The following is a 139663-nucleotide window of genomic DNA, read 5'->3' as shown; positions in this document are numbered from 1 at the left end:
GCAAAGGGGGGAGAGGAGGGGATACTTCAAAGGGCAGTGCCACACAGCTGAGCCTGGCTGAAATGGCTCCATGATGTCGTTTCCACTTTGAGGTACAGAAGAGCTCCTGCTGGGGACTCGCGTACATTTCAAAGCTGGCACCCACATGCAGCCTGTAGTCAATGGGGCTTCCCACTGGTCCCAGGCTGTAAGCAGAGTTCCCAGTGGGGGTTCTTGTTCATTTCAAAGGAGGAATGCCAACGTGCCTATCGAGTAGTCGCTGGAAATTCCATCAACTACTCGACTAGTAAATTAACCGCAACTTAACATCCTTAGGTGGGAGCCCCAGGCTGGGTTGCTTTAAGGCAGGGCTCTCCAACCACTTTAAAATCACAGTTTCAATTGAAGTGCAATGTGAGATCTACGTCAAACCCAAATACCCTGGCCTGACTTTCTTCCCCCGCTTCCTTGAGGCCCTGCTCCTGCACCAACCCTTCCCCAAGGCCTCATCCTGTAAAATCCATCCCCCTTCATCCCTGAATCTCATTCACTTTCACTAGGCTGGGGTAGGGGTTGGCGTGTAGGCTCTGGTCTTGGGCCAAGGGGTTCAGAGTGTGGGAGGGGACACCCTGAAGGGAGGAACATGGGGAGGGCTCTCTGGAGTGCCCTAGGGGATCGGTCATTTGGTTGGGGCTGGTTTAGGGTGATGGGTCCAAGGCTCACCCACCCTGGGAGGGACAAGATAGCTAGGGACAAAGCTAGCTCCTGCATTTGGAAAGCAGGGTTAGAGACTCTCTGAAGAGAAGTAGGTGGGTTGGGTTCTGGAGTGGCCTGGGGTATCTGGCATTTCCCTGGGGAACACAGGGTTGGGGGCTTGAGTCCCACCCCTGCAAACGCCCACCCTGAGAGTGACCAGATGGCTGATATAGGACCCTCTGAAAGTAGGCAGCCAGGGTAGGTTTGGGAGTGGCTTGGAGTACAGGGCATTTGCCTGGTCAGCACAGGGTGGTGGGGTCAGGTCCTGTCCAGCCGGGGAGTAGCTGGGGAGCCAACACAAGCTGCTCCAAGGATTGAGCTGTCCCCTGCATTAGGAAGACAGGATAAGGGATCCCTTGAAATTGGGGTGGTGGGGTGAGCTTGGCTCTGGTATGGGCTAGAGCATTCACCTGGGGAGCATAAGACTGGTTGCCTGATCTCCACCCACTCTGGGGCTCTGTCTACACTGCTGGGTTCTTCTGCAGTGTGTCCACACTGCCTGCCTGCTCTTGCACCAAGAACATTTACAGTAAAGTGTGGTAGGAGAGGGCTTCCTGCACAAGAGAGCATGTAGACATAGCCTGAGAGTGTCTGTGGACAGCTGCCCCAGGGATGGAGCAGCAGAGCCAAGGCAGACTCATTCCTGCCCTAGTCCCACAGCCCTCTTCAAAACCTCCGCCACGGTTTGAGGTGCTGCCCCTCATCTACAGACTCTGATGCCACAGCTCCCGGATATTGATCAATGGGAGCTGCAGGAGCCGTGTATGCAGGCGACGGCAAGGACAAGGACAGCGTGTGGGGACTCCCTGCTCCGCCTCTCGGGCATGCTGACCACATCCATGAGCAGCAGTTTCCACAGGGATAACGACTCCAGACATGCCAGGTTTGGCATTTTAGAACTCACTCCTCACTCAGTTAACTCAGTTAATGTACAGCAGAAATGAAAGTCATGTCATGCACAGACCAGTCAAAACCCAAAACTAACCCACTTTGCAAGCAGTAAACGTGGTAACCCCCCCCTCCTGTACATGATGGGACAGGAGATGCGAGATGAGAGGAAAGCACTGTGTGTGTGTGTGTGTGTGTGTGTGTGTGAGAGAGAGAGAGAGAGAGAGAGAGAGAGAGAGGATGACAGACACACACACACTGTGTGAATGTGGCAGAGATTTGCATTGCCAAGCCCTCCATCCCCTTCTCCTGTACCCACAAGGAGGGGGGGGGAGGGACACTCTCACATCAGCTCCTCTCCTCTTCCCCCTCCCACACCCTGCCCAGCAAGCAGGAAGCTCCCAGGGGCAGCTCCAAGGCAGAGGGCAGGAGCAGCATGACAGTGGATGGTGAAGCAATTTCAGCACCATCACTGGATAGGATCCCAGCCAAACCAGTCAGGATCCCTGTCACAGGCTCCAAGATCTACTGGCAGATCCTGATCTGCTGACTGGTGACCACTGATATAAGGGAACTGTGTTTCTGGCTTCTGGGCACCAGCAAAGTCCTGCAGAAGCTTTTTGCTCCCCAGTTTGAACAATCCAAATATCAGACTGACAGTTTGGGGGACTGTCTGCCCCCTTCTTTGCCATTTGCCCCAGCAGAGCAATCCCAGCCTGGCCCACTGGGACCCCACTCAGCGTGTCCTGAAGTTTGTATCCTCTGATGTCTTTACACTTTTCATGACTGCCCAGCACCAGCCTTTCCCCCACTGACTGGTTTTGTCTCCAGAGCTTTGGAGCTAACAATGCCCAGTGGGACTTGCACAGAGGCACTTGCCTTCCATGTGCCTTGGCTAATTGTCTCTTTCGCTTCCCCCCATGCGGAAAATAGTTCAGTTCCTAATTAAACGCCAGTTTGCATGTTGGGAGAGTCTTGTCCCAGGCTGCTCCACTGTCCTCGCACCAACCCCTTCTTCATAGAACTCTAGCACTGGAAGGGACCTCCAGAGGTCATCTGAGTCCAGTCCCCGGCCCTCACAGCAGGACCCAGTACTGTCTAGACAGTCCCTGACACGTGTCTATCTAACCTGCTCTTAAATATCTCCAGTGATGGGGATTCCACAACCTCTCTAGGCAACTTATTCTAGTGTTTAACCATCCTGACAGTTAGGAAATTTTTCCTAATCTCCAACTTAAACCTCCCTTGCTGCAGCTTCAGCCCATTGCTTCTTGTCCTATCCTCAGAGGCCAAGGAGAACAATTTTTCTCCTTCCTCCTTGTGACGCCCTTCTAGATACCTGAAAACTGCCATCATGTTCCCCCTCAGTCTTCTCCTTTCCAAACTAAATAAGCCCAATTCTTTCAGTCTTCCCTCATAGCTCATGTTCTCTAGAAGACCTTTCATCATTCTTATTGCTCTTCTCTGGACCATCTCCAATTTCTCCACATCTTTTCTGAAATGTGGTGCCCAGAACTGGACACAATACTCTAATTGAGGCCTAATCAATGCAGAGAAGAGCAGAAGAATGACTTCTCATGTCTTGCTCACAACACTCTTCTTAATGCATCCCGGAATCATGTTTGCCATGTCACATTGCTGGCTCATATTTGGCTTGTGGTCCTTTACTTGTGAGTCATTTCCCATTCAGTGTGTGTGAATCTGATTGTTTCTTCTCAAGTGGAGTACCTAGAAACATTCTAAAATAGTATAATTTGAAGCAATGTATTTCAGGGGTTAATTTGATCCAAGAAGAGTTTGGGGAGTTTTCTTTGTTTGTTTTTACTTTTTCTTTCACAAAAGTAAATTGTTTGTTTCAACATCAAATATTTTTTCAGTTGCAAGGTCACTGAACACCTTCACTCACACAGCTACCCGCACACACACTCATTTGCTACAACTCCTACGGTCTCTTTGTTTAAAAATGCATTGTGCTTGCACAATGGATAAAGAATAGGTGACTGTTAAAGGGAAGTATGGTCCAGTGTGTTTTCAGAGCACCCTTCCAAACTTTCATCCGGGGAGGGAGAAGTGGGGGGGGGGGGGGGTAATAAAAAATCAAAATGTGGGAAATTCAAAAAAGCTGAATGAATCACCCACATCTGTTTTAAAATGACAGAGTAGGATTTTTCAAAGTTTCCTATGGGATTTGAGCACCTGAATTCCATGGGAGGTTTGCACCTAACTTCTTTAGTTTTTTTTGAAAATGTGATCCATAAAGAAGATGACCATTTTTCTACTGAATTTGTTTACAAAGGTCAACAGGTCCTAGGAGACCTTTTGCATTTGTAATTTCCCACTGGTATTAGCAGAGCTCAGATGAAATCATACCACTTTCAAAACCATATTTATAGAATGGATGCAGGCAAAGTTTATTTACGAGATGGGCAGAGGCAACATGCTAGATAGAGCAACGGAGACTGACAATAATTCAGAGAATGAGATAGAGGTCTTTATTTAATTTCTAATTACCGCATCTCTACTGCAGCCAGTTTGAAAAGGTGAGATCTGTATGACTGCATACCTATTTCTAATCTTTGATGTTCCATGGCTCACAATTTCATGGACAAGATGTGACCATTTTGATCTTCTACGCTGAAACTTCACAGAAAAAACTGGCCAAACACTGGCCAAAAACTTCACAGAAAAAACTCCTACAGCAGAACTTTTAGAAAAAAATCCAATTTTAATTTAAAAGTAGTCCGTTATGAAGAATCTATCACAACCCCTGGTAAAATGTTGATTAGCTTCAATGTTAAAGGTGCTCCTTATGAGCAGTGTGAATTCATCTTGTTTCAACCACCATTCAGTGGGGCATGTTTGAATCTATCTGTTAGATAGAAGAGTCCATTTGCTACTCATATAGGTATTACTGACATGCAACCAAGTTATCTCTAAAACATCTCTGTGTTACACTGAATGGATTGTGTTCCTTGAGTCTATCACTAGAAGGCACACATAAGTGTCACTTTGGCTGCTGTGTTGATGTTGTTGCTCAATGAAAGAGACATAGAAGAAGAATTTAGTAAGGAATATGGAAAGGTGGAGCAAAAAATATATCAGTGAAGTTCAATCCAAATAGATAATTGAAGAACAGGTGGAGAGAAGACTTTGCAGGGAACAGATTTCTGATAGTTGAAAACTGCTTCTTCTGGCAGAAGAAAAACCTCGGATTGGAAACTGAAGTTAGACACATTGAAACAAGAAGTAAGGTACATGTTTTAAATGGTGAGAGGTGTTAACAGTTGGGTTATGGTTAGGGTTGGGATTAGGGAGGTGATAGATATAATGTCACATGAAGTCTTTAAATTGAGTCTGGATGTCTTTCCTGAAGATATCCTCTATTTCAAATCCAAATTGTTAGTTGACTGGTGACATTACAGTACAATCGTGCAGTTTATGTGTTGCTGAGAGCACACTGGATCTTTGTTTGGCAACTAATTTTGGGGCAGTGAAATGAAAGGCAAGCCGAGAGGGGTAGCTGAATAGCAGTGACATTTTGACACATTGTATATTTTTGATACAATGAAAATACATCTTTTAGAATAAATTTGGGATCATTAAAAGCTTCAGAGTCACTGAGCTCACAGTAGTGACTGTATTAAATAGGTTTCTTGTTGTCACTGATAACATATTTTATTCTTTACATCTACTATGATGGGATTGTGAACATATTTTCATGTAAGGTTTTCCGAACCTTGAAATACTGAAAAATATTGTTCCGTGTAAAGCACACGAGCGACAGTGGGGACCATCTGCACTTGAAAGTGTTCTGTGTGAGATATTCTAGGATGAGTCTTAAGGAAAAGTGTTTTTGAAAAAAAATCTCAGTGGTCCTGGGGAATAACCATCAGAATATTGTCTTCCTGCTTGGTGCTGCTGTAGCACCAACAGGCAAAATTGAACCTGGGCATAAGGCTCTACTGCATGAGTGAAAAGCCAGCTGGCTCTCTGCTGAGGCTATAGAGCGAAATCATTCTCTCCTGCTCACTGTATGTGGTGTTGGTCCCACTAGATGGGACATCAAAAGCAGGAGCTGTGGGTCAATCCTGAGTATTTCCTCCTATCGATTCTTCTTACTAAACCCAATTTATAGCAAAGGGAGACTTGGTTGTTCTAGTCATATCTACCAATCAACCGGATATTGCATAAGATACCTATTATGCCAATATTTAGAATACATTTTGCTGTGCCAAAATATTGCAAAAGTGCTTAATTAATAGTTTTTCTCTGTTTCTGGAATTTTTCTCTTCTCAAAAATGGGATGTACTAGTACCAGGTTGTTTCTGGCCAAAATGCCCTGGTCTTGCTGTCCAGTACAAGTTATGCCTGATTGGGCAAGCACTCCTGACTCTCCCCCACCTCTTCTGGCCTTGTTTCCATGTGTCTGTGTGTGCGTGCACCAGACTTGAATCAGACCTAGGCTTGGCTTTGTTAGAGATCCATACTTTGGACAAGGCCGAGACGAGGCCTGACCTGGAGACATTGTTGTTCTGGTCTCGGGAGGGCTGTCCAGACATGTGCCCTGCTGCTTTCTATGTAAAGGAGCAGAACCAGGGCCAGGGCAAAGGAAAGCCCCTCACACAGGCCCTTACAAGTCCCAGGTCCATTTGCTTGGTTGGTTTCTCTGCTGGGGCTTCCTGTCAAATATCCCCTCCTGGCCCAGCTCCCAGTGGAACGGCCCCTCACTCATTTGGTGTTTAGCCACCAGACAGTGACGGGGGTGACTGTCTGACCCAGTGTCTGTCGCATCTGTCAGGGTGTACCCTCTGCTCGAGTCTAGCGCTGCAGGGTTTGAGTGCCCGGCACCAGCTCTCGGGACACTCCCCAGGGTGCAGAGACACTGTATGTTTCACCTGCGCTCTGCTCAGATATGGAACCTGTCCCCCGGGACCAAGAGATGGTGATTCCCTTCCCTGATCTCCATTCCCCACTCCACTGCTGTGCCAGGGCCGGCAGAGGGAGGCGATGAAGAAAAGGCTGCCATATTTGCAATGAATGATAGTTATTGCTCCCAGTGACCCTGTTTCTGTCCCACAGACACACCCCATGGCAACCCAGGGACAAGGAAACCAAACGTCTGTCACAGAATTCATCCTCCTGGGATTTGGGGATCTTCCTGGCCTACAGGTTCCTCTTTTCCTGCTCTTTCTCGTGATCTACCTGGTGACCATGGCTGGGAACATCCTTGTCGTGGTGTTGGTTGTGGCTGATCGACACCTTCACACCCCCATGTACTTTTTCCTCGGCAACTTGTCCTGCTTGGAGATCTGCTACAGCTCCACTCTCCTGCCCCAGCTGCTGGCTGGTCTACTGACTGGGGATAGGACAATTTCCTTCACTGGGTGTCTCACACAATATTCTTTCTTCTGTGTGCTGCAGGCCACAGAATGTTTCCTTCTATTGGTGATGTCCTACGACCGGTATCTAGCCATATGCAACCCACTGCACTACACCACCCGGATGAGTGGCAGGTCTTGCCTACAGCTTGCCGGGGGATCTTGGATAAGTGGCTTGCTTGCTTGCAGTATAACGACAGTGCCAATATCCCAGTTAACCTTCTGTGGCCCCAATGGTATGGACCATTTCTTTTGTGACTTTATTCCCCTTGTAAAACTCTCCTGCAATGACCCTCTGCTGATGGACACGTTGGCGTTCTCAATGTGCTTGATTTTCTCACTGGTCCCTTTCTTGCTCACTTTGGCGTCTTACATTTGCATCCTCAGGACCATCCTCAGAATCCCCTCCACCACCGGGAGGCAAAAAGCCTTTTCCACCTGCTCCTCCCACCTCATTGTGGTGAGCATTTACTATGGAGCTCTCCTGATTGCCTACATGTTCCCAACCACCGACCACCTGAGCCACTTCAAGAAAGTTCTCTCTGTCTCCTACACCATCCTGACGCCCCTGGTCAATCCACTCATCTACGCCCTGAGAAACAGAGAGGTCCAGGAGGCCCTGTACAAAGCTTGCAGGAAATTAAGAACACCCGCATTGGGTCAGACCAAATATCCATCTAGCCCAGTATCCTGTCTGCCAACAGTGGTCAATACCAGATGCCCCAGAGGGAGGGCACACAAGAGGTAATCCTCACTGATCCCACTCCTTTCACCCATTCCCAGACAAACAGAGGCTAGGGACACCATTCCTACACATCCTGGCTAATAGCCATTCATGGACCTAACCTCCAAGAACCTATCTAGCTCTTTTTTGAACCCTGTTGAAGTCCTAGCCTTGACCATATCCTCTAGCAAGGAGTTCCAGAGATTGACTATGTGCTGAATGAAGAAAAACTTCCTTTTCTTCCTTTTAATCCTGCTGACTATTAATTTCATTTGGTGACCCCTAGCTCTTATACTTTGGGAATAAGTAAATAACTTTTCCTTATTTGCTTTTCCAACACCACTCATGATTTTATAGACCTCTAGTGTATCCCCCTTAATCTCCTCTTTTCTAAGATGAAGATCTTTTTAATCTCTTCTCATATGGGACCCGTTCCAAACCCTGCCTCATTTTTTTTGCTCTTTTCTTTACCTTTTCCAATGCCAATAGATCTTTTTTGCGATGAGGCAACCACATCTGTGTGCAGTATTCAGTTTAGGGTTCCAAGATACTGGCCCATTGGGTTGCTTAGTTGAAAATGGAATAGCTGCAGCATGGACGGGGTTAGGGCCAGAATCAAAGCCAACCAAATAGAAGGTTTTATTTCCACTCGCGTCTGGGAGCTTCTTGTCATGCGCTACCAGAGTCACAGCCCTGGGAGCAACGGGGACTCAGGGACCTTTTCCAAACCCTTGGTCCATTATATATCGAACCAATGGCTGATACCCCAGGGACGTACCAACGGGCTGCAGGGGACATGAACTTGTGGCTACTCTAAATGAAAAGAGCTGGGGAGACTGAGCTCAGAGACAGGTGCAGGGGTCAGTCGAGTGCTCTGTGCCTTTGGCCGGCTCTGTGCCGAGAGCCAACCCAGCAAGCTGCCCGTGACCGGCCCAAGAAGACACTAGCCTGCGGGTCAGGAGCAGCAGTACCCGGCCAGCTGCACGAGAACAGCACAGGCCTGGTGCCCGGCCTGGAATCCGATGGATGTTGGAGTCTCTAGAGGCACATGACGCACCATGGAACGTCCCCTGCTTGGTCTTTCCCCCCTTGATAATCAACCTTCAGGTTCACACGCCGCAGGGCTGGTGGGGGCAGCGGTGGGCGGGAGAGCCCGGCCTGGTCACGTGCTGCCTCATTGCGGTATTAAGGGCAGTTTGTACCTGTGAGCAGGGGGGTTAAATCCCTTCTCCCTGCTCCAGCCCCGGTGCTGATTGGGAGACAGAGAACCCACCGAGCTAGCAGCCTCTCCAGACTGGGAGAAAGGGCATTTCCAGGGAGGGCTGCCCCCGCGCTCCAGCTCACATGAGCACGGGGACTCTGGGGATCTCTAGGCAGAGCATTTAGTTCCAGGGCACCAGCGCTTGTGCCTCTAACCTCGCGCCAGCTGGGCCAGAGACCCGGCTGGGCGAGTCGCCCCTTCTCATTGTGGCACAGGGAGGGGGTGGGGAGCAGCACAACCAGAGCTTTTGGGATTTGCCTGAGGCCAACGCAGCACCAGGAGGTGCCCGTGGAGATCTGAGCTGGGATGGTGGGATGTGGAGGCCTGAACGCTGCCAGCTGCCCTAGTGAGGAACCTTAAAGGCGTGTCCCCTTTACATCCCTACAGCAAGAAAAGAAACTCAAATATATCCTAGAAATGCTCATGGGACGGTTACAGTCAGGTCAGTGACAGCTCCCTCCTGTGACACACACAACTGCCTTAAACCACTTAGTTAGCGAAGGTGAAATCTCCTCCTTGAGCCCACATGTGTGATCATAAAGTCTCTTGTTTGTGGGATCCCAAAGGCCTAATGGACCCACTGACATGGCAGGTCACTGTCTGACAAGCTTCCTTTAACCAATCAGGTGAGGCGCTGCAAAAGTCCCTTGTGATGTCACTGCCACACCACCGCTGCCTTGCAGGGCTCCTGTGTGACGTAGTGGGGGTACCTGGCTGGTTTCTATGCTGCTGGCTCTGGGGGAACCCCCACTGGCTGCCGTGGGTACCACGACCCAGCAAAAGAGGATGAGTCACTATGCAAACCAGTGGCCAGACACCCCCCATGGAGAGGAACAAAGGAAGGTGGAATGCTGCCTTGGCTGGGGGGCAGGGCTGGAAGTGAGGGAGTTGGTTGCTGGCTGTCGGAGGGCATGGAGGAGAGCCTAGGGGAAGGGGCTGGAGTTTAGGGGCCCAGTCTCCCCCATCTCAAGGGGGCCTGAGGCATCCTAGCCCAGTTCCTGTAACCAGATTACATCTGTGCTGCGCTGTGCTGGAGGAGCAATAAACCACCCTCAATTCCACTGGCTGGTGCAGTCTGTTTGTGCCATTTCGGGGTGCAGGAGACGGGGGACCCCCAACGCGCCGTCACACTGGTGCCAGGAGTGGGATGCACTGCACCCCGTGGATGGAGCTTCCAGCGGCGAGCGACAAGGCGCTGTAGAAGCAAGAGCCCTGGAGCCAGGCGTGCTGGAGACAGAGCGAAGCGGTTCCTGGGAATCGTGGGGCGCTGCAGCACTAGACTGGTGAGTCTGCACCGAGGGGCCCAGCGGGCAGATGGCCTACGCCCGACTCTTGAAGGCAGAGCTGGTGGGGCTGTGCAGAGAGAGGGGCTTGCCTGTGCAGAAAGCAACCAAGGCCCAGCTGATTGCCCAGCTGGAAGATAATGACCAGCCACAGGGCCAGGATCTTGTCCCCAGGGGAAGCAGCCAGACCCCCCCTGAGAGTGTGTCAGGCTCAGAGAGGGGGAGGAGCGCTGGAACCCAACGGAGAGATGAGACAGCGTCTCCCGGGAGGCCTGCAAGCCGTAGCCCATCTAGGGCAGGGGACAGCCCAGCGGAGCTGCGGCGCCTGGAGATCCAGCTGCGGATCAGGGAATTGGAAGTAGAGGACCGAGAGAAGGAGCGCCAGGACCGAGAGAGGGAGCGCCAAGTTCGAGAGAGGCAGCGGCAGCATGAGCTGGCCATGGCAGAGCGGAGAACCGGCGGGGCACCGGCTGCGCCAAGTGCGGATGGGCCCCAGGGTCCCAGGACTGCCAGATGCTTGGAGAGGCCCATGGTGGCCCAATTGAAGGACATGGGTGACATAGACGGGTTCCTCAGTACCTTTGAGAGGGCCTGTGGACTGCAACGGGTTCCCCCAGCTGACTGGCTGCAGGAGCTCATCCCCGCACTGAGCCAGGAGGCGGCCGGAGTGCTCAGTCAGCTGGAGGACCTACAGCCAGGGGATTACAACCGAGTCAAGGAGGCCCTGCTGCACAAGTTCGGGCTGACCCCCGAGATGTACAGGAAGAAGTTCCGGGGGGTACAGAAAGGGCCACGGGAGACCTATGTGGACCTGGCCTCCCGCCTGGCGCAATACTGCCGCAAGTGGGTGTCTGGAGTCGGAGCCCAGACCGCAGAGGAGCTGCTCAAGCTGGTCATGATGGAGCAGTTCTATGAAGCGTGCCCACCCAAACTGAGGCTGTGGCTCAAGGACCGGAGACCAGAGAACCCCCAGGAGGCCGGGAGACTGGCAGATGAGTTCACGGAGAGCCGGTCCGGGTGTGAACGGGAGTCCCGGAGAGAGAGGGAACCGCGCAGAGACCGGATCTCGGCTGAGCGATGGAGGGAGTCAACTACGGGGCGAGACCAAGGAACAGGTCGTCTGCGCCCCAGAGAACCAGCCAGGGCCTGGACAGAGACAGCCCAAAGCCTAACTTGCCATCGCTGTGGGCAAAAAGGCCACAAGAGGGCTCAGTGCACCAGGTCCCAGGACCGGGGACTTTCCAGGGTTAACTGGCTGGGGCGGGAGGAAGGGCAGGCTGCCCCAGAGGCAGGGGCTGGCAGGCAAACCTCAGCTGAGAGAGAGGGGAAGGATGCTCAGTGCACCTCCCCTGGGAGGTCTGATTCTCAGGAGGCGGATTTCTCCGTGTACCGGGTGGGGGCAGGACGGCCCCTGCGGAGCGAGTGCCTCATACCCCTGGAGGTGGATGGTAGGAAGGTGACGGGCTTCTGGGACACGGGGGCGGAGGTGACTCTGGCGCGATCCGACATAGTGGCCCCAGAGCGGATACTACCCCACAGCCAGCTGACCCTGAAGGGCATAGACGGGTCCCCGTTTAAGGTGCCGGTAGCCCGGGTGCATCTGAAATGGGGGGCCAAGGAAGGCCTCAAGGAAGTGGGGGTGCACCCGCACTTGCCCACCGAGGTGCTGATGGGGAATGACCTAGAGGAGTGGCCCCATGAATCCCAGCGGGCTCTAGTCACTACCCGGAGCCAGAGCCAGCGGGGGGCTGACAACGTGGGTCCAGGGAAGGACTCCTGGCAGCGTCCTCAGGGTCCCATCCCAGTGGACACGGGGTCCAGCCAGGCTGGGACTCCGGACCTAGGCAGAGGTGGGGGACAGGTCCCGATCCCTGCCTCAGCAGCTGAATTCCAGGCTGAGGTGCAGGCAGACCCCTCCTTGCAGAGGCTGAGGGACCAGGCTGGCCTCCATGCAGCTCAGCCCCGGGGGAGAGGTGGCCAGGAGAGATTCCTGCGGGAGCGTGGGCTCCTGTTCCGTGAGTGGCTCCCCCCCAGGAAGGTGAGGGCATGGGGGGTCCAGCGGCAGCTGGTCGTCCCCCGAAAGTATCGCCTCAAGCTGCTGTATTTGGCCCACGATGTCCCCGTTGGGGGCCACCGGGGGATCCGGAGCACCCGGCTGAGGCTGCTCCAGCACTTCTACTGGCCGGGAATCTTTACGGCCGTGCAGCGGTACTGCCGGTCCTGTGACTCCTGCCAGAGGGGCGGGAAGGCCCAAGACAGGAGGAAAGCGGCTTGGGGGTCTCTACCCCAGATAGAGGACCCTCTGGGCTTGCTGAGAGAGTTATGGGAGGGGAAGACCTCCCTGGATGGAGCGTCGGGTGTGGGAGCCACCCTGGCTGTCCAGAGAAGGCTCGCTGGGCTCATGGCCCCGGCCCGAGAGACCCTGGCCAGAGATCAAGGCCAGCGGAAGGGTGGGTGTGACCCCCGAGGACAGGCCTGTGCCAGTCGCCCTGGAGCGGGGCGGCGAGTGGACAGAGGGAAGCCAATTCATGTGGGGCCTCGCCACGGCCGGCCCGAGTCAAGGGGAGCACCCATGTCCCCAGGGCGGGTTCCCACGCAGAGGACCCGAACTTCCCTAGGTCACGAGCGGAGTGACCCTGCTCAGTTCGCTCTCGGAGGGGGAAGAACTGTGACGTAGTGGGGGTACCTGGCTGGTTTCTATGCTGCTGGCTCTGGGGGAACCCCCACTGGCTGCCGTGGGTACCACGACCCAGCAAAAGAGGATGAGTCACTATGCAAACCAGTGGCCAGACACCCCCCATGGAGAGGAACAAAGGAAGGTGGAATGCTGCCTTGGCTGGGGGGCAGGGCTGGAAGTGAGGGAGTTGGTTGCTGGCTGTCGGAGGGCATGGAGGAGAGCCTAGGGGAAGGGGCTGGAGTTTAGGGGCCCAGTCTCCCCCATCTCAAGGGGGCCTGAGGCATCCTAGCCCAGTTCCTGTAACCAGATTACATCTGTGCTGCGCTGTGCTGGAGGAGCAATAAACCACCCTCAATTCCACTGGCTGGTGCAGTCTGTTTGTGCCATTTCGGGGTGCAGGAGACGGGGGACCCCCAACGCACCGTCACATCCTGTTCTACCCCTGGCCCGCCCCTTGGCATTTTTGAGCTGCTCCCCTGTGCGGCCCTCCCACTCAGAGAGTTTGCAATCGGACCTGTCAGTGCAGAGATGGGAATAGCGATTGTGGGGCCAGTTTGTGCCAGAGCCAGCTCTAGGTTTCTTGCCACCCCAAGCAAAACTTTTTTTGGCTGCCCCCTTTTTTTGTTGGCTTTTACACATTTGCACTTTCTAATTTTTTTTTTACTGTTTAAAATTATTTAAAAATGAAAACTGAAAATGTGTAGTTAGTGAAATAAAACAGTTTCCTACTAGTGTCCTCATTTTATTTTAATAAAATCACAATGACCAAAACCAAATTGATAGACCAGAGAGGGAGGTCCAAAAGCCATGCTTACAGAAAATGTGCAAATAAGGAGAAGTCCTGTGGCACCTTATAGACTAACTGATTTATTGGAGCACAAGCTTTCGTGGGCAAAAGATGAAAAGTGGTCAAAAGTGGGTCTTTTGCCCACGAAAGCTTGTGCTCCAATAAATCAGTTAGTCTATAAGGTGCCACAGGATTTCTGGTTGTTTATGCAGATTCAGATTAACAGATTCACAGATAATAAGGATTGTGAAATCTGTTGTGTCAAATGTATTGGTAAACTCTTGGGGGAGACTATATGGACTCAACCAAAGATGCCGGCTCTTTTGGGAGGGTTCCACTTCTTAGGTGGAGGGGTCCACGTTACAATGATAGCTATAAGAAACTTAAGTGTTGTGCATGCAGAGACACAAGGCTGAGGGGTATGAGGCGCTCAGGGCAGGAGCTGAGAACATGGGGGTGCATGCCACAGAATTGAAGAGTATGAGGGGCTGAGGGCAGGGAGCCGGGGACATGGGGGGGAGGGGCACATGGCTGAGGGGGGTTGGAAATAGTGTGTGAGGGCTTGGGGCTCAGTGACATTCTCCTTCCGGCTGGACGAGACGTTGGGGCAGGATCACTGTGGCCAAATGGTGGCCTATTCTGCTTCCCCTGTTATTATCGCTACAGAGGGGCTGTGTCTAGACTGGCCACTTATTCCGGAAAATCAGCCGCTTTTCCGGAATAACTTGCCAGCTGTCGACACTGGCCCCTTGAATTTCCGGAAAAGCACTGATGATCTAATGTAAAATCATCAGTGCTTTTCTGGAAAAACTATGCTGCTCCCGTTCGGACAAAAGTCCTTTTCCAGAAAACTGTTCCGGAAAAGGGCCCGTGTAGACAGCAGAGATTTCTTTTCCGCAAAAAAGCCCCGATTGCGAAAATGACGATCAGGGCTTTTTTGCGGAAAAGCACGTCTAGACTGGCCACGGACGCTTTTCTGCAAAAAGTGCTTTTCCAGAAAAGCATCCTGCCAATGTAGACACGCTTTTTCCGAAAATGCTTATAACGGAAAACTTTTCCGTTAAAAGCATTTCCGGAAAATGAGTGTAGACGTAGCCAGGGAGTGATGCCCCCTCTATCCTCTCCTATGGCCAGATGGGGGCCGGACCACGAGGCTTCTACCAGGATCGGGGTCAGGGACAGGCCTCCATTCAGGAAAGCATCGAGGAATTTGCTGAACCCCAGCTCTGTGCGGGACACAGTTCTCCATTTCAGCCCAGTTCTTGGTCTCTGGCTGCACATTACACTCTACTCTCAGCAGTGTCACTGGCTGAGGGAGATCTGCGGTAATATTTGTCTTGTGCAATATTAGTCTACAGGACTACAAAAGAGTAGAAGTCGAACCCACGTGTGCAGAGCACAATGACTGGGCCACCTCCTCGGAACCAGTTTTATTTCTTCCGAAGTACCCAAAGTCAGCGCCGCTGGGAACCCGCTGGCGGGCCAGGGACACCGGATGGGAGGGTTTGGCTTTTGCTAATGTTCCCTACGCGATTCTACAACACTAAGCACTGTCCAGAAAACCCTTAAACACCCCCTGCGCGCAGAGAGGCGGGTCGGCTATTCCCAACCGGTCTGGGAGTGTAATGGACAGACGAGCGTGCAGCGGTCACAGGGCAGCAGCGCACAGCTCCGGCCGCGCGGGGCGGGAAGTCCCAGCCTCTGGAGGGGCGTTTCGGGGACTGGCCGCTAGTGACACTGTCTGTCTCTGCTCTGATTGCCCCTGACGGCGAGACACCGGCCCCTACAGCAGCGGGGACAGTCCCAGGCGCTCGGCCCTTATCGCTTCTCTACAGCTGCTGTGTCCCCGGGACTCCCTCTCTCCTCCCTTGGCTCCCTCAGCTCCCGGCCCCGCAGCGCTTCCCGCCAGCCCCGGTCCTGTGGATTTGAGCCTCCAGGCTGCTTCCTAAGGGCCCCCAGGAAAAAGGGAATTTCCTTAGGGGCAAGCAGGCAGCGGAAAGAAACACAGACCCGGCCTGGGCACTCTCGCTCGGGTAGCTGGGAAGAGGAGTCCGCGGGGCTCGAACCCCCCGCTTATTATCTTGTCTCTCCTGCTTCCAGTCGAGCTGCCCTCAGGGACCCGACCGGCCCCTCCGCAGCGCTGTTCCCTCGCGCATCCCTGCACACCGCGTCCTTGGGAACCGAGAAGGCTCGACAGAGTCTCGTCCGCCTCTGGGGCCATCAATTCTCGTTCCGTGGCCAAGTCACCACGGGCTCTGAGCTGGCTCCTGTCCCGCGTGGCTGTTGTGACGCGCTCACTGTGACGTCACTGCCTCCCGAACTGCCTTCAGCTGAGGAGTTGCAAAAGGCCCTTCTGATGTCACTACCCCCCCCCCCCCGCGCCTCCTTGAAGGGCTTATCACACCCATCCCCCCATAAAGCCTCTGTCAGTCTCTGGGGCAGACACCAGACTCTCTTCCTGCCCCATCTACCCCTCCCGGGAGAAACTCCCCCTCTGGGCATCTCCCGGCCTCGTCTGTGTCCTAGGCAGGCTCCGGTAGATTTTAGAGGAGGCCGCGGGCCAAGGGTCTCCCGGAGCAAATGTGTGCGCGCGAGAAGCATTGTGGGAGTAGGAGCAGGCTGACGAGCGAGTCCCTAATTTGCAAGCTGGGCTCTGGGTGGGGAATGGGGGGGCGGGGGAGGCAGCTGGCAGCAGCGGGAAGCGGTGCGGGCGGGGTTTTTTGGAGGTGCAGGTGGGAGCCACCGTGATGTGAGAGTTCGGGGCGCTTGAGGGCTGGCGGGGGCTCTGGGACAAGAGTTTATACTTACCTGGCAGGGGAAATACCACGCTCAGGAAGGTGGTTTTCCCAGGACTAGGCCCATCCATTGCACTGCGGGTGCGCTGACCCCTGCGATTTCCTCAAATAGAGGAAACTCGACTGCACAATTTGTGGTAGTGGGGGACTGCGTGCGCGCTTTCCCCTGGTATAATTGCTGAAAAAAAGACAATCTTATTTCCGCGATAGGGAATTAAGCTGACATGAGTAACTCTTACCTATTTTGCACCCATGCAGTTAAACAGATTCCCCAAGAACTGTTCCCGGCCGTGTATAAAGCAGGGTTAATGTTTAACGCTAGGAATTGTGTTCGCTCCGCTTTGGAAGTTTTTCATCTTAAGTATCATCAGTTTATTTCCCCGCGGGGCTGGGCTCGTTGCTCGTTTTTGTTTCTTTGCTTTTTCCTTGTCTGGCAGGAGAATGGTCTGACCAAAACCGCGTGTTTCTCCCACCTTCTTGGGAAGTTCTGATCCAAGCTACAAGCTCCCCGCCCCCACTCACCTCTGGACCCAGCTTGGATGTTGGCACCCCCGAGTAACGCAAACGTTTAAGAAAACGAAGGTCGGAAGAAACTGCCCCGGGGCGCTCTCAGGGCGGCCGAGTGATGTAACAAAGCGGCCCACTCCAGGGCCTGCCTTTCCCCTCATGGGTGTTCTGGTCTCCGAACTCAGCCGTGGGTTCAAATCCCGCTCCGGGCGCCGCCTTTGTGCGGAGAAGTAACCGCATGTCCATGTCCCCCTGTCATTGCAACAACACGCGCTTAGGAATCTGCCGGTTCGGGGCACCTGGACAGGTACGTTCTGGCTCGTTCCCCAGGAGATACTTGGTCTTGTCTGGGCTTTGGTAGGCTGGGGAGGAGGCGGAGGGGAGAAGCGCAGCAAACACGGATCAGAATCTGTCCCTTCTCCCTGAGGAAACAGGAACCCAAAGGGCGCCAAGAACTATTGAAGCAAAATGCAGGACAACTTCAACTACCCCAGACTAACACGGCTACATTTCTATCACTATCCCAGAACTATTGTAACTCAGACAAGTATCACAAACGCTGGAAGAGCTTCTGCAACGTGCCCGGGGCTGGAGTGGGTGGGACGGTGGAGCGGGATCACAGTCTAAAACCCGTCCCTGCAAGGCCGCATCGCCATCACCGCGGATTCTTCCAGCACCAAGTATTATCTGCGGCTCAGCTCGCTGACAGCTGCAGACACCGCCACGTATTTCTGTGCCAGACACAGTGCAGGGACCGGCACAAACAGGGGAAGCGGATTCTGAGCATGGCAGTGAAACCAGAGCAGCAGGGAGAGCTGAGACCTGAGCCTCGCCCCTCCCCACAGGGACACGGACAGGGATTGGTCCCGCCGGCACGGAGCAGCACAAACCCACCCACCTTCACGCAGGGGATACTGCAATGGGAACTCCCTGATTTAAATCCCCCGTTTCTCAGAACATAGAGTCATGGGACTGGAAGGACCCAGTAGGGCGACCATCCTGACCAGTCCTCTGCCCTTCTTGCAGGGCTCAGTGTTAACTCAGCCGTCCCTGACAGGTGCCAGTTCCTGCATCTGGGGTTGGAACTAGCAAAATCCTTAATCCGGATTAGATCTGGTAAAGAGGCTGCCTTCCATTCACACAGAGAACCAGTTTGGAATTGACTGCAGCCTGTCCTGGCTGGGCTGCTGGGTAACTCTGACCCTGGCTGTGACAGGGGGAGCAGCTTTGAAATAGGACATGGCTGATCTCCAGCCTTCGGTCAGATGGGGACTTGTGTCGATCTGGCCCCGCTGTGGGGAGTGGGCCCTGCGGGACCTGGCTCCGAGCCGGTAGGAGAACGTGGTTCTTTAGAAGCATCTGAGGCTCTGGGTCTATTTCCGCTTCCTAATATGGCCCTGGCTGCTGGACAGGTCAGAGAAAGTCTCCCGGAATCAAACACTCGTGTGTCTGTTCCCATCTGCTTGTGTCACAGGGTGCGTTACAGACACTGGCGGACAGACAGACCCCACCCCTCCCTTCAGCGATTTCCCTGCTGCCCATTGTCAACGGGCTATTGGCCCGGGGCAGAGGAACCAGCAGCGGGACATTCTGTGTCCAGCCGGACTCTGGAACCCCCCTGACAGGAGACAGGACAGCGCGACGCTGCGTCACACCCGCCTGGGCCCCCCCCGTTTTATTGGCCCCCTCCCCCGGCCCATTTCCTTTCAGCTCACAACAAACCACCGCACCGCTGTAGGTTTGCAGACTGCTGGCTGTTTGGAGTCACACGGGCGAGTCGCCTGTCCAAGGGGGACTGAGTCCCTTTCAAAGAGAAACCACGGCAGCCATGCAAGTCCAAGGCTGCACGGGAAACCTCAGGAGCTGTGACTGGGTCTTAGCTGGCGCGGCCGGGCTTCCCAGGCGAGGCATGAGACAGGCCAGGAGGTTTGCGCAGCAAACAGTCCCATAGGAGGGAGGCGGCTAAGAACCCGCGCGGCTCGTGTGTTTCTCCCTCTCAGCCGGCGTCGAGGCGGGAGGGGAGCGACACCCGCCCAGCTGGAGGTTTTGCGCTTGGGCTCGGGGCTGAAGCCCTGAGGCCGAGGCCGAGGCGCAGCTGCTGGGAGACGGGCTCCTGTGACACGGCCCGGCCCCTGAATCTTGCCGGCCACAAGGTGACCTCACTGATTTGCTCTTCTACTTCTCGGTGTCCTGCCTCCCAAATGCTGATCAGTCTAGTGAAAGGTGACAGTTTTCTCTCTTTGTTTGGGGAGCAATGGTCTTGTGTTTGACCCTCGGAGGCAACAAGCAATATGATTAGAAGCAGCTCCTGCAAGCAACAGATAAAAACAATCACCCAGAAAGACAGCCTGGAAGTGCTCAAGGGAGGAGGTTGATGTTGTGGAAGCTGATAGCTCGTCAGCATCCACACCCCTCTGAGGGCCCTTCCCTCTGATTTGCCTCCTGTTCTCGCCAGACAAGTGTTCTCCTGCAGGGCTTGACCCAACGTTCTCTGAGCGAACGAGACTCTGTTCTGCTCGCAGCGGCTTTCGAGCCAAGCTAGAACCATGTCTCGGACACTGGGGCCGTAGAAGGCCCCCTGCAATCTCTCCTTTCGGACATGTCAGTCCGGGCCCCGGTGCGCTGTGCTAGGCGCTGCACGTTTGTCTTTACCCAGACCGAGTCCGCTCAGAGCCTTAGTCACAGTCATTCCAGTACCAATGACAGATGTTTGTACCTTAGAAAGAGGGACACTTGTACATTACGCTACCAGCCCGTTTAAATCTTTCCCTGTCCAGGCTGCCCCTGCGATCACAGCTCCCAGAGCCCTGTGTCCAGGCAAGGACCAGCTATTGGCTCGGAGAACCTTCCCCTCCTCAGGGCTGGCTCTTCCCTCCCTCTTCTCGGAGCCGAGGCCGCCTCTCCGATTGGAACCTCACAGAACCCCCGTCGGCTCCTGTGACGGCGCGTTGGGGGTTCCCCGTCTCCTGCACCCCGAAATGGCACAAACAGACTGCACCAGCCAGTGGAATTGAGGGTGGTTTATTGCTCCTCCAGCACAGCGCAGCACAGATGTAGTCTGGTCACAGGAACTGGGCTAGGATGCCTCAGGCCCCCTTGAGATGGGGGAGACTGGGCCCCTAAACTCCAGCCCCTTCTCCTAGGCTCTCCTCCATGCCCTCCGACAGCCAGCAACCAACTCCCTAACTTCCCGCCCTGCCCCCCAGCCAAGGCAGCATTCCACCTTCCTTTGTTCCTCTCCATGGGGGGTGTCTGGCCACTGGTTTGCATAGTGACTCATCCTGTTTTGCTGGGTCGTGGTACCCACGGCAGCCAGTGGGGGATCCCCCAGAGCCAGCAGCATAGAAACCAGCCAGGTACCCCCACTACGTCACAGCTCCTCAGTCCGCGCAGGGAGCAGGAGCCTCGAGTTCACCTTGAGCAAGTGTCGGTTCACGCTGACAAGCAGGGGCCAGACTGGAGGTGAACTTGGGACCATTCTACCCACTCTGATCCCTGCGGGAATGTCCGGTCTTTGAACATCGCCCGCATTTCGGGCTGCAGCTGAGATCAGGACACTGCTGTATTAACCATGGTGCAAGTGTACAGGAAGAGAGAAATCTCCCCCCCCCAAATCCTTGAAGGTAATATAAGACCATAATAATGACTATCCTGGGTCAAATCAAATGTCCATCTAGCCCAGTATCCTGTCTTCTGGCAGGGGCCAATCCCAGGTGCTCCAGAGGGAATGAATAGACCAGGTACTCATGAAGTGAACCGCCCCCTGTCACCCGTTCCCAGCTTCTGACAAAAAGAGGCAGGGGCACCATTCCCACCCATCCTGGCTAAGAGCCATTGATGGACCTTTCCTTTATGAACTTATCTAACTCAGTTTTGAACCCTGTTAAAGTCCTAATCTTCACAGCATCCTCTGGCTAGTAGTTCCACCAGCTGACTGTGCATTGAGGGAAGAAATACTTTGTTGATTTTAAACCTGCTACTTATTCATTTCATTTGGTGACCCGCAGCTCTTGTGTTGTGGGAACAAGTAAATAACTTTTCTTTATTTACTTTCTCCACACCAGTGTTGTATTTCCCGGGAAGAAAGAACCGGGACTCAGACTGTCCCTGCGCTCTGTGTTCTCCTCTGACAGACAATCGCCCCGCCCCGGTCCTAGTCCGACAGGAGCGTGTGGGCTGTTCGCATCCATCCCCGAGTGTGTCCTGATCTCTGAGGGGCCCCGCTCGCCCTGCTCCTCTGTCTGTTCCAGCCTCGTTCAACCTTGTGACTACACTGACCCTATGTCCGCACGAGCGGGGTCCCCGAAACCTCTCTCTCCCGGACCAGAGGAGCTGATGAAAATTAAGCCCCTCACTGATGACCGAGAACCTGTGCTCAGACCAGGCAGCTGATTCTTTCCCCTCGATACTCCACCGCCCGGGGGTCCTGCGGGCCATGGCTGTGATGCCTGGCCTGGTGGTGCTCGGAGGCAGGGGGCACAGCTGTCGGACTGGTGGTCTTTCTCTCCCCATCCAGATCTGGGACCAAGGGCTGGGGGAGGGGCTTGGGGCACAGGGACCACTTACCTGGGCTACTGGCAGGCAAAATGGTGAGCTCTGCCCCCAGCTGGCCTCCCCCTGACACTGCAGGATTTGTCTCCTGCACTCACTGCCCCCAGTGGTGACTGTGAATGTCACATCCCTCCTGTGTCTGCCCCCTCCCTTTCCAGGTTTTGGGAAACAATCGAAATCCAGGCACATCCCGTTTTTCTGGCACAACCAAACCTTGACATTGAGAGAAGAGGAAATTGCCTACAAAAGTTGAATCCAGATTGGAATTCTGCTTTCGGATCACAATGGAATCAGCGCACAAATGAGACACGTTGCCTCTTTAATTGATTCATCTAATTTGACAGATGCGCAAAATCCCAGGCTGTGGAATCGCTCTTCCCACGGCAGCCGCCAGGGGGCAGTAGAGAAACAGGCTCCGGGATAGAGCAACGGACCCGGCACTTGGGTGCATGTAACACAAACCTCCCGCCCGTGTTAACTCCTCCGTTGCCGGACAATGTTTCACCTTGGGTGCAACGATCCCTCGCCACGTCCGGGAACTTCAATCCGGGGCGAATCCCCTTCTGAGTCACCCTCCCCACCCGGGTCTGGTACGTTGGCTCCGCCTCCCCAGCCCACCTGGGTCTCGTTTCCCTCCAGCTCAGCTGGTGTCACGGGGCGGAACTGAGACCTCCCAGGCCGCCCGCAATAAGGTCCCACAATTTCACGCCGTCACCCCCTGGAGGTAAAAGGCCCCGCACTTCAGCTATTGATGACGTCACAAAGCAGAGCAGGCACCCAGGTCAATGGCGGCAGTCACGTGGGTAAGGGTGTAAAACAGGGCGGGGCTAATCACTCAGAGCCTGATGCGCAGGGGAACGCAGGGCCGGGCTGCGGAGGGGTCGGGAGCACGAAGGACTCCAAAGAGCTCCCCCCTGAGACAGGGCTCGATGCTTCTCTGAGCCTCCTGTGAAATCCCCGCCCTAAATTAGGCGTCATCTGTATTGCAATGGGCCGGTTTGTATCATTGTGGCGGGAGGGGGGGCGAACCCGTCGCTTCTCACTTGGAAAAAAAGTATCTTCCGGATCCGCCTCCCAGGCACTGCGCGCCCATCCTGAGGGCCCGTCCGAGCCCCGCTCTGTAAAGCTAGGAAACATCACCCGGGGAAGGAACGTGTCTCTTATAAGGCTGGACTTATGCAAATGAGAGAGGCCGTGTCCTCTTTAAATCTGTCCCTCCCTCTGCCCAGGCTGCACCAGCACAGACGATCCGCAGACCCTGTGTCTGGGCAGGGAGCAGCCAGTCCCCTCAAAGGTCCCTGAATAGCAGGAAAATGAAAAAGTTTCTCCTTTTGCTTTTCGCCGTAGCCGCTTTGCGAGGTATTTTCTACGGGAAGAGTTGGGATAATATTGTGTTATCGCTGCTTTAGTCTCCGTATTAACACCCGGTCTTTATTCCCAGGTGCCCGGTCCCAGGTGCAGCTGGTGGAGTCCGGAGGGGATATGAAGAAGCCCGGAGACTCTCTGCGCCTCTCCTGCAAAGCCTCCGGCTTCACCTTTGACGACTACGCAATGCACTGGGTCCGGCAGGCTCCGGGGAAAGGGCTGGAGTGGGTCGCTTACATCAGCTGGAGTGGGAGTAGTACATCCTATCTTGATGCCGTGAAAGGCCGATTCACCATCTCCAGGGACAACTCGAACAACCTGCTGCACCTGCAAATGACCGGCCTGAAGGCCGAGGACACCGCCCGCTATTACTGTGCGAGAGACACAGTGAGGAGAAGCCGGTCTGAGCCCAGACACAAACCTCCCCCTGCAGCGATGAGCGAAGCCGTTTGGCGCTGGGGGCGCCCAAGCTCCGTGCATGGAAACGAAACCGAGTTCAGAGAGACGCTGGGAACAGCAAACCCCTTTCACTGTCGTTCTCAGCCCTCCGCCTTGAGGGCCGGCAGCTCCCGGGACAGGGCTGCAGTGGCTGGGGCAGGGATATTAGGGCGGTTCCACCCGGCACACAGAGAACAGCTCCTCCTTCCGGAGCTCGGTCACCGTCTCCCGGGGCACCTCCAAGAACCAGATGTAACGTAGTGGGGGGTGCTCTCTGCTCTGTAACCTGGTGTCCCCCTGCGCTGCGATGTGTGATTCCCGGTGACTTACTGGCATGTGTATTAGCCCAGACACCCAGGCCCAGTCTGACCAGATAACAAGGAGCTTCCCAGTGGGAAAGAGGAAGGGAGGGAGGGAGATGCAGCCGAACACCAGGTTACTGGGGAAGGGTCAGTTGCTGGCTCGGGAACATGAAGAAAACAGCCTAGACTGAGGGCTGGAGGCGTAGGGGGGTGATGGACCCCCCCCCTAGCCCCAGGGGTCTGAGGCATCCTGGCCCAGACTCCTGTAGCCTCATCACCTCTATGCTGTGCTGTATCCTAGAGGAGCAATAAACCCCTCTCTATTCTACTGGCTGGCAGAGTCTGTTCTTGCTGCTACGGGCTGCAGGAGTATGTGGGACCCCCCAACTCGCCATTACACCGGGTCTCCCTGCAGCTGCGCTCACCACCCGCTGTTGCTGCACCTGGAGAGACACACACATAGCGCAGCAGGGACGCAGCCAGAAAGGGGAGGAGGATTCGCACGGGATTCTCCGGCCTCTCAGCCTGTAATGTACCCGTTGTTATGCAGTGGGGGTGGTGTCTATTCGGTGTCTAGTCCCTACGTTTGGGCTCTGGGTTGTGGATGACCCCTGCTGACCTGGGTCTGTAAGCACCGCCCAGCAGAGGGGGTGGAGGGTCCCTGAAGACCCTCATGTCATGCAGGCAGTGACCCGACAGGTTCTCACTGATGAGGAAAGGGGTCCGAACAAAGGACGGGTGTGGTTTGGAGAGGAGTCACTCTGGGCTGGGAAAACATGGAGAGAACAGACTAAACAGAGAGCTCGGGGCTCAGGAGCTGGTGGATCCTCACCCCCAGGGTCTGAGGCTGCCTGTCCCCACATAGAGCCCGGGCTGTGCTGTACCTCACAGAACCAATACACGCTCTCTGTGCCACTGGCTGACCGAGTATCATCTTGTAGCAGAGGGAATGCAGGGTCCGGGTACCCGACTGGCCGCCACACCTGCCCAGGGAGAGCGAAGCACGCGCTGCATTTTTACTAGGTGGGAGGGAAGGGGCAGCGCGCGGTTTCTGTTTCCACCTTCGCCCCCCCCCCCCATCCCCCAACAGCCTCCTGGGGTCGGTGCTAGACGCTCTTGGAACCTTGACACGGGACCTTCTGTGACTGGAACCTCTGCCCTGGGCCTGGAGCCCCGCGACCCCCGGGCAGCGTCACCTCCCTCTGCGGGCTGGGCCCCGCGCAGACACGGCCCCGGTCCCGAGCAAACCCCCGTCAGCGACAGCTGGAGAGATGGGTCAGGGCTGGGATTTCCGAGCAGACCCACCAATCAAGGTGCCCCCATCCGTGTGGAGATCCACACCCAGCCCCTCAGCTGTGGGGGATGGGGGGGGAGGGGTTCAGCACAAGGCCCAAAACCCACGATGCGAAATTCTTCGCACAAGGATAAACAGCCCAGCTGCGGCCCCGCCTCACTTGACTCTCTCCGGGGCTGGTCCCGAGGCAGGTTGTGGGACCTAGAGGCAGAGACCAGCGCAGCGGGTTGGAAAAGCTCAGGGAGAGACCCCTGCGCATGCGGGATCCGATCCCATTGGTGAGGGGTCAGGGGTCCCTGGGCCGGAGCGGGCAGGGTTGGGGTCTTGCCTGCTGGCTGCTGCTCATTCTACTTTAGCGTCCCTAGCGGTGACCGGCCCGGGCCTCTGTCTCTAGCGAGGGCGGCCCGGCCTTTCTCACATTGGCTCCCACCCCACGGCCAACTCCCTGTGGGGCGATTGCGGCCTGAGAGCGGGAGACCGGTGTCCACAAACCCCTGACCGCGCAGGCCCGGACAGCCGCATCCTCATCTGCCTCAGTGATTGTTATGCAGAGAGAGAAAGCGCCTCCCCTTTGCTCAGACCTGTGACCGCTCGTCTCTGCCCGCTGCGGGGCTGTGTCGGTGTCTCAGCTGTGCCCGATACACGTCACAGGAGCCGCAGTTGGAAGGCTAAAGATTCACAGACCCCTTAGGCCGTGTACCGAGCCCCCCTCACACTCCGTGGAAAAGCGTCAAACGCGCCAGGGAGCGCTTCAACCCGGCCAGAATCCGGGCTGGTTTGCAGGGGAGGGAAAGGGGCTTCCGGCTCCCAGCTCTGCGGGAAATCTGCCCTCCCCAGCTGTTTCCCAGGCCAATGGCTCCCTGGGGCACAGCCCCACCCCCACACTGAGCCAGGGACCGGCTCTGCCTGGCCCCTCAGAGCATGGCGGAGGGGGGGAGGGGAAGAGAGTCCACAGATGACTTTCCTCTCCCCTCCATCACTTGAGTGTCACCAGCCCCTCAGTCCCTGTGTGAGCAGACACAGTCACTGCAGGGAGCTGCTCGTTCATGCAGGTCCCAAAGTGTCAGGAGGGTCCCAGCGCCCCGTGCCCGGCGCTGCACAGACACCCAGGCTGGGGCAGTTTGACTCCTGCACCCGGAACCCTGGGGCGAGTCTCTCAGAACCTTGGCAGGAGCAGCGCGGGGCTCTTGTAAGGCGGGGTATGCAAATGAGGGAGTCAGTGTCCTGCTTAAATCTGTCCCTCCCTCTGCCCAGGCTGCACCTGCAGGGAGAATCCGCAGCTCCCTGGGTCTGGGCAGAGACCAGCCAGTCCCCGGAGAATTTTCCCTCCAGCACAGAGACAATGAGACTTTGGATCCTAGTAATGCTGCTGTAGCGGCTTTGGGAGGTATTTTCTTCCTCTGAATAACCGGCAGAGTTAACACAAATCTTGCTCTTTTTCTACTGGTATTTATAACCGGTCTGTGTTCCCAGGTGCCCGGTCCCAGATCAGCCTGGTGGAGTCCGGAGGGGATGTGAAGAAGCCCGGAGACTCTCTGCGCCTCTCCTGCAAAGTCTCTGGCTTCACTTTCTCTGACTATACAATGGAGTGGATCCGGGACTTTCCCGGGAAGGGGTTTCAGTGGGTCGGTGGTATAAACACCGGATTAGTTGCCGCATACCAGGATTCCGTGAAAGGCCGGTTCACTATCTCTAGGGAGAATTCCCAGAGCGCGCTGTACCTGCAAATGACCGGCCTGAAGCCCGAGGACACCGCCCGCTATCACTGTGCTAGAAACAGACACACAGTGACAGGGAACCGGTCTGCGACCGTGCAAAAACCCAGGCAGCGGAGCCGCCCCTCCCCCGGCAGCCGCGAGGGGGCAGCATAAGGCCACTTCCCTCCCCCACCGCAGTGACAATGAGACTTCGGGCCGGTGACTCCCTGGAGGCGGCTCGGGAAGGGAATATCTCTCCGCAAACCCACCGCCCAAGCAGGAGCTTCTCGCGGGGTCGCTGCGGTGACGTCACACGTTTTGTGACCCTCCTTGATGTCTGTTACCCCCCCTCGTTCACTCCGCCGCTTGGCTTGCTCAGGGGCCGGGCACGGGCTGGTCTGACCCAGTCGGGTCCACATATGAAGACGCCCGGTGCCGGTGGCTCCACGCAGCTGAAGTGCCCTGAGCTGGTTCGCGGAACTGGTCATAATCCGGAGCAGATCAGTACCGGCGGGGAAGAGGCTGGTGGGGCTGGTCAGCACCACACTAGGGGACAGCTACAATCCCTGTTGTGAGAGCAGCCAAGGCCGATCCGCCGCCTCCAAGGGCAGCTCCCATCGTTCCTTGCAGCAGTCCGAGCCGCCAAGCATTAGCATTTCTCTTGTACGCAGGCCCGAAGGCCCAAATTCAAAGGGGGCTGCACCCTACCACCCATCCAGACCTCCCATGCTCACCCTCTCCTACACCCCCACCTCCTGCCCAGATCCTGCATCCCCATCCCTATCCCACTCACTGGTAGCCCTGTCCCAGACACAGAACCCTGTATTTTTGTCCCCACCCAAGAGCCAAAGGCGGAGGGTCCACAAAATCTACCAGAACCACAGAAAAAGCAACTAGGACTGCATCTGAGGGAGGGGGTCTTTGCCCACGAAAACTTATGCTCCAATATACCTGTTCCTCTGTAAGGTACCACAGGACTCCTCCTCGCTTTTGCAGATCCAGACTAACAGGACGACCCCTCTGATACTTAAACCCAGAAAAGTAATTCTGGCCTACTTTTATAAAGCCGTTGGCGAACGCAGTTTTTAAGGGGGATTGGACGCTCAGGATCTATTCACCCTCCTTAATCCGGCCCCTGGCTTTCAGACCGGTGCGGGAAAGATTTATGGAACCAAACACTGGGATCGTGTGACTGATCCCGGTGCTTCCGTCATAGGGTGTCTGACAGGCAGACACAGACACACAGACCCCCCTCCCTCTGCGTTTTCCAAGCAGAGTAAGACGGAGGGGGAGGAGATAGAGGAAACAGCAGCGGGACATTCTGTGTCCAGCCAGACTCTGGAACCCCCCTGCCAGGAGGCAGAACAGCGCGATGCTGCGTCACACCCGCCTGGGTCCCCCCGTTCTATTGGCCTCGCCCCCGGCCCATTTCCTTTCAGGTCACACACACACACAAAAAAAAAAAACACCTCACCGCTGTAGGGAGGGTGACTGTGTGTATCCAATAGCGGCGCTGAGCTATGGCTGAGAGGGGCTCAAAGAGAGGTTCTACCGTGGCCTCCCTGAGCAATTCCAACATTTAAGAAAACTGTGGTTGAGAAGCAAAGCTTAACATCACTGTCAGGGTGCACGAGTGGTTTAAGAGGCCAGATGCAAAAGCCTGTTATTCTCAGAAGTGGGTGTTCTGGCCTCCGAAAGGATACGTGGGATCAATTCCTCCCTCCCCCCATATGGGCCCTGTTTTCCATGTGGAGAAGTGACCTCATTTCAGCGTCTCCCCATAGCACCTACTTAAGGCTTCCGTAGTGGCAACAGACATTGGAGTGATTTCAAATATCTTCAGGAACTCCCCGTTCAGGGCGTGGGAGGTAGTTCTGGAAATCTTGAAGGAAATGGGGAATGTCTGCACTCTGGAAAGGGAAGGGTTTGTCTTGGATCATAATCTAGAACAGTTAGATGCTGTTTTTCCAGCAGGGCGCTATGTCTTAGCTTGCCAAAGCGCTGCCTGGTAAGTTGGAGATTCAAATCCCAGAGGTGCCTTTTTGTAGCCTTTGTTACTCTTTGCTCACCTTTTCCAATGCCCTTCTGGTTCGCTGTGGGGAGGCAAAATCCAGTGCCTGTCTCTGGGCATCCCGCCGGGGGTGGCTACTGCAGCCCAGGAGAAGACGGGAATTCCGGGGGGAAGGAAAACAGGCAAAGCTTTGTCCCGAATGGGCACGAGCCAGCGCTCTGTTTGGCCGAGCTGAGTGGACGATGTTGGGCTTGACGGGCTCCCTGTCAGCCTTTGCGGCTTCCCCGGGGTGTGATTCGTGGCTTTGAATGGGGGGAAGGGGATGGAACAGGCTGTGAGCAACAGGGATCCACGAAGCCCCCACCTGTCCTTCTGGTGCAGTCCGAGGAGCGCATCCTAGAATGGAATGTCTTGGACCTGACCCAGCGCTATTGGCTGCCCCGCTGTTCTCAGACTCTCCTGGACAGGCTGGCGCAGCCTTTCGCCCGCAGGCGGCTCCCAGGCCCGCTGCCCTTATCGCTTCTCCACAGCGGCTGTGTCCCCGGGACTCCCCCTCCCTTCCCTTGGCTTCCTCAGCTCCCGGCCCCGCAGCGCTTCCGCCAGCCGGAGACTGCACTTTCCAGGACAGATCCTGTGGATCTGAGTCTCCGGGATGCTTCCTAAGGCCCCCCAGGAGAAAGGGAATTTCCTTTAGGCAGTGGCCCCACAGGCTGGGAATGGGGGTGTCGCTCCAGGCAGAGCCAGGATTCATTGGACTCCTAGTGCACAAGAAGCGTTAAAAGCCACCTGCCCGGACACCTCTGCTCCCGGGTTAACAGCCTGATGCTCTCCCAGCTGCGCTGGTGGGTAACCTCAGAAAAGGTTCCAGGCTACTGGTCGGAGCACGAATCGTTTCTTCCCGCAGACTGACCCTGGGCACAGGCTCCGGGAATTCCCGCCCCAGCGCCCAGGGCTGGATTGTCCCAGGGAGGGTCCGACCGCTCCGCCCCCTTCCCCGTCAGCACAAGGGCAGCGCCCAGGGCCCCTCGGAGGGTTTGGCAGCCGCAGCGCTCGGGCCCGTTTCACCCGGGCGGGGGGAGCCCTCGGTTCTGTTCTGTCAGTTTCCTTCCTATCGCCTGTTACATTCTGAGTTCACAATAGGAGGAATCTTCCTGCTGAGCCCCCCAGTTAACTCCGAGCTCAGACCCATGTCCACGTGCTTCAGTGTCTGCCGGGATCGGGACCCGAATTTCATTCGTGTGTTTAGTGCCCGCCAGGACCGCGCCCCGCTCAGTTCTCCCGGCGGCTCTTTGTACAGGCGGGTGACGCTGAGGTTTAGTCAAGTGACGTAGCGGTGCCCACATGCAAATGAAGAAGGAAACTGACCGATAAAGGCGAACAAGCGGCCCTCCCTGAACAGCTGCCGGCAGAGGAAGGGTCGCTGATTCCCAGCCATGGGTCTGAGGCTGAAAATGCTCTTTCTGGGCCTCTTTTCCTTGTTGGCAGCTCTCTCGGGTAGGTGGATGAACGCACCGGCATCAGCTCAGCACAACTGGTCTCGGGGAGGGAAGTTGGTTGTAACCTAGGCCAAAGGGGGTGCGAGTCAGTACTGTAAATTTTCTATCCCTGAACAAGGAACATAAATTGAGATTATGAAACCGCCACATTCATCATTTGTAATGGAAATTGGGTGTCTAAAAATTCAGAGAACATACTGAAAAACCTTCCTGCCTCGGTTTCCCCTCTTTAAAATGGGGATAACTGCACCTCCCTATAGCACAGGAGGATGGTGCGGGTAAGTTCTTTTTGACGCACACGCTGATCAGCTTCTTCTGTGAGGAGGGTAACCTAGGGAATTGGGTTAACCTGGGAAGGTGGGGACAGACGGGAATTAACTGTGTTTTTATGATTAACAGGTGCCAGCTCCCAGATCCAGCTGACCCAGTCTGGGGCAGAAATCAAGAAGCCCGGAGAGTCTGTGAAGCTGACATGTAAAACCTCCGGCTACACCTTTACCAGCTATTGCATCAGCTGGGTACGGCAGACTCCTGTGAAAGGCCTGGAGTGGATGGGACACATCTGTCCTAGCAGTGGTGGCACTAGCTACGCCTCGGCCTTCCAGGGGCGAGTCACCATCACCAGGGACAACTCCATAACCACGGCCTGGGTGCAGCTGGGCAGCCTGCGAGCCGATGACACCGCCACGTATTACTGCGCTCGGGACACAGTGACACAAACCAGAGCCACAGCCCTTCAAAAACCCCAGTGAGAGAACCCAGGGCTCCTGCTAATTCCTCACTCACCCGGGCCAGTGGTTGCCCGTGTGAACCCGGGTCATTACCCCCCGGCCTCCAGTGACATAGAATCAGAGACAGTTAAAGAGCCCTAAGTGCCTAAATCACTTTCCAGGGTACGACTCAGTTCCTGGGACACAGTCAGCTCCAGCTGGAGGAGACCGGAGCCATCGCAGCCGCTGGAGAAGCTGGATGTGGCTGGAGCAAGGGGCAGGAAATGTGGGTCTGCCCAAGGACCGGATCCGCCGCCAGGGCCCTGCCCCCGACGCTCACCCACAGCTCCAGCCCCTGGCTGCTGACGCCTTTTAGCCAACCCCGCCGCGAGCGAGGGGCCCTGCCAGTCACAGGCTCCTGGAACGCGCCTCCGGGCGAAGAGCGAGCCCGAGACAAAGGCGCTACAGGGGCGGGGCTCTAGAGGGAGGAGCGGTGCTGAACAGAACAGCCGGGCATTGGTCGCTGTGGGTTCCAGCCGGAGACAGCCCCGAGTAAGGTCTCGCTGACTCTGGGTTTCCAGGCTCCCTTCGTACCGCCAGCAGGGCCACAAGGGAGATTTGGTTCCAATTCTGGTTGCTCAAGTAGAGACACCTTCTAAGGGGCGGCTCCAGGGTGGGGCCCTGCCTGCCTCGGTTTAGTCGCTTCCTGAGGCACAGAATTAAAACTCGAGCAGTCAGGCTGGGAGGCGGCTAAAGCCAAGAGCCCCGTTCCGTTGTGTCAGCCTCCGGCCAGGGGGTCTCAGATCTAGTCTCTCAATTTCTGTCCTAAAAATACTACCGGCTTCAGTGACATATTCTTGCAATAATCTCATCCACCTGCCAGTTACCAGCAGGAGACACCAGCTGACCAGCAGGGGGCGACCACGAGCTGCAAATACTGGACAATTCACCCGTCAAGACATCTTCAGGGGAGCCAGGGGACTTAAGTACAGGAATTTCCCGTTAAAAACGGGACGGGTGGTCACCCTTTTCATAGGAAATGTATTATCGTGAAGGGAGGGTTACATTCAGGTCAGGTGAATGCGGCATGTGGTGCCAGCAGGGGGCGCTCTCAGGCAGGGCGCAGAGGCAGAACGACAGGCGGCCAGTAAGAGACGAGGCAGCCTGTGTGTGATAGAGGGGTCAGGGTGCGGGGGTGAGTCAGAGGTTTGTGTCACCCCTTCCCATGGGCACCCCAAAGAAGGTTCCTCAAGAGGGGGGATTTCAGGCTGAGGTGCTGAAGCCCCAAATCCCGGCACCTGCTACGAGACTGAAATGTTGATCCTGCCAGCCCCTTCCATGCTGAATTCCCAGCGCCCCCCAGGCTGAAGCCCCGAACCCGGTGCAACCCCCAGAGTTTCCAGCACCTCTCCAGGCTGTAGCCGTGATCCGCAGAGCCCTTTGTAGTCACAGTACCACCCCCACCCCCATTGAAGTCCTTATCTGTGGAAGTCCGCTAAATCGCCAACATGCAAGCATCCTGTCGAAGGCCCAGTCCCTGCCCCCTCCCAAGACATGAACGCTGCGGCCCAAGCCGGCAGTGGCAGGGCTGAGTCCTGCGTGCCCAGTGCTCCCTGTAGGGGAGAAGCCTCCAGAGCCCATGGGCAGAGTTGCGGGGCTCTCTAGCAAGTTGTGGCAGCGCGTCGGGGTTCCCCCTCCTCCTGCACCCCCATAGTGGCATGAACAGATTCCACCAGCCAGCAGAATAGGGGGAGATTATTGCTTCTCCAGGGTACAGCCCAGCAAAGATGCAATCCGGTTACAGGGCTGAGATGGGGGAGACTGGGCCCCTAAATTCCAGCCCGTTGCTTAGGCTGCTTCTTCCATGATACCAGACAGAAATTAAAAACCGTCCCTTCCAGCCCTGCCCCCTCCTTCCTTTGTTCCTCTCTCTGGGAGGCAACTGGTCGGACAGGTTGGGAGCCCCTGTGCTGCTGGGCCATGCTACAAATAGCCGCCAGCAGAGGTCACCCACAGCCCGCCGCCCAGCACAGCAACCACCAAGGTACCAACATTACATCACACAAGTGCAGCTCAGTCCCGGGAGAGCCCCACAGCTCTTTGGCTCCCTGGGCCTGGCCAGGTCAGAGGCAGGAGCAAAAGCCACGGGAATCGCTCCCCCTTATCTAGTAAAATCTTCTGTAGTGAAAGTGCCGCGTGTTTATCAGCGGGTGGCGCTGTTGCTCCAAAGGGACCCTCTGCCCATATATAGATCGATGCTCTCCCCAAAGGGCTTTGGGAAACAGGCTATTGGCGCCCATGACACCTGGAAACAGCCAGTCTATCGGCCCCTGTGTGAGGAAACACAGTCACCGCCGGCTTCATTTCTTCCAGATGTCCAAAAGTGTCAAGACGGTCCCAGCGCCCTGTGCCCGGCGCTGCACAGACACCCAGGCCGGGGTAGTCTGACCGTAGCCCTAGGGCGTGTCAAGCACATCGCTGGCATGAGCATGCCGAGTCTCTTATATTCAACGCGCCATGTCTGTTATGAGGCGGGGTATGCAAATAAGGGAGTCAGAGTGTTGTTTAAATCTGTCCCTCCCTCTGACCAGGCTGCACCCGCAGAGACAATCCGCAGCCCCCGGAGAACTTTCCCCACCAGCCCCAGGAAACATGGAATTTTTGCTCCTTCTCTGTGTCTGTAGCGGCTTGGGAAGGTATTTTCTAGCGCTGAACAACGGAAGAAGAATATTAAATTCCTCTGGCGTGGATACCAATACTGATAACTTGTCTGTGTTCCCAGGTGCCCAGTCCCAGGTGCTGGTGGAGTCCGGAGGGGATGTGAAGAAGCCCGAAGACTCGCTGCGCCTCTCCTGCAAAGCCTCTGGCTTCACCCTCAGTAGCTACTGGATGCACTGGGTCCGGCAGGCTCCCGGGAAGGGGCTGGAGTGGCTCGCCCAGATTCACGGCTCCACCACATACTACAGCGACTCGATTAAAGGGCGATTCACCATCTCCAGAGATGACCCCAACAACCTGCTGCAAATGACCGGCCTGAAGCCCGAGGACACCGCCCGCTATTACTGTGCGGCAGAAACACAGCGAGGGGAATCCCGACAGGCTGATACAAAAACACAAGCGGCAGAATCGCTCTCCCCTGCGCCGCGCGGGGGCAGCACTTCCACAGGGAATCCCGCGGCCAGCGCAGCAACAAAGTCATCAGGCTGCAGCTCCCGGTGTCTGCGTGATCAGGTCTGAACTAGCAACTGCTTGGAGCGCAGATCTCTGCTGTATCCCCGCGGGCCACAGGAATACACGGGCAGAGAAGAGCAAAGGCCGTTTACAAGCGAAGAGTGGAAGCTTTTTGGGGGTCGTGGGCCAGTTCCCAGGTCCAGCTGATCCAGTCTAGGGCCGAAATGAAGAAGGCCGAAGAGTCCGTGAAGCTCTCATGTAAAACTGCACCGTTACCAGCTGTAACCTGCTCTGGATCCGGCAGGCTCCCGAGAAAGGCCTGGGGTTGGGCGGGATACATCTCTCCTGGTAGTGGTGTCACTGGCTACTCCCCGGCGTTCCAGGGGCGATTCACCATCACCAGGGACAAATCCATGAACTGAGCAGCCTGCGAGCCGCGAGCCGATGACACCGCCACGTCTTACTGTGCGTGATGCAGTGACACAAACCGCAGCTACAGCCCTTCACAAACCCCAGTGAGAAAGCCAAGGGCTCCTGCTAATTCCTCACTCACCGTGGCCAGTGGTTGCCCGTGTGAACCCGGGAAATTACCCTCTAGTGTCTTAGAATCAGAGACAGCTGAAGGAGTTTAGAGCCCCAAGTGCCTAAATCACTTTTCAGATTACGACACAGTCAGCTCCAGCTGGAGGGGACCGGAGCCATCGCAGCCGCCGGAAAAACTGGATGTGGCAGGACGAAGCGGCAGGAAATGTGGGTCTGTCCCAGGGCCGGTCCCGCTACCAGGGCAGACAATCGCTGTCTGAAGGCAGCAGATACAAACCCACCAACTCATGCCCCCGATCGCGGTTACAGCTGCCTCAAACCTGCAGACCCGGAAATCCCCGATGCCAGGCTGCCATAAGTGCTGGGCCAGAGAGAGACTCACCTCATAGTCCGGCGCTAAGGACACTCTCTGGGGCTGGGGAGCTGGGGAGGCTGGTCTGTAGGGGCCGATATGTGGAGACCACCCACAAGGAACCCGCAGAAGCCCCCCCCCGCCACCAACACTCACTGACCGCAGCAGGAGCAGCAGAGCAACACGCCCCCGGCTCCATCTGCTCCCCTGGTGACTCGTTCCGGGGAGGGGACAGGACCACACCGGTGGGAAACCTGCGGCTACGCGGCTTCCCCGCCGGTGACAGTGAGCGCGGGTGCACCCTCTCCTGCTGCGCCCCTTTGTCCCCCTCCCCGCTACTTTCCCTTAACCCCCCGCCCCTCGGGCAGCACTTGAGAGAGGCCCCTGGGTCTGTCTGCAGGCCGCTGAGCAGCTGAAAAGCCGGGTCTGGCTGCACAGGGGAGAGTGTGGACCAAGGGCAGTCAGGGGCGTGGCCCATCCGGAGGGGCGGAGCCGCGTGAGCACGTATGCAGATGTGTGTGCGAGCGGAGCACTGTGGGAGTGGGAGTGGGCTGCAGAGCGGGGCCCTAATTTGCAAGCGGGGCTCTGGGTGGGGTCTGGGGACAGGGGCGGGGCAGCTGGCAGCAGCGGGAAGCGGTGCCGGCGGGGTTGTTTGGAGGTGGAGGTGGGAGCCACCGTGATGTGAGAGTTCGGGGCACTTGAGGGCTGGCGGGGGCTCTGGGACAAGAGTTTATACTTACCTGGCAGGGGAAATACCACGCTCAGGAAGGTGGTTTTCCCAGGGTGAGGCCCATCCATGGCACTACGGGTGCGTTGACCCCTGCGATTTCCTTAAATAGAGGAAACTCGACTGCACAATTTGTGGTAGTGGGGGACTGCGTGCGCGCTTTCCCCTGGTATTGTTTTTGAAAGAAAGATAATTTTGCGTTGAGGACACAGGATTAACGGTTCTTATCTATTCTGCACGCATGCAGATAAATACTGTGAGATAGATTTTCCCAAGAGCTAACCCTGTGTAGTCTGGTTTGGAGCTGCGGTTGGGTTGCAGGAGTTATGTTCAGATTCTGTGCTGGGCGGTGCTGGCGGAGCAGGGTCACGTTCCAGGGAATGCCGAGAACGAGGGAGGTTTGGTGTCTATTTAGTTTTTCCTCTTAGATACTCGCAGAGACAAACGGGCTGGTGCATTCTGCGCACCCCCCACAACTCACCACTGCTGCATCGCCTCCCTATAAACACCATTCCCGAGAACCGCTCCCTCGGTCGCCCGCTGGCCAGGTGCGCTGGGAATGGGAAAGGGGCGTTGGTCAGAGGCACCGGGACATTTCCAACGAGGCTCGTAGCCAGGAACATTTGTCCGCGTGCGAACCCCGGCCCCGGCAGACACACCCCGCCCCTCGGGGGGCTTTGCCGTGGCTTGTGTTGCGAGGCGTTGCAGAGGCGGGTCCGATGCGCTGCGAACTGGCGGTCGGAGTCCGATGGGGTCGGTGCGGCCATCCCCGCGCGTTTCCGCCGGAGGGGGCGGTCAGTGACTCCGACACTGTATCGGGACCCATCGCAGTGTCCCCGCCTGGGAGTCACGTCCCGGAGGAGCACCACGGGGCCGCTGCTGTCAGTGTGAATCCCGCGGGGAGGGGAAGCACCGAGATGGGGGCGGGCAGGGACTCAGGCGGGCAAAGCGCTGCCCGGTCAGTGTCCGGGGCTGTGTCGCCGCTCCTTGGGGTGACGCGCTGTCCTGGGGGTTTCCCCACAGTCACACGATGAGGATCGGCCCCTGCTGCGTTTGTCACCGCCCAGGTGCCTCCCCTCGGAAGTGTCCAGACCCCTCTCTCCCGACTGGGTGGTACCGCCCCACGCGCAGGCGGAGCAATCTTCTGTGCTGAGTTGGCGCAGCCATCTCTGGGGGCAGCTGTCGTGTGTGTAAATGGTGCCCCCCCTCTATGGGGTGTTTCTCCTTCCCCCACTGCAGGGGCCGATCCGCACGCGCTGTCAGTCTCCGGGCGGCTGCGGAGTGGCCCAGCGCCCTGCGATTTTCAGCTCCCATGTCCCGTGCCAGGCTGAGCACAAGGCATTGATGCCCCAGAGGCGACTGTTCTGCGCACGCGCAGTGGGGGCTGGTTTCTGTCCATGTCGAACTGCCGGAAAAATCTGGCGGGAATCACCCTGCAGCCCCCACGTGGTGTTGTGATTTCCGAGCATTTCAGCTGCAATGACACGTTCAGTAACAGCCTCTCCCGCTCCCACCCCTCCCCCCACGTGTTTCCGGCGGGTAACAGCCCCTGCAGCCACAGGTCCCAGGCCCAGGTAAGAGTCCCCCCCTCCTGCCACGGGTCCCCAACCCAGGCAACAACACCCCACCAGATACGTGTCCCCAGACCAGATAACAGCCTCCCAAGCCAGGTGTCCCGGTCCAGGGTAACACTCTCCCTCCCTCCCACTCCTTCCCCCAGCCGCTTGTCTCACAGTGGGCTGCAAAGCCAGAAAGTGTTCTCCAGAACCTCTTCATCTGGCTGCGCTTTTCTCCACACCCCACCCGTGGCCCCACAGAATCGAGACCTTCTCGTCAACCTCCTGCCTGCTTTCGATCGGGAGCTTCCTGAGGCACAAAACTGGAGCAGCCAGGCTGAGAGGCAGCTAAAGCCAGGAGAGCTGTTCGGTTGTGTGACCTTCAACCTCCTGCCAGGGGGTTTTGCGGCTGGTCTACCAGTTTCTAGCCTAAAATATTATTTGCTCCAATGACTTTTTCCTTCAAGAATCGCATTCACCTGCCAGCCACAAACAGGCGGCTGCTGTGTACGGTGACACCAGCTGATCAGCGGGGGGAGTGCAGGAGCTGAAAACACAGGACAATTAGCCTGTTCTTAGAAAAGAAGTCAGGGAAGCTTCAGCGGGTCTTAAGTACAGGACCCTCCCGTTAAAAACGGGACTGATGGTCGCCCTATTTACAGTAAAAGTATTATCCTGGTGGGAGAGGTAAATTCAGGCGAATGCGGCAGGCGGTGCCTGCAGGGAGCGTTCTCAGGCAGGGGTGCAGAGGCAGGACTACAGGGAGCCAGTAAAAGACACGGCAGTCAGTGTGCGACAGAGAAGTCAGGGTGTGTGTGTGGGGGGGGGGGAGTCAGAGGTTTCAGTCACCCCTCGCCACGGGCACCCTAAAGAAGGGTTCCTCAAGGGTGGTGGGAGGGCGAGGGGGGGTGTTGTCAGCCCTTTCAGGCTGCGGTGCTGAAGCCCCAAATCCCGGCACCTGCTGCGGGGCTGAAATGTTGATCCCGGGCAGCCCCTTCCATGCTGAATTCCCAGCGCCCCGCAGACTGACGCCCGGAACCCGGCGCAACTCCCATGAATTTCCAGCAATTTTTCAGGCTGTAGCCGTAATCCGCAGTGCCCCCTGAAGTCCCAGTGCTCCCCACCCTAGACTTATCTGTTCCGGCCCACACACACCCTGCTGAAAGCCCGATCTCTGCCCCCTTCCACTTCCCAAGCCATGAATGCTGCAGGGAGAGTCAAGGCTGAATCCTGCAGGCCCAGTGCTCCCTGTAGGGGAGAAGCCTCCAGAGCCTGTGCACAGAGTTGAGGGGCTCTCTAGCAAGTGCCCAGGAGAGCTCCACGGGTCGAAGGCCGGAGCACAAGCCATGGGAACCATTCCCCCGTATGAGTGAAAGTGCCGCGTGTTTATCGGCAGGTGGCGCTGTTGCTACAAAGGGACTGACTAGCCCAGGGAAGAGCCCCCTGCCCGCACATAGATCGATGCTCTCCCAAAGGGGCGTTGGGAGCCCGACCACTGGCTCCCATAACACCTGGCACCAGCCTGTCTCTCAATCCCTGTATGAGAAAACACAGTCACCGCCGGCTTCGTTCCCTCCAGGGCTTCGAAAGTGTCAGGAGCCCTGTGCCCAGGCCGGGTCAGTTTGACTCCTGCACCCAGAGCCGTAGGGCGAGTAAAGAACACTACTGGCAGGAGCAGTGCGGGGCTTTTATAAGCTGCGGGGTATGCAAATGAAGGAGTCAGTGCCCTGTTTAAATCCACCGCTCCCCCTGCCCACACTGCACCGTAGAGACAATCCGCAGCCGCTGTGTCTGGGCAGCGACGAGCCAATCCAGCAGCTAACCCCTAACCCGTCCCCTCCAGCACCAGGAAACATGAAATTTTTGCTCGTTCTGTGTTTCGCTGTAGCGGCTTGGGAAGGTATTTTCTCCCGCTGAATAACGGCAGAAGAATATTCAATCCCCCTTGCGTGGATACCCATATTGATAGCATGTCTGTGTTCCCAGGTGCACGGTCCCAGGTGCAGTTGGTGGAGTCCGGAGGGGATGTGAAGAAGCCCGGAGACTCTCTGCGCCTCTCCTGCAAAGCCTCCGGATTCACCTTAAGCAGCTACTGGATGCACTGGATCCGGCAGGCTCCCGGGAAGGGGAAGGAGTGGATCGCCAGCATTTATAGCTCTGGCTACTACAGCGACTCGGTAAAAGGGCGATTCACAGTATCCAGAGATGACTCCAACAACCTGCTTCACCTGCAACTGACCGCCCTGAAGCCCGAGGACACCGCCCGCTATTACTGTGCGAGAGAGACACAGCAAGAGGAATCCCGACAGGCTGATTCAAAAACTCAAGTTGCAGAATCGTCCTTCTGTCTTGCGCCGCGAGGGGGCACCACTTCCACAGGGAATCCCACTGTAGGCGCAGCAATGGGATCTCGGCCCGCAGTGTAAACAGAATCCCTCTCACTAGGCCCCAGGTCTCTACACCCATCCATGACCCTGTGTCCAAGAACGACCGGGCTTCATGACTATTCACGTTTTGGTGCGGCCGGTGTCAGACATGGAGGTACAAAGGAGTAGCTGGAAAAGCCAGATGCGGGGATCGGTTGTTAGCGGTGCAGGAACTCGAACCTGGATTTCCCAAGCTGACTTGTTGCAGGGCCCAACATCTCCACATCCGCCTCAGTCCCAGAGTGAGGGAGAAAACAGGAAAAGCAAGAGCAACCGCCCTGGCTTCTGGGGCTCACTTCTGCAATTTCCTGGGCACCGGGCACTGATGCGCCAGACCATCCTTCAAAACTCCCCCAGTGCCAGAGTGGGTCTAATCCGCGTGGAAAAAGCCCGTCAGGTTCCGAACTCCGGGCCTCCTTAGTATACAGATGTTCACCTGATGTCCCCTCAAGAATTCCGCACCCTCCTTCCAAAACACATAAATGGGCCTTGGTGGGGGGAGCGCAGTCCTCTCCTGCCCCCACCCAGAGAAACCCCTGTCGTCGGTCACTGTCCCACATTCATCGGCCTGGAGGTGTGTGACGGCGCGTTGGGGGTTCCCCGTCTCCTGCACCCCGAAATGGCACAAACAGACTGCACCAGCCAGTGGAATAGAGGAAGTTTATTGTCTCTCCAGGATACAGCACAGCACAGATGTAATCTGGCCACAGAGCTGGGCTAGGATGCCTCAGGCCCCCTTGAGATGGGGGAGACTGGGCCCCTAAACTCCAGCCCCTTCTCCTAGGCTCTCCTCCATGCTCTCCCACAGTAACTAACTAAATTCCCTTGCAGCCCTGCCCCCCCAGTCAGGGCAGCATTCCACCTTCCTTTGTTCCTCTCCATGGGGGGTGTCTGGCCACTGGTTCAACAAGTTTGGCGTTACCTCTGCCTAGCGAGGTTTTCCCTGCTGGGTCTTGCTCCAGACAGCAGGGGTCACCACAGCCCAGCAAGTACCCCCACTACGTCACAAGGTGTCTCTCCCACCCACCTCCCCCACTCTGCCCTCCAGCAGCACTGTGCCCAAATGGGATCCTTCCCCTCTCTGGCCACAGCCCAGCTTTGCCCGGAGGGGCACTGTGCCCAACTCAGCTCCTTTCTCCCAGCGTCTCTGCCAACCCCTGCCTGCAGCCCTCCGCTCTTTCCCCTTCCCAGCCTGGTTTCTTCGCCCCCTCGGCCACAGCGCCCTGCATCCCTGTGCCCGACTCTACCCCACAGCTCAGCTCCCTCCGTGTAATCCCAGCCTGGGTCCCTCCCCGCTTGCTCCCACGGTTACAAAAAGTTACAGCCTTGTTAACGTGAAATCCCCCCGGGGACTGCTCTGCCCACTGGCCCTGGGCCGCTCAGAGTTCCTTCGGCTCCGGCACTGATTGGTGGGTGCATCCAAACCAGACAGATGCTGGGACTCGGCGCGGAGAGGGGGCTATGGGCTGGCAGCCCTCCCAGGCAATGTGACAGACCCGAGTCTCCCAGCCCCCATCACTGCGGCCCCGTCCAGAGAACGGGGCCCCTTTAAATAGTCCGGGGCATTGGGCGATGCCCCAGTTGCTGACAATGAGGGTCCCTGCGGTTGGTAAATGGGTATCAGAGGAAATGACCCGCAGACACATAGACAATCGGAAACTGGGAAGAAGGGATGTTTCCTTGGGGCCCCACTTCAGTGGCTGCCACGTTGGTCCCTTTGGAGAGGGGAGAGGAAATAAAACAGCGCAGGAAAGGAGTTTGTTCATCTGTGACGTAGTGGGGGGTACCTTGCTGGTTGCTATGCTGGGCAGTGGGTTGTGAGTGACCTCCACTGGCTGCTGGCTGCAGCACGGCCCAGCAGAGCAGGGGATGAGTCACTATGCAAAGGGGGCTTTGAACCTGTTTGACCAGTTATCTGCCAGGGAGCGGAACAATGGGAAGAAGGGAGGTGGAGCCCTGGCTGGCGCAGGGCTGGAAGTTAGTTAGTTTTCTGTCTGGTATCATGGAGGAAGCAGCCTAGGAAACAGGCTGGGATTTAGGGGCCCAGGCTCCCCCAGTTTCTGTAACCAGATGACATCTGTACTGTGCTGTATCCTGGAGAAGCAATAAACTCCCTCTATTCTACTGGCTGGTGGAGTCTGTTCGTGCCACTATGGGGGTGCAGGAGATGGAAACCCCAACTCACCGCCACACCCACATGCAAATAAAGCAGGAAAACTGCCTGATAAGGAGCATCCAGGGGGCCTCACCAACAGATGGCGGGTTTCCTGATTTGTAACACAAGCGGTGGGAGAGGAGAATGACAATGATCGGTCTGGGGTTCTGTTTTGTTCTGGCCGCTGTCTGAGATGAGGGGGTGGATGTGAGTGTCTGCTGGGCACAGCTGGGCTGGGGGAGCAAAGATGGTTTGAAGGAGAAGACGTAGGAGGTGGGTCAGGAACTCTGGATTCCTAGCTCTGAGCACATTGCATAGGATGGAATTTTAAAGCCAAGTAGGGTATTTTGATGGCCTGATTTCATTACTTTGTATTATGAATCCCCTACACGCCTATGAAAAGCCTCCAGACCAGATCGTGCCTCAGCCCCTCTCCCCGCGCGTCTGAAGGGATGTTAAACCTGGTGCTTCAGAGCTGAAGTCAATCCCCCTCTATTGGAAATCAGAGCGAGATGTAACGGGGAAGGCAGGGGTCCACGCCCTGGCCACTGCGGGGTTTCTCACTGGCTCTGGCGCTTCTGTCACTGGTCACTGTCCCGCAGCTGTTCTGGGACTAGAGGGAACGAGGGCCCGACCCGTGGGGCGGTGTCCATGCTCCTGTGTCCGCCTGCCCCGGGCTAATTCTCTGCGGGTGGATCTGAGATGTCGGTTCCGGGTCAGGGCTGAATTGTCCCCTTTGTGCCTGGGGATGACACGTCCCCTCTGATCCAGAGCTGCCCCTGCCGGCCCCTTTGTACTCCCGCTGGGTGAGACCCGCATGCAAATCCCTGCCCCCGGGCTTCCTCTTTAACACTGACCGCTGCTTCTAGGAGCCTCAGTCTCTCCCCAGACAGGCCCGCCCGCTCCGGCCCGCGGGGCGCAGTGTCTCTCTCGATCGCACACAATGAAGCGCCTGGTGCTTTTCCTTGCCCTAGTGGCCGCCCCGGGCGGTGAGTGGCTGCTGCAGGGGCCGGGAAACACACAGCGAGGGGGCTGATCGGATTCATTGCCGCGATGTTTTGTTTTCCCCGCAGGTGTCCGCTCCCAGGTGCGGCTGGTCCAGTCCGGGCCCGGCGCGGTGAAGCCCGGACAGACCCTCAACCTGAGCTGCGCTGTCTCCGGGGTGTCCCTGGCTAGCAAGAGCTGGGACTGGTTTCGGAAGCCTGCGGGGAAGGGGCTGGCGTGGCTGGGGTACATCAGTTCTTCTGGGGGCACAAGCTACGCCGCGTCTCTCCAGGGCCGCCTGACCTTCTCCCGAGACACGGCTAGAAATGAGCTGTCCCTGCAGCTCCGCTCGCTCACAGCTGCGGACACCGCCACCTATTACTGCGCCGTGGCCACACAGTGACACAGAGCAACGCGGCCCCCGCACAGAAAGGGGAAGCAGCCTCCAAGCGCAGCTGAATCGGGAGCGCAGAGTCCCCGGGACAGAGAGAGAGGCGGGCCCCGGGAGCCGAGTCCAACCCACGGGCCTGCCAAGAGGAGGGCCACAAACTGCTTCTAGGATCGGCCTCAGGTCTGGCCCGCCTCGGAGCTGGCGACGATGAACTTAGACACAAACCCCCAAGAGTTGATTTGCACGTTCTGCTAGGAACAGACAGGGAGAGAGTCACAGAGAGACACAAGAGGCAGTTTTCTCTCCCTTTTTGTGAACGAGAGAGCGAGAGAGACAGACAGACAGACCGATAGACAGACGAACGGACAGACGGACAGAGATTTCTCTGTGAAAAGCCCCCAGCACCTTATGTCCCCCTCCCACTCCCGGTTTATCTGGTGCTGTCAGCACAGGCCTCGCTGTGACAAAGCCCGGAAGCGGCTTTTCCCCCTCATGCCGAGTCCTCTCCCGTTCCATGACGCTGTTTGTCGGTCTCCGGGACGGTTACCAAAGGGTTAAACGGGTAGCTCAGGGTGTCAGTAGGGAGCCAGAAAAGCCAATGGGATACAGCTCTGAAATTTTAATTACCTGCTGTTGCTCCTGGCTGATATTTGTCCTGCCTCAGACTCAGCCCCCGGGAGCCTTTTTCCCACTTACCCACTTTCCCACATCTGTAAGGATATAATCCTGGTAAGAAAATATGAACGTCCAGACTGGGTCAGACCAAAGGACGATCCAGCCCAGTATCCTGTCTGCCGACAGTGGCCAGTACTAGATTCCCCAGAGGGAGGGAACACAACAGGAAATCCTCACGTGATCCCTCCCTTGTCACTCCAGACAGCGGCTAGGGACCCCATTCCTAGCAATGCTGGCTAATACCCATTGATGGGCCTAACCTCCATTAATCTATCTAGCTCTTTTTTGAACCCTGTTAAAGTTCTAGCCTTCACCACATCTTGTGGCAAGGAGTTCCACAGGTTGGCTGGGCTTAGCCAAACTGAGCTCTGAGTCACAGGGATGATGTGGAGACTGCAGGAGCCGGTCACTCAATTCCTGTGTGAGGAAATACATCCCCCCTCCCCCAGGTATCCGAAAGTGTAAGAAGCATCCCAGAGCCTTGTGCCAAGCGCTGCAGAAACCTGGGAGGGGTCAGTCTGACTCCTGCACCCAGAGCCTTAGACCGCGTCAAGCCCATCACTGGCAGGAGCAGGCGACTAGAAGGAGGCAGACGAGTATGAAAGGAGGGAGTCGGAGTCCTGTTTAAATCTGCCCCTCCCCGTAACCAGGCTGCAGCCTCAGGGACAATCCACAGCCCCCTGGGTCTGGGCAGTGACCAGCCAATCCAGCTGTGACGTAGTGGGGGTACTTGCTGGGCTGTGGTGACCTCTGCTGTCTGGAGCAAGACCCATCAGGGAAAACCTCATTATGCAAAGGTGACTCAAAAACCTGTCTGACCTACGGCCCCCCATGGGGAGAAACAAAGGGAGGTGGAATGCTGCCCTGGCTGTGGGCAGGGCTGGAAGAGGGGGAGTTAGTTCCTGGCTGGAAGGCAGGGAAGAAGGAGCTGGGGAGGGGGCTGGGACTCCCCTATCTCAAGGGGGGCACTGAGGCCTCTTAGCCTCAGTTCCTGTAACCAGATTACATCTGTGCTGCGCTGTGCTGGAGGAACAATAAACAACCTCCATTCTACTGGCAGGTGAAGTCTGTTCATGCCATTTCGGGGGTGCAGGAGACGGGAAAATCCCGACGCGTCGTCACAGCAGCACCTAACCCTAACCCGGTCCTCCGAGAACTTTCCCCGCCACCACCAGAGAACATGACATTTTTGCTCTTTCTATGTGTCGCTATAGCTCGGAAGGTATTTAATTCTTCTGAACAACGGCAGAAGAATATCACATTTCCCTCGCGTGGATACCAATACTGACAACTTGTCTCTGTTCCCAGGTGCCCGCTCCCAGGTGCAGCTGGTGGAGTCCGGAGGGGATGTGAAGAAGCCCGGAGACGCCCCCGGTCCTTGACCGTCTGTTTCCTGGTTCCCTGTGACTAGGGAGTGAGGGCAAAGTGCGGCGCAGCCTGCTGCGTCCTATTGCTCCCGGCTGTCCAGGGGAGGGCAGAGGACGCAGCAGACTCAGCACTCCCCTCCTCTCCATCCTCCCCCCCCCGCCCCCGGCACAGCGAAAACGGGAACAACGCCCCGCTGCAGCTCCCCCCAATGGTCCCAGGGAAACCAGGGCTGGAAGTGGGGGGCGCCCCCAGCCAGACCCTTTGTGACGGCGCGTTGGGGGTTCCCCATCTCCTGCACCCCGAAATGGCACAAACAGACTGTACCAGCCAGTGGAATTGAGGGTGGTTTATTGCTCCTCCAGCACAGCGCAGCACAGATGTAATCTGGTTACAGGAACTGGGCTAGGATGCCTCAGGCCCCCTTGAGATGGGGGAGACTGGGCCCCTAAAACTCCAGCTCCTCTCCCTAGGCTGTCTCATCCATCCTCCCAGACAGCCACCAACCCTAACTAAATTCCCTTGCAGTCCTGCCCCCCCAGCCAGGGCAGCATTCCACCTTCCTTTGTTCCTCTCCATGGGGGGTGTCTGGCCCCTGGCTCAACAAGTTTGGCCTTACCTCTGCCTAGCGAGGTTTTCCCTGCTGGGTCTTGCTCCAGACAGCAGGGGTCACCACAGCCCAGCAAGTACCCCCACTACGTCACACCCTTTAACCTGCCTCTCCGCCTGCTGCTAGCCTGGCTGCCGGCAGAGCCTCCCAACAGCAACGCATCGCAGTCTGGGTGAGCGGCCAGAAATGGGCCAGCGGCATCGGCCACGCACCGCATCGCACCCACTGAGCGCAGCGGGAAGGGAACCGAGGGAAAGTTCCAGACACTGTACGAACTGGGGCTCGCGTGTCCCAGGAAGCAAGAATCGCCCTGAGTGTCTGTGGGATCCAGGCACCGAATCACATTAAACAGCCCTCAGGCCCCAGGCCCAAGCTACAGTCTCCACCAAACCAGCCCAGAGAGGGGAAATGTTCGCTCCTCCGGCCTCGCCACAAACACGAACCCTCCCTTGCACCACGTGAGCAGAAACCCACAAACGCCAGTGAAACTATTTCCCTTCCCCACAGCCGGCTCCCAGGCAACCCCTAGACATGAATGGAGAGCTAAGTGACGTCATGTCTCCTTCTCTTCCCAGCGCTGTGAGAGCCCATCGGGACCCCCGAGCTGTGCCAGGCGCTGCACAAACACACCGGGGGCGGGGGGAGATTCCTTCTGCCGCAGACTCCATGTCAGTGACTCGGTAGTTAAGGGAAGGCGTTTGTGCCAATGATAAGGAGGGGAATATGCAAATGGCGGTGACGGGGCCTCCTTAAATCGGTGTCTCTCTCTCCCTAGTCCGCACCCGGAGAGACACCCCGCAGCTCCCGGTGTCTGTGCAACTAGCAATCACCTCTGCCCCCTGCAACGGCGAAAATGAAATTGTGGGTCTCTTTAGTGTTCGTGGTGGCAGCTTTGCCAGGTATTTTCTATCTAAGCACACTGGAGAAGCGGACGGAGGTTTTGTATTTGTACGGAATATTTTGATACTAATGTTTGCATCGCGTCTTTGTTCCCAGGTACCCGGTCTCAGGTGCAGCTGGTGGAGTCCGGAGGGGATGTGAAGAAACCCGGAGACTCTCTGCGCCTCTCCTGCAAAGCCTCCGGGTTTAACTTTGGAGGCTACTCCATGGTCTGGGTCCGCAGGCTCTCGGGAAGGGGCTGGAGTGGATCTCTGATATTAGCACGGATGGGAGCACCACGCACTATGCAGACTCCCTGAAAGGCCGAGTCACCATCTCCAGGGACAACCCCAACAACCTGCTGCACCTGCAACTGACCGGCCTGAAGCCCGAGGACAGCGCCCGCTATCTCTGTGCCACACACAGTGACACAGAAACTTCGTGAGGTCACACAAAAACCCGGGCTGCTGAATCCGCCTTTTCCCGTTCGCCACAAGAGGGCAGCAGATCCACAAAGAGCTCCGCCTGAGAGCTGCGGACCCCGCCCTGCGTTACTGTCTCAGAGAGGCAGCCGGGGCCCTGGGTGTAGCCCTGGGGGTGTCGGTGCGCAGGAACGCGCTGTGGGCTCGAGTCACACAAGGGGCTGAGGCGCCTTCTTAGAACGCCGGGCTCCCCATGGAACTTACAGCCTCGAACCCACCGCCCGGCCTCAGCTCCGCCCCCAGCCAAAGACTGGGCCGCAGGGGGATCTTGTACCTCCCAGGAGAGTGCCCAGCCCCTGGGCTCACAGCTTTCGGGGCTGTCGCCTCCAGGCCGTACCCCACAAAAAGGGATTTTCTTTCTTCCTTCCTTATGTTTTCCTGGCAGGGAAGGGGGAGGGGAGGACACCCCATTTCTCTCTCTTTTTTGCTGGAACCCAATCGGTTCTCCCTCTGGACCAATCCTTCCGTTAGTTGTAACCAGGCTGGACTCCCCTTTCCTGCACCCTACCGAGTCTAAACGCAGCGTGACATCACTGGTCTCTTTGAGAAACTTAATTAGGGATGTTCATCCCTGTCACTGAGGCGGGGCGGATCCGCCAGTTGCACCCCGGATGTCACTGGGAGCAGGACCCACCCGAACTATATTTACGGTTTGGGTGGCGAAGTGGGGGTGCTGTCTGCTTTGTGACCCGGGGTCTCCCTGCCCTGTGATGGGAGATTCTCATTGACTCTCCCAAATGTGTATTAACCCAGACACCCAGGCTCAGCCTCTCAGGGAGGGAGACAAAGTAAGGAAGGCGGAGACCAACACGTGGTTGGGGGGCAAGGCCTGGGGGGGGGGCAGTGGCTGTCTGGGAAGCGTGGAGAGGACAAGCTAAGCTGTGCTGTATCCTGGAGAAGCAATAAACTCCCTCTATTCTACTGGCTGGTGGAGTCTGTTCGTGCCACTACGGGGGTGCAAGAGGCGGGGGAACCCCGTGAATCACTTCTCTAGTGTCCCGCTGCGGGTGCGACACCTCAGTGAGTTTCTTCCATGTAGCCCCGAGCCACCGCCCCGCCGATTCTTTTCATCTCCCGCCTTGGCTAGGTGCCACCCGCATGGAAATCCCGGTCCAGGGACTCCGGTTAATACCAGCCCCTGGTTATCGGAGCCTCAGTCTCTTCCCAGACACAGCCCTGCCGGGCCTGGCTGCGGGGAGTCTGTTCCTTCATCCAGAGCATCATGGACTCGTTCTTCGCCTGCCTGTTCCTCCTGGCCTCCCTGGCGCGTGGGAACTTTTGGATGCTAGGTCGTTCGTAACGTCCCCATTATTTATTTCGGGCAGTAGGTCCTTCTCGCATGACATTAACATGGAGGATTCAAGATGTGACTGTGGAAGACAATTTCGCCATTGGTTCAGAATATACTTCAGATTTGGAAAAGACCCTCGCGGGATTCCTGAGCTGCAGACGAGGTTAATACATATTTGTAGGCTAGAAAGAAGTGCCCGTACGCCTGCGTGTGCAAATCAAACTTGGCCAGAACCTGGTAACAACATGGCTGCAGGACAAGGTTTAACATCCCTGCCAAGAGCTCCCCCCGCCCCAATGTGTGACCCAGCGCCGCTCCTGACCTGCCTCCTTCGGCTACAGCCCAGAACCTCCCTCCCGCTGTTTGCGGCTGTGACTGGGGCAAATGCAGCCTGACTCCCTTTGCCGGTCACACCTCCGAGCTGTCGGGGAGCCCTCCGGCACCCTCCCGCCCCGAGCCCCCTTGGCACAAATCCCCGCTCCACTGACCGACTCTTGGTGCTTCCCTTCGCCGCCTTCGTCTGCGGTTTGTGTGAGCCCGGGTCACCCCCTGGATTGATTCCAAACCCTCATTCCCCGCCCGCGCCTGGGGACAGGATGCCGAACACACCGCGCTCGCCAGCCCGTCATTCACCCTCTGGTGAGTGTCCCGGCCCCGAGCAACGCTGTGACCCGGCCCCTCCCCAGGCACTGACCCCCTGGCCGGATGGCCGCACTGGTAGAGCCCCGGAGTCACTCCCCCACGACGGGATCACTAGATGACAATCGAGCCCTAAATTTAATACCGGAGAACTGGCTCACACCCGGCAGCTGCTTCTCTCCCCTTTAAACCCCCGCCCCGGGGCCGGGAGCTGCACAGACACAGCGAGGGAGGGTCTGACTCCGCCCTGAGCCCCAAGCCAGAAATGTTCTGCTAAGGAAAGGTGGCTGGGACCGTTATAAGCAGCGGGCCATGCAAATAGGGGAGAGAGGTTCCTGTTTAAATCTGTCCCTCTCTCTGCCCAGTCCGAACCCGCAGGGACAATCCGCAGCCCCTGGGTCTGGGCAGTGACCAGCCAGTCCCCGGAGAAATTTCCCCTCCAGCACCAGGGACAGTGAGACTCTGGGTCGCTGCTGTTTTCATTGTAGCGGTTTTGGAAGGTATTTTCGTGTCCCTGTTCAAATAACAGGACCAGAAGCCCAGACAATTCTAGTTCGTTTTCTACCGGTTCTTCTAACATCCCTTTATTCGCAGGTGCCCGGTGCCAGGTGCAGCTGGTGGAGTCCGGAGGGGATGTGAAGAAGCCCGGAGACTCTCTGCGCCTCTCCTGCAAAGCCTCCGGCTTCACCTTCAGCAGCTACTGGATGACCTGGTTCCGGCAGGCTCCCGGGAAGGGGCTGGAGTGGGTCTCTGATATTAGCACGGATGGAAGCACCACGCGCTATGCAGACACCCTGTAAGGCCGAGTCACCATCTCCAGGGACAATCCCAACAACCTGCTGCACCTGCAAGTGACCGGCCTGAAGCCCGAGGACACCGCCCGCTATTACTGTGCGAGAGACACAGTGACACGAAACCGGCGGGTGGTCAGACAAAAACCCGGGCTGCAGAATCCACCTTTCCCCGTTCACCACAAGGGGGCAGAAGATCCACAAACAGCTCATCCTGAGAGCTGCGGACTCCGCCCTGCGTTACGGTGTCACAGACACAGACGGGCCCGGCGGCAGCTCTCGCTGTGTGAGGTCCCTGGAGCGCGCTGGGGGCTCGAGTCACACAAGGGGCTGAGGCTCCTTCTTAGAACGCCGGGCTCCCCATGGAACCTACAGCCTCGAACCCACCGCCCGGCCTCAGTCCCCCCCAGCTAGAGAAGGGACTGGCAGGGGGATCTTGTATCTCCCAGTCGAATACCCAGACCCTGGCTGGGAGGGTTTCCGGGGGTGTCACCTCCAGGCCCTGCCCCACAGCTAACGGCTCTTTATTTCCTTTTTTCTTTCTAATGTTTTCCTGGCTGAGACGGGGGCGGGGATGACAGACTATACCCACCCTGATCTCCTGTAACCAGACCGGTTCTCCATCTGGACCGATCCCGCCGTTAGCTCAGCCAAAGGTAACCAGGCTGGACTCTCCTTTCCTGCACCCGGCGGGTAAAAATGCAGCGTGACGTCACTGGTCTCGGTGAGGCTCTTTATTGGGGATGTTCATCCCTGTCGCTGGGGCAGGACTGAATCCGGCAGTTGCACCCTGGATGTCCCTGGGGGCAGGAGCCGCCCGAACGATCTTTGCGGATAGTTCCGAGTTCCTCAGAATAAAGGTCTTTCATTTCCTGCCTCTGGCGCTGACCCGAGAGCCTCCCCTCCCGCCCTGATCAGAGCCCCGAGTGTTGCCTGGTAACAGGGGCCAGGCCCAGAGAGATCCCGGCCTGACACCGGCCTAACGGATCCGCCAGCCACTTCTCTAGTGTCCCGGGGCAGGGCAGCAGCCTCCGCAGCTCAGTGAGTTTCCCCCATTTAGCCCCGAACCACCGGCCCGCCGGCCCCTTTCATCGCCCATCCCCGCTGGCTGCCAGCCGCATGCAAATCCCGGCCCGAGGGTTCCCGGTTAAATACCAGCCCCTGGTCCTAGGAGCCTCAGTCTCTGCCCAGACACAGCCCTGCCCGGCCTGTTCCTTCATTCCGAGCATCATGGACTCGTTCTTCGCCTGCCTGTTCCTCCTGGCCTCCCTGTCTTGTGAGTGTCTGGGACGGGGGCAGGGAAAATCCTGCTCCCATTGTACTGGGGGAGGGGGAGAAATTCCCTGGGGGCTTCAGAGCCGATTGTTCCCCTCCTCAAAGCACCTGACAACATCCGGCCCCTCAATCCCTGCGGGAGAAAACACAGTCAGTGCAGGGAGCGGCTCGTGCCTCCCCGGAGCCCAGAGGTGCCGGGAGCTGCACAGACACCCAGGCCGCGGCAGTCTGACTCCTGCTCCCGGATCCCTGGGACAAGTCAGTCAGATCCCTGGCAGGAGGAACTTGTGCCTCTCATAGGGAGGGGTATGCAAATGACGGAGCTGGTGTCCTGGTTAAATCGGTCCCTGTTTCTGCCCAGGCTGCACCCGCAGGGACAATCCGCAGCCCCCTCGGTCTGGGCAGTGACCAGCCAGTCCCCTGAGAACTTCCCCCGCCAGCGCCAGGGACAATGGGATTTTGGCTCGGTTTGATTTTCATTGTAGCTGCATTGGAAGGTATCGCTCATTTCGATTTCACTGCAGGGAAGGGCGGATTTAGCCGCTGCGGCTACTCTATTTTCTATACGTGTCGTTATTCCCAGGTGCCCGGTCCCAGCCGCAGCTGGTGGAGTCCGGAGGGGATGTGAAGAAGCCCGGAGACTCTCTGCGCCTCTCCTGCAAAGCCTCCGGCTTCACCTTCAGCAGCTACGACATGAGCTGGATCCGCCATGCTCCTGAGAAGGGGCTGGAGTGGGTCGGGCGAATTTACACCGATGGGAGCCAACAGTTTTACGCAGGCTCAGTGAAAGGCCGATTCACCATCTCCAGGGACAACCGCAACAACCAGCTGTCCCTGCAAATGACCGGCCTGAAGCCCGAGGACACCGCCCGCTATTACTGTGCGGGAACCACACACCCACACACACTGATACGAAAGCGGCTTGTGGCCCTACAAAAACCCAGGCTGCGGAATCGCTATGGTCTCGGTAGCCACGAGGGGGCAGCGGAAACACGTCTGTGCTCTGCACGGGCCTGTGACTGTTCGTGCGGCAGTACTGGAGGGAGAGGGAGAACTAGAGATTTGGTCGGCTGAAAATTCTCTCTCTGCTCCGCTTTGCTTCCCCTCTCCACCCCCGCCCCCGTCCGCTCCCAGGCGCAGCTATTCCAGTCCGGCCGGGGGGCGGTGAAATCTCCCGCCTTGGCTAGGTGCCACCCGCCACACAGGCAGCAGTTTCAACTGGGCTTGGGTCAGGAGGCCTTGGGAATAGCGCAGATGGGTGGGAGACATTCACCCGCACAGCCAGGACACAGCCTATGCCCAGTACCGCCGGGGCCAAATCACTGAGTCTTTCCAAAAACCAGGTCTCCCTGCAGCCCCGCTTTCGCCGGCTCTCACTGCGCCGGGCACAGCGCAGGACACAGAGCACAGAAGAGAGCCACAGAACGCGAAGATATTAAACAACCCAGCACAGCGGTGACAGTTACTGGGGCAATGAAACCACCCAGAGACACACGCTGAATCGATTGGGGGGACGGACCTTAAATACAGTTTTTCTTCCATTAATCCAGATTTTTTCCTGCATTGGGCAGGGGCTGGACTCCATGAGTCCTGAGGTCTCTTCCAACCCTCGGATTCTATGAATCCCTGCCTCTCCCTGGGCAGTTTGCCTCTGACTTGCCACAGGAGCTGGCCAATCTTCCTGAGAAAGGAAAGGTGTTTGGTTCCATTCATTGACTCACCTGAGAGCGGGGGACAGCGCCCAGTATCGCTGCGAGAGAGACACAGCGAGGGGAAGCGAATCTGAGCTCGGTCAGAAACCTCCCCCTGCAAAGCCCAGGGCTGGATTTCCTGGGAGCGGCGCTCACAAGCCCCGCACAGTGAGAACACGGGCAGTGTTCAGCGGGGGTAGGAGGGGTGGGATGTTGAATAGAACACGCGTGGCGGTGGGAATGGGAATGTGGCGGCAGGAGATGGTTCTGGGCCTGGGAATGGAAGTGTTTTATTCTTTGTTATTTTGTAGAACTAGCGCTGTTGGAATCCCTCGATGTTATACCGCGGGGACGGGTTCTGCAAACGGCAGCTTCCCTACGGCACAAGAACTTTGAACGCGAGAAGGAGGAAGCTTCTGTCTGCACGTTGCGTCTCACTAATCTTGGACTAAAGACATGAACTTGCCGTTGACGTTCACACGACCCTCGCTGCTTCTCCTACCTGCACCCACCGGCGGGCCCCGCGCTCCCGCGCTGGCTCCAGCGCTGGCTCTGAGCGGTGGGAGTGGCCATCAGGGGGCACAAGGGAGTCAAGAATTCGGAAAGAAGCACCGTGGGAGGCGTGGGAGGAAGAAAATGGGAAGAGCGCAGAGGTGAACCCGACACCAGACGGCAGCCCAGTGAGGCGTGGAGTGAGTGAGGGAAACGAGCGGTCAGAAACTCTGAATAATGCCCAGTAGATTTCAGCAGCAATTAGAAAACCGCGGGAAAGGCATCGATGCTGTAACGTTCCCACAGGGGGCAGCAGCGAGCAAGGACGAGCTCCGGCAGCTCTGCTCTGAAGTGCCCTATAGGCGGCAGCACGCACTGCGTACGTGTAAAGGGGCCGGTGCGAGGACATTGGAACAGCCTGGGACAAGAATCTCCCAACAAGTAACCTGATGTTTAATTACGAACCGAACTATTTTCCCCATCGGGGAAAGCAAACGAGGCAATTATACAAGGTACAGGGAGTGCAAGTCCCATTATGCAAGTCCCGCTGGGCCTTGTTAGCGCCAAACCTTTGGAGGCAAAACCGGTCAGTCGGGGAAAGGCTGGCGTAGGGCAGTCATGAAAAGCATGAAGACATCAGAGGATACTAATATCAGGAAGCGTTGATGGGAGTCCCAGTGGGACCAGGATACGATCGCTCTACTGGGGCAAATGGCAAAGAACGGGGCACAGAAACCCCCACACTGTTAGTCTAATATTTAGATTCTCCAAACCAGGAAGCAAACAGCCCAGAAGCCTGAAATACAACGCAGCCTAGGGCTCCCACCCAGACAGCCAAGTCAAATACAATGAGGATTAATTAGAATCGTGTTCATCGCATAAAAAGTTCGACAAGTCCTTAGAGACATCACCCACCAGGTCAATGATTATTTCAGCTCTTAGCCAAATACAGATGCAAAGCGAATTCTGTAACAAAGATTTATCTGAAAAAAGACATAGAGTAGGGGTTAAAATATCATGAGAGACACATAACGGCCACACTGGGCCAGAACACAGATCCATCTAGTTCAGTATCCTGGCTGCCAACAGCGGCCAATGACAGGTGCACCAGAGGGAATGATCTGAACAGGTAACCATCAAATGATCCCTCCCTTGTCACCCATTTCCAAAATCTGACAATTAGAGACTTGGGACACCATCCCTGCTCATTCTAGTTAAGTCATTGATGGACTTAACCCCCTTGAATTTCTCGGCTCTTTTTTTGAACCCTTTTAAAGTCCTGAGCTTCACAACTTCCTCTGACAAGGAGTTCCACAGGTTACTGTACATTGTGTATGTGTGTATGCGGTGGTGGAAGGGGTGGTGTGACGTTAGTGGGGGTACCTTGCTAGTTGCTGTGACGGCGCGTTGGGGGTTCCCCGTCTCCTGCACCCCGAAATGGCACAAACAGACTGCACCAGCCAGTGGAATTGAGGGTGGTTTATTGCTTCTCCACGATACAGCGCAGCACAGATGTAATCTGGTCACAGGAACTGGGCTAGGATGCCTCAGGCCCCCTTGAGATGGGGGAGACTGGGCCCCTAAACTCCAGCCCCTTCTCCTAGGCTCTCCTCCATGCCCTCCAACAGCCCCCAACCAACTCACTCACTTCCAGCCCTGCCCCCCAGCCAAGGCAGCATTGCACCTTCCTTTGTTCCTCTCCATGGGGAGTGTCTGGCCACTGGTTTGCATAGTGACTCATCCTGTTTTGCTGGGTCGTGGTACCCACAGCAGCCAGTGGGGGTTCCCCCAGAGCCAGCAGCATAGAAACCAGCCAGGTACCCCCACTACGTCACAGTTGCTATGATGCACAGTGGGCTGTGGGTGACCTCCACAGGCTGCTGTCTGTAGCAGGGCCAAGCAGGGCATGGATGAGTCATTATGCAAAGGGAGCTTTGAACCTGTCTGACCAGTTACCTCCCAGGGAGCGGAACAAAGAAAGGAGGGTGAGGTCAGCCCTGGCTGGTGGGCAGAGCTGGAGGAGAGTGGAGGAGTTTTGGTTGTCTGGTATCATGGAGGAAGTAGGTAAGGCAACGGGCTGGGATTTAGGGGCCCAGACACCCCCATCTCTAAGAGGGGCTGAGGTATCCCAGGCCTGCCGTGTAACCAGATTACATCTGTGCTGTGCTGTATCCTGGAGAAGCAAATAACCCCCTCTATTCTACTGGCTGGTGGAGTCTGTTCGTGCCACTACGGAGTGCAGGAGACTGGAAAACCCCAACGCGTCTTCACAGGGGGAACCTTCCTTTTCTTTCTTTTAAACCTCCTACCTATTCATTTTACATGACCCCTAGTTCTTGAGTTACTGATACAGGGGTTCCTAGAAACACTATGTTATTTCTTCGCTCGCCACAGAGAGATTTGCTTCAGGGTTCAAAGTTTCTCCCCTCTTCGGGACTTTGCCGTAGGGACTAGAAGTTTACATCTGCCGGTGTCATTCAGAAATAGACCAAACTTCATCCTCCCTCGCCGGCAACGTTCCCCGCGGGACCCGGGACTGGGGAGGCGTCCCCTGCCCGCAGCAGGCTATACAGAGCACCGGAGCAGACTTTCCCCAATTGGCTCAGGGCTGAGGCGTGAGGCGCGTCACCGGACAGGGCGAAGGAGCCTCGGTCGCTGCTCTGGGCTCTGAGGTTCCATTGACCGGGCCGGGGCGCAGGGGAACGCGCCGGGCAGAGATGGGCGGAGGAACCTGCCTCTGGCCCTGAGACGCTGCGTGCGGAGGTGGGAGCCGGGATCCCGTTGCTGCCCGACCTGCCTTGGAGGTAAATCAGCCGTTTCCTCCCTGCGCCCTGGCGCTCCAGGGTTGGGAAGCAACGTGGGTTTGGTAGGACACTAGTGCCGGGGGCGTTCACGGCTCACTGGGCGCTGGTCTCTCACTCCCCCTCCCCTTCCAAGGGCAGGAGTTCAGATCCGGGAAGAGTTTTCGGGTGACAGAGTCCCCTGCGCCCATCACCCTGGCATCTGGACACCGCACTCTCCGGAACGTGTTTCTCCTCCGCCCCCTCGCGTTGCTACCAGCTCAGCTTGGCCGAGGGGCGCCTGAGGCGCTGGAGGACCGATCTCTGGAGCTGTTCGGGCAGCTAACGGTGTGAAATCAATGGGCGCGCGATACCGCCCCACGCTGGCACCAAACCGCGGTCCGAGGCAGCGGCGGAGCCTTGCTAACGGGCCCGGCGAGCCCCAGGGGGAGCCGGGGGCAAAGCAGGGGCGGGCACTGACATGCCGCGCCCAGGGCCGCCCTGCAAACACCGGGCCCGCAGTGTCCCGCTTCGCGCTCCCCTCCGGCCGGCTCAGCGAGTGTCCTTCCCTGCCTGGCGGCCCTCGCCCGGCGGTGCAGAGCGGCCGGCGAGAGGCGAGGAGCGCAGAGCTGAGATTCGCTGCTGTCTCAGGCCAGGGTGCGGCCGGCCGGGGGGAAATGGCCCTTCCACAGTCTCATGGACTAACCTTCCGTTTTAAGGATCCCCGCCCCCATCGCAACCAGTTTAATTGGTCACCCTTGTGCGGAACGCAGCCCGGCTGGGGGTGGGGAAAGGTCCGCGGGGCTGCGGGGAAAGCCCACCTGTGACAGCGGAGATACACCAGCCCCCTGCACCGCCGAGGGGGCAAGACGTCGGGGGCCAGGGACAGGAACGGCGTCTGCTCTGGCCCAGGGCAGGGTCCATCCATAGCCGGGGCTGGGAGAAGGAGGCGGCTCCAGCACCATCACCCCCTCCTGATCATCCTGGTTGCCCTCCCCTGGACTCTCTCCAATGCGCCCGCAGCCTTTCCGTGGGGCAGAGGGGGCGGAACAGGCTGCGAAAGTCACAGGGCCCGAGTGCAGGGAGCTGCCATTTCTGCCAGGCAGGGCTCCCCAGCATCGAAGCTGGGAACAGAGCAGAGGGACGGGGGATCCCATCGGTGTCTGCGGCTGGGGGTTACAGGAAGGGGTCTATTGGGTGAATCGCGGTAGCTGGGGGAGAGGAAAACTCTATCGGCCCACAGAGATGTGCCTGACTGGTGCGCAGGGCCTGGGAACCCACCTGCTTGGACACTGGCCCAATACAAGTCCCAGTGTCTGCTCTTCAGACTGTGCCCTGCTGCTTTCTGCCTCAAGGAGCAGAGCCAGGGGCCAGGCCAAGGGGAAACCCCTCACACCGGCCCTTACAGGTCCCAGGCCCGTTTGCTTGGTTGGTTTCTCTGCTGGAGCCCCCTGTCAAATATCCCCTCCTGGCCCAGCTCCCCAGTGGAGCGGCCCCTCCCTCGCTCGGCTTTTACCCACCAGACAGTGACTGGAGGGACTGTCTGACACAGCGTCTGTCGCATCTGTCAGGGTGTCTGCACCCCCTGTTCGAGCCCAGCGCCGCAGGGTTTGAGTGCGCGGCGCTGTCTCTTGAGACGTTCCCCAGGGTGTAGAGACACGGTCTGATTCACCTGCTCTCTGCTCAGATGTTGAATCTGTCCCCGCGGCCAAGAGACGGTGATTCCCTTCCCCACCCTCCACTCCTCACTCCTCACTCCTCTGCTGGGCCAGGGCCGGCAGAGGGAGGCGATGGAGACAAGGCCGCCATATTGCAATGAATGTTAGTTACTGCTCCCAGTGACCCTGTTTCTGTCCCACAGACACACCCCATGGCAAGCCAGGGACAAGAAAACCAAACGTCTGTCACAGAATTCATCCTCCTGGGATTTGGGGATCTTCCTGGCCTGCAGGTTCCTCTCTTCCTGCTCTTCCTCGTGATCTACCTAGTGACCATGGCTGGAAACATCGTTGTCATAGTGCTGGTTGTGGCCGATAGACACCTCCACACCCCCATGTACTTCTTCCTGGGCAACTTGTCCTGCTTGGAGATCTGCTACAGCTCCACCCTCCTGCCCCGGCTGCTGGCTGGGCTCCTGGCTGGGGACAGGACAATTTCCTTTACTGGGTGTCTCACACAATATTATTTCTTCTGTGCTCTGGCAGGCTCAGAATGCCTCCTACTATTGGGAATGTCTTACGACAGGTATCTAGCCATATGCAACCCGCTGCACTACGCAGCTCTGATGAGTGGCAGGTCTTGCCTCCAGCTTGCTGGGGGATCGTGGATAAGCGGCTTGCTTGGCTGTAGTATAACCATAGTGCCAATATCCCATTTAACCTTCTGTGGCCCCAATGGAATCGACCATTTCTTTTGTGACTTTATTCCTCTTGTGAAACTGTCCTGCAATGACCATCTGCTGATGGACACGTTGGCAACTGCAGCCTGCTTGATTTTCTCACTGGTCCCCTTCCTGCTCACCTTGGTGTCCTACATCTGCATCATCAGCACCATCCTCAGAATCCCCTCCAGCACCGGGAGGCAAAAGGCCTTTTCCACCTGCTCCTCCCACCTCATCGTGGTGAGCATTTACTATGGAGCTCTCCTGATTGCCTACATGTTTCCAACAACCGACCTCCTGAGAGACTTCAAGAAAGCTCTCTCGGTGTCCTACACCATCCTGACACCCCTGGTCAACCCACTCATCTACACCCTGAGAAACAGGGAGGTCCAGGAGGCCCTGTGCAAAGCTTGCAGGGAATTAAGGTTTCTGAGATATTGGCAGATTGGTTTGCTTAGGAGAAAATGAAATATCTGTACCATGGATGGGAATCAAAGCCTACAAAATATAAGGTTCCTTCTTCACTTGTCTCTGTGAGTTTCTTGTCATACACTTGCAGAATCATATCCCTGGGGGCAATGGAGATGCAGAGACCTTTTAAAAATAGTTGATCTGTTATATTTAGCACGAAATGCCAATGCCACTGAGGAAGTAGAATTGGGCTGCAGGGGACTTGAATTGGTGGCTACTTGAAAGATAAAGAACAGGGGATATTGTGCATTCTATACATCTACACTGCAGTGATTTTGCAGAATAATGGCCGTTATTCCAGAAAAACAATACTTGGGACCACACTGCTCTTGTATGCTTACGCTACCCCGATGTCCCGTTACTAAAGGGTTAAAGCAGGGGTGGAAAGTAATTTTAATGGGTGGAGGGCACTCTGGAGGAAATGCAGGGTGTGCTATTGCGGGTGGGGTGTAGAGGGAGCTTGGGATATGGGCCTGGAGTGCGGGCAGAGATGTGGGGTCTGAGAGGGAGTTTGTACGAAGGAGGAGGTTATTATCTGGGACATGGGCTTGGGTTGCGTGTTCCAGAAGGACTTGGGGTGCAGAAGAGAATTCCAGCCTAGAGAAGGGATGTAGGAGAAATGCAGGAGCTCGAAGAGAGCTCTGATCTGGAGAATGCGGAAAGAGAAAGTACAGAGAATGTGGGTGGTGACCTGGGAGAAGAGGGGCTGGTGGCCTGGGGCAGGAATTTGGAAGGAAAGAAGAGTGACGAGGCAAGCCCTGGCTGAGAGGCGCTTACCTAGGCGGCTCCAATCCACCAGCCCTGCATCAACCAAAGGCAGGTCTCCATGTCTGTCTGCCATGATGGCTGCTCCACGTGGCTCTTCTCCTGCACAGGGAGGGAGGACACTTCTCTTGCTGCCCCTGCCTCCAGCAAAATGTCTCAGCCCCTATTGTCCGGAAACTGGCCAATGGGAGCTGAGGCATTTTTCTAGGGGGAGGGGACAGCGCGGGACGCCACCCTATCCCTCCCCAGCGTCTAGAGCAATTAGCAGCAAGACCTGGCACTCACCGGCGGGAGCAGCACAGCGAGCTGTAGCAAAATTGCTCCGCTCCCCCCACCAGTGCCAGTGCCCTCCTTACTGCGCGTAGCCCCTTGTCCCCTACCCCGCCCTGCCGCTTTCCTTGATTCCCGCCCTCAGGAGCAGCACGTGGGCAATGGCTGTAGAGCCGGGTCTGGCTTGACAGGGCAGGGTGCTGAGCACAGGTAGCCCGGGGCGGGACCTATCCGGAGCTGCGTGAGCACGTATGCAAATGTGTGGGCACGCGGAACATTGTGGGAGCGGGACAGGGGTGATGAGCAGCGCCCGAATGTGGCGAGTGGGGCTCCACGTGGGGTCCCGAGTTGGTGCTGGGGCAGCTTGCGGCAGCAGGAAGCGGTGTGGGCGGGGTTATTTGGCGTTGGAAGGCGGGTCCTACCGTGATGTGAGAGTTCGGGGCGCTCGAGGGCGGGCGGGGGTTGGGGGACGGGGTTTTATACTTACCTGGCAGGGGAAATACCACAATCAGGAACGTGGTTTTCCCAGGGGGAGCCCCATCCATTGCACTGCGGGTGCGCTCGTCCCTGCGATTTCCTCGGCTAGTGGAAACTCGACTGCACAATTTGTGGTATTGGGGGACTGCGTGCGCGCTTTCCCCCGGTTCTAGTGGTGAAAAACAGTTGAATTTTTTTGCAAGCACAGACTAATACGAGCTGCGACTCTTGCTTATGCTGCAAAGATGGGTTGTGTTCTTTAAAGATTAATTGTAGCACAGCAGGTGAAGCAGGACTGTGTTATTTCGGCTTATGTCTTTGCTGCTTTCGAAGTTGTGTTCGGGGTTCAGTGTTTCGTGTAATCCCCCGTCCCCCACTGGGTTGGGCTCTTTGCTAGTTTCAGTCTCTTTATTTCTCCCTTGTCTGGTAGAATAATGGTCTGACCAAAGCCACGTGTCACTCCTGTTCCCTGGGAAGTTCTGATTGAACCCCAATCACTTTGGGACCAGTTCGGCTTTTGGTAATTGTAGCAGAGGGATGGTCAAACACTGGTCCACATCCGGATCTGGTTTGCCAGGACAAGGCACTGGCGGGTCCCCACGCTGCAGTATTTACCTGCGCCCAGGGGCAGACTGGCAATCGAAATAGGCCCGGAACATGGGTTGAGAATGGCCGACTTTATCACGGCACACTATTTTCGTATACACCATGCTCCAGCACTGTTATTTATTGTCAGTTACGGAAAACCACACACCCAGAAGGACAGAGCATAACAGAACTCATCCAAGCACTGAGAACTATCTACTTGCTGGTCAAGACTCCAGCGACTTCATCACCAATTCCACCGTTGCACAAAGCAGGCCTATGCATTGCTGTCATGCACCATCACGCATTGCACGTCCATTCCGTTGATGTCAACCATGACATCATTCATTTTGGCACCAAAGAAACCAAGGCAGTGCCAGTGCTGCGTCCCACGCCCGGCCACACACACATACGTACACAGCCTTGGCCGGCTCCGATTTATTCGGAAACACTTAGAATTTTGGTGTTATAGATTTTTTTTATATTTGAACAGTGGTCTCCAGCCTTTTTACACCCAACATAACTTTTTAAATGTCAGAACAGGCCAAGATTTACCACCCCATCCTTCCCCCAAGACCCCACCCCTTCCTTGAAGCTCCACCCTGGCTCTGGGGAAGGGAAGGGGGATTGAGTTAGAGTGGGGGGGGGGGATATCTGATGGAGGGGAAGGGGAAGGGAAGAGCAGCCAGTATGCTTCCTGAGACCCAGGGTCCCCAGGTACTGGCCCCTGCTGTCTCCGTCCCCACCCTCTTGACCAGACACCCCCATGAGTACCCAGCCCCAGCACCCTGCCCTTGGACCCTGTCCCCTATCCCCACCAGCACAGTTAGTGAGGCTTGGGGGGTTTGGAGGGGTTGGTTTTTTGCATTTCACTTGTGTGGCCCCTACTGTCTTTTCTGTGGGTCAGTGACCCCTAACTCAAAACAGGTTCCCTGCCCATCTCATAAATAAAGACAATGCTGAAACATTTTGTGTTTGACATAGTATTTTATTTAAAAATGAATCCTGGTCACCAAGCCCCCAATTGGGGCCAAGCCTCCATCTGGCTGCAGCATCATAATGCTCCTGCACCCCTCTTCACCCCAAACCTGAGCCTATCATACACTGGAATGCCCTGTCCTGAGCTTCTTACATCCCCAAACTCCTGCACCCCCACATCCTCAGTCTTCTGCCACGACACACCTGCACCATCCACACACTGCAAATCTGTGTCCTGAGCCCATCATTCTCCCAGCCTCTCTGGCCTGAGCCCCTCATGCACCCCAGCCCAAACTCCTGCAGCCTCACAGCTATAAGCCTGTGGCTGGCACACAACCCCAACCCCCCCTTTACCCCAGCACTGTCCAGCCTGGGGCACCCTGAGCCAGCATCCTCTTCTCTACTTCCTCCTGCATCCAGATTCCCTCCACGATCTCTCACCACTCACCCCTTCCCAGTGCATTTTTTGTGGGGTACATTAGCAGTGGTGACAGTATGAAGAGCCAGGGCAAAGTAATTCAGCTCCCCTTCTCCCCCCTCCCTGAAAAAAAAAGGCCAGGGGAAAAGTTGTTAACAAAAAACAAAACAAAAAAAAGAGAGAGAGAGAGAGAAGCCGTGCCCTGGGACACATGTACTGTACTATCAACTACTTTCCCCCAGCACAGTGATTTTTTTTCTCCACAACTTTGTCCCAGCACTTCACGCTGTCTCCACTGCTATTGTGGCTCTTTGTCTGGAAAGGGTTGGCCACCCCTGGTCATTTTCTTCTTGGGCCAGTCAAGGGCATCCTGCTGGGTTGCCTCGTGGTGCAGAGCCGGCCCGAAGCACAGAGCATGCGACCGACCCCTGCACCTCTCTCCGGGCTCAATCTCTCCAGCTCTTCTTATTTTGCGTAGCAAAATGTAGCCCATAGGTACGTCCCTGGGGCCATCGGCCACTAGTCTTAAATATCATGGGGCAACGGTTTTGAAAAGGTCCCTGCACTCCCGTTGCTCCCAGGCCTGTGACTGTGCAAGCTCAGGGCAAGCAGGTCAGAGAAGCGAGTGGAAATGGAAGCTACTATTTGGTAGGCTTTGATTCTGGCCCCAACCCCACCCACGCTACAGCTATTCCATTGTCACCTAAGCAACCCAATGGGACAAAATCTTGGAACCCTTAATTCCCTGCACGTTTTGCACAGGGCCTCCTGGACCTCCCTGTTTCTCAGGGCGTAGATGAGTGGATTGACCAGGGGCGTCAGGATGGTGTAAGAGACCGAGAGAACTTTCTTGAAGTGGCTCAGGCTGTCCGTGGTCGGGAACGTGTAAGCAATCAGGATAGTTCCATAGTAAACACTCACCACGATGAGGTGGGAGGAGCAGGTGGAAAAGGCCTTTTGCCTCCCGGTGCTGGAGCGGATTCTGAGGATGGTGCTGAGGATGCAGATGTAAGACGCCAAGGTGAGCAGGAAGGGGACCAGTGCGAAAATCAAGCAAATTGAGAACGCCAACGTGTCCATCAGCAGAGGGTCATTGCAGGAGAGTTTTACAAGGGGAATAAAGTCACAAAAGAAATGGTCGATACCATTAGGGCCACAGAAGGTTAACTGGGACAATGGCAATGCTGTTACACTACAAGCAATGAATCCACCTATCCATGACCCCCCGGCAAGCTGGAGGCAAGACCTGCTACTCATCCGGGCTGTGTAGTGCAGTGGGTTGCAGATGGCGAGATACCGGTCGTAGGACATCACTGTTAGGAGGAGGCATTCTGAGCCTGCCAGGCCACCGAAGAAATAATATTGTGTAAGACACTCAGTGACAGAAATTGTCCAGTCCCCAGCCAGGAGCCCAGCCAGGAGCCGGGGCAGGAGGGTGGAGCTGTAGCCGATCTCCAAGCAGGACAAGTTGCACAGGAAGAAGTACATGGGGGTGTGAAGGTGCTGATCGGCCACAAACAGCACAATGATTAGGCTGTTCCCAGCCATGGTCACCAGGTAGATCATGAGGAAGAGCAAGAAGAGAGGAACCTGCAGGCCAGGAAGGTCCCCGAATCCCAGGAGGATAAATTCTGTGAGGGACGTTTGATTTCCTTGTCCCTGGCTTGCCATGGGGTGTGTCTGTGGGACAGAAACAGGGTCACTGTGAGCAATAACTAATATTAATTGCAATATGGGAGACTTGTCTTCATTGCTTCCCTCTTCCGGCCCTGGCACAGCAGCCGAGTGGGGCATGGAGGGCAGAGAAGGGAATCGCCAACTCTGGACCCCAGGGACAGGTTCAGTATCTGAGAGAGGGCGGGTGAAACAGACCATGTCTCCCCACCCCGGGAGTGTCTAGAGAGACAGCGCCAGGCACTCAGACCCTGCAGCGCTTGGCTTGGACAGGGGATACAGACACCCTGAGAGATGCAACAGACGCTTGTCCAGACAGTCACACCCGTCGCTGCCTGGTAGCTAAAAGCAGAACGAGGGAGGGGCCGTTTCACTGGGAGCTGGGACCAGGAGGGGATATTTCACAGGGAGCTCGAGTAGGAAACCAACCAAGCAAATGGGCCTGGGACATGTAAGGGACGTGTGAGGGGTTTCCCTTTGGCCTGGCGCCTGGTTCTGCTCCTTTAGGCAGAAAGCAGCAGGGCACAGTCTGAAGTGCAGACAGAGGGACTTGTGTTGGAGCCAGCATAAAAGCAGGTGGGTTCCCAAGCCCTGCGCACCAGTCAGGCACATCTCTGTGGGCCGATAGAGTTTCCCTCTTCCCCAACTATCACACTACACCCAATAGACCCCTTCTTGTAACCCCCAGCTGTGCACACCGATGGGCTCCCCCGTCCCTCTGCTCTGTTCCCAGCTCCCATGCTGCAGAGCCCTGCCTGGGTCCCTGTTACTCATCCCCCTATTCCCAGTGCCCCATCCCCCCATTCCCAACCCCCTTCCCACTCCTTCTTCTCCTTCTACGCAGGCCCAGAAACACCCACAGTGCACACCCCAGTCACACACCTGTTAGACGTCATGTTCCATTCAGGGGGGCTGTGAGTCAGGGTCTGCATCCCACCCCTTTGGTCCCCTTTGGGACGGGTAAGGGGGGAGGCTGAGTGGGTCAGGGGCCGGCATTTCTCTGGTCACTGAGTGTTTGACCTCTCAGCCAACCTCTCTTGCCCCTCCCACCGGGCTGCAGGGCCTGGCTCTGAAACATGGACGTGGGGCAGTCGGGCAGTGAGCGCTCACACATCCCATCCCGCCCTGTTGCACTGTGAGCTCCGTCCCGGGTCTGCCTTGTGGGTCCACAGGCCCTGCCTGGTGGTGGGAACGCGGCACCACATCGCTTTGCTCTTTGTCCCACACACGTCTGGGGGGGGGGGCGGATGCAAGTGTCTCAAAATTTAAACCCCCAAGAATCTCTCAGACTCACAAACTGGCTCAGATGCCAATGGGACGGGGAGGGGTAAAACCCCTCCGTGAAGTAGGCGGGAAACGGCAGCTCCATGTGCTCCTGCCCCTCTGTTCTAGGGTGCGGGGGCATTGGATAGAGGCCAGAGGAGGACAACCAAAATGATCGAGGGGCTCAAGTTGCCTCCTCCTTCCAGCTGTGGCTCTGGATGGACCCAGCCCTGGGCTAGAGCAGCCACTGTCCCTGCACCTGGCCCCCTGATGTCTTGCCCCCCCCCCCTCGGTGTTGCAAGGGACTGTTGTATCTCCGCTTTTGTAGGTAGGTTCTCCCCTCAGCCCCGTGCTGGCACTGACCTACCCCTCCCCTAACCTAGCTGGGTTCCCCACAACAGTGAACAATTCAACTGGTTACAAATGGGGAAAAGACATAAAATCAAAGATTAGCCCATGAGATTGCAGGAAAAGGCCATTTCCACCAGGCTGGCCCCAGCCAACGTCTCCTCCCTGGCCTGAGACAGCAGCGATTCCCAGCTCTGTGCTCCCTGCATCATCCCGCCCCCTCTTCATGGCCCTGCGAGGGCCGTCAGGCAGGGAAGGACTCTCACTGTGCCGCAGGGAGGGGAGTGGAAAGTGGGCCCACTGTTTGCAGGGCTGCCTTGGGCGCAGGATATCAGCTGGGAAATAACACAGGGGGGCACAGACTGGCCAATACGTTCGTGTGCTACATGAAGACAACTTTTTATTTCAGAAGGTTGGAAAAGCTACTGGGGAAGCTGTTCTAGATTTGAGTTTATCAAAAAGGGAGGAACTGGTTGAGGATTTGAAAGTGGCTTTGGTAAAAGTGATCATGAAATCATAGAGTTTGTGAATCTCAGGAATGGTAGAAGAGAAAACAGCAAAATAGGGACAATGAATTTCAGGAGAGCAGATTTTGGTAAGTTCAGAGAACTGGTAGGTGAGGTCCCATGGTGTGACGGCGCGTTGGGGGTTCCCCGTCTCCTGCACCCCGAGATGGCACAAACAGACTGCACCAGCCAGTGGAGTAGAGGAAGTTTATTGCCTCTCCAGGATACAGCATAGCACAGATGTAGTCTGGTCACAGAACTGGGCTAGGATGCCTCAGGCCCCCTTGAGTTGGGGGGAGACTGGGCCCCTAAACTCCAGCTCCTCTCCCTAGGCTGTCTCCTCCATGCTCTCCCACAGTAACAACTAAATTCCCTTGCAGCCCTGCCCCCCAGTCCAGGGCAGCATTCACCTTCCTTTGTTCCTCTCCATGGGGGGTGTCTGGCCACTGGTTCGACAAGTTTGGCCTTATCTCTGCCTAGCGAGGTTTTCCCTGCTGGGTCTTGCTCCAGACAGCAGGGGTCACCACAGCCCAGCAAGTACCCCCACTACGTCACACATGGGAAGCAAGACTGAGGTGAAAAACAACTGAAGAGAGTTGGCAGTTTTGAAATGGACATTATTAAGGGCCCAAAAGCAAGCTATTCAACTGTACAGGAAAGATAGAAAGTGTGGCAAAAGACCGCCTTGGCGTAACCAGGAGATGTTGCATAATCTAAAAATCAAAAAGGAGTCCTATGAAAAGTGGAAAGTAGGACAATCAAAGGATGAATATGAGGAAACAATACAGGTATGCAGGGGCAAGATTAGAAAGACAAAGGCACAAAATGAGCTCAAACTAGCTGCAGACGTAAAGGGAAACAAGAAAACTTTCTATAAATATATGAGAAGCAAGAAGAAGACCAAGGACAGGGAAGGCCCACTGCTCAGTAAGGAGGAAGAAACAGTAACAGGAAACTTAGAAATGGCAGAGGTGCAATGGGCTTAAACTGTCAGGGAGGTTAATCACTGGAATAAATTGCCTAGGGAGGTTGTGGAATCTCTTTATTTGGAAATATTTAAGAGCAGGTTACATACACATCTATCAGGGATGGTCTAGACAGTACTGGGCCATGTCGCAAGCGCAGGGGACTGGATTAGATGACCTCTTGAGGTCCCTTCCAGTTTTAGTGTTCTGTGACTCAATGATTCCCATCCTGGCTTTGCCCCAAGCTCTCTCTGGGACTCGCTGGGCCCATTAGAAAGGCTTTGGCACAGCCTCAGAATGGGCTTGGTGGCAGTGTGGGATACTACAGCATTAGCTGCCTAAACACCTCCAGAGATCAGTGCCTGTGTGCGCCAGACACCCCGCAATGCACAGGGCCGGAAGAGGAGAGACATGTTCCAGAGACTGCGGTGCCCAGATACCAGGGTGATGGGAGCAAGGAAAGTTGTGAGCTGAAAGCTCTTGGCTGATCTGAAATCCTCTCCCTTTGTGTGGGAGGGTTGCTAGAGGCCAACGCCCTGTGCCCCATGAACATCCCCCTCCCCACTAGTGTCCTACCAAACCCACGTTGCTTCACAGCCCTGGAGCGGCAGGGAGCCGGGAGGAAACGGCTGATTTACCTCCAAGGCAGGTCAGGCAGCAACGGGATCCCGGCTCCCACCTCCGCACGCAGCGTCTCAGGGCCAGAGGCAGGTTCCTCCGTCCGTCTGCTCTGCCCGGCGCGTTCCCCTGCGCCCCGGCCCGGTCAATGGAACTTCAGAGCCCAGAGCCGCGACCGAAGCTCCTTCGCCCTGTCCGGTTACGCGCCCCGAGCCTCAGCTCTGCGCCAATTGTGGAAAATCTTCTCGGTGCGCTGTATAGCCTGCTGCGGGCAGGGGCCGCCTCCCCAGGTGCCAGTCCCACGGGGAACATCACCGGTGAGGAAAGTTGGTGTTTGGTCTAGTTCTAGATGACATCAGCAGATGCAAACTTCTAGTCTCAAAGGCAAAATCCCAGGGAGGGGAGAAACTTTGAGCCCTAAAGCCAATCTCTCTGTGGCGCGCAACGTCTGCGCTGGCTCTCAAGAAATAACACACGGATTCCAGGAACACGATGTGTGGCTGAGTTTGTCAGAGCTGCCTAAGTGCACAAAATTCTCATCCACTTCCCTTTAACAGGTTTGACAATCTCAGCTTGGTTGGCTGAGCTTGCCCGGTCTGGAAACAAACCTCCTGCTGCCCTTGGAAAGGAACACCCAGGTCCCTGTCCTGTCAGCGTCTGTAACAGCTCAGTTCAGGTGTCATTATAATGAGCAGCTAAGTGACTGGGGAGCTTGGATCCCATTTTCAAAGGGGCTTCATCGCTAGGGCTGAGCAGTCTCTGCCTCGCTGAAATTAAACCGACTCCTTTCGAGATTCACTGAAGTGTGTGTGAAAATGTTCCCCACAGTCTCTGATACTGAGCTGGGAAGGGACAGGAAACTTCTGGGCTACATCACCCACATTCAGCCACTAAAGGCAGATTAGAACGGGGTATAAATGGTCATTAGAGCCCGTCACCAGAGGTGGCGAATGGAGCCATGTCCGACACAGCAGCGCTTTGACCGACCGGCTGGTTGCTCGCTAGTGACTGTGCTGCTCTGGGGTCCCTGCACCTCACTGGAGGTTTCTGTCCCTGCTCTATTCTATTGGTTCTGAGACCCCAAGGGGCTGTGACTGGCCAGGAATTGGCTGTGACAATGTCAGTGTCCATGAGTCACTTTGAAGTCGTGGCAACTGGGCAGCTGAATGGTTAATTGTCGTGGGCTAAGGAATGCAACTAGCTTCCCATGATCTGTAGGAAAGGGGAAAGCTCTCCAGCCTTTTAAACCACAAGATGACATTTTCAATGTAAGTGCAATGTGAGATCTACCTCAAACTCAAATACCCTTGCCCGACTTCCTTCTCCCCTTCTTTGAGGCCCCGTCCCTGATCCATCCCTTCCCCAAGGCCTCATCCCATAAACTCCATCCTCCTCCCCCCCCAATCTCATTCACTTTCACCAGGCTGGGGTAGGGGGGTTGGGGTGCAGGCTCTGGTCTTGGGCCAAGAGGTTCAGAGTGTGGGAGGGGACACCCTAAAGTTAGGGAGGCGGGGAGGGCTCTGGGGTGCGTTAGCGAATAGGGCATTTGCCTGGGGCAGGTTTAGGGATGTTGGGTTTATGCCTCACCCACCCCGAGAGGGGCAGGATAGCCAGGGAGAGACTAGCTCCTGCATTTGGAAAGCAGGGTAAGGGACCCTCTGAAGATAGATAGGTGGGGTGGGCTGTGGAGGGGACTGGGATGTTTGCCATTTCCCTGGGGAGCACAGTGTTGGGAGCTTGAGGCAACCCTATGCGTGACCAGACAGCTTATAAGGACCCTCTGAAAGTAGGCCAAAGGGTGAGTGGCTTGGAGTACAGGGCATTTTCCTGGGGAGCAGAGGGTGGTGGGTTCAGGTCCTCTCCAGGTTGGGGATCCAACAAACCTGCCCCAAGGATTGAAGTGGCCCCTGCCTTAGGAAGACAAGATAAGGGACCCTCTGAAGTTATGGAGGTGGGCTCTGGCATGGGCTAAAGCATTAGCCTGGAAAACATAGGACTCGGTGCTTGATCTTCAGCTGCTCTGGGGCTATGTCTACAATGGCGGGTTCTTGTGCAAGAACAACTGTTCTGCAGAGCGTCACACTGCTCACCCGCTCTTGCACAAGAAGATTTACAGTAAGGCCATGTCTACATTGGAATATATGTCTGGTGTCCCTAGAACAGAGAGGTTATGTCTACAGTGGTGGCTTCTTGCTCAAGGGTTCTTGTGCATGAAGTTGTGAGGGCGCGTTGGGGGTTCCCTGTCTCCTGCACCCCGAAATGGCACAAACAGACTGCACCAGCCGGTGGAATAGAGGAAGTTTATTGCCTCTCCAGGATACAGCACAGCACAGATGTAGTCTGGCCACAGAGCTGGGCTAGGATGCCTCAGGCCCCCTTGAGATGGGGGAGACTGGGCCCCTAAACTCCAGCCCCTTCTCCTAGGCTCTCCTCCATGCTCTCCCACAGTAACTAACTAAATTCCCTTGCAGCCCTGCCCCCCCAGCCAGGGCCGCATTCCACCTTCCTTTGTTCCTCTCCATGGGGGGTGTCTGGCCACTGGTTCAACAAGTTTGGCATTACCTCTGCCTAGCGAGGTTTTCCCTGCTGGGTCTTGCTCCAGACAGCAGGGGTCACCACAGCCCAGCAAGTACCCCCACTACGTCACAGAAGTCTTGTGCCAGAACATGTCCACACTGTGATGTGCAAGATGTGCTTTTGTACAAGAACGCCCATGGCAGTGTGGACACTCTCTTGCAGAAGAAAGCTCTGATAGCTATTTTAGCCATAGGGCTTTCTTGTGAAGAAAACCCTGCTGTGCAGCCACACTGCCTTCTTGTGCAAGAGAGCTTACACTTGTAAGAAAAGAGCATAGCTCTTGTGCAAGAGGTCGCCTCTTACTAAGCCGTAGTGTAAATCTTCTTGCGCAAAAGTGGGTGGGCAGTGTGGACACTCTGCAGAAGAATGGCTCTTCTTTTGCAAGAACCCGCAGGTTTAGATATAGCTTCAAGTGTGGGAAGAGAGGGCTTCTGGTGCAAGAGCTACACTCTGTTCTAACAAGTGTAAGAGCTCTTGTGCAAGAGGGCTGTGTGGACACGTGGCAGGGGTTTCTCGTGGCTAAAATGGCCATCAGAGCTTTCTTGCACAAGTGAGCATCCACACTGCCATGGATGTTCTTCCTCAAAAGCACATGGCAGTGTGGACGTGTTCTTGTGCAAGAACCCACCAGTGTAGACATAGCCTGGGAATGGCTGGGGACAGCTGGCCCAGGGATGGAGCAGCAGAGCCACGGCAGACTCACGCCTCACAGCAGCTGGCAATTACAGCAGGGCTCCACGGTTTGAGGTGCTGCCCCTGGGCTACAGACACTGATGCCACAGCTCCCTGATATTGATCAATGGGAGCTGCAGGAGCGGAGTCCGCAGGCAAGGACAGCGTGTGGCGACTCCCTGCTCTGCCTCTCAGGGGCTGCAGGGACTTGCCAGCCACACCCAGGAGCAGCAGTTACTTTTGGTCACGTGTCCATCTTGCCCCGAGAGTGTTGCCTGCAGAGGCTAATGGGGGCCAGGGGCGTGGTTAACAGGGGTCAGGGGCCTGGCTAATGGGGGTCAAAGAGAACATGTAAAACATTCCCTGGGTGCACAGCCTAATGAGATGTGCTGCGCATGCCTGTGACGGGAAGCAGTGGGGCATGTAACTGCAGGGCTGGGTCCTAGAGAGAGCCGAATGCTCTGCCTGCAGCACAGTCTGAGGGAAGGGGGTGGAAGAGCAAGTCAGGCCTAGGGGCACCAGTTTAACAATCCCGCCTAGGGCACCATGGATCCTAAGGACGCCCTGAGAGCACACACACGCCATGGATGCTCTTGCACAAAAGCACCTGGCAGTGAGGGTGTGTTTGGAGCAAGTGTAGACACAGCCTGGGAGCGGCTGGGGAGCCCCCACCAGCTGGCCCCTGCTCTAGGAGGCAGGATAAGGGTGTGACGGACCAGGCCGTGTCTGGGCACAGCTGCGGGCATCCGCTCAGGGCGAATTGCTCAAATCCAGGGTTCCTTACAGCCCCCGACTGGCGACCTCTCCACACAGGCCACAAAGCAGTCTCACAGAGCGCTTCAGCAGCCTGCCTGAAGCCTCCCGAGCAAAACCCCTCCGACACCCCAGCAATATCCGTGCCCCAGATGGCCCCGGGCCTCATACACAGGTGGGGGGGTCCTAGCACCCAATCCCACCTACCCCGAACAAGTTCTGTCCGGTTCCAAGAAACCAGCCACAGATCCCTGGTCAATTTACCCTCTGGACCTTACCCACAAATCACGCTGGGCCAATCCTTTAGAATCTATATCTAAAGGTTTATTATTACAGGAAAGAAAAGCATGAGAGTAAGGTTATTAAAGTACAGTACGTTACATGCACCGAATCTCCCAGTTCTCGATGCAGGCTCTAGCAGAGATGTTACAGCTGCTGGTTTAAAAGTTCTTATTGCACATCCTACGATCAGGATGGGTTCACAGGTCTTCCGGGCTCTTCAATCCCTGCAGTGCTGCCTCTGGGATGAAGTGCTGAGCTGAGAACAAAATGGCATCGACCACATGGCCTCTTTTATCCCCTTCCTGGCCTCTTCTTGTATGCAGCAAGTCACCTGGTCCTCAGCCTCTCTGCTGGCAGCTCTTGGGTCTCCGCCCTCCTGCTTTAGGTGTGTCTTTGGGCCATCAAGGGCCATTGTTCCACAGGGCTTCACTACTCAGCCTGTCCATAGCAATGCTCAACCACATTCACAGAAATATTCAGCTTCCACACAAATTACAGATTCCTACCTACACACACAGACATTATACACTCACATAAATAGCGTACATAAGATCAACAAACAATAATCTCCCATTCAATACCCCACATGGCTCCCCCCACACCAATTTCTGGGGCCAACACCCCCACCTAGGGGTGCAGCAGCGATCTGGCTGCTTCCCTCCAACTCAGTAATGTGACAAAGGGACCCCCTGACGTTATGGAGGGGTGCTGGGCTGTGCAAGGGCTGGAGCATTCACACAGAGAGCACAGGGCCTGGAGCTTGATCTTCACCCACCCTGGCCCCACAGTGCTCCTGAGAGCAGCTGCTACGTACTGCAGTGGCCTCACGGTTTGATGTGCTGCCCCTCATCTACAGACAGTTCCCTGGTATTGGTCAATGGGAGGGGCAGGTGTGGTGTCTGCAGGCAAGGACGGCATGTGGACACCCCCTGCTCTGCCTCGCAGGGGCTGCAGGGACATGCCAGCCACACCCAGGAGCAGCAGTTACCACGGGGATAATGACTCCAGACGTGGCAGGTTCGGCATTTTAGAGCTCACTGCTCAAAGAATCACATTTAAACAACCCAGAGAAATGAAAGTGATGTCTGCACAGCCCAGTCAGACCCAAACTAACCCACTTTGCAAGCAGTGAAAGTGGTAACCTCCCCTCTCCCCTCCCCCCCGCATACATGATGGGACCAGAGACGAGAGGGAAGGACAGTGTATGTGTCTGTGTGTGTGTGAGAGAGAGAGAAATGACAGAGACACACAGACTGTGAGCGTGGCAGAGATTTGCATTGCCAAGCTCCCGCCATCCCCTTCTCCTGACCCCACACAGAGAGGGGGGAGGAGGGACACCCTGACATCAGCTCCTTTCCTCTTCCCCCTCCCACACCTGCCCAGCAAGCAGGAGGCTCCCAAGGGAGCGCTCCAAGGCAGAGGGCAGGAGCAGCACGACAGTGCGTGGAAGAGCAATGTTAGTGCCAGCACTTGACAGCTTCCTGGCCAAACCAGTTGGGATCCCCTGTCGGAGGCTCCAGGATCTACTGGTAGATCCCGATGGACTGGTTGGTCAGCACTGATTTAAGGGAACTGTGTTTCTGGCTTCTGGGTACCAGCAAAGTCCTGCAGAAGCTTTTTGCTCCCCAGTTCGAACAATCTAAATATCAGCCTGACAGTTTGGGGGACTGTCTGCCCCCTTCTTTGCCATTTGCCCCAGCAGAGCAATCCCAGCCTGGCCCACTGGGACCCCACTCAGCGTGTCCTGAAGTTTGTATCCTCTGATGTCTTCACACTTTTCATGACTGCCCAGCGCCAGCCTTTCCCCCGCTGACTGGTTTTGTCTCCAGAGCTTTGGAGCTAACAATGCCCAGTGGGACTTGCATAGAGGCACTTGCCTTCCATGTGCCTTGGCTAATTGTCTCTTTCCCTTCTCCCCATGCGGAAAATAGTTCAGTTCCTAATTAAACACCAGTTTGCATATTGCATATTGTCTCAGGCTGCTCCACTGTCCTGCACCAACCCCTTCTTCATAGAACTCTAGCACTGGAAGGGACCTCGAGAGGTCATCGAATCCAGTCCCCTGCCCTCACAGCAGGACCCAGTACATTCTAGACAGTCCCTGACACGTGTCTATCTAACCTGCTCTTAAATATCTCCAGAGATGGGGATTCCACAGCCTCCCTAGGCAACTTATTCCAGTGTTTAACCAACCTGACAATTAAGACATTTTTACTAATGTCCAACCTAAACCTTCCTTGGTGCAGTTTAAGCTTATTGCTTCTTGTCCTATCATCAGAGGCCAAGGAGAACAATTTTTCTCCCTCCTCCTTGTGATGCCTTTCTATATACCTGAAAACCACTATCATGTTCTCTCTCAGTCTTCTCTTTTCCAAACTAAACAAGCCCAGTTCTTTCAGTCTCTCCTCATAGCTCATGTTCTCTAGATCTTTCATCATTCTTCTTGCTCTTCTCTGGACCATCTCCAACTTCTCCACATCTTTCCGGAAATGTGGTGTCCAGAATGGGATACAATACTCCAACTGAGGCCTAACTACAGTGTAGAGCGGAAGAATGACTTCTTGTGTCTTGCTCACAACACTCATGTTCATGCATCCCAGAATCATGTTTGCCATGTCACACTGCTGGCTCATATTTGGCTTGTGGTCCATTACTTGAGGGTCATTTCCCATTCAGTATGTGTGAAACTGATTGTTGTTTCTCACAGCAGGCCGCAGGTGGGGGCTGCGCCCAGGTACCAGTTACCTGTTATCTGGTAAGATTAACCCGTATAACCAGATAACCAGTTATCTGTTAACATCCCTGTGATGGGGCGGACAGGCCCCGCACTGATGAGCAGGGGATAGCCCAGGCCCAGCTGGCAGAGAAGGCCCCGCCCCTCTGACCCTGCTGGGCATGCTCCCAACAGCGGCCGGGGATAAAGGCCGAAGGAGCCCTGCAGTCAGGGAGGCCCCAGGGCGAAGGAGGAGCTGAGGCCAGACCAGTGTTCTTGCAGCCGCTGGGTCCAGAGTCGCCGCCCGCGCCGGACCCTGACACGGAGGACGCAGCTGCCGACCCAGGGCGGCAGGAGCGCGCCCACAACCCCGACAGGTACTGCCTGAGGGGCGAAGGGGCCCGGGGGGAACCAGGGCGTGGTAGGAAGCAGCCCAGGGCAAGGGAAACAAGATTTGGCTCGGCGTGTATCGGCCGGATCCCACGCCGAGCCGGCAGGAGCCACAGACCCTGCCTAAAGGGCCTTGGGCTGGGACCCGGTGGAGAGGGAGGGCCCGGGTCCCCCTACCACCCATTTTCCCCTACCCTGGACAAACAAACCCCGGGCCAGGAGACGCTTTTCAGAGCGGCTAGGCCTCTCCTACCGTATTGGCCCTGATAGAAGGGCCTGGACTTTTGCATTGAGGCTGTAGTACCGTATATGCCCTGACAGAAGGGCCGGGACCTTTGCGTTGTGACTTTGGGGGCTGTACAGGCCCGGTAGGAGGGGGCCGAGCCCCTTGACGGGGGCGTACCCCCTGACAATCCCAAATTACCCACACAATTATTCAGGCTACCTGCCTGTCTGCGGCCTTAGACTAGCTGCCAGCAACTGGCGCCCTAGGCAAACCATGCAGTCGGCGCCTCCCCCCCCCAACCCCAAGGGAAGATATTGGGCAAATACTGGCCTGTGGCTGGGTTCGGTCCCTGGGGGTTAACCCCTGTAGGCCCCGGCCCCACCATATCTACCTGCACCTCCTCAGGTACGGGGAGCACAGCATCCATTGGCCACGGATCGCCGTTCCTGGGTACTGGGAGCTGCGATCTCCAGGACCAGGGGCGGTGCAGGTAACTATGGCGGCGGCAGCCCAGCAGGGGCTAACCCTGGTGAAATGGCCCAGTTTTAGTGCCCACCCCTGCAGGAGATGATCATTCATGATTTCACTGACCATCCATAACCGCACAATTTCGATGTTTTTCTTCTCCCCTCATTTGAAACTGTTTCCAAGCCCCTCGTGTTTTATTGCCCTCTCGGCACCTTTTCCATACTTAGTGTAGATTTTTTGGGATAGAACAACCACACCTGCTTGCACATTCAAGGTGGAGATGAACATACAATAATTAAGCCTAGTTTGGTTGTACTTCATCCGTATGCTACCTAGAGTACCAGGCAGGAGGTCGGGGTTCCTTTGAATGCTGGGTATGGGGAAGGGCTCCATTATTTCTAGTTACATCAAAAGCAAAACCTGTGGGTCATTCCTGCTTCTTCCCTCCCATCAATTCTTCTTACTAAACCCAATTTATAGCAAAGTGAGACTTGGTGGTTCTAGTCATATCTACCAATCAACTGCATATCGTGTACGATACCTATTATGTCAATATTTAGGATACATTTTGCTGGGCCAAAATATTGCAAGAGTGCTTAATTAATAGTTTTCCGGATGTCTCTGGAATTTTTCTTATAAAAATGGGATGCACTAGGACCAGGTTGTTTCTGGTCCAAGTGCCCTGGCCTCGCTGTCCTGTACAAGCTCTGCGTGATTGGGCAGCACTTCTGACTCTCCTCCACCCTCTTAGGCCTTATTTGTATGTGTCCATGAGTCCCCCAGAGCTGAGTCAGACCCAGGCTTTGCTTTGTGAGAGATCCAAGGACTGGATGAGGCTGGCACTGGAGACATTGTTGTTCTGGTTAAGGAAGGGCCATCCAGGCTCTCTTACATGTATCCTGCTGCTTTCTATCCATAGGAGAACCGGGGGCCAGGCCAAAGGGAAGCTCCTCACCCGGCCCTTACAAGTCCCAGGCCTGTTTGCTTGGTTGGTTTCTCTGCTGGAGCTCCCTGTCAAATATTCCCTCCTGGCCCAGCTCCCCCTCCCTCGTTCAGCTTTTAGCCACCAGGCAGTGACCGGAGTGACTGTCTGAACCAGCGTCTATCACGTCTGCCAGGGAGGCTGTACCCCCTGTCCAAGTCCAGCACCACAGGATGCCATATTGCAATGAATGTTAGTTATTGCTCACAGTGACCCTGTCTCTGTCCCACAGACACACCCCATGGCAAGCCAGGAACAAGGAAACCAAACGTCTGTCACAGAATTTATCCTCCTGGGATTCGGGGATCTTCCTGGCCTGCAGGTTCCTCTCTTCTTGCTCTTTCTCGTGATCTACCTGGTGACCATGGCTGGAAACGTTGTTGTCATAGTGTTGGTTGTGACTGATCGACACCTCCACACCCCCATGTACTTCTTCCTGGGCAACTTGTCCTGCTTGGAGATCTGCTACAGCTCCGCCCTTCTGCTCCAGCTGCTGGCCGGGCTCCTGTCTGGGGACTGGACAATTTCCTTCACTGGGTGTCTCTCACAATTTTACTTCTTTGGTGCTCTGGGAGCCTCAGAATGCGTCCTCCTAACAGTGATGTCCTACGACCGGTATCTAGCCATATGCAGCCCACTGCACTATGCAGCCCGGATGAATGGCAGGTCTTGCCTCCAGCTTGCCATGGGATCTTGGATAGGCGGCTTGCTTGCTTGTAGTATAACCACAGTGCCAATGTCCCAGTTAACTTTCTGTGGCCCCAACATTATCGACCATTTCTTTTGTGACCTTATTCCCCTTGTAAAACTCTCCTGCAATGACCCTGTCCTGGTGGACACTTTGGCATTCACAGTCGCCTTGATTGTCTTACTCGTCCCCTTCGTGCTCACCTTGGGGTCCTACATCTGCATTCTCAGGACCATCCTCAGAATCCGCTCTACGATTGGGAGGCAAAAGGCCTTTTCCACCTGCTCCTCCCACCTCATCGTGGTGAGCATTTACTATGGAGCTCTCATGATTGTCTACATGTTCCCAACCACCGACCTCCTGAGCGACTTCAAGAAAGTTCTCTCTGTCTCCTACACCATCCTGACGCCCCTGGTCAATCCACTCATCTACGCCCTGAGAAACAGAGAGGTCCAAGAGGCCCTGTGCAAAGCTTGCAGAGAATTAAGAATATAAGAACTCCCACATTGGATTAATCTAATGTCCATCTAGCCCAGTATCTTATCTGCAAAAAGTGGCCAGTGCCAGGTGCCCCAAAGGGAGAGTACACAAGAGGTAATCCTCACTGATCCCTCTCCTCTCACCCATTTCCTGACAAACAGAGACTAGGCACACCATTCCTACCCATTCTGGCTAATAGACATTCATAGACCTAACCTCCATGAATCTCGCTAGCTCTTTTTGGAACCCGATTAAAGTCCTAGCCTTCACCACATCCTCTAGCAAGGAGTTCCAGAGGTTGACTGTGTGCTGAATGAAGAAAAACTTCCTTTTCTTTGTTTTAATCTGCTGCCTATTGATTTCATTTGGTGACCCCTAATTCTTATATTTTGGGAATAAGTAAATAACTTTTCTTTATTCGCTTTTTCCACACTAGTCATGATTTTATAGATCTCTATCATATCTCCCCTTAGTCTCCTCTTTTCTAAGATGAAAAGTCCACGTCTTTTTAATCTCTCCTCGGTTGTGTTGCCCTTTTCTGTACCTTTCCTAATGCCAATAGATCTTTTTTCAGATGAGGAGACTACATCTGTGCTCAGTACTCAGTTAAGGGTTCTAAGGTTCTGGCCCATAGGGTTGCGTAGGTGAAATGGAATAGCTGCAGCACGGGCTGCGTAAGGGAAAGCGGAGGACACCTCCCGCTATTACTGTTCCACACACACAGCGACACAGAACCTAGTAGAGATTCTACAAGAACCCAGCCTGCACCTCCGCCTTGAGCCGCCTGGGGGCAGCAGTGACCGTGCGGCAGTGTCCTTACAGCTGAGCTGTCTGTAGCCCGCAGACACCGCCCTGTATCGCTGCGCCAGATACACACAGCGAGAGGGAACCTAGGAAAACCTGGACTGAAACTAACCGCGCGGAGAACCGGTCTGGCGTTACTAGCCCCAGGGAGGAGCAGCCGCCAGCCCAGCGTCCCTCTGCCGCGGGAGGTGTTCGCCTCGCCAGGCTGGAAGCGGGACCTATAGACTCGAACACTGGAACTGGAAGGGCCCTGAAAAGACCATCAAGTCCAGTCCCCCTCACGGCAGGACCAAGCACCGTCTAGATCCGCGGTGTCCAACGAATTCTTAACTTGCGACCTAGCCACACTCAAGCAGCCAAAGAGAGATTAGAGGTGAACCTGTTGCACACTACGGATCTAGGTGCACTTAAAAGTAGACATTGTCCCCGAGGCTTTAGTGGGATTTGAACTCACAACTCTCGGCCTGACCCCTGAGCTGTTGATGTATCTAGGAGTTCCTTTATCATTTCTCCGACAAGTGACTGGAACGCCATTCCCCTGCCCAGAGCTGCAACCATAGGAGTGGCCACGTTGGGTCAGACCCGAGGTCCTTCTAGCCCACAGTCCTGTTTGCCGGCAGCGGCCAATGGCAGGTGCGTCAGGAGGAATGAACCCAACAGGGAATTAGCAAGTGGCCCGCCCCGCTTGCCAGATACTTTGCAATCGACGGGCAGGGGCACGTCTCTGTGTCCGGGTCGGTGCCCGGGGAACGTTTCCTGCCAAATGTCGGTTCCAGGTGCGCTCGGGGCCTGCAGAATTCCGGGGGAGCCGAGCCGGGCAGGGAACGGGGGAGGCTCCGTCCCATATCGGGCCTGGCTCCGGGATTGATTCCGCCCCTTGGTCTCTAGGGGGCTCAGGGAGGCGGAGAACGTTGGATTTCCCTGAGTGAATTAGGTCTGGAATCTCAAAGGTGCCCGAGGGAGCCAGGCGCTGCCCCGCTGCCCCGTCCCACCACGTCCCCCGCGGAGATTTCCGTCCCAAGGGAGGAGGAACTTGTGATTTCAGGAGCAGAAATGCCACGTGGGTTGGAAAACGCTTCTGGCAGCAAAGCGCCGTCAGACACCGCCCTTCCCCGGGCTGATACCGCCCGGCGTGTGAGCCGGGGCCATTGCTCCCAGGGCCTGGCTGAGCAGACACTGACTGGGGGTTGAAGGGGGGGAGCAGGGACAGTCCCAGACTCGCTGACCCCTCACTCCTGAAGTCTGATCACTGATTCCTACCTCCGCCCGGACAAAACCCGCCTGAGGCTGCGGGGGAGAAATTCTCTGGCAGGGGGAGCTGGTGAGTCGCGGTCCGCACGGGGCTGGCGTTGGGAGCGTCGCAGAGAAGGAGCCGGGGTAGAAATGTGGGTTCCCCAGTGAGGGGGAGTGTGACGGGGACAACGCAGGTGCCTCACTGCGGCTGCGCATCCCAGTCCGGGTGAGCGGCCAGAAATGGGCCAGCGGCTTGGGCCACTCACCGAGCGCAGCGGGAAGCGATCGGGGGGGGGGGGGGGGAGTTACAGACACGGTGCGAACTGGGGCTCGCGTGTCCCAAGCGGCGTAAAGAGGGAAGAATCGCACTGAACCGCCCGGAGCCCCCAGGCCTGGAGCTGCAAATCCCGCCGAACCTGACCCGAGAGGAGAAATATTCGCACCTCCGGGCTCCCAAAAAACACGGATCCCCCCCCCCCCAGTGAGCCGAAACCCACTAACGCCTGGGAAAATATTCCCCTTCACCACAGCCGATCCCCAGGAACCCCTAGACATTCATGACGAGCTAAGTGACGTCATTTCTCGGTGTCTCCCCAGAGCTGTGAGAGCCCGTCGGGACCCCCCGCGCTGTGCCAGGCGCTGCACAAACACACCGGGAGGCGGGAGGAGACTCCTGCCGGAGAGTCCATGGCAGTGACTCGGCTCGTTCAGGGAAGGCGTTTGTGTCTCTGATAAGGCGGGGAATATGCAAATAGCGGTGACAGACGCTTGCTTAAAATGGTCTCTCTCTGCCTAGGCTGCACCCGGAGAGACACCCCGCAGCCCCCGGTGTCTGTGCAGTTACCTGCCAGCTCTGCAATCCAGCAACTGGGAACATGAAATTTTGGGTCTATTTAGTGTTCGTGGTGGCAGCTTTGCCAGGTATTTTCTAGCTAAATACGCTGGAGAGAAGGACGGAGATTTTGTTTTGCATGTTTGATATTAATGCTTCTGTCGCGCCTTTGTTCCCAGGTGCCTGGTCCCAGGTGCAGTTGGTGGAGTCCGGAGGGGATGTGAAGAAGCCCGGAGACTCTCTGCGCCTCTCCTGCAAAGCCTCCGGCTTCACCTTCAGTAGCCCCTGGATGAGCTGGATCCGGCAGGCCCCGGGGAAGGGGCTGGAGTGGCTCGCTGATATCAGTGGCAGCGGGGGTGATATACGGTACCTTGATGCCGTGAAAGGCTGATTCACCATCTCCAGGGACAACCCCAACAACCTGCTGCACCTGCAAATGACCGGCCTGAAGCCCGAGGACACCGCCCGCTATTACTGTGCGAGAGACACAGCGACACAAAACCTATTGACGCTCCTACAAAAACCCAGGCTGCAGAACCCGCAGCCGCCTCGCAGCGAATTGACTGTAGCCTGTCGGGGCTCGGCTGCTGGGTGAAGCAGGTGTGACGTAGTGGGGGTACTTGCTGGGATGTGGTGACCTCTGCTGCCTGGAGCAAGACCCAGCAGGGAAAACCTCACTAGGCCAAGGTAATGCCAAACTTGTTGAACCAGTGGCCAGACACCCCCCATGGAGAGGAACAAAGGAAGGTGAATGCTGCCCTGGACTGGGGGGCAGGGCTGGAAGGGAGGGAGTTGGTTGCTGGCTGTCTGTGAGGATGGAGGAGACAGCCTAGGGAGAGGAGCTGGAGTTTAGGGGCCCAGTCTCCCCCCAACTCAATGGGGCCTGAGGCATCCTAGCCCAGCTCTGTGACCAGACTACATCTGTGCTATGCTGTATCCTGGAGAGGCAATAAACGTCCTCTATTCCACTGGCTGGTGCAGTCTGTTTGTGCCATTTCGGGGTGCAGGAGACGGGGAACCCCCAACACGCCGTCACACTGATGTCAGAAGTGGGATGCACTGCACCCCGTGGATGAAGCTCCCAGCGGCAAGCGACAAGGCGCAGTAGAAGCAAGAGCCCTGGAGCCAGGCGTGCTGGAGACAGAGCGAAGCGGTTCCTGGGAATCGTGGGGCGCTGCAGCACTAGACTGGTGAGTCTGCACCAAGGGGACCAGCGGGCAGATGGCCTACGCCCGACTCTTGAAGGCAGAGCTGGTGGGGCTGTGCAGAGAGAGGGGCTTGCCTGTGCGGAAAGCAACCAAGGCCCAGCTGATTACCCAGCTGGAAGAGAATGACCAGCCACAGGGCCAGGATCTTGTCCCCAGGGGAAGCAGCCAGACCCCCCCTGAGAGTGTGTCAGGCTCAGAGAGGGGGAGGAGCGCTGGAGCCCACCGGAGAGATGAGACAGCGTCTCCCGGGAGGCCTGCAAGCCGTAGCCCATCTAGGGCAGGGGCTAGCCCAGCGGAGCTGCGGCGGCTGGAGATCCAGCTGCAGATGAGTTCACGGAGAGCCAGTCCGGGTGTGAACGGGAGTCCCGAAGAGAGAGAGAATCGCGCAGAGACCGGTTCTCAGCGGAGCAACGGAGAGAGACACCTCCGAGGCGAGCCCCAGGGACCAGGACCAGTCATCGATACCCCAGAAAACCAGCCAGAGCCCGGGCAGAGCCGACCCGAATGGGCCCACAGAACCTAACTTGCCATCGCTGTGGGCAACAAGGCCACAAGAGGGCTCAATGCACCAGGCGCAAGAACAGGTCCCATGACCTGGGACGTTCCAGGGTTAACTGGCTGGGGCGGGAGGAAGGGCCGGCTGCCCCAGTGGCAGGGGCTGGCCGGCAAACCTCCACTCGGGGAGGGGGGAAGGATGCTCAGTGCACCTCCCCTGGGAGGTCTGACCCTCGGGAGACAGATTTATCCGTGCACCGGGTGGGGGCGGGGCGGCCCCTACGGAGGGACTGCCTCGTACCCCTGGAGGTGGATGGCAGGAAGGTGACGGGTTTCTGGGACACGGGGGCGGAGGTGATGCTGGCCCGGCCCGACATAGTGGCCCCAGACCGTATGCTACCCGACACTCAGCTGACACTGAGGGGCATAGGCGGCACCCCCTTTGAGGTACCTGTAGCCAGGGTGCATCTGAAATGGGAGGCCAAGGAGGGCCCCAAGGAAGTGGGGGTGCACCCGCACTTGCCCACCGACGTGCTAATGGGGAGTGACCTAGAGGAGTGGCCAGACGGACCCCACAGGACGCTGGTCACCACCCGTAGCCAGAGCAAGCGAGGGGCTTGCGGCCCGGAACTCGAGGAGGTTCCCCAACAGGGTGCCCAGGGCCCCGTCCCAGCAGACCTAGAGTTGGACCTAGGCAGTGGGGGGAACCACGGCCCTGTCCCAGCCCCAGCCGCTGAATTCCAGGCGGAGGTGCGAGCGGATCCCTCCTTGCAGGCCCTGAGGGACCGGGCTGACCTGGGTGCCGCTCAACCCCTAGGAGGAGATTGCCAGGAGAAGTTCCGGTGGGAGAGGGGATTTCTGTACCGGGAATGGCTTTCCCCCGGGACGGTAGGCAAGTGGGGGCTCCAGCGGCAGCTGGTGGTTCCCCAAAGGTATCGCCGCAAGCTGCTACACCTGGCCCATGACATCCCGTTCTCAGGACACCAGGGGATCCGGCGCACGCGGCTGAGGCTGCTCCAAAACTTCTATTGGCCGGGGATGTTTGCAGCTGTCCAGCGGTACTGCCGGTCCTGCGACTCCTGCCAACGAGTGGGGAAGGCCCAAGACAGGAAGAAAGCTGCATTGAGACCCCTGCCCATCATAGAGGAGCCTTTCCAGAAGGTGGCGATGGATATTGTGGGGCCCTTCAACAGAGCGACCCGGACAGGGAAGAAATACATCCTGGTGGTGGTGGACTTCGCCACCCGCTACCCCGAGGCCGTGGCCCTGCCCTCCATCGAGGCAGACACGGTGGCAGACGCACTGCTGACCATTTTCAGCAGGGTGGGGTTTCCCCAGGAGGTTCTCACGGACCAGGGATCCAACTTCATGTCGGCCCTGCTCCGGTGCTTGTGGGAGAAGAGTGGGGTGCAACACACCTGGGCCTCGGCGTATCACCCCCAGACCAACGGGTTGGTGGAGAGGTTCAATGGGACTCTGAAGCAGATGCTACGGACCTTTATGCACAAACACCCGCAGGACTGGGACAAGTACCTACCCCACCTGCTGTTTGCGTACAGGGAAGTGCCCCAGGAGTCCACGGGGTTCTCGCCGTTCGAGCTGTTATATGGGAGGCGAGTGAGGGGCCCCCTGGACTTACTGAAAGACGAGTGGGAGGGGAAGGTCTCCCCGGAGGGTGAGCCGGTCGTGGAATACGTCCTGACATTCCGGGAAAGACTTGCCGAGCTTATGGGCCTGGCCAGAGAGAACCTGAGCAGGGCCCAGAGGAAGCAGAAGGTCTGGTACGACCGCAATGCACGGGCCCGCGCCTACGCTACCGGGGACCAGGTGATGGTCCTGATCCCCGTGCGGAAGAACAAGCTGCAAGCCGCCTGGGACGGCCCCTTCAAGGTGGTTAAGCAGCTGAACGAGGTGAACTACGTGGTGGAGCTGACGGGCCGGACGCGCGGCCAGCGGGTATATCATGTTAACATGATGAAGCCGTACTGGGACAGGGAGAACTTGGTGCTGGCCGTGTGTAAGCCCTGGGAGGAGCAGGGGGAGGATCCCCTGGTGGGCCTGTTCCCTGGGACCGGAGAGGACTCTTCGCTGGAGTCAATTTCCCTCTCGGACCAGCTCACCCCGGCCCAGCAGGCCGAGATCCGGGAGGTGCTGCGCTCCCACCAGCAGCTGTTCTCCAACAAGCCGGGTCTTACCAACCTGGCTGTCCACCGGGTGCAGACGGGCACTCACCCCCCGGTGCGCTGCTCCCCATTCAGAGTCACAGGGAAAACAGCCCAGGACCTGGAGAGAGAGGTCCAGGACATGTTGGCCCTGGGGGTGATCCAGCCGTCCTCCAGCCCCTGGGCCTCTCCCGTGGTGCTGGTTCCCAAGAAGGACGGGTCGATCCGGTTCTGCGTGGACTACCGGAAGCTCAACGCCATCACGGTGTCCGACGCCTACCCGATGCCAAGGCCCGACGAGCTCCTGGACAAGCTGGGGGGAGCTCGCTATCTCACCACCCTGGACCTCACCAAGGGCTACTGGCAGGTGCCGCTAGACCAGGAGGCCAGACTGAAATCGGCTTTCATCACGCCGCTGGGGCTCTATGAGTTCCTGGTCCTACCCTTTGGCCTCAAAGGGGCGCTGGCCACCTTCCAGCGCCTGGTGGACCAGCTGCTGAGGGGAATGGAGAACTGTGCCCTAGCGTACATCGATGACATCTGCGTCTTCAGCCAGTCCTGGGAGGACCACGTGGCCCAGGTCAGCCAGGTACTGGATCGGCTGAGGGAGGCTGGGCTGACCGTAAAGGCTGGGAAGTGCAAGGTTGGAATGGCCGAAGTGTCCTACCTGGGCCATAAGGTGGGGAGCGGCTGCTTGAAGCCAGAGCCGGCCAAAGTGGAGGCCATCCGGGACTGGCCTGTGCCCCAGACCAAGAAGCAGGTCCAGGCTTTCATTGGGATGGCGGGGTACTACCGGAGGTTTGTGCCCAACTTCAGCTCCATCGCTGCCCCGATCACAGAGCTATGCAGGAAGGGGAGGCCAGACAGGGTGGTCTGGACGGAGCAGTGCCAGAGGGCTCTCTGTGCACTGAAGGGAGCCCTGGCCAAGGCCCCAGTGCTGGTAAACCCAGACTTCGACAAGCCCTTTATCGTGTTTACGGACGCCTCGGACACTGGGCTGGGGGCGGTGCTGATGCAGGCGGACGAGAAAGGGGAACGTCACCCCATCGTGTACCTGAGCAGGAAGCTGCTGCCCCGGGAGCGGAGCTACGCGACCGTAGAGAGGGAATGCCTGGCCATGGTGTGGGCCCTGCAAAAGCTGCAGCCGTACCTGTTTGGCCGGCGTTTCACGGTGTTCACCGACCACTGCCCCCTGACCTGGCTGCACCAGATGAAAGGGACGAACGCCAAGCTGCTGCGGTGGAGCCTGCTCCTGCAGGACTACGACATGGAAGTGATCCAAGTCAAGGGGAGCGCCAACATCATCGCCGACGCGCTGTCCCGTAGCGAGGGGCCCGAACTTCCCCAGGTCACGAGCGGAGTGACCCTGCTCAGTTCGCTCTCGGAGGGGGGAGAACTGTGACGTAGTGGGGGTACTTGCTGGGCTGTGGTGACCCCTGCTGTCTGGAGCAAGACCCAGCAGGGAAAATCTCGCTAGGCAGAGATAAGGCCAAACTTGTGGAACCAGTGGCCAGACACCCCCCATGGAGAGGAACAAAGGAAGGTGAATGCTGCCCTGGACTGGGGGGCAGGGCTGCAAGGGAATTTAGTTGTTACTGTGGGGGAGCATGGAGGAGACAGCCTAGGGAGAGGAGCTGGAGTTTAGGGGCCCAGTCTCCCCCCAACTCAAGGGGGCCTGAGGCATCCTAGCCCAGTTCTGTGACCAGACTACATCTGTGCTATGCTGTATCCTGGAGAGGCAATAAACTTCCTCTATTCCACTGGCTGGTGCAATCTGTTTGTGCCATCTCGGGGTGCAGGAGACGGGGAACCCCCAACACGCCGTCACACAGGGAAGGAGCAGGCTTCTCTCATAAGGGAGGGGCTATGCAAATGGAGGTGGAAAAGTCTAATTTATACCTGCCTCTGTCTGACTCTCTGCCCAGGCTGAACCTAGACAGAGAATCAGCAGACTCCTGGGTCTGGGCAGTGACCAGCCAGTCCCCGGAAACTTTCCCGGCCAGTGCCCGGGACAATGGGACTTTCGCTCCCTTTGGTTTTCATTCTAGCAGCTTTGGAAGGTATCGCCCATCCGGATTCCATCGCACAGGAGGGGGGAATTAGGGTTTGCTGTTAATGTAATTTCTAACTTGTCCTTGTTCCCAGGTGCCCGGTCCCAGGTGCAGCTGGTGGAGTCCGGAGGGGATGTGAAGAAGCCCGGAGACTCTCTGCGCCTCTCCTGCAAAGCCTCCGGCTTCACCTTCAGCAGCTACAACATGAACTGGGTCCGGCAGGCTCCCGCGAAGGGGCTGGAGTGGGTTGCCCACATTAAAAGCGCCCCAACCTACTATGCTGACTCAGTCAAAGGCCGATTCACCATCTCCAGGGACAACCCCAACAACCTGCTGCACCTGCAAATGACCGGCCTGAAGCCCGAGGACACCGCCCGTTATTACTGTGCCAGAGACATCACAGTGACACTAACCCTTTAGCTGGCAATGCAAAAACCAGAGCTGCAGAACTTCCTGCGTCTGGCCCACGCTGGCGGCAGAGCAGGGCTGGCCTTACTATGAGGCGAAGGGAGGCGGTGACTCAGATGCCACACTGGGGGGCGCCTCTAGGACCCAGAGTGTAGAACATCGTGTCTGCCACTGGTGCACGTGTTCTCTCTGCTCTAGGTGCACAGAGACGGTGCAGTGCTGAGTCGTGGGACAGGGCAGCGCCAGCTGGAATGGATGGGACATTCATGGAGCGGTTAACACGAACCTCCCCCGTCATTCCCAAACCGATTACTCGTGTCCCGGGACACGTCCAGAAATGAGGATTGTCTCGTGCTGAGCGCTCTGAACACTGCGGACAGCGCCACGTATTATTGTGCTGCAAATAAATATAACAGCTGCACAGCGCTACATTCCACTGCAAAAACCCAGCCACCCGCAGGCGAGGGAGAGGCAGCGCATCTGTCCACTGTACAGAGAGTGGGGACTTGGTGTATTTTAGGCTTCTCTTACTAATTTAAACAGACAAGGTGGGTTTAACTCTGTTAATACAATCTCTCTGCGCCTCCTTTTAATAGGAAAGGTTACTTGGCTGGCTGGCTGGCTGGGTGGGTGGATGGATGTGTATAGGGATGGATGGATGGATGGATGGGAGGGTCGTGGCAGGGACTGGGAAGCTCGGTCTCGTTTAAATCTCACAGGACACTGACAACTGTCCCGTTTGCTCCCCCGACCCCTGGCACTGGGCCTGGGCATAGGAGACAGGCGGGAAGGGACTTTCTGAGTCCCCAGGGACCAAGTGGCGGAGCGACCCGGGGCTCCCTTGTGGGCTAGAAAGGACCCGGACCAGCACAGAGATGCCGCGTGATGCAGCTGCGGGTTCAGGCTGCCCGGGGAAGCTGCCAGGCGGGTTCTGCTGGGAGCAGGGTCACAGACCCAGGCTCCGATCGCCACGTGGAGTCACAGGAGCCTGGAACCTGCAGTGTCTGCGCAGAGGGCGGAGCAGAAATTCCGCGCATGCGCCTGCGCCTCCCTCCCGCTCAATGTCCCCCCTCCCAGTCCCCAAGCGAACATCCCTGAGCCGGCTCAGAGCCGCACCGACCTGCGACCCAGGGGCTGGGATGGGAGAGGAGGCCAAACAACACGGCAAATCAGCTCCCTGGCCGCGCGTGTGACTCCAGCCGTGAGCGCCATGGCCCGTGGAAATGTCGCGCGGAGGCACCAACCCGCAGCAAAGCCCCGCGCGCCTCCCTCCAGCCGCTGCTCTCGCTGCAGTGAACGGGGGAGAACAGGTCGGGCGGCCCCAGCCCCGTGTCCCAGCCCGCCAGGGGATAGCTCCGTCTGGAGCCGGGCACTGCTGGGCAGGGTGCGGGTGCGGAGTCAGCTCCATACCTGCAGTCAGGGACCGGGACGACATTACACTGTTGGCTCTGACATGGGAGTGATTTGTAACCGGTCTGTGTTCCCAGGGGCCCAGTCCCAGGTGCAGCTGGTGGAGTCCGGAGGGGATGTGAAGAAGCCCGGAGATTCTCTTCGCCTCTCCTGTAAAGCCTCCGGCTTCACCTTCAGCAGCCCCTGTATGGATTGGGTCCGGCAGGCTCCCGGGAAGAGGCTGGAGTGGGTGGCTGCTATTAACGCAGCTGGATCGAGCCAGTGGTATTCCCCGGCTGTTCAAGGCCGATTCACCGTCTCCAGAGACAATGCTAACAAACTGCTGCACCCGCAAATGACCGGCCTGAATCCCGAAGACACCGCCCGCTAAGACAGTGACACTAACCCTGTGGCTGCTCGTACACAAACCAGAGCCCCCCCTCTCCTCCTCCAGCTCTTACCCCACCGCATATCCCATACCCCCACAGCTCCACCCCCTCCTTCAGTCCCCACCCCAGGCCCGCCTCCATACCCCACAGCCCCACCCCTCCTCCAATCCCCACACCCTGACCCCACCTGCAGCCCAAAGCCCCCATACTTCCCAGTCCCCACGTCCCTCCCCCGCAGCTGACAGCCTTGCTGAGCATGAGCCCCAGCGACACCCCCACCGCGGTTCCAGGTTTCAGTGGGCGGGGGGCGGGGAGAGCGGGAAGGACCCTGCCCGCTTCGGTTTAGTCGCTTCCAGAGAGGACAGAATTAAAACTCGAGCAGTCAGGCTGGGCGGTAGCTAAAGCCAAGAGCCCCGTTCCATTGTGTCAGCCTCCGGCCAGGGGGTCTCTCAAATCCTGCCAGGGGGTCTCAGATCTAGTCTCTCAGTTTCCATCCTAAAAACACTACCGGCTTCAGTGAGGGTATGTCTACACTACCCCGCTAGTTCGAACTAGCGGGGTAGTGTGGACATACCCTGACATATTCCTGCAATAATCGCACTCACCTGCCAGCCACGAGCAGGAGACACCAGGTGACCAGCAGGGGGAGCCCACGAGCTGCAAATACTGGACAATTCGCCCGTCAAGACATCTTCAGGGGACTTAACTACAGGACTGTCGCGTTAAAAACGGGGCGGGTGGTCACCCAGTTTACAGGACATTTATTATCGGGGGGGTGGGGATACATTCAGGTGAATGCGGCAGGCGGTGCCAGCAGGGGGCGCTCTCAGGCAGGGTGCAGAGGCAGAACGACAGGCAGCCAGTAAGAGACGAGGCAGGCTGTGTGTGATAGAGGGGTCAGGGTGCGGGGGTGAGTCAGAGGTTTGTGTCACCCCTCCCTATGGGCGCCCTAAAGACGGTTCCTCAAGGGGGGGGCGGTGCTGAAGCCCCAAATCCCGGCACCTGCTGCGGGGCTGAAATGTTGATCCCTGGCAGCCCCTTCCATGCTGAATTTCCAGCGCCCCCCTGGCTGAAATGTTGGAACCCGGTGAAACCTCCTGATTTCCCAGCACCTCTCCAGGCTGTAGCCGTAACCTGCAGTGCCCCCGGAAGTTCCAGCACCACCCCAGAATGAAGCCCTGGTCTGTGCTGACTTCCTGAATCGCCAGCACAAATATGATGCTGACGGGCCAGTCCCTGCCCCCTCCCACCTCCCAAGCCATGAATGCTGCAGCCCAAGCTGGGAGTGGCAGAGCTCAGTCCTGCGTGCCCAGTGCACCCTGAAGGGAAGAAGGCTCCAGAGCCCACGGGCAGAGTTGCGGGGCTCTCTAGCAAGCGCAGCGCAGTCCCGGGAGACCCCACGGCTCTTTGGCTCCCTGTCCCGGGCCAGGTCAGAGGCAGGAGCACAAGCCACGGGAATCGCTCCCCCATCTAGTAAAATCTCCTGGAGTGAAAGTGCCGCGTGTTTATCAGCAGGTGGCGCTGTTGCTCCAAAGGGACCGACTAGCCCAGAGAAGAGCCCCCTGCCCGCACAGGGATCGATGCTCTCCCCAAAGGGCTTTGGGAGCCAGACCATAGGACCTAACAACAGTCACTGCAGGGTTCATTCCTCCGGGCGCCGAAAGTGCTCGGAGGATCCCAGCGCCCTGTGCCCGGCGCTGCACAGACACTCAGGCGGGGCCCCAGGGCGAGTCAAGCCCATCACTGGCAGTACCAGGGCGGGGCTCTTATGAGCAGCGCGTTATGCAAATGAGGGAGTCAGCGTCCTGTTTAAATCTGCCCCTCGCTCTGCCCAGGCTGCACCCGCAGGGACAATCCGCAGCCCCGGAGAACTTTGCCCGCCAGCGCCGGGAAACATGAAATTTTTGCTCCTTCTGTGTTTCGCCGTAGCGGCTTGGGAAGGTATCTTCTTCCTCTGACTAACGGCGGAGGAGAGTTAAATTCCTCTCGCGTGGCGACCAATATTAATATCTTGTCTGTGTCCCCAGGTGCCCGCTCCCAGATCAGCCTGGTGGAGTCCGGAGGGGATGTGAAGAAGCCCGGAGACTCTCTGCGCCTCTCCTGCAAAGCCTCCGGCTTCACCTTCAGCAGCTACGGGATGAACTGGGTCCGGCAGGCTCCCGGGAAGGGGCTGGAATGGCTCGCCTATATTTACAGCTCCACCACATACTACAGCGACTCGGTAAAAGGGCGATTCACCGTCTCCAGAGATGACGCCAGCAGCCTCCTGCACCTGCAAATGACCGGCCTGAAGCCCGAGGACACCGCCCGCTATTTCTGTGCGAGAGACACAGCGAGGGGAATCCCGACAGGCTGATACAAAAACTCCAGCGGCAGAATCGTTCTCCCCTGCGCCGCGCGGGGGCAGCACTTCCACAGGAATCCCGCGCCAGGCCCAGAAACAAAGTTATCGGGTTCCAGCTCCCTGTGTCTGTGTGTGATCAGCTCTGAACTAACAATGCTCGGCGCGCAGATCTCTGCTGTTTCCCAGAGGGCCACAAGAAAAGTTGAACAGAGAAGAGCAAAGGCCGCTACAGGAGAAGCGCGGAACCTTTCTTGGGGTCGGGGACAGCTGACCCACAAAAAAATCTGTGGGGGGGGGGGGAGGAGAGTCTGCACACAAGTGAGAAACAGAAAAAAATATCAAATCCTCCGTGATGTGGCTCCTGACTGAGAAGGAAAAAGACTCCTCTGCACACTACCGCCTTGGGGTGCAGTCTGGTAGATTTTTGTACCCATCGTGGAGCAGGGCCCGAGAGCCAGCTGGGGCGCATTCCGGTTCCCCACTCCTGCCCTACAACAAGGGACCAGTGAGAATCAAATCCGGGCTCTCTTATTAGCCAGGCCCTTTAGCAAACTAAGTCACGGAGCCCGGTGGGAAAGCGCTTTAAAATCATCTCTGGCTGTGGGTGGGGGAGTCAGGGCAGAGGGCTGGGGAGTGTAGGGGTGAGCGACGCGGGGCGCTATTGGGGGGGTCCAATGGTTAGTGCATGAAACAGACGCTCGGGTTCGATTCCTTGTTCTTCCTCGGAATTCCCCTGTGACCGACAGGAAGTCGTTCCGTCTGCCGCAGCCTCAGTGTTCGCCTGCGGAATGGGCGTAACTGAGCTGCTGCCGCAGGGGAGCAGTGAGACTCACGCGTTACAGAGTGTGAGGGGTGCGGATCCCGTAGCGATGGGGATCCCATAAGCACCTGCGCCCAAAACTTCCCAGTGGCAACTGTGGATGGTGAATTCCCTGCAAATCTTCGGATGCCGAAATGGAGACATTTGGGATCTGCTGGTGAACAGGAATTTTTATAAATCAGAAAGCTAAAGTTCCGGATCCCACTGAATTTCGATGCCTTTTGGGTTCATAATTCCCGCGGGCTCTTCCGAAATCCCGCCAAAGCCGCAGGAGAGGGGCTGTAATTTCTCTTGCACAATGTCCTTCGTGCCTAAGAAGGCGCCCAACTGCGCTTACACTGCGGGGGAGAATTTCGAAATCTTTGAAGCGGGTTAAATGTTTGCCAAGTGAGCGGGAGCATCCAAATACTTCAGGCGGTTTCACACTTGTCTGAGCTGGGCTCGCTGGCTGGGAGGTCGCGTCCCAGGGAGGGTTCCCCGCGTGTAGACTCCGCTCACACCCTGTCCCCTTTTATATTGATGCTGCACAAGCCGCATGCAAATCCCGCCCCAGGGGGGTTCTGCTTCAAGTACCAGCCCCTGGTCCTAGCAGCCTCAGTCTCTCCCCAGACACAGACCTGCCCGGGCCTGCCTGCTGGGCACAGCCTGCACCGTCACTGAAGATGAACCTGCTGCTGATTTTCCTCTTCCTGCTGGAGGCCCCTTCAGGTAGGTGGCTATTGGGGGTCCGGGGGGAGCCTTGCTGAAGTGGCTGCAGGAAAGAAGCTGTTCAAAGGAGCCAAAGGGAATGAGGTTCCTGGATCCCAAGGCAATTCAGTGGCACTGGGGTGTCTCACTCCCTTAGGTGCAGTCTGGGGGTGTTTGATTTTCACATGCTCCCCGCTCCCAGGGGACAGGGCCTGGCTCACTCCGTCATTTCAGTGTTTCCCTCCCAGGGGTCCTCTCCCAAGTGACGCTGAAGGAAACGGGCCCGGGAGCGGCGAAGCCCGGGGAGTCCCTGACACTCACTTGCACCATCTCCGGAGACTCGGTTTCCAGCACAAGCGTCACGTGGACCTGGATCCGGCAGCTCGCGGGGAAGGGGCTGGAATGGATGGGGCGCATTTACTACAGATCTAACAACTGGTCCACTACCTACGCCAGCGCCCTGCAGAGCCGAATGACCATCACACAAGACACCGCCAAGAACCAGTTCTCGCTGCAGCTCCGCTCGCTGACAGCTGCGGACACCGGCACCTATTACTGCGCCAGAGAGGAAGACACGCGCAGTGACACAGGGCGCAGCGGGCACTGGCTTAAAAGGGGAAGCGGTTTTCTACCGGTATTTCCTACTTCTGAATAACTGGCGGAGTTAGAAGAAATAGGCACCAAAGACAGTGGTGTTGATAAGCTGTTTGTGTTCCCAGGTGCCCGGTCCCAGGAGCTGGGTCTAATAAACCATCTTGTTAGTCTTTGAAGTGCTACATAGTCCTGTATTTTGTGTCAGCAATCCTGTGGCACCCTATAGACTGACAGATTTATTGGAGCACAGGCTTTCGTAAGCAAAGACCCACCTTTGCCCATGAAAGCTAGTGCCCCAATAAATCTAATAGTCTATAGTATTATAGACTCCGAGTATCCGAACTCCGAGTATTGAGAGAAAAAGGAACTCAGGGGTCCTACGACCCGGGTGTGTCCTGGGAGCCATCAATCTGTGTGCACCAGAGCAGAAAGCTTTTCTCTCTCTCTCTCTCTCTCTCTCTCTCGCTCGCTCTCTCTCTCTCTCTCTCCCCCCCCCCCCCCAGGCCGGGGATTCCCTTTCACCCAAAGCAGCTCTGTGTCCGATACAGAAGGAAGGGCTGGGAGGGAGGGGATGTTACTACTGAGACTGAGCGCCCTGTATTCACACGGGACTCTGACTTCTCTTTCGTTCCCTTCCATCCCACCCCAACTTCCCCGCCTCTGGCTAGGCTGATGGAGAGCCACCGGTGGAAGTAGGGGGTCGGGATTGCCTGCGTGCCTGACCACTATTCGATGTCACCCTGCTCCCGAGCCGCTTCGCAGTGGCAAGAACTGCTGTCGTTACTGCTCCTCTCGCTGGGGCTTCCCTCCGAATTATCGCGTTCACACTGCGCCTGTGCGGCTGCGAGAGGCGAACGGGTCCTTTTTCTAGCACGTTCCTTCACCTCCCCCTCCCCTGGCTCCCCCGCCCTCGCGGTGTCACCACTGAGAAATGACGAGCCTGCCTCCAGAAGGGAGATCCCCGCAACTCTGAGCAGCTTGGAACCGCATGTGGGGTGTGTGTGAAAAAGGGACTCGCCCGCGGGAGAGAGCGAGCCAGAGCCAGCCACCCCTGGGCCTTTGGTAGCGCCTGAGATTAGCCGGCTGCCTCGCCCTCCCTCCAGCCAGAGCGGAGAGTTTGTGGAGGGTGCCACGCATTGCAACCAGGGATCCCCAGCGGGGAGCAGAGGACCCGTTAGAAACTAGCAATTCCCCCTCCCCCAAAAATTGCACCGGCCATCTCTTTTCCCCTCCCTTCTGTGACGACGCATCGGGGTTCCCCGACTCCTGACCCCCTTCATGGCACGAACAGACTCCACCAGCCAGTAGAAGAGAGGGAGTTTATTGCTTCTCCAGGATACAGCACAGCACAGATGTGATCCAGTTACAGGGCCAGGCCTAAGATGCCTCAGCCCCCCTTGAGATGGGGGAGACTGGGCCCCTAAATCCCAGGCCCCTTTGCTTAGGCTGCTTCCTCCATAATTTCAGACAGGAAACTGCCCAACTTCCAGCTCTGCCCCCAAGTTAGGGCTTCACTCCTTCCTCCCTTTGCTCCTCTCCCTGGGAGGCGGAGACCCTAGCCTAGTTACTCACCTGCTGTCCTGCTGGGCCGTGCTACAAATAGCCGCCAGTGGAGGTCACCCACCGCCCACTCCCCAAGCCCAGCAACCAGCAAGGCCCCCACACCACACCCTCTCCCCCCATTTTTCTCTGCTGCTGCTTTCCCGGCTGGAGGGACCCGCGGCGGAGGGTGGCTCAGCGGAGCTGCTGAGATCGCAGCTCTCCCGCCGGAGCAGGCGGTGTCTGTCTCCAGATGCTGATTGCTCGAGCACTTGGCGGGCACCGGGCAGAGGTGGCTGTAGTGGTGGCGGCAGCAATGGGAGCCGGCTGCTGAGGGGCAGCCGGGGGAATGTGCCAGCCGCCTGCCCCGAGCCGGAGCCCGGTGTGACGTAGTGGGGGTACTTGCTGGGCTGTGGTGACCCCTACTGTCTGGAGCAAGACCCAGCAGGGAAAACCTCACTAGGCAGAGGTAATGCCAAACTTGTTGAACCAGTGGCCAGACACCCCCCATGGAGAGGAACAAAGGAAGGTGGAATGCTGCCCTGGCTGGGGGGCAGGGCTGGAAGTTAGTTAGTTGGCTGCTGGCTGTCTGAGAGCATGGAGGAGAGCCTAGGGCAGGCATGTCCAAAGTCCGGCCCGCGGGCCAATTGTGGCCCGTGTTCCGGTTTAATACGGCCCCACAGGTAATTTGGCAATATCTATCTTTTATGGCCCCCAACGAATCCATATGTATTGAGATGAATACATTGTAAAATCTCAGTTAATGTCAGTTGGTCTAAATCAGTTATAAATATATTTGGACACAACATGTATACTTGGTGTTATGTTCCTGTTCATATTTTTTGAACTTAAAAGTTGACAGACAACCTTTATTACCAATAATATGTAATGTACTTTACAATGTTCCTGACATATATTTCAGCTTCCTGGATTTTTTTTTCATCTGGCCTTCAGATATGAAAGGCAGAGTGATTTAACACCTGTTTAGATTTGTGATCCATGTGACGAAATGAAAAGTATGCCGTTTGCAATAAACTTTGCATAAAATAGTTAATTTGCATTTAATTTTAATGGTTCAAAGAATGTCAGGCAAAATGGTCGGCCCTCATGCATGTTCACTTCATCAAATCTGGCCCTCTTTGAAAAAAGTTTGGACTCCCCTGGCCTAGGGGAAGGGGCTGGAGTTTAGGGGCCCAGTCTCCCCCATCTCAAGGGGGCCTGAGGCATCCTAGCCCAGCTCTGGGACCAGATTACATCTGTGCTGTGCTGTATCCTGGAGAGGCAATAAACTTCCTCTATTCCACCGGCTGGTGCAGTCTGTTTGTGCCATTTCGGGGTGCAGGAGACGGGGAACCCCCAACACGCCGTCACACTGGTGTCAGGAGCGGGATCCACTGCACCCCGTGGATGAAGCTCCCAGCGGCAAGCGACAAGGCTCTGTAGAAGCAAGAGCCCTGGAGCCAAGCGTGCTGGAGGCAGAGCGAAGCGGTTCCTGGGAATCGTGGGGCGCTGCAGCACTAGACTGGTGAGTCTGCACCAAGGGGACCAGCGGGCAGATGGCCTACGCCCGACTCTTGAAGGCAGAGCTGGTGGGGCTGTGCAGAGAGAGGGGCTTGCCTGTGCGGAAAGCAACCAAGGCCCAACTGATTACCCAGCTGGGAGATAATGACCAGCCACAGGGCCAGGATCTTGTCCCCAGGGGAAGCAGCCAGACCCCCCCTGAGAGTGTGTCAGGCTCAGAGAGGGGGAGGAGCGCTGGAACCCAACGGAGAGATGAGACAGCGTCTCCCGGGAGGCCTGCAAGTCATAGCCCATCTAGGGCAGGGGCCAGCCCAGCGGAGCTGCGGCGGCTGGAGATCCAGCTGCGGATCAAGGAATTGGAAGTAGAGGACCGAGAGAGGGACCGCCAGGACCGAGAGAAGGAGCGCCAAGATCGAGAGAGACAGCGGCAGCATGAGCTGGCCATGGCAGAGCGGAGAACCGGCGGGGCATCGGCTGCGCCAAGTGCGGATGGGCCCCAGGGTCCCAGGACTGCCAGATGCTTGGAGAGGCCCGTGGTGGCCCAATTGAAGGACATGGGTGACATAGACGGGTTCCTTAGTGCCTTTGAGAGGGCCTGCGGACTGCAACGGGTTCCCCCAGCTGACTGGCTGCAGGAGCTCATCCCCGCACTAAGCCAGGAGGCGGCCGGAGTGCTCAGTCAGCTGGAGGACCTACAGCCAGGGGATTACAACCGAGTCAAGGAGGCCCTGCTGCACAAGTTCGGGCTGACCCCCGAGATGTACAGGAAGAAGTTCCGGGGGGTACAGAAAGGGCCACGGGAGACCTATGTGGACCTGGCCTCCCGCCTGGCGCAATACTGCCGCAAGTGGGTGTCTGGAGTCGGAGCCCAGACTGCAGAGGAGCTGCTCAAGCTGGTCATGATGGAGCAGTTCTATGAAGCGTGCCCACCCAAACTGAGGCTGTGGCTCAAGGACCGGAGACCAGAGAACCCCCAGGAGGCCGGGAGGCTGGCGGATGAGTTCACGGAGAGCCGGTCCGGGTGTGAACCGGAGTCCCGGAGAGAGAGGGAACCGCGCAGAGACCGGATCTTGGCTGAGCAACGGAGAGAGACACCTCCGAGGCAAGACCCAGGGACCAGGACCAGTCATCGATACCCCAGAGAACCAGCCAGGCCCTGGACAGAGACAGCCCAAACCCTAACTTGCCAGCATTGTGGGCAAAAAGGCCACAAGAGGGCTCAGTGCACCAGGTCCCAGGACCGGGGACTCTCCAGGGTTAACTGGCTGGGGCAGGAGGAAGGGCAGGCTGGCCCAGAGGCAAGGGCTGGCCGGCAAACCTCAGCTCAGAGTGGAGGGAAGGATGCTCAGTGCACCTCCCCTGGGAGGTCTGACCCTCGGGAGGCGGATTTCTCCGTGTACCGGGTGGGGGCAGGACGGCCCCTGCGGAGCGAGTGCCTCATACCCCTGGAGGTGGATGGTAGGAAGGTGACGGGCTTCTGGGACACGGGGGCGGAGGTGACTCTGGCCCGATCCGACATAGTGGCCCCAGAGCGGATACTACCCCACACCCAGCTGACCCTGAAGGGCATAGATGGGTCCCCGTTTAAGGTGCCTGTAGCCAGGTTGCACCTGACATGGGGGGAAAAGGAATGCGTCAAGGAAGTGGGCGTGCACCCGCACTTGCCCACCGAGGTGCTGATGGGGAATGACCTAGAGGAGTGGCCCCATGAATCCCAGCGGGCTCTAGTCACCACCCAGAGCCAGCGGGGGGCTGACAACGTGGGTCCAGGGAAGGACTCCTGGCAGCAGCCTCAGGGTCCCATCCCAGTGGACACGGGGTCCAGCCAGGCTGGGACTCCGGACCTAGGCAGAGGTGGGGGACAGGTCCCGATCTCTGCCTCAGCAGCTGAATTCCGGGCTGAGGTGCAGGCAGACCCCTCCTTGCAGAGGCTGAGGGACCAGGCTGGCCTCCGTGCAGCTCAGCCCCGGGGGAGAGGTGGCCAGGAGAGATTCCTGCGGGAGCGTGGACTCCTGTTCCGTGAATGGCTTCCCCCCAGGAAGGTGAGGGCATGGAGGGTCCAGCGGCAGCTGGTCGTCCCTCGAAAGTATCGCCTAAAGCTGCTGTATTTGGCCCACGATGTCCCCGTTAGGGGCCACCGGGGGATCCGGAGCACCTGGCTGAGGCTGTCCAGCACTTCTATTGGCCGGGAATCTTTACAGCCGTGCAGCGGTACTGCCGGTCCTGTGACTCCTGCCAGAGGGGCGGGAAGGCCCAAGACAGTAGGAAAGCGGCTTGGGGGTCTCTACCCCAGGTAGAGGACCCTCTGGGCTTGCTGAGAGAGTTATGGGAGGGGAAGTCCTCCCTGGATGGAGCATCGGGGGTGGAAGCTGCCCTGGCTTTCCAGAGAAGGCTCACTGGGCTCATGGCCCCGGCCCGAAAGACCCTGGCCAGAGATCAAGGCCAGCGGAAGGGTGGGTGTGACCCCCGAGGACAGGCCTGTGCCAGTCGCCCTGGAGTGGGGCAGTGAGTGGACAGAGGGAAGCCAGCTCATGTGGGGCCTCGCCGCGGCCGGCCCGAGTCAAGGGGAGCACCCATGTCCCCAGGGCGGGTTCCCACGCAGAGGACCCGAACTTCCCTAGGTCACGAGTGGAGTGACCCTGCTCAGTTCGCTCTCGGAGGGGGGAGAACTGTGACGTAGTGGGGGTACTTGCTGGGCTGTGGTGACCCCTGCTGTCTGGAGCAAGACCCAGCAGGGAACACCTCACTAGGCAGAGGTAATGCCAAACTTGTTGAACCAGTGGTCAGACACCCCCCATGGAGAGGAACAAAGGAAGGTGGAATGCTGCCCTGACTGGGGGGCAGGGCTGGAAGTTAGTTAGTTGGCTGCTGGCTGTCTGAGAGCATGGAGGAGAGCCTAGGGGAAGGGGCTGGAGTTTAGGGGCCCAGTCTCCCCCATCTCAAGGGGGTCTGAGGCATCCTAGCCCAGCTCTGGGACCAGATTACATCTGTGCTGTGCTGTATCCTGGAGAGGCAATAAACTTCCTCTATTCCACCGGCTGGTGCAGTCTGTTTGTGCCATTTCGGGGTGCAGGAGACGGGGAACCCCCAACGCGCCGTCACACCCGGGCAGGTGGCATCCAGGGCGGGGGGAGGGGGGCATGCGGTGACAGAGCTGCCGCGCTTTTTGGCTCCCCGCGCAGAACTCCCAGCGCCCCGGAGCCAGCTCGGGGTGGCCTCCGTGGGGCTCCCCGCCTGCTCCTCCTCCGCCCTGAATGCCGCCCCTGGCAATGTGCCGCCCCAAGTACCTGCTTGTTTTACTGGTGCCTAGAGCCGGCCCTGATTTGAATCCCACAAAATTAATGATCCACGAGGCAGAAACAATCAAGGAACCAGACAGAGGCCGCACAGATAAATAGCAGAGAAGAGGGGACCACAAAGAAAAAGAAACCAATAGAGAAACGAGGGTTTCACACGCACACGTGTTGACATGTGAGCTCTTGGCAGAGAGAAAGGGAGCAGCCTCCGTTTACTTTAAATCTTCTCAGCTCTCCCCTTCTTCTGGAGGCAAGAGCTGGGATCCCCTTTTCCCCAGCATCGAATTACCTCATTTCTCTGGACTGTGTTTGGACTTGAGGAAATGACCTGGCTCCTGGCTGCCCCTGTTGCTCAGCCAAAGGCCCCGGCTCAAGAGCAAGGCCTCAGGCTGTCAATGACCCATCAGCCTTCAATGACTCTCCCTCCAAATCGGGCCCGGCTCATTGCAAAGTGTAAGGGCTCCCATTGTCCACAGTCCTGCTTTAGCTTCCTCTGGGGATGCGGGCGAGCACAGAGTCTCACACGTTCCCCTCCCCCTTCCCTGCCAAAGGCGTCTGCGTCCAGCCCTCTGACCCCAAGGCCACGGAGAACCGTGGGAGACCGTTTCTCGGAATGAGCCCCCAACACCCGCTCCCTTGGGCCATGGGCGCCTCAGGGACATACGGTCACTTCATCCCTTTATAACAGGCGGACCATGCAAATGGGGAGAAGGGATCTGATTTAAATTTCTCCCTCTGCTTGCCCAGGCTGCAGCTCCAGGGAGAATACGCAGCCCTCTGTGTCTGCGCAGTCACCAGCCAGTCCCCGGAGAACATTGCCCGCCCGCACCAGGGACAATGGGACTTTGGCTCTGTTTGGTGTTTCTTCTGGGCGCTTTGAAAGGTATCTGCATCTTTTAAACGCACTGTCTGGGTGTGGTGGTGGGGGAGGGGGTTGTATTGTGTTATTGTTCTCAATGACATTTTTAAATGCGTTTTAATTCCCAGGTGCCCGGTCCCAGGAGCTGGTGGAATTCGGAGGGGCTGAGAAAAAGGCCGGAGACACTCTGCGCCTCTTCTGCAAAGCCTCCGGGTTCAACTTCAGGTCCTCTGGAATGAGCTGGATGCGGCAGGCTCCCGGGAAGGGGCTGGAGTGGGTCGCGCACCTCTACTGGGATAGATGGGACAGAGCTATTTACGCGGACAGAGTGAAAGGCCGATTCACCATCTCCAGGGAGCCTTCCGAGAGCCTGCTGTACCTGCAAATGACCGGTCTGGAGCCGGAAGACACTGGCCGGTATCACTGCGCGCGAGAGAAAGACAGTCACCACAGTGCGGGGAAGTCGGACAAAAACCTGCCGGCACTGACTCAGAAACGCTCCCCTACGGGGAGACGGGGAGCGTGAAATCTCCGGGTCTTGGCTCCCTGCTGTGGCTCCCACACACGCCGCTGCGCACAGAGACTGGCCGTAGGGTGAGAAGGGGGCTCCCCGCCCCCCGCCCCCCGCCACACTCTGTGCCCCTCACTCTCCTCCCGGCTTCCCAATAGTCCAGGCTGATACAACGCTCGGGAAGTGCCGGCTGGTAACTTGCACCGCGCCTGAGTGGGCAGGGGAGGGAGTCGCTCCTCAGACCTGCGGCTGGACACTCTCTGGGGTTCCGGAAACTGAAGTCCCTGCTCTAATGAGACTCGAATTACTCGGCGCACGTTTAACAGCCTTGCAGCAGCCTTGTGTCTGTGATAAAACGGGGACACGCAGCGGGTGGCGACAGTTTCCTGTTTACATCTGTCCCTGTGTCTGCCCAGGCTGCACCCGCAGGGACAATCCGCAGCCCTCGGGTCTGGGCAGAGACCAGCCAGTCCCCGGAGAACTTTCCCCTCCCGCACCAGGGACAATGAGGCTCCCGGTCCAGCTCCGGGAGGGGGCGGGAATATTCACTCCCCTTCGGTGCACTAGGGAGACCAGACAATATTGGGGCACCGCTCCAGGGCCGGGTTCACAACGCGCCTCATGTTAGTGGCCATGAGTGTCCCGACGCCACCGGGAACATTCCATGGACAATGAATTGCAACTTCCCCTCCCCACCCTCCGCCTAAGGCCAGGAGGGACCGGCACCTCCGAAGTGGTGTCAGGGAGCCGTGGGAGCAAGCCAGTGGGAAATTCACAGGCGAGACGGGCCCTACACCCGCTCATCGAGATCGGCGATCTGCGCAGGAACTGGAGAGATTCTGTTTACACTGTGGATGCAGATCCCATTGCGGTGCATAGTTCGGTATTGTCTGTGGAAGTGCTGCAGAACCGCCTCCCTTAAAACTTCCAGCCAAGGTTTAAGCCCCTAACGCGGGAGGTGGGAGAACTGGGATCCCGCCCCCTCTGCTGGATAAAGAGAAAGGATTTAAGCACTGGAAAGAGAGCGCTCTGAGCACTGAGTTACTGGACAGCCGGGTGCAGGGAGAGGGGAGGGGTGTTGCCTCTCAGTCTCTGTTGAAATTATATCACTGCGGATCAATAATGAAAGAGAATCGATTGGACATTCGCTCTCCCCTTTCTCCTCTCTTGGTGTCCTAATCTGGCCAGAGTTGTTCTCATTCTCCGGCTCTCTGGTTCCCGCCCGCAGTGACTCTCTGTGGGACGCTGGGGAGAAATTCCCATCCGCTCTGTGCTGGGCGCTGCACAAAGCAAAGGCCTGTCTGGCCCCACTGAAATCAGCTCACGCCACTAACACAAGCTCCTGTTTCCTTATAAGCAGGGGGAATGCAAATGAGGGCGAGAGGTTCTTATTTAACCCTGCCTCCCGCTCTCTGCCCAGGCTGCACCCGCAGAGACAGTCCGCAGCTCCTGGGTCTGGGCAGTGACCGGCCAATATCCCAAAGGATTTACCCTCCGGCACCAGGGACAATGAGACTTTGGCTCCATATAGGTTTAATTTTCGCTTCATTCAAAGGTAACCGACACAAGTGGCTTTACGGGAGAATAACCTCGTTACCTTACAAATTACGTGAACTGACGAATTATTTCATTCTCAGGTGCCCGGTCCCAGGTGCAGCTGGTGGAGTCCGGAGGGGATGTGAAGAAGCCCGGAGACTCTCTGCGCCTCTCGTGCAAAGCCTCCGGCTTCACCTTCACCGACTACTCTATGCTCTGGGTCCGGCAGGCTCCCGGGAAGCGCCTGGAGTGGGTGGCTCAAATTAGGCCCGATGCATCTGCCCAGTGGTATTCCCCGGCTGTTCAAGGGCGATTCACCATCTCCAGAGACAATCCCAGCAACCTGCTGCACCTGCAAATGACCGGCCTGAAGCCCGAGGACACCGCCCGCTATTACTGCGCGAGAGACACAGTGACACGAACCCTGCGGCTGCTCCTACACAAAGCAGAGCTGCAGAACTTCCCGCGCCTGCCGCACGAGGGCAGCAGAGACACGCGCCAAACAGCCCCCCTGCCTGTGGCGCAGGGGAACAAAGGCCTGTCTGGATGGAGCACCCAGATTAACACTTTCAAGTCCCGAATGCGCCCCCCGGGTAGCACAGCGCTGCGCACCTCACACAAACTGCGCTTGTCAGCAAAGGCCCTTCACGTTCCTTGGCCCCGCCGCCTCACTGCCCGGGGGGTTCGCACCTGCCCAGAAATAGACCATCTCACTGGCATCAAAGGGAGAGAGCGTTGTTCTCTCGCCTCGCGCTGTACCATGGTGTGACATAGTGTAGGTACCTTGCTGGTTGCTAGGCTTGGGCTGTGGGTGACCCCCACGGGCTGCTGTCTGTACCGGCCCAGCCAAGTAGCTGATGGGACAGGGAGGTAACCTGTTCTACCGGTTACATCCCAGGGCCCGGAAAAAAGGAAGGAAGGTGGAGTGGAGCCCCTGGCTGGGGGGCAGGCCTGGAAGTTGGGCAGTTTCTGGCTGGTATCATGGAGGAAGTAGCCTAAGCAAGGGGCTGGGATTTAGGGGCCAAGTCTCTCCCATCTCAAGGGGGCTGAGGCATCCTAGGCCTGCCCCCTGCGCTCACCCACAGCTCCAGCGGGGGAGGGGCCCTGACTGCTGACGCCTTTTAGCCAACCCAGCTGGGAACGAGGGGACCAGCCAGTCACAGGCGCCTGCGGGCGGAGGGCGCGCCCCGGGCTAAGGGCGCTACTCGGGGAGGGCTGCGGAGGGACGGCAGAGCGGGGGGAGGAGCGGTGCTGAACGGAACAGCCGGGCATTGGTCACTGTCTGTTCCAGCCAGACGCAGCACCAAGAAAAGTCTTGCTAACTCTGGACTCCCATGCGCCCTTCTTACAGCCAACGGGGCTCACCAGCGACATTTTGGGTCACCTCTATTTTTGGTTGCTCAAACCGAGACACCTTAAATGTGGCGTTATCGGAAAGTCCAGTCCCAGGAGGAGCTTGGTGGTTCTTAGTGTGAGGAGTGTGTGAAGAGAAACTGAGGCTGTGATGATGAAATCCGCCTGTACCTCTCAGTGCCCCAGGACCTGACCTCACAGGCAGAATGTGGGAATTCACTGCACAGATTCTGGTGGATTCATCCTTACCCGAACTCCGCGTGTCTCGCACTCGCCCATTCACAGTGACCCCAGCCTTGGCTAGGGATCGTCTCGTTTTCAGAACTGCCCTTTGAAACATAATTGTGGTTTTCTGAGTCCCCAAAACCGCTGTTCTGTGGTTCATTCCGGTTTCACACTTTGCTCAAAACAACATGTTTACACTGAAATAGAATTCAAGGTTAAATGGACAGCACACAACGTGTCTCAGAAACTGCCTCAGCAGGTGACATCATTTCATTCTTCTGCCCTCAGTCCACTTCTGCAGGAGTCCGGCAACTAATCCCGCGGGCCAAAGAACATGGCGATCAGTTATGCCCTTTGTCTGGCAGATTATAGAGGCAAGGGTTAAATATTGGCTCCCTATGGAGGAGCGGATCCGAAATGAACGGCAGCACAGCCACATCCTGTGTGGTGCCAGTGTGACGCAGTGGGGGCGTGCTGTCTGCTCTATAACCCAGTGTGGTATGGTGGTGCCTTGCTGGTTGCTGGGTTTGGGCAGTGGGTGACCTCCACTGGTGGCTATTTGTAGCAGGGCCCAACAGGACAGTGGATGAGTCACTAGGCAAGGGTCTCACAACCTGTAGGACAGGGAGAGAGACAAAGGGAGGAGGGTGGAGACCAATCCCTGTCTCGGGGGCAGGGCTGGAAGAGGGGAAGTTTCTGTCTGGTATCATGGAGGAAGCAGCCTAAGCAACGGCTGGGATTTAGGGGCCCAGTCTCCCCCATCTCAAGGGGGGCTGAGGCATCCTAGGCCTGGCCCTGTAACCTGATTACATCTGAGCTGTGCTGTATCCTGGAGAAGCAATAAACTCCCTCTATTCTACTGGCTGGTGGAGTCTGTTGGTGCCATTACCGGGGGTGCAGGAGTCGGGGAAACCCCGACTGCTTCGTCACAGCCAGGGAGCAAGGGCATCTAATCATCAATAACGTCTTCGTCCTTCTCTCCGAGTCGGAGGGCCAGGGCAGGAGTCTGTGTCTCTTATAAGGAGAGACCGGGCTATGCAAATATAACGGACATTTTCCTGCTTAAATATGCCCCACGGTGCACCTGCAGGGACAATCCGCAGTCCCCCGAATCTCTGCAGTAACCAGCCAGACCCCGGAGAACTTTCCCTTCCAGCGCCAGGGACAATGAGCCTTTGGCTCCATTTAGTTGTCACTGTAGCAGTTCTGGGAGGTATTTTCTTCCCTCAAAGGCGTTGGAGGGGCCCGGGAACAGTCTGTGATTGCTACTGATCTCAGTGTGATTTATAACGTTTCTGTTCCCAGGTGCCCGGTCCCAGGAGCTGGTGGAGTCCGGAGGGGATGTGAAGAAGCCCGGAGACTCTCTGCGCCTCTCCTGCAAAGCCTCCGGCTTCACCTTCAGCAGTTACCAGCTGAGCTGGATCCGGCAGGCTCCCGGGAAGGGGCTGGAGTGGGTCTCATATATTTACACTGACGGGAGTGAACAATATTACGCAGACTCAGTGAAAGGCCGATTCACCATCTCCAGAGACAACCCCAACAACCTGCTGCACCTGCAAATGACCTGCCTGAAGCCCGAGGACACCGCCCGCTGTTACTGCGCCGGGCACAGCGAGCAGAAAGCTGCCCAGCCCAGAACACAAACCGAGCTGCAGCGGGAGCCGCTCTGCCAGCGCCCGGCAGGGGGCAGCAGCGACTCGCAGTTCCAGGCTGTTCTGTCCAGTCAGCGCAGGGATCTGTGTGAAAGGGCAGGTCGGTGCCAGAGCAGCGGGTGAATATTTCGGGAACTCTCTGTGTTCTAGGGACACGAGACAAATATTCCCGCAGGTCTCCCGCAGCCAGTGACACCGCTGAGAATAGAGTGCAACGTGCAGCCAGAGACTGAGAACTGGGCTGAAATGTAAAACTGTCCCGCCCAGAGCCGGGTTTCGGAAAATTCTTCGATGGGTCCCTGAATCGAGGCCTGAGCCATTGTACTAGGGGGCACTGAAATTCTTTGGGCCCTTTAAAATTGCCCCCTGACCTGTTATCTCCCCTGAGATCGCTCTGCCTCTGAACGCAATGCACCGCCCGAGTCTGTCCCCAGCCGGTCCGAGAAGGTGGCCGGGATATTCAAAGGAGCCCACAGTGGAGAGGTTTCCAACTCCGTGGGGTGTGAGTGTGTCCATCGCTGAACCTGCTTCACCGACTCCAGCCGGTGTCAGAAGGTGCAAACCCAGAGGCAGGGGCCTGCTTCTAAGGCCGGTGTGTTCTGGTTTTCTTATCTCACCCAGCGTTTCCATGGAGACTTCCATTAAGGTTTGGACCTTTTTCATCTCTATAAATGCCTAGATATGGTGTATGGGAAACAATAATGTCAATAAGGAGAAGGAGGGAAATTACCGTTCAATTAAATGGAATTATTTTTTCATACAACTAGCTCCCCTGGGCATCAGGAAGATTTTCATTTTCAGTCACACAGGCCTGCACACACCTGCCGGGTTCAAATTCCTGCCTGTTGATTCTTTCAGGGATCTGATTGCCCATGTTCAGTGTGAGACCTTGCAGAATTCAGCTCATTCAGATGCCTGGGCTCAGACATTCAGAGCAGGCTAGTGGGTACCCACCCCCAGCTCCCTTGGATTTCCAGGGTTTAATTTAATGATAACTAGCCAATTAGTCCATCATAAAATGGGATTTTCAGGTTTCTCTTCCCTGTAGGTCTTCTCTCCTGAGCCTCTGGTCTGGTCTTCTCTCCTTAGCCTCTGGTCTCTGGGCTCTCTTCTCTCTCTCTTTCTCTCTCTCTCTCTCCTCCTACTTCCTCCCTCCCCCAGCTCTCCTCCACATTCTGCCTCTCTCTCTCTGTGTCTTTCTCTTTCTCTTCTCCCCCTCCTGCCTCTCACTTTCTCTCGGCTCTCCTCTGTCTCCCTCAGGGATGCACACTGGTCCAGGCCCCACCCCGTGAGTGTGTACGTCACTGCCCCGCCCCCTTCACCTCCCACCATGGCACTTGGCTGACTTCTGCCACTCAGCTGGGCCACCACATGGGAGCAAGCAGCAGTTTGGGCTACCCCCAGTGCAGCCCTGCTGAGCTGCACAGAAGTCAGACAAGAGCCACAGCCTGAGGTGAAGGATGTGATTCAGGCAACAGCCCCGGAGGGAACAGCCAGCGTTTCAGTGTTACAGACTCACAGATACTGGGCTACTATATATATGATTCTGTCCTGAAGAATCCAGCAGGAAGAGTTTCAAACACAGGTGCTGGAAGTGGAACTGGTGAAAGTAAAAGGGTGGGATCATTCAGCATTCACTGGTAGCTTGTTCATTTCCCTTAAGTGTGACCCAGCCATGAGCAGGGAACTGGGCTCACCGTGACACCTGCTTCTATCCCCTTTAACCGCACAGACACAGCAAGGACCTGGGGGGAAGGGGGAGTCTGACTTCTCTCTTAGCCCTGAGCCAGAAATTCGCAGGCTGAGGGGAAGGCGCTGGGGTCCGTTATAAGCAGCGAGCTATGCAAATAGGGGGGAGAGGTTCCTGTTTAAAACTGCCCCTCTCCCTGCCCAGGCTACACCCGCAGAGAATCCGCTGCCATCTGCTGAGAACTTTCCCCGCCAGCACCACAGACAATGAGACTTTGGGTCACAGCGGTTTTCTTTGTAGCGGCTTTGGAAGGTATTTTCTGCCTCTGATGAAATGGCAGAGCCAGAAGCCCAGACAATTCTCGCTGGTTTTATGCTGGTTCTTCTAACATCCCTTTATTCGCAGGTGCCCGGTCCCAGGTGCAGCTGGTGGAGTCCGGAGGGGATGTGAAGAAGCCCGGAGACTCTCTGCGCCTCTCCTGCAAAGGTTCCGGATACACCTTCAGCAGCCATCAGATGAGCTGGGTCCGGCAGGCTTCGGGGAAAGGTCTGGAATGGGTCGCCTACATTGATGTCACCACTATCTATTACGCTGACTCAGTGAAAGGCCGCTTCACCATCTCCAGGGACAATCCCAACAACCTGCTGCACCTGCAAATGACCGGCCTGAAGCCCGAGGACACCGCCCGCTATTACTGTGCCAGACACACAGTGAGAGGAAGCCGGGCGGAGCTCAGACAAAAACCTTCAGTTGCGGTTTGTAGCGATAGTCCCAGCTGGCCGGATGCGGACAGTCCGCGCGCCGGGTTCTCGCCAGAGCTTCAGTGTGTTCAGTCTGCAACGTCTCCCACTTCCTCTGCGTCTTAGAGCAGCTGCAGTGCCGCAGAAATCCGTTCCCCTTGCCTGACCAGGCAGCCTGAAACCATCCCTTCTCCCCTTCCTCGCTGGGAGACACATGCACTCTGCCCCCCATCACTGCGTGGAAGTCACGAGGACTGGACTGTTCCCGGCCACAAAACTTTCTCAGCAACTGTCTGAAGAGTTACTTCTTGGCAGCTCTCAAGGCCCGCACCTCAGTGTGAGCCCAGTGGTTACACAGGAGAGCAAAGAACCACACCAGCATCAATGTCACATTTCCCCCCAGGACTAATTTCACAGCGGGCCATAGGAAAAAACAGACTTTTAATCACAGACCTGAATGCATCTATTGAGAGTCCTGCTGTCTCCACTCCCCCCTCCCCAAACACTCGCATGATGTTCCGGCTCAGTGCAGTATCCTATCTAACAGACCACGCTGCTCTCTGGAGGTGACTTTTCTGGGGGCACATTCACATCATAGGAAAGAAGAGACCTCGACTCCAACCCCCGTTCTCAGACAGGGCCTTAATCTTTTTACTCTCTTGCCTGCACATCGGCTAGTACGCACCTCCGCAGCAAGACAACACAGGTGGATGGAGCACTTACTACGTTCCAAAATCAATTTCACATACAGAGAGATTATCCTGCTCTTAATCTAGGTGAAGCTTGAACCTACAGTCACTGGTTTTGAAGTTTGAACCTACAGTCACTGGTCCACAAGGCTGCTAGTGCCTTTTGCGGCTTAGAATTAATTCCCAGGTGACCCAGGATTTACTTCTGGCCTTTACACATTCCTCGTGCCAGCCTTTCCTCCACTCTGAGTGGGTGGAGCCTGTTACCCCAAAAATATTCTCAGCGCACGTCACACTCCTTGGGGGGGGGGGGAGAGACGGACAGGTAAACCCTTCTTCTCCTGCCGCTGGGACAGAGGGAGTTGGGCCCTTGACCTGCCGGACTGAGGACTGGGGAGGTGGCAGACACTTTGCCCAGAGGGACAGAGACAGTATGTACTTAGGAAAGAGAGCTAGAGACAGATTCGCTGTTTGAATCCTGTTGCTTTCACTGTCGCTCGAGCCAGTCAATTAACATGAAAAGTTGCCTAAGGGCTCTGGAAGCAAAATTCTTGTTGGCTTTACTGAGAGCCAGGTGTCAAAATCCTTTGGGCATGCTGAGCAAATCCAAGCCTGAAACTTTGTGTCACTCAGTTTCTATCAGTAAAATCAGCACTTCCCCACCTCTGTGGGGTGGTGTGCGGGTCCATTCCTGAATCCACAAGACAGTTCAGACAATTCTGTGACGGGGCAGCAACGGAAGGACTTGGATAAGCCTGAGAAGAGGAGGGAAGGAGAGAAATTAACCATGTTTCTTTCTTTATTGTTATTCATTGACAGGGGTCAGCTCTCACGTCCCGCTGATCCAATCTGGGGCAGAAATCAAGAAGCCTGTCAAAGCTGAAATGTCAAACCTCCGGCTACCCCTTTGCCAGTATTGGCATCATCTGGGTCCTGCAGGCTCCCGGGAAAGGCCCGGAGCGAGTAAGATTCATCAGTACCAATAGTGGTGGCACCAGCTATGCCCAGACTTTACAGGAGCGAGTCACGATCACCAGGGACAGCTCCATAAGCACGGCCTGTCTGCAGCTGGGCAGACTGCGAGCCGATGACTCCTCCAAGTATTTCTGTGCTCGGGGCACAGCGACACAAACCGCAGCTGAAATGTTGGAGCCTAAATCCCACAAGAAGTGGTTAGGATTCAGGTTCCCAAAATATGTAGCTACCAGGAGCCCAACTATCGTGCGGCAGGGATACATTCAGGGGAATGCGACAGGCAGAGCCAGCAGGGGGCGCTCTCAGGAAGGGTGCAGAGGCAGAACCACAGGCAGCCAGTAGGAGACAAGGCAGCCTCTGCGTGGTAGAGGGGTCAGGGTGTGTGGGCGGGTCAGAGGTTTGTGTCCCCCATGCCAATGTGCACGCTAAATCAGGGTTCCTCAGGGGTGGCAGTTGTCAGACCTTTCAGCCTGCGGTGCTGAAGCCCCAAATCCTGGCACCTTAAGCGGGGCTGAAATGTTGATCCCTGGTAGCACTTTCTATGCTGAATTCCCAGCATCCTCCCGTTCCCCCAGGCTGAAGCCCGGAACCGGGTGCAAGCCCTGAATTTCCAGCACTTCTCTAGGGTGCCGCCGTAATCCATGGTGGATCCTGAAACCCCAGCATCCCCTTCCCGACTGAAGCCCTTATCTGTGGCGGCCCCCTGAATCTCCAGCACACACACATCCTGCTGAAGGCCCAGTCCCTTCCCCCTCCCACCTCCCAAGCCATGAATGCTGAGGCCCAAGCTGGGAGTGGCAGGGCTGAGTCCTGCATGCCCTGTGCATCCTCTAGAGAAGAAGCCTCCAGAGCCCGTGGGCAGAGTTGCAGGGCTCTGCGCTGCGCTCGGGAGAGCCCCACAGCTCTTTGGCTCCCTGCCCCGGGGCAGGTCAGAGACAGAAGCAGCACAAGCCACGGGAATCGCTCCCCCGTATCTAGTAAAATCTCCTGCAGTGAAAGTGCCGCGTGTTTCTCAGCAGGTGGCGCTGTTGCTACAAAGGGACGGACCAGCCCAGAGAAGAACCCCCCGTCCGTACATAGATCGATGCGCTCCCCAAAGGGCTTTGGGAACCAGGCCATTGGCTCCCATATCACGTGACAACAGCCAGTCTCTCAATTCAGTCACCTCAGGATTCATTCCCCCCTGGACTCTGAAAGTGTCAGGAACATCGGAGCGCCCAGTGCCGGGCGCTGCAGACACCCGGGCCGGGTCTGTCTGACTCCTGCACCCGGAGCCCCAGAGCGAGTCAAGCCCATCACTGGCAGGGGTAGGGCGGGGCTCTTTAAACGGAGCGGTATGCAAATGAGGGAGGCAGCATCTTGTTTAAATTTGTCCTGCCCTCTGCCCAGGCTGCAGAGACAATCCGCAACCCCATTCAGGTTGTGAAGTGACCAGTCAGTCTCCTGAGAAATTTCCCCGCCAGCACCAGGAAACATGAAACTTTTGCTCCTTCTGTGTTTCACTGTAGCAGGTTGGGAAGGTATTTTCTTCCTCTGAATAAGGGCAGGAAGATATTAATTTTCCCTTGCGAGGATACGTTGTTGTTGATACCAATACTGATAACTTGTCTGTGTTCCCAGGTGCCCGGTCCCAGGTGCAGCTGGTGGAGTCCGGAGGGGATGTGAAGAAGCCCGGAGACTCTCTGCGCCTCTCCTGCAAAGCCTCCGGCTTCACCTTCACTAGCTACTACATGGGCTGGGTCCGGCAGGCTCCCGGGAAGGGGCTGGAGTGGGTCGTCGGCGTTTACGGCTCGAGCACAGACTACAGTGACTCGGTAAAGGGACGATTCACCGTTTCCAGAGATGACCCCAGCAGCCTCCTGCACCTGCAACTGACCGGCCTGAAGCCCGAGGACACCGCCCGCTATTACTGTGCGAGAGTCACAGCGAGGGGAATCCCGACAGGCTGATACAAAAACTCCAGCGGCAGAATCGTTCTCCCCTGCGCCGCGCGGGGGCAGCACTTCCACAGGGAATCCCGCGCCAGGCTTAGCATCGGGATCTACATCTACAGTGTAAACACAACATCCCTCATCAGGCTTCATGTCTGTAAATACAATTATGATCCTGTGCCCATAAAATTCGGGACTTTCTGACTATTCCTGTTTCAGCGCTGCCCGTATGAGGCACCCCAGTAACAACGCGGAGCTCGGAAGAGCCAGATACAAGGATCGGTGGTTGGAGATTCAATAACTCGAACCTGGATTTCCCAAGGTGCCTGGCTGCGAAGGCCCAATATCCCCACGTCCGCCTCAGCCGCAGGGTGAGGGGAGAAAACAGGAAAAGGAAAAGCAGCGCCCGGGTCGCTGGGGGTTGAATATTTCTGCAGTTAGCTGGGCACCGGGCACTGATGCTCCGGACCGGCCTTCAAAACTCCCCCAGGGCCTCTGAGGGTCCAATCCATGCGGAAAAGGCCCATCAGTTTCCCAGCTCCTCGGGCCTCCCTACCAACACAGATGTTTGCCTGATGCCCTCACAGGAATTCCGGGTCCCCGGACAACACATCAATGGGCCCTGGGTGGGGGGAGCCACAAGCCTGTCCTGGCCCCACTGAAAGAAACCCTGAGGGCCACCCCTCTGTGAGAGGACCTCTGGTCGGTCACAGCCCCACCCCCCACTTGCCTGGAGGTTACCCCCCAATCTCCTTCCTCCTTCCCCTCCCCCCAGCAGCTCTGTGCTCAGTCTGGCTCTTTTTTCTGTCTGGTCCCAGCTACACCCCATCTAACTCTGCCCGGAGGGGTTCTGTGCCCAGCTCGGCTCCTTTCTTCCAGCGGCCCTGCCTACCCCAGTCCCCAGCCCTCCGTTCTTTGCCCTTCCCAGCCTGATTCCTCCTCCGCCTCGGCCAGAGCTCCCTGCAGCCCTGTGCCAGGCTCTACCGCCAGAGCTCAGCTCCCTCCTTCGATTCCCAGCCTGGCTCGCCCCACTCCGCTCCCAGCCCGCCCCCTTTGCAGACCGAATCCCCTCTTCCTCCTCGCTCCCAGAGGTATAAGTGCTGCAGTGGTTGCTGCCGTGGACTCCCCCCGGCTCTGCTTTCTCAGTGTGTCTGGGGACTCATCTTCCCAGTCGTCCTTGAGCTGCTCAGGGACCCTCGTGCCCCGGTGTGACGTAGTGGGGGGGGAACTTGCTAACCCCCACTGGCTGCCGTGGGTACCGCAGCCCAGAAGGACAGGCCATGAGTCACTATGCAAAGAGGGGCTCTCAACCGGTTTGACCAGCCACCCCCCAGGGAGAGGAACAAAGGAAGGTGGGATGCTGCCCCTGGCTGGGGGCAGGGCTGGGAGAGGGGGAGTTAGTTCCTGGCTGGAAAGCAGGGGAGCAGGAACTGGGGAGGGGGCTGGGATTCCCCTATCTCAAGGGGGGCACTGAGGCCTCTTAGCCCCAGTTCCTGTAACTATATTACATCTGTGCTATGCTGTATTGTGGAGAAGCAATAAACCACCTGTATTCTACCGGCTGGTGGAGTCTATTTGTGCCATTACGGGGGTGCAGGAGATGGGGGACCCCCAACGTGCCGTCACACTGGTGTCAGAAGTGGGATGCACTGCACCCCGTGGACGGAGCTTCCAGCGGCGAGCGACAAGGCGCCATAGAAGCAAGAGCCCTGGAGCCAGGCATGCTGGAGACAAAGCGAAGCGGTTCCTGGGAATCGTGGGGCGCTGCAGCACTAGACTGGTGAGTCTGCACCGAGGGGACCAGCGGGCACATGGCCTATGCCCAACTCTTGAAGGCAGAGCTGGTGGGGCTGAGCAGAGAGAGGGGCTTGCCTGTGTGGAAAGCAACCAAGGCCCAGCTGATTGCCCAGCTGGAAGAGAATGACCAGCCACAGGGCCAGAATCTTGTCCCCAGCGGAAGCAGCCAGACCCCCCCCCCCGAGAGTGTGTCAGGCTCAGAGAGGGGGAGGAGCGCTGGAACCCACCGGAGAGGTGAGACAGCATCTCCTGGGAGGCCTGCAAGCCGTAGCCCATCTAGGGCAGGGGCCAGCCCAGCAGAGCTGCGGAGGCTGGAAATCCAGCTGCAGATAAAGGAATTGGAAGCAGAGGACCGAGAGAGGAACCACCAGGACCGAGAGAAGGAGCACCAAGATCGAGAAAGGGACTGCCAGGACCGAGAGAGGCAGCGACAGCATGAGCTGGCCATGGCAGAGCGGAGAACCGGCGGGGCACCGGCTGCACCAAGTGCGGATGGGCCCCAGGATCCCTGGACAGCCAGATGCTTGGAGAGGCTCGTGGTGGCCCAATTGAAGGACATGGGCGACCTAGACGGGTTCCTCAGCTCCTTTGAGAGGGCCTGTGGACTGCAATGGGTTCCCCCAGCCGACTGGCTGCAGGAGCTCGTCCCTGCACTGAGCCAGGAAGTGGCCGGAGTGCTCAGTCAGCTGGAGGACCTACAGCCAGGGGATTACAACCGAGTCAAGGAGGCCCTGCTGCACAAGTTCAGGCTGACCCCCGAGATGTACAGGAAGAAGTTCCGGGGGGTACAGAAAGGGCCACGGGAGACCTATGCGGATCTGGCCTCCCGCCTGGCGCAATACTGCCGCAAGTGGGTGTCTGGAGTCGGAGCCCAGACCGCAGAGGAGCTGCTGAAGCTGGTCCTGATGGAGCAGTTCTATGAAGCTTGCCCACCCAAACTGAGGCTGTGGCTCAAGGACCGGAGACCAGAGAATCCCCAGGAGGCCGGGAGACTGGCTGATGAGTTCACGGAGAACCAGTCCGGGTGTGAACGGAAATCCCGGAGAGAAAGGGAATCGCGCAGAGACTGGATCTCGGCTGAGCGACGGAGGGAGTCAACTCCGAGGCGAGACCAAGGAACAGGTCGTCTGTGCCCCAGAGAACCAGCCAGGGGCTGGACAGAGACAGCCCAAAGCCTAACTTGCCATCGCTGTGGGCAAAAAGGCCTCTTAGCCCCAGTTCCTGTAACTATATTACATCTGTGCTGTATCGTGGAGAAGCAATAAACCACCTGTATTCTACCGTCTGGTGGAGTCTGTTTGTGCCATTACGGGGGTGCAGGAGATGGGGGACCCCCAACGCGCCATCACACCCAGCCCTGACCAGTGGGTGCACCCGAGCCGGACAGAGCCGCTCTGCAGCCTGCGGCAGGTGCCGGAACTCTGCCGGGGGCGCCTAGGGGCCGGCAGTGCAGCCGGGCAATGTGAAGACCCGGGTGTCCCAGCCACACTACTGCGGCAGCGGCCAGAGGACCCGGGACCCTCATTGTCCAGGAACATTAGGAGCTAGGATCGAACTGACCATCTGTGGGACCCGGGATCGAATCGCATTAAACCCCTTTGAACTCCCAGGACTGGAGCTACAATTCCCACCGTATCTGCACAGAGAGGACAAATGTTCGCACCTCCCGGTCTCAGCAAACATGGACCCTCCCTCTTCCACGCACACCTTGAGGTGAGATCCCTGCCCCCCCCAGCAGTACAGACACTGAACCTCTTCAGGTCCAAGGAGGAGTACTGGGACAGTACTCCCCAAGTGGGATCAACCCCCCAATAGAATTGTGTAGGTAATCCCCCTTTAGCAATGCAAGGGGGAACCTACACAGCAGTTGATCCCCCAGGTAATAAGTATTGACACTGAGTTTGATAGAAAAGAAAAGTGATTTGCTTAAGGACAAGCAGGGGGATTTCTGTGGTGATGAGTGAGAACGGGCAGACCGCAGGAGATGACAAGCACAAGAAACAGAAATGCGTAACTAATTCTATCCGGAAACCTCACTACGAACTTATTCAAACTCACCCTAAAACCTCTTTTCCAGCTGCCCCTCCAAACTGGAGCTGTCTCCCCACCCTGAGATCTTCAGACCCTTCCTTCCAGTGCAGCCCAGCCAAAAGACTAAGGTCCCTGCTTGCCTGTTCTTCTTTAAGGATTTAAGGTCATTTCCTGCCTACCACTGCTCAGACATAAGGACAAAAGAGATTGTTTAACATTTTCCCATCAAGCCATTGAGGGTAACACCCTGGATGCCTCTCATTCACACATTCAACACCCACAAAGGACTCCCCACTCCACAGGTCTAATTTTACACACAAGAGTGATACACACACGAAAATAAGATAAACAGAACCAGCGTGAAGATTGATGGGTTATATGAAATAATTTGCTCAAAGTTATGTTTATTCATACCCATAAGTCCATTTTGTAAAGGGTCCATGTGATGTAGTGGGGGTACCTTGCTGGTTGCTATGCTGAGCGGTGGGCTGTGGATGACCCCCACTGGCTGCTGTCTGTAGCATGGCCAAGCAGGGCAGGAGATGAGTCATTATGCAAGGGGGCCCCTAACCTGTCCAACCAGTTATCTCCCAGGGAGCGGAACAATAGGAAGAAAGGGGAGTGGAGCCCCTGGCTTGGGAGCAGGGCTGGAAGTTACTGAGTTAGTTTCTGTCTGGTATCATGGAGGAAGCAGTCTAGGCAATGGGCTGGGATTTAAGGGCCCAGTCTCCCCCATCTCTAGGGGGGCTGAGGCATCCCAGGCCTGCCCTGTAACCAGATTACATCTTTGCTGTGCTGTATCCTGGAGAAGCAATAAACTCCCTCTATTCTACTGGCTGGTGGAGTCGGTCCATGCCACTACGGGGGTGCAGGAGACTGGAAAACTCCAACGCGCCTTCACAGTCTGCCATAAGGTATTTTATCCCTAGAGCTGTGAAAGCCGCATCCGGACGCCCCACTCTGTGCCAGACGCTGCACAAACACACAGGGAGAGGGAGGAGATTCCTTCTGCCGGAGACTGCATGGCAGTGACTCGGTTCGTTCAGGGAAGGCGTTTGTGTCTCTGATAAGGAGGGGAATATGCAAATGGTGGTGGTTGGGGCCTGCTTAAATCGGTGTCTCTCTCTCTCTAGGCTGCACCCAAAGAGACACCCCGCAGCCCTGGTGTCTGTGCAGGTACCAGCCAGCTTTGCCCCCTGCAACGGCGAAAATGAAATTTTGCGTCTATTTAGTGTTCGTGGTGGCAGCTTTGCCAGGTAATTTCTAGCTAAACACGCTGGAGAGGTGGAGGAATAGTTTGTTACTTTGATACTAATGTTCGTATCGCGTCTTTGTTTCCAGGTGCCCGGTCCCAGGTGCAGCTGGTGGAGTCCGGAGGGGATGTGAAGAAGCCCGGAGACTCCCTGCGCCTCTCCTGCAAAGCCTCCGGCTTCACCTTCAGCAGCTATTACATGAGCTGGGTCCGACAGGCTCCCGGGAAGGGGCTGGAGTGGGTCGCTTATATCAGCACCGGTGGGAGTACTTACTACCTTGATGCGGTGAAAGGCCGATTCACCATCTCCAGAGAGAACTCCAACAACCTGCTGCACCTGCAAATGACCGGCCTGAAGCCCGAGGACACCGCCCGCTATTACTGTGCGGGAGACACAGTGAGCAGAAGCCGGTCTGAGCCCAGACACAAACCTCCCCCTGCAGTGAGCAGCGAAGCCGTTTGGCGCTGGGGGCGCCCAAGCTCCATGTATGGAAACGAAACCGAGTTCAGAGAGAGGCTGGGAACAGCAAACCCCTTTCACTGTCGTTCTCAGCCCTCTGCCTTGAGGGGCGGCAGCTCCCGGGACAGGGCTGCAGTGGCTGGGATATCAGGGCGGTTCCACCCGGCTCACAGACTGCAGCTCCTCCTTCCAGAGCCGGGTCACCGTCTCCGCTTCCCCCTCCCAAGAACCAGGTCTTCCTGCAGCTCCGCTCGCTGACAGCTGCGGGCACCGCCCCCTGTTGCTGCTTCGGGAGAGACACAGAGACACAGAGCGCAGCGGGGACCCTGCCAAAAAGGGGAAAATTCTCATGGGATTCTCCGGCCTCTCTCAGCCTCTAATTTACCTGTCCAGGGAGAGCGAAGCAGACGCCGCATTTTTACTAGGTGGGAGTGAAGGGGCAGCGCGCGGTTTCCGTTTCCATCCCCCCCCCCCCCCAACAGGCTCCTGGGGTCGGTGCTAGACCTTCTTGGAACCTTGACACGGGACCTTCTGTGACTGGAACCTTTGCCCTGGGCCTGGAGCCCCGCAACCCCCGGGCAGCGTCACCTCCCGCTGCGGGCTGGGCCCCGCGCAGACACGGCCCCCGTCAGCAACAGCTGGAGAGATGGGCGGGGGCTGGGATTTCCGAGCAGACCCATCAATCCAGGCGCTCCCCCTGAGCTCGTGTGATATGGGGCGGGGGACTCAGCTCGCGGCCCACAACCAACAATGCGAAATTCTTTGCGCAAGGGTAAACAGCCGAGCTGCGGCCCCGCCTCACTTGACTCTTTCCAGGGCTGGTCTCGAAGCCGGTTGTGGGACCCAAAGGCCAGAGGAGCGGGATTGAAAAGCTCAGGGAGAGACCCCTGCGCAGGTGGGATCCGATCCCATTGGTGAAGGGTCAGGGGTCCCTGGGGCGGAGCGGGGATGGGGTCTCTCATGGGGGCTCCTGCCCGGGGCTGCTCATTTTAGTTTAGTGTCCCTAGGGGTGACCGGCCTGTCTCTAGCGAGGGCGGCCCGGCCCTTCTCACACTGGTTCCCACCCCAGAGCCAACTCCCTCGCTGGCCCGCCATGGGGCGTCTGGCTTCCGGCAGTGACGCGGACCCTGCATCGCGCTCCATGGCCGAGGCGATCCGGGCAGATTTAGTGGCTGAGACAGGAATTCTCGAAGGAGCCCAGTGAAGTGGGGGCCCGAATCCGCCCCGCAGCCTCGCTGCTCCCGGGCACCTCGACTCCGTCCCGCCCCTGCTTGTGGGGCGAATGCGGCCCGAGAGCGGGAGACCGGTGTCCGCAAACCCCTGACCCCGCAGGCCCCGAGAGCCGCATCCTCATCGGCCTCAGTCTCCAGCCAAAGGGTCTGGTCTCGGGCGGGTCCCGAAGCCCCTTGGAACCAGTCGGGCCCCGGCCTGTCAGCGCATGCGCTGTGCCCGGCGCTTTGGAACCCAGGGAGGGGGCGGAGCCTACGGGCTGGTTCTTCGTTTCTCTATTACAGACAAGTGGTATCAGGGCTCCTGGACAAACGCCCCGCCCCCCTCTGACTGCCCGGTCCAGGCTTCCCATTGGCCCCGGGCAGAGAAGGGGTTTCAGACGCTTATAAGGAAGGGAAATGCAAATAGGAGAGACGGGCTCTTGTTTAAAGCTCCCCCTTTCTCTGCCCAGACTGCAGTGGGACCGACCATCCCCAGCCGCCCCCGCCCGGGCTGTGCAGCTCCCAGCCACCGCCCCCTGAGAAACTGCCCCTCCGGCCCCAGGAGAAATGGGACTTTGGCTCCGTGTAGTTCTCTTGGCGGCAGCCCTGGCAGGTGGGTCCTACGCTAAATGCACTGGGCAGGCAGAACACAATGTAAATGTTCTGTTTCCGCGCTAATATTTCTACCGGCTCTTTACCCCCAGGTGCCCGGTCCCAGGTGCGGCTGGTGGAGTCCGGAGGGGATGTGAAGAGGCCCGGAGACTCTCTGCTCCTCTCCTGCAAAGGCTCCGGCTTCAACTTCGGCGGCTACTCCATATACTGGCTCCGGCAGCCCCCCGGGAAGACGCTGGAGTGGGTCTCTCGTATTTACGATGACGGGAGCTCCGTGTCCTACGCCGACAGCGTGAAAGGCCGATTCACCATCTCCAGGGACAACCCCAACAAGCTGCTGTACCTGCAAATGACCGGCCTGAGGCCCGAGGACACCGGCCGCTATCACTGTGCCAGAGAGTACCACAGCGCGACATCCCCCTGCAAAAACCCCGCCGCCGGCCCGTGAGCGAACAGCGGCGCGCTGCACAGACCCAGGGGATCCGGTTCATTTCACGCTTCTCCTACTGATTTCAGCAGACTCGATGGGTTCAGTCTGTTAATACGATCGCTCCGCACGTGGATTTAATAGGGAAGCCTGGATGGGCCCCGACACAGAGAGGGAGGGGCTGATTCCGCCCTCAGCCTGCAGCCAGAAATTCTCAGCCTCGGGGGAAGGCGCTTAGGTCCGGTGTAAGCAGCGGGCCCTGTAAATAGGGGAGAGAGGTTCCTGGTTAAATCTGTCCCTGTCTCTGCCCAGGCTGCACCCGCAGGGACAATCCGCAGCCCCTGGGTCTGTGCAATTACCAGCCAGTCCCCTGAGAACTTTCCCCGCCGGACCAGGGACAATGGAACTTTGGGTCCATTTAGTTGTCGCTGTGGCAGCTCTGGGGGGTATTTGCTCCCCTCAAAAGCACAGACGGGACCCGGGAACAGTCTGTTATCGCTGCTGATCTCAGCCTGATTCATAACGTTCCGGTCCCCAGGTGCCCGGTTCCAGGTGCAGCTGGTGGAGTCCGGAGGGGACCGACTTTGGATTTAGCGCGTCTTTGCGAAGGAATCGGGTGTTTGGTGACCCTGGTTGAAGAGACACCTGACCAATGTGGAGACAAAAAAAGTGTCCCCGGCGCTGCACACCCTGTGACCCTGGCTGGCGGCAGAGAGTCTCTGCCGAAGCCTTTTCCCACCCGCGGGGGCCTCTGTGCGCAGAGCTGCTGGCAGCTTGATGGCTGCGGGCCCTGGAGAACTCCCGTTCGGGATCGCTTTGTGTCCTCTGTTGGGAGGGTCTGCAAGGGCTGTGAAAAGGCCTCCACACGGGGGTGGTCGGGAAGAGCTGGCTAAAGACCCTTCCTGCTCACAGGAGACCCTGGCTCGGCCGGCCAGGTCCTCCCTGCAGCCCCCAGCTTGTCTGTTCGGCTCCGTTTGAATATCTCTTATCAGAAAACGAAAAGGCCCGGCCGTGCGAACCGTGTCAGCGACTGATCCCGGCAGAGAAAGCCGCACCAGCGACTAAGTCTTGTAAGTGGCCAACGCCAAATCAGGAGCCGGTGGGAAGATTCCCGGGTCTCAGAGCTGAGCCAAAGCAGCTGCAGGTGACACGTGGAGCACTGGCCCCTCTACTGCCACAGTGCCTGGGGAGATGCGCATGTCAGAGCCTCTGTCTCTGGCCTGCAGCTTTCTGTGCCCAGGGAGCCGGACACGGGACGGGGGGGAGATGGGGAAGGGCCGCACTTTGAAACTTGAAGGTTTCTCTGGAACCGTAAAGTAGGATATTTTAAAATCACTTCTGCGGGAAGGCGCCATGACTCAGCTGGTTAAAGCCCCTCTCTGGTGAACAGACGGTCCTGGGTTCAGCTCCCAGTGGTGCCTTTCTGTGGCCTTCGCTCCTCTCCGCTCACCTTTTCCAACGTCCTTCTGGGAAATAGAAGATCCCTGAACTGCTCCCCCCGCAAGTAACGGCTTGTTGAGGAAAAGGCTGATTGGAGAGGAGCGTTGGAAAGAATAAAACCACGAGCCTGGAGCTGGTAAGGATGCTGCGGGAACTGGCATTGGCAAGGTAGATGCTCTGACTGCAAAGGCTGGGTCGCGAGAGACACACGCCCTTGTGACTCCCTGGGAAACCCCCACCAGCGTAGCAACAGGATACTCAGAAAAACTGTTCCCTCTGAAGGACTCCAATGAACCCGAACTGAGTCTGAGTCACACGCTGGGACACGCAGGGGAGTGTGACTCTGTTTCCCGCCACACACCGCCCCGTTTAAAGTAATCAGCACTTTGTTGCATACTGCTGTCTGAGTTACTTACTTCTCTAAAAGCAAAGTTATTGTTAGTCATCTAATCATATTTTGTTTTTATTTTACAACTCCTGTATCTCACAATGCTGCCTTTCCTTTAAGCTTACAATTAAACTAGTGCTCATTTGACATATCCTAAGTAAGCCTCAATACTTTCCTTTCACACCGCTGATCTGTAGCCGCCTGAGGAATCGGACAGGCACTGTGTGGGGTTTGGAGAATCATCTGGGTGCCTAAATCCCATAGATCTCAGTGCAGGCTGGGTGCCCCGATGCTCTTAAAAATCCCACTCAGCACACACCGCACCCTAGTCCAGTACCCCAGATCACAACTGCCTCCTTCACACAAATGCGCTCCCAGACCCTGTACCCTCTCCAAGACCCCAGTCCCCTTCCCCAAGCTCCCTTCTGTTACCACCCTCCATCCCAGACCCCACGTCTCTTCCACTTATATTATGGACGTGTGCAGACCTTGACCATGTTCCAAAATCTTAGAGTGGCCCCCATAAAAATGATTGCTCCCCCTCCTCGCCCCCGTGAATACCAACCAGCTGCACTGTAGAATGGCTGGGAAGGGTGGTGTCAAGGTTGTTCCCCACTCTGGCTCGCCAGCGGGTGGGACCCCCAAGAGAGCTTCAAACCTTGCCGGTGCTGGTTAAAAAACTTCCCCCCAAATCCTAATACACAGAGTTTGGGGAATGTCGCTGTCACCATCAAGTGTTTTTTGATCTCTAAAACACAGGGGTGAGCGCTGTATCCCTGGGGACTCGGCTGAAATCCCCATAAAAGCCGGAGGAGAAGGGGGGTAATTTCTCTTCCAAATATTCCCTCAGTCCTAAAAAGGCGCGTCCCGCGCTGACATTTGGCTGGGAGGGTTCAATGACCAAACGCTGTTTGTTTAAACTGAGTTTGCGCGTCCAGATCCCTCAGGCGGTTGCTCACTTCGCTGAGCTGCTCTCCCTGCCTGGGAGCGGGGCGGGTTGTGTCGCACCGAGCGAGCCCCACGTGCAGGAAGAGCTCCCGCGCTGTCCGCTTTTGTAGCGATGCTGGGACCCGCCCATGCAAATCCCCGCCCGCCGGGTTCCTCTTCAAATCCAAGCCCCGGATCGGAGGAACCTCAGTCTCTCCCCCTCACAGAGCTGCCCGGTGCTGGCTGCGGGGCCCTGGTTTCACCCTCCCTTAACATGCGCCTGCTACTGGCTTTCCTCTTCATGCTGGAGGCCCCGTCAGGTACGTGGCTATTGGGGGTCCGGAGGGAGCTTCAGCGGCAGCAGAAAAGGATCGGGTCAAAGAGCCCAAAGGAATGAGGTGTCTGGATCTCAATGCAGTTCGGTGGCAGCTGGGTGCCTCACTCCCTTAGGCGAGGCTCCGGGTGTCTCATTTTCACATGTCCCCCACCTCCGGGGGACAGGGCCTGGCTCTCTCCGTCATTTCCGTTTTTCCCTCCCAGGTGTCCTCTCCCAAGTGACGCTGAAGGAAACGGGCCCGGGAGCGGCGAAGCCCGGGGAGTCCCTGACACTCGCTTGCACCATCTCGGGGGAATCAGTTTCTAGCACCAGCGCAATCTGGCACTGGGTCCGGCAGCCCGTGGCGAAGGGGCTGGAATGGGCGGGGCGCATTTACTACAGACCGAGCAGGTGGTACATTGACTACGCCAGCGCCCTGCAGGGCCGAGTGACCATCGCACAAGACACCGCCAAGAACCAGTTCTCGCTGCAGCTCCGCTCGCTGACAGCTGCGGACACCGCCACCTACTACTGCGCCAGAGACACAGTGACACAGAGCGCAGCGGGGCCTGGCACAAAAGGGGAAGCGGTTTTTCAGCAGAGCAGAGATGCTGGGTACCCGGCCATCGGTAACTGGGGGGGAGGGGGCAGGGAGGACTCCAGCTGTGACTCTCCATTGCTTGTTACCCGGTTGTTGCTCACAAAGCAGGGTGCTCCCTCCCCGATCAATGTCTGCACCTCCACCCCACAGCCACAGCTGCACAACCAGCCCAGTGTTTCTGCTGCAGCCCCAGGCAGTGGCCAAAGCAAAACGGGGACCGGAGCTAGAAGGGGGAACCGGGTTGCAAACCGCCCTTAAACGCTAGGAGCGGAAAGTGACGGACTCCGGGACAAGAAGCTTTTCGGGAGGGGAAGGAAGGAAAATCCTTCATATGGGGCCCCTCCCCGTGGCGTCTCCGCCCTTCGCAAGTGTTTCCCGCCTGTAACTCAGCTGCGCCCTGTCGGGCCCATTGTCACACAGACCCCATTGGCTGCGGCCTCTTCTTCCAGTGACCCGGCAGGAGGGAATCCCCCGCTCTGAGCTCAGCCTAGATACATGCACGGACCCATCGACTCTATATCGCCCTGGGCCCGGGGAACTGCTTGAACTGGTGTCCCTGATCAGCCCCCGCCGGGTATAACCTGTCAGAGTCAAAGGGCGATTCACCATCTCCAGGGACAATCCCAACAACCTGCTGCACCTGCAACTGGCCGGCCTGAGGCCCGAGGACGCCGCCCGCTCTCACTGTGCGGGTGCCACAGTGAGAAGAACCCGGGCGGGCTGAGCCCAGGCAGAAACTTTTCCCTGCAGGGGCCGGAGAAGCCGTTTGCCGCTGGGGGCGCCCAAGGCCCGGGAGTGAAAACTGGCTCCGTGACGCGAGAAGCGCCGGCAGCAGCGAACCCTTCGACTTCTCACGTTCTGCCCCCGCCCCAGCGCGTTCCTATGTGAGCCCCTCCCCCTCCCCTGCTCTCTTGGGGACAATGGATAAGGGCCCTCCCCTCCCCGGACAGGCCCAGATATGGAGAGTTACCGGCGTGGGAGGATCTGGCCTGCCGCCTCGCGTAACACCGTCCCGAGATCACCCACCGGTTTCAGTGGGGTTCAGGGCAGGCCCCTCTTCTATTCCCGAAGCTGGGATCCCCCCTCCTCTCACCCCGGCCAGACCCCTCCCAGCAGAGACTCTGATCTCTCCGCTTTGGGCACTAACCTCCTCCCGCCCCCCCCCCCCATGTGTGTTTGCTTCCCCGTGATGCTTTGCTGGTTTGTCTGTTTCTCTGGTTAGTTTAATAATTCCCGCCTCAACCGGCTTTCCTGGCAAAGAGCATTTTCCTAGGATCACAATTACCCGGTTTAAATGAATTAATTATCCCCACCCCGTAGTCATTTTCTTCTTTAAATAATAATGCGAAGGGAGCATCAGTGCGGGAGGGAGGGGAGGGTTGCTACAGAGACTTCTCCTCCAGTCCCCCGGTAGGGGGCGCCAATGAACAAAGGACCCATCCGAACCTCGGGGACAAGACGGAAAAGTAGCAGTGGAAGGTGGGGGAGGGGTGGAAAACAACATGTTACACTCTCTGCCGATGGCTCCCAGGGCGCGGTAACAGCAGCCGAAAGGCTCCAAGTCACCCAGCGGGGTGGGACGAAGCATTTAGCTCCCATCCCACCCCCTCTAGCCCTTCTGTGGCTCAGCCTTGAGCCACCCCTCGGCCCAGAGCTGACTTCCCCCCCTTGTCCGTGGCGCCGAGCGACTTAAGGTCTCCAGCCCTTCGATCCTCCTTTTAAAGCCTGAGCCCATATTCATGATCCAGGATATTCTGCAGCGGAAAAGCAGAGAGGAAGAGAATGCGGCTGGGATGTAACATGGCCCATAGAGCTGAAGGGACAGCCGGGGAGACTTAGACAGACAGACCGATCATCCAGCCGCGGTCATTCAGTGGGTTTGAATTGTCCCATCACACGGGAGCAAAATGACCATTCTCAGGGACGCTCCCTGGTTGAATTGTTCTCTGGAACCCCCCTGCCCTTATATAGCCCAGCGCGATGCTGCGTCACACCCCGCCTGGGTCCCCTCGTTCTATTGGCCCAGCCCCCGGATCATGCAAATGAGCTCCCCGGAGTCAGTTCATAGCCAGCCCGCAGGCCGCTCCCACCGCTCAGAACCAGGGAAACGAGCCACCATCCGTAGCCATGAGCCCGAGCCTGGCCAGCGCCCTCCTCCTGCTGCTCCCCGTGGGTAAGAGAGGGGCTGCGCTGCAGCTGGGTGCTGGCACCGCATGTCCTTTAGAAACTGCGCCTCCGGAATCACTGCCGTATTTCCCCTTTATTCCCTTCCCCTCTGCAGGTGTCTGGTCCCAGATCAGCCTGGTGGAGTCCGGAGGGGGAGTCAAGAAGCCCGGAGAGACCCTCACACTGACCTGCGCCGTGTCCGGATTCTCTCTCACTAGTAACGATATTAACTGGATCCGCCAGCCAGCGGGAAAAGGGCTGGAGTGGGTCGGAGTTATACGGTATGACGGAAACACTGCTTATAGCGATGCTCTCAAAAGCCGCCTCAGCATCACCAGAGACACCTCCAAAAGCCAAGTGTCCCTGCAGCTGAGCGGCCTGCAGCCCGCGGACACCGCCCTGTATCGCTGCGCCAGACACACAGTGAGAGGAAACCTGCCTGAGCCAGCACAAAAACCAGCCGTGCGGAGAACCAGCCTCCTGAGCGAGCCCCGAGAGCAGCCGCTGCCCCGCCCCCGCCGCGTTCTCTCTGCTCGGCCAGTCCCGCACGTTCGGTGCCTCTCGCAGCCAGTGCCCGGCCCGTGTCCCGTCCGCCCCTCCTCGCCCTGCGTCCCCCAGTGACTCAGACACTGTGACGGCGCGTTGGGGGTTCCCCGTCTCCTGCACCCCGAAATGGCACAAACAGACTGCACCAGCCGGTGGAATAGAGGAAGTTTATTGCCTCTCCAGGATACAGCACAGCACAGATGTAGTCTGGTCACAGAGCTGGGCTAGGATGCCTCAGGCCCCCTTGAGATGGGGGAGACTGGGCCCCTAAACTCCAGCCCCTTCTCCTAGGCTCTCCTCCATGCTCTCCCACCGTAACTAACTAAATTCCCTTGCAGCCCTGCCCCCCAGTCAGGGCAGCATTCCACCTTCCTTTGTTCCTCTCCATGGGGGGTGTCTGGCCACTGGTTCAACAAGTTTGGCCTTACCTCTGCCTAGCGAGGTTTTCCCTGCTGGGTCTTGCTCCAGACAGCAGGGGTCACCACAGCCCAGCAAGTACCCCCACTACGTCACAGTTCTCCCCCCTCCGAGAGCAAACTGAGCAGGGTCACTCCGCTCGTGACCTAGGGAAGTTCGGGTCCTCTGCGTGGGAACCCGCCCCGGGGACATGGGTGCTCCCCTTGACTCAGGCCGGCCGTGGCAAGGCCCCACGTGAGCTGGCTTCCCTCTGTCCACTCGCCGCCCCGCTCCAGGGCGACTGGCGCAGGCCTGTCCTCGGGGGTCACACCCACCCTTCCGCTGGCCTTGATCTCTGGCCAGGGTCTCTCGGGCCGGGGCCATGAGCCCAGTGAGCCTTCTTTGGACAACCAGGGTGGCTTCCACCCCTGAAGCTCCATCCAGGGAGGTCTTCCCCTCCCATAACTCTCTCAGCAAGCCCAGAGGGATATCTGGGGTAGAGACCCCCAAGCCGCTTTCCTCCCGTCTTGGGCCTTCCCGCCCCTCTGGCAGGAGTCACAGGACCGGCAGTACCGCTGCACGGCCCCGCCTTGGAGTCACGACCCCGAGGAGCATCACGGGGCTGCTGTTGTCAGTGTCAAACCCGCGGGGAGGGGACGCACCGAGATGGGGGCGGGCGGGGACTCAGGAGGACAAAGCGCTGCCCGGTCAGTGTCCGGGGCTGTGTCGCTGCTTCTCGGGGTGACGCGCTGTCTTGGGGGCTTCCCCACAATCACACGGTGAAAATCGACCCCTGGTGCATTTGTCACCGCCCGTGTGCCTCCCCTGGGAAGTGTCCAGCCCCTGCGCGATGGCTTCTCACAGGCAGGCTGAGCAATGTCCTGCGCTGCGCTGGGGCAGCGATCCCTGGGGACAGCTGCTGTGTGTGTAAATGACCCCCCCTCTATGGAGGAGGATGCTGGACTTGGGGGTTCTCTGCCACTGTGGGGCCTATTTCTGATCCTCCCCAGTTTCACATATCCCAGCAGAGTTCCTCCGGGCAGCATCTTCTGGCTCCATGCCATCGCTTTGAGGAGCAGCGGGAGCTCTCCAGGGTCCGCTGCTCCGGTTCTCATCCAGCTCCCTTGTTTTGAACCTCTGACCAGCGCCCCCTGACCCTGTTTTTCATTATTTGTCCCCCGGAATCAGTTTATTCCTGCGGCCAGTGGACCCTCCCGCGAGGCTGGGGCAGGGGCTCTTAGAACACTCCTGAGCTCAAGTGAGGTTTCAAATAGGCAAAGCCAGGAAGTGGATGATGGCTGCTCCGGCCCCGCTATTTTCTGGCGCCGCCCCTTTCTCCGCTGCCTCCCGCCAGCCCTATGGAGCCCACAGGCTGGATCCCTCCCGCTGAAGAAAGTCTCATATTTCCATCGCGCTCCCAGAGGCCTCCGCGGCCAGCGGAGGGTTCTGAGCCAGACAGAAGCGCTGAACCCCGTAAGCCCGTTGGGTCTGGCTGGGCTGCCGGGGCTCCGGAGACAGCGGTGCTGGGGCACTTCGTGCCCGGCTTCCGCCACGGTACCGGGCCTCGCCCTAAGCTGGGAGCCCGTGGCCTGCCCGGAGTGACGGCGCCGGGGGAGTGTTTCATTATCTTTGCGCAGTGGCAATATCGTAACCGATGAGGTTAATCCGAGGTGCGATTATTGCTAATTGAAAACTTTTCCCAATACCCCGCCGTGACGACTTGAAATACAGTCGGTATCAGCAATTTTTGGCGGTCTCTGCGGAGGCTGGACAGCTTTGTTCAATAAGAGACAGAATTAGTTTCTTTGTATTCGTGCTGCTGTTTCTCACTCGTTATATCACCGAACTTTATTTTTTTGCGTTTTAAGTTCTTTCCATGATTTCTCATGGTTTAATATAGAAGCTTATACTGAAAGCTCTAAAGCAGCTTTTCATTTTTGCTGTTTTGTACAAGCTCAGGCTTTCCAACGTGTTATAAACCGTTTTCTGTAACTAACGGCTTGATGGACGCCTTCCATTTTATACTGGTTTATGCTCTTATTGCTACATCCAGGTCATTGCTAAAGATAATAAAGATCACCAGACTCAGAATAAATCCCTGGGGAGCTCCACTAGAGACCTCCTTCCAATCTGACATTGTCCCATTAATAGCTACCTTCCCCTAACACTAAACAATTCAGCAGTTGCCATGAGTTCGCTCACAGCGTTATCTGAGGCAGAACCGTCACCTCCTGCCCTACACTGACTTTTCCCAAACGTTGTCAAAATCAGTTTTTTAAAAGCTGCAGTTTGTTGCAGATGTGATTGGAAGTTATCTCTAAAACCACGCCCAATTGGAAAGCTCGCTCCTTAAAGGTCCCTCATCGCGGGAACCGACCCTTGGGTCAGAGACAAAGGCCAGGTCGTCTCCACCAAGAGAGGCAAACGGAAGGAGGCTGTCAACAGAAAACTCCTCTTGCCCCCTAACTCCGGACACATGCAAGTGGTTTGTTCGGTAAATTGGTCTCTCACCAAAGCGAATGAAACAAAGCACCTTCCTCTAGAGCAATGCCTGGACTCAGGGCGGTTCGGTGATTGGCTCTTTCCCCGGAGGCTCTGTGTTGGGTTCCGGAACCTCCACTCTCATTAGAACATAAAACCCCTCTGGCCGGAAGGATCGCAAAGACCCTTCACAAGAACCCGCAGGTTGAACCGCCCTGGTCCGGCAACCTTGGGAGCTGCGTGCAGGTGCAGCGGGCTGCTGGGTCAGCTCTGGCCCCCGAGGGAGGGTGCGGGTGGAAGGAGCGAAGCTGGGGGTTCGCCTCCCCCAAGGGGGCTCCATCCCCCCCCCACACCAATGCCTGCGGCTTGCCTGGGCAGTTTCTAAGGGTCCCGGCGGATTCGTCACAGCAGCTACTGCGGTACGTTAAATCGTCTGGGGTGCCTGGAGCCCGCGTGCTCAGTGCCTAGCGGCGCTCGTGTGTTTCCAGGCCCAGCCATGTTCTACCATGGCGGGCCAGGGGCAGCGAGTCACAGGGCCTGGCGCCTGCGCACAGCGGGACTCTTGCTCGCTCTGCGTTCTACGGGCAGGGCCGGACTTGAGTTCTGCCCTTAGGCCTCAGCCCGGCCCCTTATCCCAGGGCTCCTCTCGCGGGTGCTCACATTCTATCACATTCTCTTTCACAGAAGGGGAAACTGAGGCACGGGGAAGCGAAGGGACTTGCCCCCTGTCACCCACCGCGCCAGGAGCAAAGGCGGGAACAAGATCCAGGTCCCCTGATTCCCACCCTAGTGCTCCGCCCCCACTGGCCAGCCTGCTTTGTCTCAGCATCATCATCATCATAGGCCGGGCAAGGCTGGGGGTCAGCGATCCCAGGAGCTATTTCCGGCAGGAATAACAATGCTAATAAATTGTGGACCCCACATGGACTCACCCACCGCCCGGGCATCACACACAGAGAAGGGTCCATGATGTAGCCCCTTCCCAAGGGCCGGACTGTCTCTTGCTAGATATTTGTGCAGCGCCTCGCACAGCGCGAATTCCAGCAGAGACTCCATGAACCGTGTGCAGCTCTCTAGAGCTTGGGACTGCAGCAGTGCATTAGGGACCGAAATCTAACTGTATGTCGCTTAGGGCAGGGCTCCTAACTCCCCTCGGCTCCTTCCCAATACCAGCGAAAATCACAAGTGAGGAGGGATGTACCGTATAGACCTTCCTGCCTCACAAGGGTCTTTCCTGCGCTCCGCTTGGGGGCTGCGAATTTTAGTGTGAAAAGACCAAATCCCATTTACACACCTTACTGAGTTCGGATTCCCAAATATTGAGGCAGTTTCAAAGCTTTCACACACAGACACACTCCTGCTGGGCTGAGCTCCCTGTCTCAGGCGGACACGCGTCCCAGGCACAGATCGCCACGTGTGGACACAGCTCACACCCCGACATCTCTTATAGCCGCGTTGTGAAACCCGCATGCAAATTCCTGCCCCGGCGCCCTTGTTTAAATCCAAGCCCCTGCTGGGAGGAGCCTCAGTCTCCCCGTAGGCAGATAAATGCCGGGTCCTAAATTTGGGGGACCGTTTGCACCTTCACTGAAAATGAACCTGCTGATGATTTTCCTCTTTTTGCTTGGGGCCCCTTCAGTTACGTGGCTACTGGGGACCGGGGAGATCCCTGCAGCACTGACTGCAGAAGAGGAGCTGTTCCAGCAGCCCAGGGGAATAAGGTGCCCGGATTCCAAGGCAAATCCGTGGTTGTTGGGTGCCTCAGTCCCTTAGGTGCAGTGTCAGGATGTTTAATTTTCACATGTTCCCGGCTCCCAGGGGACAGGGCCTGGCTCACTCCGTCATTCGCGTGTTTCCCTCCCAGGTGTCCTCTCCCAAGTGCAGCTGAAGGAAACGGGCCCGGGAGCGGCGAAGCCCGGGGAGTCCTTGACAGTCACTTGCACCATCTCCGGAAATTCGGTTTCCAGCACCAGCGCCACCTGGGACTGGGTCCGGCAGCCCGCGGGCAAACGGCCGGAGTGGCTGGGCTGCACGTGGTACCGGTCTGGCACGTGGTACACTGAGTATCCCAGCGCGCTGCAGGGCCGAGTGACCATCTCACCGGACACCGCCAGGAACCAGGTCTTGCTGCAGCTCCGCTCGCTGACAGCTGCGGACACCGCCACCTATTACTGCTCCGGGAGACACAGTGACACAGCGCAACGCCGGGACCGATAGAAAAGGGGAAGCGGTTTTGCCACAGTTCGGAGACATTCTGAGATCAGCGAAAGTTGTGAATCTGGGGGCGACTCTAGTCCTGTTTCCCCCCTGCCGGTACCCGTGTGTGTCCTGCCCAAGGGGCAATGGAAGGGGGGCATGTTAGTGGCTCTAGCAGTAAGTCAGTGACTCTGCCCCTGGCGTTCTTCGCCTTGTGGGGGCATCTTCATTGGGAGAAATCCTCCAGTTAAAATAGTACCAGGAACTTCACTTTGTTCGAAATACACAAGCACAGAAACTAGCTGCATTCCTTCCAGGTGGTCACATCTCCTCCCAAAGATGGAGACTGGCCCAGTCTGATAGAGGAGCGATGTTACAGGGATTGTGGAATCTTGGCACTAATTGTTTCATATGACAAAGGGTCCCTCCAGTTGAATGGTCGGTAACGTGTCCTCTTTGAAATCCGGCTGCTGCTGTCCTACCCTGCCTTCACAGAACCCGAGGCATCGGGTCTCCGCAGCAGGTCCCTTGCTGCACCGCCCCCAGGCTGGGGCAGTCCCACGTGTACCTGGGAATTGGGAGAGATGGAGAGAACCTCATACTGACCTGTGATGCCTCAGATCTGTCCATGCCTCGGAGTTTTCCCTCCCGCAAGGGAATCTAGCAGCCCGCTGGGGAAGGGCCGGACTGGACAGAAAACATGCAGCAAGGGGGAGAGATTCCCTTTAATCCCACTGTGGGACAGGCTGAACCATCATCCCTGTTGGCACATTCAGGAGCCACTTCTCCCTGCAGCCTCAGTCAGTCCCACATCTGATGTGCACGCGGAGCCCAAAACCAGCCCTGCACCACCCGGGTCGCTCCCATTTCTGTTGGAAAACCCCGAGGGTCGGAGTCAGAAGTGCTGAACTGGGCGTCTCCTCGATCAAATCCACGCCCTGACACCCGCATGCAAATCCCTGCTGGGTGAGCCCGTGTGACGTAATGGGGGGTACGTTGCTGGTTGCTATTCTGGGCAGTGGGTTGTGAGTGACCTCCACTGGCTGCTGTCTGTAGCATGGCCCAGCAGGGCAGGGGATGAGTCATTATGCAAGGGAGCTTAGAACCTGTCTGACAAGTTATCTCCCAGGGAGCGGAACAATGGGAAGAAGGGGAGTGGAGCCCTGGGTGGGGGCAGGGCTGGAAGTGAGTTAGTTAGGTTTCTGTCTGGGAAGCAGGGGAGAAGGAGCTAGGGAGGGGGCTGGGATTGTAGGGCCCAGCCACACCCCATCTCAAGGGGGGGCAATGAGGCCTCCTAGCCCCAGTTCCTGTAACCAGATTACACCTATGCTGTGGTGTGTTGTATCTTGGAGAAGCAATAAACTCCCTCTATTCTACTGGCTGGTGGAGTCTGTTCGTGCCATTACGGGGGTGCAGGAGACAGGAAAACCCCAACGGGTCACACTGGTGTACAGCCCCAAAGTCTTTTCATCATTAAAAAATGAACAAGTCCAGTTTTTACTGAATGACTCGGGAAAGACTAAAATCTCCTGTAGTGAAAGTGCCGTGCGTTGATCAGCAGGTGGCGCTGCTACTAGAAGGGATGGACTAGCCCCGAGAAGAACCCCCGGCCCGTAAATAGATCGAGGCGCTCCCAAAAGGGGTTTGGGAGGAGCCAGGCCTTAGGCTCCCATAACATCTGGCAACAGCCAGTCTCTCAATCCCTGTGTGAGGAAACAGTCACCGCCGACTTCATTCCTTACAGGTGTCCCAAAGTGTCAGGAGGATCCGAGCGACAGACACTGGGACTTGGGAAGTCTGACTCCGGTACCCAGAGACCTGGGGCGAGTGAGTCAGATCCCCGAGAGGGTGATTGTCTCTTATAAGGCGCGGGACATGCAAATGAGGGAGTCAGTGTCCCCCTTAAAACTGTTCCTCCCTCTGCCCAGGCTGCACCCGCAGGGACAACCCTCAGCCCCTGTGTCTGGGCAGCGACAAGTCAGTTCAGCACCAGGGACAAGGACTTTTTTGCTCTTAGTAATTTTGGCTGTAGCGGCTTTGGAAGGTATTTTCTTTCTCTGAATAAAGGCAGAGGTGGAAGCTTATTTAATTCTCCTTGTGTTGAAACCAATATTCATAACCGGTCTGTGTTGCCAGGTGTCCGGTCCCAGGTGTAGCTAGTGGAGTCCGGAGGGGATGTGAAGAAGCCCGGAGACTCTCTGCGCCTCTCCTGCAAAGCCTCCGGCTTCACCTTCAGCAGCTACGAGATGAGCTGGGTCCGGCAGGCTCCCGGGAAAGGACTGGACTGGGTCGCTTTCATTAGTAGCCCCAGTGGATCAACCATGTATTATTCCCAGGCAGTCAAAGGCCGATTCACCATCTCCAGAGACAACGCCAACAGCCTGCTGAGCCTGCAGATGACCGGCCTGACGGCAGAAGACACGGGCCTGTATTACTGCGCGAGAGACACAGTGAGTGACAGCCCCGCCGGGCTGGGACAGAAATCCGCCTTGCCTGGCAGAGCCATCGCTGAGTCACGGGCTGTTTCCTCTGGCGCAGCTGCAGGGGAAGCTTCGCTCCGCTCTGCCCTTCGCGGGGAGACCTGTTCACACTCATTTCATCTGCGATCTGGGAGCTGCTCCGGTGCCCGCTGAGTCAACCCCCCCCCCCCCCCGCTCGGTTCCACGGGCGCTGGATCAGGTCCTGTGAGTTCAGTCAGCGCAGACTCCTGCCAGCTTCAAATAAACACTGTTTGCCTTCGCGAACGCCCTTCCTAATCATTTCCAGGAAGCTCAGAGCGCACGGCTCTCATCGAATTGCCCTGCCTTGAAGAGAGGGAGAACGGTCCAATGGTTAGTGCATGAAACAGCCACTCGGATTCGCTTCCTTACTCTGCCTCGGAATACCCCTGTGACCGACAGGAAGTCGTTCTGTCTTGCCTGGCCTCAAGTGTTCGCCTGCAGAATGGGGGTAACAGCGCGCCTGCCGCAGGGGTGTAGTAAGACTGACGCGTTACAGAGTGTGAGGGGTGCGGATCCTGTAGCGATGGAGATCAGATACGCATCCAAAGGCAAAACTTCCGTGAGGTGATTATGAATTGCCTGGAGTTTTTTGGATGCACAAATGGAGACATTTGAACTCCACTGGTGAACAAAATTAAACAAACAAACAAAAAAATTCAGACTGAGAGTTAAAATCCCAGATCCTGCTGAATTTCGATGCCATTTGCGGTCTCAATTCCCGCGGGCTCTTTTGAAATCCCCAAGCCACAGGAGACAGGGTATACATTCTCTTCTCCACAATGATAGAGATGCAGCCGTGTTAGTCTGGTCTAACTGAAACAGAAGACAGAACTATGTAGCACTTTAAAGACTAACAAGATGGTTTTTCAGGTGATGAGCTTTCGTGGGCCAGACCCACTTCCTCAGATCAATTTGTGGAAGAAAATTGGTACAACCATATATACCAAAGTGATACAATCAAAAAATGAATGCATGTGAAATTGACAAATCACATTTTAGAACAGAATGGGGGGGGGGGGGTGGAAGGTTAGTGTCTGTGAGGTGATAGTGTCATAGGGGTGATAATTTGGGAAGCTATCTTTGTAATGGGTGAGATAATTAGAGTCTTTGTATAGACCCATACATGTAAGTGTCAAATTTAAACATGAATGACAATTCTGAAGCTTCTCCTTGAACTCTGGAGTTAAAGTCCCTTCTCCGCAATGTCCTTCATTCCTTTAAGAGGGTTAAATGTTTGTAAACTGAGTTTGAGCGTCCCTTTACCTCAGGAGCTTTCACACATTTCGCTGAGCAGAACTCACTCTGAGGGAGGTCGTGTCCAGGGAAGGGATCCCAGGTGTGGACTCAGCTCACACCCTGTCCTTTTGTATATTAATTCTGGGGAACCTTCCAAGGGAGGTTCCGCTTTAAATACCAACCCTTGGTCTTAAGGAGCCTCGATCTCCTCCAGGAGCAGACCTGCCCGGGTGTGGCTGCTGGGCACAGTTTGCTCCTTCACTGCAGAGAGCGCCCCCTAGTGCTGCGCCAGGGGACACACAGTGACAGGGCAGAGCAGGCCTGCACTAACAGGGGGAAGTGGGTTTTCTACAGTGCGGAGACACTGCGGACTGGGCCATTGGTCACACTGGGGGCGGTGCTCTGTCCGTGACTTTCCGGAGCCTTTACCCTGGGTTATTGCTCACAAAGCTCACGTGTATCTGCCTGGCTCCGGGCCCAGCCGGCCTGACATGCCCATGAGAATGGCCCGGATCAGAGACCCCTGAATGTTCCCGGTCCCCTCCCAGCCAGACAAGGCACCACCCTTGTGCCCTGCATGTGACACAAGCAAGTCACGTGTCGCCCTGCGAAGGGGGGTTAGCTCCCGCCCTTTGCCTTGTGCAGGTTGGTTCGCTCGAAGCATCCCCATCCCCCCCGCCCCTCCCTGCCACCCTGCCCTGAGCGGTACGAGGGGCCGCGACATCCTTGTGTCTTCTCCAGCGGGTGCGGTTACGCCAGGACCCTGTATCGGGCTGTTATGGCACCAGCGCACCTATGGGAGTTGGTCACCGGGGAGGGGTTCAGAAAATCCCTCCTGACACCTCGACACCTAGAACAACCCAGCTCCAGGTGCCCTGTTCCGGGGGATACAGGGACTCTGGAACAGAGCAGGGAACCGGGCCTGGCCAGGCAGAGTCCTAGGGGAGAGCACTGCTCCCTGAGGGATCCTCCCTCGCTCTCTCCTGAATCCCCAGGCAAGTGAACTGGGCTGGTTCAGTGAGAAGGTTTTATGTGTCGCAGGGAGGGAATATGCAAATAGGGGCTGAGCGTCCTGTTTAAATCTCTCTCTCCCTCTGCCCAGAGTGAACTCGCAGGGACCAGCCAGTTCCCTGAGAACTTCCCCCTCCAGCACCAGGGACAATGAGACTTTGGCTGCTTCTAGTTCTCCTCGCTGCGGCTCGGGAAGGTATTTTCTCCCCGATACCCCCACGGCAGGGACAAGGGATTGTTCGGGGGGGGGGGGGGATGCTGCCAGTGATGGGATTTGTAACAGCGCTTAACGCTGGGGTCTCACCCCCTTTATTGGCAAATATGGTTCATGCGGCTCCTTTGGTTCCTGTTGATTTTAATTGGCGGCTCCAATCCATTGCTAATGTTTTAAGTTCCAATTTCCCTGTTTCCCTTCTCCCCAGGGGCCCGCTCGCAGGTGGTTCTGACCCAGTCAGGCCCGGCGCTGAAGAAGCCCGGAGAGGCCCATAAGCTGCAATGCGCTACCAGCGGGTTTGCTCTCAGCAGCTACTGGATGGGCTGGGTCAGGCAGGAGCCCGGGAAGGGGCTGGAGTGGCTGGTTTATTATTACGACGAGGCGAACACCAAGTTCTACGCCGCCTCGGTGCAGGGCCGGTTCACAGCCTCCAAGGACAGCGCCAACTTGTACCTGCAAATGACCAGCCTGAGAGAGGAGGACAGCGCCGGGTATTACGGCGCCAGGGGCACAGCGAGGGGAAACGAATCTGAGCTCGCACAAAAACTTCTCCCTGCAGGGACCGGGGAGGGATTTCCTGGGGGCTTTTTTTCCGGAGGATCGGGGCCAGTGTAGACGCTCTTTTCCAGCTTTTCTAAAAGCCAGAAAAAAGCGGCGGACATTTTTATTTAAATGCCGCGGGGGATATTTAAATCCCCCGCGCATTTCCCTATTATGATCGCTGAAATTAACATGCCCCTTCCGGAAAAGGGGCCAATGTAGACGTAGCCCCGGAGTCCAGGTGTGTTCTACCCCCCGCTCCATCCTTCCTCTCTGCCCTGCAGTGTGCTAAAGTGCACCACAGAGCCCTTGGTGAGTGTGCACCAGCAGTGTCTGCAACAGCGGGAGCAGGCAAATACCCGCCTGAGCCGGATCTTGTCTGTCAGCGTTCACCCCAGCTGGGTCCCCACACCGCCGTATTTACCTGCACCTCCGCAGGTGTGGGAGACCACAGCTCCCATTGGCTGTGGATCACAAATTAATGGATAAGTCTCTCAAAATCTTTTAGCCAGTGCTTGGGGTTTCCCCAAACTCCTGGCGGTCAGAAGCTAGGAGTGGAAGACAGAGCTGGAGCGCTGCAGAATTGCCCTGTTCCGTTCGGTCCCCTTGGATCTCTGGTGCAGGACGCTGTCCCAGACAGGATACTGGGCGAGGGGGACCATTGTCTGAACCAGAACGGCTACTCGTGTCTCCAATAGGAGCTGGGTGTCTCACACTTTTGGGGCGGGTCCACACAGGGATACGCCCACTGCTGGCCTGGCTCATCCAGCGCAGGCTTTGGGCTGCAAAACTACTGGGCAGACATTGAGGCTGGGTTGGGGGGTGAGCTCTGGAACCCTGAGGGGGTGGAGGGACCCAGAGCTTGGGCCCCAGACTCAATGTCTACACAGCAACTTTTAGCCCCAGCCAGCTGATGCCACAGCAGCTTCCAGCTCCCTGAAGGGGGTGTTCCAAAGAGGCTGGAGAGAGGCTGTTCTCAGTGGGGGCAGATGGCAGAACGAGGAGCAATGGGCTCAAGATGCCATGGGGGAGGTCTAGGTTGGATATCAGGAACAACTCTTCTTAGGAAAGACCCAGCCACAGTCATTCTATGGGGCTTTTATCCTCCTGGACAAGGACCCTTCAGCGCCTTTCTGAATAAGGGTCTTTATCCCGATCCTTCCAGATGCTCCAAATTCTTGGTGAGCTGAGTTAGGGAGCCGCCATTTGCCTCTATGCTGGGGCACTGTGAGCTTTAACTGTTCCCCTTCCAAGGCCGTTCCCGCTCTGGAACTTCCAGTGCAGAAGGTAGGGGGAGGGCAGGGGGAGCTGCAAGACACTTTAAAATACCCTGTCACTGAAGGCTTCTAAAACTCCCCAATATCGAGCTTCATGGAATCACAAGATCCTAGGGCTCGAAGAGACCTAAGTAGTTATGAAGTCTAATCCCCTGTCCAAAAGGACCAATCCCAACTCAATCATCCCACTCAGGGCTTTTTCAAGCTGCTTAAAAACCTCTAGGTATGGAGATTCCACCCTCTCCCTAGGTAACCCATCCCAGTGCTTCCCCTCTGATGATTCCATGTGCAGCCTGCTTGATTCCTAGAAATAACATTGAGTGAGTAGGGGTAATGCTGGGGGGAGAGGCTTAAATATGCAGAGGGGCTGGCCAGAGGCAGGACAGGGTGTGGCAGTGACATCACAAGGCCTTTTTTGGTGTCTCCGCTTATTGGTTAAAGGACGTTGACAGGTGGTGAACTCACAGAGAGTCCATGACAACGGCCAGGTAGGACAGGATGTGGGGCTGGGGCAATTTCAGATTTCTGAAGCTTTGCAGCCGGGAGTCATTTCAAGGCCTCCTTTGCTTACCTTGAGTGCTCTCAGGCCTTGAACATGAACATGAAGAGAAATCTTTTTGGAGTTTTCTACAAATCCAATTCTGAAAAAAGAGACACATCTCTGCGGAGAAGGTACGAGCCTGTGATCGATTTGGTGCTGGTGTTGCCTGACCTATCGGGTGCTGGCCAAATGCAAGTTGAGGGAAACACTACAACTGGAACTATTATTTTCCCACCGAGGCTTTCTGTTCCTTACCACTGGGGACAGTGGAATTTGTGTCTTTTGTTTCCCTTTTCCCATAGCTTCCTGCCCTGCCAGAGCCTCACTGTTGAGTGGATGGGATAGTGATAGGGAGAGGACTCAGGACTTTGTTCTCTTTAAGACCCAGCAAATGACCCAGAATGTATCATCTGCTCTGGGAATTGTTCTGCTTCTCTGCATTGGTTGGGTCTGAGCAGTTCCTGATTCTGTCAGGAGTGGATTGTTACACCCAACTATCTGCCCTACAGCTGAGGAGGTTGAGGATCTGTGTGTGTGTGTGTGTGTGTGTGTGTGTGTCACTGCCAGGAGTGTATAATATGAGGTGCCCTATTATCTGGAGTCCTTACAGATGATGTGGTGCAGTAGAGCTCCATTTTTTCAGACTTCCATTGTGCAGCTTTCCGTGTTGACCTAATACCCAGCACATGCAAGGCCAGCAGCAGGCAATCCTCCCATGACCACTAGATGGCGCTGCGGCTTCACACTTCCCTACTCTCCTGACTCTCTGAATTTTTGATGATCTGGTTTTGTCCTGGTCCCAATTTGATATGACAATGGGGCTCTGCTGCGTAATAGCTAGGGGTGTGGGTAGCATTGCCAGATGGTTTCAACAAAAATACCAGACACACTTGACATTGCATCACAATCTACATTACATCTTATTTAGAAACTACCAGACATTTTATATTTTCTCATCTATATCATCTCAATTTGTTTCCCAACGCACACCTAGAAAGCCTACTAATAGCTGGAGCAGGCAATTTTATTGGTAATTTATT

At 57.0% G+C, this 139663-nt stretch overlaps 3 protein-coding genes, 4 non-coding genes, 1 pseudogene and 2 gene segments (V, D, J or C); all 10 read left to right on the top strand.

The window, feature by feature from the left end:
* The first annotated feature begins 6711 nt into the window (after positions 1–6711).
* LOC149521129 (olfactory receptor 10A7-like) lies at positions 6712–17087 on the top strand. Its single transcript, XM_089774354.1, has 2 exons — positions 6712–7660; positions 16966–17087. Exons 1-2 carry the CDS (start codon positions 6712–6714, stop codon positions 17085–17087), a joined length of 1071 nt encoding a protein of 356 aa, XP_089630480.1.
* Positions 16534–16697, top strand: LOC142821391 (U1 spliceosomal RNA). Its single transcript, XR_012898165.2, has one exon. It is a non-coding gene; the product is annotated as a U1 spliceosomal RNA (small nuclear RNA).
* Positions 17088–35697: 18610 nt separating the features above from the next.
* Positions 35698–35861, top strand: LOC149521128 (U1 spliceosomal RNA). Its single transcript, XR_016348128.1, has one exon. It is a non-coding gene; the product is annotated as a U1 spliceosomal RNA (small nuclear RNA).
* Positions 35862–58044: 22183 nt separating this feature from the next.
* Positions 58045–59022, top strand: LOC142821119 (olfactory receptor 10A7-like). The gene has a single exon (XM_075911920.2). The coding sequence runs from the start codon at positions 58045–58047 to the stop codon at positions 59020–59022; it is 978 nt and encodes a 325-aa protein (XP_075768035.2).
* A 622-nt stretch (positions 59023–59644) lies between these two features.
* LOC142821242 (olfactory receptor 10A7-like) lies at positions 59645–78138 on the top strand. Its single transcript, XM_075912086.2, has 3 exons — positions 59645–59776; positions 63281–63526; positions 77188–78138. The coding sequence occupies exons 1-3, from the start codon at positions 59645–59647 to the stop codon at positions 78136–78138; spliced, it is 1329 nt and encodes a 442-aa protein (XP_075768201.2).
* On the top strand, positions 60540–60703 carry LOC142821407 (U1 spliceosomal RNA). Its single transcript, XR_012898181.2, has one exon. It is a non-coding gene; the product is annotated as a U1 spliceosomal RNA (small nuclear RNA).
* Positions 78139–92920: 14782 nt separating the features above from the next.
* Positions 92921–101280, top strand: LOC149521127 (Ig heavy chain V region 3 pseudogene; annotated as a pseudogene).
* A 17945-nt stretch (positions 101281–119225) lies between these two features.
* Positions 119226–120377, top strand: LOC149521126 (Ig heavy chain V region 3-like). The segment is given in 2 exon segments: positions 119226–119420; positions 119512–120377. Coding segments are annotated over 2 exon segments (402 nt in total).
* Positions 120378–122826: 2449 nt separating this feature from the next.
* On the top strand, positions 122827–131588 carry LOC149521125 (immunoglobulin heavy variable 6-1-like). The segment is given in 2 exon segments: positions 122827–122921; positions 130972–131588. Coding segments are annotated over 2 exon segments (399 nt in total).
* Positions 128252–128392, top strand: LOC142821418 (U4 spliceosomal RNA). The gene has a single exon (XR_012898192.2). It is a non-coding gene; the product is annotated as a U4 spliceosomal RNA (small nuclear RNA).
* Positions 131589–139663: the final 8075 nt, after the last annotated feature.

Source organism: Pelodiscus sinensis, chromosome 30 (assembly GCF_052426305.1).
Source record: "Pelodiscus sinensis isolate ZL-2025 chromosome 30, ASM5242630v1, whole genome shotgun sequence".
Classification (NCBI taxonomy): domain Eukaryota; kingdom Metazoa; phylum Chordata; order Testudines; family Trionychidae; genus Pelodiscus; species Pelodiscus sinensis.
Note: the sequence above shows the minus strand (reverse complement) of the source record. Positions and strands in the feature narration are given on the sequence as shown.

What these genes read in the sequence shown, in the direction of transcription:
- LOC149521129 (XM_089774354.1), top strand. Translation starts at nt 6,712, where the DNA reads ATGGCAACCCAGGGACAAGGAAACCAAACGTCTGTCACAGAATTCATC. An exon ending in ATTAAGAACACCCGCATTGG is followed by an intron (nt 7,661 to 16,965) that starts GTCAGACCAAAT and finishes CTTGTCTGGCAG; the next exon opens with GAGAATGGTCTGACCAAAAC.
- LOC142821242 (XM_075912086.2), top strand. Translation starts at nt 59,645, where the DNA reads ATGCAGGAGCTCGAAGAGAGCTCTGATCTGGAGAATGCGGAAAGAGAA. An exon ending in AAGGAAAGAAGAGTGACGAG is followed by an intron (nt 59,777 to 63,280) that starts GCAAGCCCTGGC and finishes CGTTTTGCACAG; the next exon opens with GGCCTCCTGGACCTCCCTGT. An exon ending in ATGGTGCTGAGGATGCAGAT is followed by an intron (nt 63,527 to 77,187) that starts GTAAGACGCCAA and finishes TCTGTCCCACAG; the next exon opens with ACACACCCCATGGCAAGCCA.
- LOC142821119 (XM_075911920.2), top strand. Translation starts at nt 58,045, where the DNA reads ATGGCAAGCCAGGGACAAGAAAACCAAACGTCTGTCACAGAATTCATC.